General features: G+C 45.0%; 2 protein-coding genes and 1 long non-coding RNA gene across 4 annotated transcripts in view; 2 read left to right on the top strand and 1 right to left on the bottom strand.

Moving 5' to 3' along the window:
• RAB18 (RAB18, member RAS oncogene family) overlaps nt 1-10402 on the top strand; it is a 13609-nt gene extending 3207 nt beyond the window's left edge. Inside the window, exons 2-7 of the mRNA XM_077302891.1 lie at nt 419-474; nt 4772-4833; nt 5566-5638; nt 6980-7098; nt 7175-7241; nt 8790-10402. Of these exons, the coding sequence (XP_077159006.1) occupies nt 419-474; nt 4772-4833; nt 5566-5638; nt 6980-7098; nt 7175-7241; nt 8790-8965 (553 nt within the window). The 3' untranslated portion in view covers nt 8966-10402. The remainder of the gene's footprint in view (nt 1-418; nt 475-4771; nt 4834-5565; nt 5639-6979; nt 7099-7174; nt 7242-8789) is intronic.
• A 7091-nt stretch (nt 10403-17493) lies between these two features.
• LOC143821000 (uncharacterized) lies at nt 17494-47336 on the top strand. Its single transcript, XR_013225622.1, has 3 exons — nt 17494-17555; nt 43861-43921; nt 46929-47336. It is a non-coding gene; the product is annotated as an uncharacterized LOC143821000 (long non-coding RNA).
• Nucleotides 47337-76781: 29445 nt separating this feature from the next.
• MKX (mohawk homeobox) lies at nt 76782-143275 on the bottom strand. Of its 2 annotated transcripts, none has more exons than XM_077303702.1 (7): nt 142988-143274; nt 138256-138529; nt 132267-132426; nt 122128-122281; nt 120380-120715; nt 81276-81309; nt 76782-80548 (listed from the first exon to the last, which is right to left on the bottom strand). In XM_077303702.1, the coding sequence occupies exons 2-7, from the start codon at nt 138438-138440 to the stop codon at nt 80362-80364; spliced, it is 1056 nt and encodes a 351-aa protein (XP_077159817.1). In that variant the 5' UTR covers nt 138441-138529; nt 142988-143274; the 3' UTR covers nt 76782-80361. The 2 variants fall into 2 exon arrangements, with proteins under 2 accessions (XP_077159817.1, XP_077159818.1); XM_077303703.1 differs by having other exon boundaries at nt 80407-80543; nt 142988-143275.
• Nucleotides 143276-144179: the final 904 nt, after the last annotated feature.

Genomic DNA, 144179 nt, shown 5'->3' with positions numbered 1-144179 from the left:
TGTATGTCAGTTAAGATATCATATGCATAATTTATAAGACACTTGAATTCTGTTTATGTTCTGTGAATGTTCTTGTTAGGTTCTGTGAATTCTGTCAATGTTATGCTTATTAAATACTTATCAAAAGGAAGCAAACTGTAAATGTGCACAAGTTAAGCAGCCCTGAAGGAATTGCAGCAACAGCTCTTTGTGAAAACTATAAAGGTTCTAGATTATTTAATTAATTTATTTTTTATTTTTGTATTTATATATACTGCCCTCCCCTGAGGCTCAGGGCGGTATATTGCAGTATGCTTAAGTGGCTCTGTGTTATGACCATGTATCTTGTCTTGATATTTAAATATTTGAATCCATTTTTAGAATGTGTCTAATGTGAAGTGTTTATTTTTTCTTTCCCTCTATTTTCCCTTTGGGGCAGCCTTCTGTTACGATTCACAGATGACACATTTGATCCGGAACTTGCAGCAACAATTGGTGAGGTGATTTTTTTTGTTTGTTTGTTATTTTTGCTTTTGATACTTTGATGAAATTTAGAATATCTGTGATCCTCAATTAATCTACTGTCCAAAAGAAGAGGAGTCGTTGCAATGGAAAGTATATGCTTAAGCAGAGAAAACTGGTGCATACAATCAGGGCTAAGATATTTTGTATGCACTTGATAAAATAACTGCTAATCAATAGTAAATTGCTAGGATCAAAGTCATTAGGAACTTATTTTCCACATCCATCCTTCCAGAGGAGAGCAAAACACTCCATATTTAAATCAGACTAAGTTCTTAAATTTATTATATCAACATAAACCTTAATTTGCTCCTACGGATAAATTAAATGTGCCCATCAGATAGGAGCAAGGTCTTCATCTCAGGGGAAGGAGACAGTATTGGCTTCCCCTTCTTTTGAAGTGTTGGAGCATGTAGAGTTGTCCCCCCGCCCCGCCCCCTGCAAGTACTAGTTTAGTTTTCTGATCATTAGATGAAAAATGCTCTGGTTGCCAAGATCAAATAGCTTGCATCTGGGGACTCTTTAATTATACCTTTTGGTGCTACATAGTTCAAGTATGAAATGGGTCTAATTTCCACTTTATTGTGCAGTGCGAAGAATATCAGGGTATATATTTATAGTAGCCAATGGCAGTTTTGCTCTGAAAATCAGGAGTTCAGGTTTCATATGGCGCGGATTGGTTTTCTGTTTGTATGAGCACCTATGAAAACTTGTCTAGCCCACTTCTGGTCAACTTGCCATTGGCCAGAAGTTATAAACTAAGGAAATATCTTGCCGTTTCTGGCACAAAGTCACTGCAATCAAGAGGTAAGATACTGCAGAACTAGCATCTGGGCCTTTTGAGTTGTGGTCTATAGAACCAGCTGCCCGCCAAGATGTGACTTGGTAGGCTATGTCCAGACAATAAACGTGAGTTTGAGGAAACCGTTTGTAAAGTGTAGCCAGTGTGGTTCTTTTGATGATGCAAAGAGATGGAGGCTTCCATGGGCGATGTGTGGCTTTTTATTTCAAAAAGGAGGATGTTTGGCAGGTTTCAGTGGGGAGAGGAGGAGGTAGAGTTGGGGGACAGTGAAAATGCTGAAATTGAAATGGGGAGGGGACATGGATTGCTAAACTTTGAGAAAAGCTTTGTCATGATTACTTTCTTGATATTTAGTGGTACTAGTTCGAAAAAATTAAGATATAACCACATAGGGGCATGATTTGTTTGGGAATACATGCTTTTTTAGATGTGACTAGCAGTGCCGTGAGTACTTGCAAAGCATTTTAAAGGAGTAATTTTCGCTTTCTGCATTTGATTGTAGTCTCTGAAAGTTCCTGCAACATTTTTCTGAGCACTGTCTAGATAAGCAGTAGATCAACTTTATCGAAAGGTAGATCTTCCGCCTTGTACTCTGTTGTTGGCTCTCCAGAATAAGTGATTGCCCACCGTGAGATAGTATGCTGGACTAGATGGGCTACTGATCTGATCCACCAGAGGTCTTTGTATGTGATTACAGTGTTTGGTGATTCTCATTCTAGGTCTTGATTAATGTAGTGCTTAACATGCAGTGTGCTTGACACTTTCATAATGTTCAGTATCACAACAGACCTGTAAAATCGTTCTTTGAAGTATAGGCTGTTACCTTAAGTTGACATTGGAGAAGTCATGCCTTGGTTTTGGAGAACTGTTTCTCTTATCTGCAGTGTAAACGGGTTAATGGATGTATTTCCTGACAAGTACAGTAGAAATCCGGCTTATTTTGTTGAAAGATGGGTGTTGCATATGCTGCTTTGTGGACAACTAAGTTTATCTGCTTTGTAAACTTGTTTATTTCCATTCATACTCACATGTTTCTTGCCATGGGGGACTCAAAACAGTTTACATAGTTCTCCTGTCCTCCATTTTATCACAACTTTGTGAGATTGGTTAGCTTAATTTGTAACTCTCAAAATATAACCCAGCAAGCTTCTATGGCAGAGTGGGAATTCAAACATATATTTCTCAGACCCTAGTCTGACACTGTCGTAACAATGGCAACCCAAGGATAAATTAATAAATACTAGACTCAAGTGTACATAGTAGAATTCGATGAGTGTGTATTGATGTTATAACTTTGGCTCCCATTATTGTGACATTACTTAATATTACATCACTTTAAAAGATGCTTCTATAGCAATAAACCATAGTCAGTTAATATAGGACTAAAGAATTGATTGGTTCTTGGTTCTTGGAATCTGATAATCTTAGAGCTAAGCAAAGCTCTTGAATTCCTTAGCACTAACTCGTGAAAGGAATGTTGTGTTCCCAGCCTAGTGCTTTTGAAAGAGGACTGCACAGAACTCTAATGGTATCTATTTTTGTATTGCACATGCCATTGGGGTATACAAAGACCATGTCTAAATATAACATTCTGGTTTATTCAGAAGAAGTTGCGTTAAGACTTGAATTGTGGAGTTCAGCTGTAACAGGACCAAATCGACCAAAGGGCAAAAGAAGAAAGCAGAGACACATGAGTCTGCAGGGTTAAAGCTTACAAGGAGGAATGAGTCCTTCATTTGCATGTCATTCAATATAAGGTTGGCATTTGTGTCATATAACACTGGAAGAATGTCACATTCAGTTAAGATATGTAAACTAAACCGGGAATATAGAGACATTTTTGTTTCTTTATGGAGGGCATACCATGAACCTACTTATGTCTAAAATAGTGGCTTTCAGGTTGTGGCATTGTTCCCTAAAATTGGTGTGGACACTATCTCATCTCCTCCTTCATCCACTTTGTGTGTATGTGTTCATCCTTATTGTGAAACAGATACTGAATGAAGCTGTTCTCTTCTACTACTACCCTTGCACAAGATTTGGGACCAGGTAGAGATTTTGAAGGTGTGGTAAAAAACAGGTGTGTCCCCCCCCCCGGTTGTCCGGGGGGGGGGGGGAGATTTCATATATACCAATACTTTCCTACCACATCTAAAATTACTTCACTGCTTTAACATAAAATGTATTATTGATAACTTGGTTTTCTTATAGAATTAAAAGTATAAATACCTTAGTCTTCCACAAACAAAATTTAAAATAAACCCACAGTTGAAGCAAGAGAAAGCTGCAGACTGCTGAATGGTGTGCTGTTTTGGCACATTAAATCCATTTCTGGGAGGGGGGAGGTGTTCGCGGAAGGTTTTTCAGTATTCTCCAAACTGTCCTAATCTCTCCACCAGAGAAATTGAATGTTAAATATTCTGAGTCCTCAACTGTCAATAGAAAAAATGGGACCCCCCCCCCCCCCCGAATTCAGCTCTAGAGTAAGAGGTGCAGCCGCTATTTTGCTGCTCTGGATTTTCTACTGTGAATGCATTTGGATCTTTGTAATTCTCACTTTTGTCTTCATTCTATTTTCACCCTTGAAACTCTGCTAGCTAGGCAGTGCTGAAATGGGTAGGAAATTTCAGTAGTTCTGTGCAGTAAATCTGAAATGCACACCTGTCAGTTTTGCCACATGTGTCTTGTACATGATCAGATGTGTTTCACTGACTTTGACTTTAATCTTGAACAAAGTTATGCCTGAGAAAGAGACATTCCATGTTTAGAGGTATAATATGCTTCCGAGGGGGGAAAGTGGATGGTTTAATCAAGTAATGTGTGATTTGTTTAATTAAGCCTATGTAAGGTAGCCACACCCTAATACCCCCGAATCTCTCTGTAATTCTACAGCCTGTTGTAATACGATTCTTACTCAGTTATTTCAAGAGTGATGATTGGATTGATTCTAAATTTGTGTGTAAAGTGCTGTCAGGTCATAGCAGTTCCATATCTTAAAAGATAACATTGGATGATTTTTTGCTGGGATATAAGATTTTGACATCATAAATAAATAAAATTTGGACCTCTATTCTGAGAGCCAGTTATATCCGTTCTGTTTTTAGAATAGTCATTTGAATGCAACCTCCTAGGTTAGCTGTACCTGTTTTTAAAGTAATGTCTCCCCATCACCACCACCACCGCTACCAAAGGGATAGAACTCCATAATACGTGCAGAATTCATAGTTTCCTACACTGAAGTTACATTTGTGTCAAAAATATATTATTAGTTGTAATAATTTGCAGTAATTCGTATTCAACGAGTATCTGTAAACTTGGGCTGTTCTGAAAGCCCTGAAAATGCCCTCCCTTACCCTAAATGTTTGTTTCAGCATAAAGAAGTAGAAAGAACAAAGTCTGAAACTAGCCTGCCTTTTGAATAAGTACATCACAGCTCGTCTGACAGCACTGAATCCTCTTGTTTTCTAGGTGTCGACTTCAAAGTGAAAACAATCTCAGTTGATGGAAATAAGGCAAAGTTGGCGATCTGGGTAAGTCCTAACAGTAAACTGCACAATGTGTTCACTATTGGTATTTAATATCAGCATTTCTCTGTTTATACTTGATCTGGAAGTTACCACAAACAACACCAGCCCCACTCCTCACTGGTATAAGTGGTGAAAGCGCATTCAACCAGCACTTGTCGAGCTGTGGGCCAAATCAGGTTCAAGATGCTGATACTTACCTTCAATGCCCTAAATGGTTTGTGACCTTTGTACCTGCGGGACTGCCTTCACCCCTATGTCCCTCAAAGGAGCTTACTCTCCAGCACACAAGATCTGCTAAGGGTCCCTGGGAAGTGGTTAGCCCCAGAGAAATAGTTCGCCTCAAGTAGAGCCAAGTAGAACAATTTTAACATTGTTAAAATATCAGCACAGCATGGAGCATTCTGTTCTGTCAGAGGGTAGGAGTGGGGAATAAAGTGCTCAGGCAGGGTGTCTTTGTGAATATTCACTGTATCTCTTTGTGCACAGTCCATGTGCATATCTTCATTTTTTCATAGGGAGGCCAGTTTCATTGATGGTCTGTGAGCCTCAACCATAGGCCTGGTGGAACTGTCATATGTCCCGCAGGGATCTCACTTGGGAGGTTGACCTTCTGAAGACCATCCTTCATATAAAAAAGGCGCTTTCAGGGGAGAAAGCATCCAGTATTGGGATGCATCATCATGCTATATGCCTGGGGAGAAACCCATGATACTGATAGTTTTCTGATTCTTTTAGGACACTGCTGGTCAGGAACGGTTTAGAACACTAACACCGAGTTATTATAGAGGAGCACAGGGTGTTATATTAGGTAAGTACACTTTTGGCTACTGCTGATTTGAAATGTTCTTAATAATTTTTCTGGCTTGTCTTGATTTGTAACTAGATTGGGGAAGAGGAACTGTACTTGTAAGGTTCAGGGGAACAGCTGTGGGTATAATTCCCAATTCTTGCCTGCAGATGCACCCTTAGGCTACTGCAGGCAATTTCCCAGGAGCAATGACAGTTAATATGTTCAGAAATTCTTGGATAAATGAAGGGGCACATTGCAAACTAGCACTAATGAATTGGCCAAGTTGCTGGACTTGCATGGGTGTTAGAAGAAAATACTTTCTGGCAATTATTGGCTGAAGCTTACTGACTAGTATATTCAGTTTAGTTTTAAAGGGATTTTTAATGTGTGCTATCAGGTCAGTTCTGACTTGATGACTCTATGGATCAGTGACCTCTAAAATGTCCCATTCTTAACAACCTTGCTCAGGTCTTGCAGACCTATGACTTCATTTGAGTCAATCCATCTCATTCTTTTCTTGCTGCCTTCAGCTTTTCCTACCATTATTGTCTTTTCCAGTGAGTCTTGCCTCCTAGTGTGACCAAAGTATGACAGCTTCTGTTTAATCTTCTAGTCAGGCTTGGTTTGATTTAGAACCTACTTTCTCGTCTTTCTGGCAGTCCACAGTATCTGTAAAGCTCTCCTCCCATAACACATTTCAAATGAATCAACTTTCTTCTTGTCAGATTTCTGCATTGTTTGACTTTTGCGCACCTACACAGTAATAGGATGAATTATCTTAGTGACCAGTGACCGATCCTTACCCTTAAGAATATTTTAATAGGTCCTCCCATTTTACCTTCCACTGTCTACCTGAATCCCCCAGTTAATGAATTTCAAACAACCTGACTCTCATTACAGGTAATTACATTTTATGTAGAAATTTTTGCAAACTGAGAGGGATAGTCAAGTGGGAATCTGACAGGAGAAGCTGTCTGGCTTGTAGTTCAAAGCCACTCTGTCAGACTTTTGCCCTAAGGCAGTAGCAGGGCGTATGCCTTCATGCTATGTGTTTGTCTGGTTTTTAATAATTAGTCAGTTCCTGAATTAGATTCCTAGCTCTATTATTCATTGCTGAAGCCATTGGGCTTCATAGTGTTCAGCAAACCATCACAGTAGAGTAAGTAGATTTAAAGGATATTTTGCCATATTAGAGTGCCGTGGCTTCAGGTGATGTTTGTCTACTTGATTTTTGTAAAAGATTGTCATATGGAGGCTAGGACTCAAAACAGAAACTGTAAGTAGAAAGGCTCAGTGTGTGTTAGCAGTTTGAAATGCATGTATCATTGCTTAATACAGGCCATTGTGAATCTATTTCAGTTTATGATGTCACGAGAAGAGACACTTTTTCTAAGCTAGACAACTGGCTCACTGAATTGGAAACATACTGCACAAGAAATGACATAGTTAAGATGTTAGTTGGAAATAAAATTGATAAGGTAAGTGTTTTTCAATAGCAGGTGTCTTGTTGCTCATAAACTGTTTTTGGTAACTAATAACTCTGCCTACTTATAGGAAAACAGAGAAGTTGACAGAAATGAAGGTCTCAAGTTTGCACGGAAACATTCCATGTTGTTCATCGGTAAGCTGTTAAAAAATTAAAGCAGGCTTGATGTGGGAGGTTGGGGTCCCTGTTGTATGTGTAATTTTAAACAATAGCATTGGATCTGAGGAAGTGTGCATGCACACGAAAGCTCATACCTTGAATAAAACTTGGTTGGTCTTAAAGGTGCCCCTGGACTCTACATTTGTTCTGCTGCTTCGGTCCAACATGGCTAGCCTCTTGAATGTGTCCATTTCATTCAGCTTTTAGTTTTGGTCATGCGTGTACCAGAAGAGATCAGAGGTTCCCCAAAGAGTTTGTAGAATAACAATTTTAGCTTGAAATCTCTCAAGATTTTAGCTAGAAATCTCTCAACATCAGATAATTACACATTAACATGAATACAACAAAATTTAAACAAAGATGACTAAACAGCAATTTCCTCACCGTTTGAGAACGGGTTGTGTGCTGCTGCTGTGGTTCTCTGCAGGGGAAATGTATGCTGCCAGAGATTTGTGCTTCCAACTATCCTGCCTTCTTCCCTACCTGTGCATCAAGGTTTTTTTCTCTAGCCTCAGTTGCTTTCAAACCATTCTGTGGAAAATCTGGTGTTTCTTCAAAAGCATAATTATCCACACTCTGTAGTGAAGTCTAGTGTGGGATTTGGGGCCGGGGGTTGGATCCTTTCCTCTATGAATCACTCTGCCCATGGATTGAGCATGGGAATCTTCCACATGAAGATTAGTGATGATTGCATTTCTTAAAAAGGTAGCTTGCAGAACAAAGTATCTCTTATTAATGTTAACAGCCACTAAAAAGTTGGTGGCTCTTGGTTACATTCTTGGAGGCAGCAGTGAGATAAAATGAGACTGCCTAATGCCATTAATTTTATTTATTTATGATATTATTATATTTATATACCGCCCTCCCTTTTGACTCAGGGCGGTTTACATAGAACCTGGAGAACGTCGGAACAAGTACAGTATAACTTAGTAACAGTAAGGTTGAATAAAATAACCGTATTAACAGTAGCTATTATTACTGAAATAGTATTTCAGTAAGTGGCTGAACAACATTAATTTTAACTATCCCATGGTTGGTCAGTTCAGATTTTGGTTCATGGGGAAGAGTTCTGGGGGGCTTATTAGATGTTAGTTCAGTCGACCGCAACCAAATGCATGTGCCTATGCTGGTCTTCAGCAAGACCATGGGATAAATCTCTGAATCTAGAGTTACCTTCTGACTAGCAAATGAGTCTTCATCACTGCAACATCTAAAAAAGTTCTTGTGATATTACTTCTGAGGAGTAATGAAGCTCAGCAGAACAGTTGTAAACTTTATCAAACCTAGGCACTGTAGGAAAAGAAATTGAAACATTGTCCCTGTTGCCATGCAAGAGCTGTTCCCTAGAGTTATTTCGGTGCCCTTTTAAGACGTCTTTCAGTTCTGTGTCAGCCATGCAGAAGCAGCGCTGCTCTCTACTTAATGGTTCAAACATGGCGGGAGGCAGTCACCTGTCCACAGAACAGAAAAATGGGGGAATGCATCCAGACGCTTGTTTAACATTGCAACTTTCTTCTCTCCCAGAGGCAAGTGCAAAAACATGTGACGGTGTACAGTGTGCCTTTGAAGAACTTGTTGAGAAAATCATTCAGACTCCTGGACTGTGGGAAAGCGAGAGCCAAAACAGAGGTGTAAAGCTGTCAAATCACGAAGAAGGTTATCGAGGAGGTGGCTGCGGGGGCTACTGTTCCATGTTGTAATCTCCCGAAGACTTGTCCTTTGGCTTATTTAAAAGAATAGTGATGTCCTTTGTACATAAACTCATACCTGCTATTTTAGGGACCTTGCAGTTTGCACATATTTGTTGTGTATCATGGCAGCAAACATTTTTTTTAGGAAAATGTGGTCTGCAGCTTTTCTGGTTGAGAAATGTTATGGTAAGCATGCCTAATTTGCAACTTTCAGGGGGTTATTTTATCCATAGCTTAAGGTATCCTTTGCAGGAACAAATGCACTCAAACTTAATGACCTTAATTATCATGGAACTACTTAGGAGAGCGATCCCAGATACATTTGGGATGCATTCTGCCTGACACTGGTCTTTAACCCAGAACTATACCACCACTAGAGACATTTCTCTACTGTGGTTCAGGCGGCTGTATGTGGGATTCGCACATTTAATGGGCAAATGCTTTTCTCCCAGTTTAACAGCATAACACACACATTCCCTTTTTAGCTTTAAAGAGCCCCTTCCAACTTGTAACTAATCACAGTTATGAATTCGTATTTTTGGGAGGGGTGCTTCTAAAATTACTCAGTTTTAAAACCCTCACCAGTGAATAGTTGTCTGAAGGAAACTTTAACCCTGATAGATTTATTATTGCTCTCAGTGACGCCATTGTTTTTACGATGCTGTGTGCTTTGGACGTGCAGAAGAATTTCTTTTCCTTTGGTTCTAAGGGCTTGACTGTCAGGTCTCTCATTGTAAATCACTTTGCCAAACTTTGACTGCCTCTTTCTAAATGTTGTCGATTGCCTTGTTTTCAGCAGTTCACCGTTGCACATTCATGGCTGACAGGTCTGAGTCCGAAGACTGTTCTTTGTGACTGTTGCTTCTGAAGCTTAAGTAATGTGTACAGACTGTGTTTTGGATGTGTGTAAAGAACGTGCTATCATTTTGGGAGGGTTCGGCATTGCAAACAGCCAGCGGCTGACTTTGTTTCAGAGAGCTTGTATAGACTAATAAATTTTTCCCCGTATCCAGTATTTTCTAACATCCTCCCCACATATAGGTGACTTTTATAAGGCACAGCTCTGGTCCACCTCAACTTCTGGAGAAATTTTGCCCCTGTAACAGGCAACACAGCTGCAAATATAGCAGGGTGTAGCTCTTACATCAGGAGCTATGGCACAACTTCTTGTAAATAGATATACTGTTGGAATACCTTTATAACATCACATCACTTTTGTACACTGCGTGCCGTCTCTGGTCTTCCATGGGAACGTTGACAGCTGCATTTTGCTTACAACCCCCCGGCCCCCCCCCTCCCAAGTTTTCAACTTTTGCACTTGAGAGGAAACGTGTTCAAAAGTTTGAGAAGTTAAAACATGATGGCTGTTTTTAAACAAACATTGTACTACTAGAAATGTAAGTAAAAACTGTAAATAAACGTTCACACACTTCATGTGACGCACAACCATTAGCTGTTTGTTGCTATTTTAATGCAGCACACTTGTTTGGGCATTTTTGTTAGGGATAAAATGATGAAGATTATTATTATTTATTCGATTTGTTTGACCGCCGCTCTCGGAACCCGGCTCATGGCGGTTCACAATATTTCAATACAAATACAGCACATTAGTAACCATTAAAATTCCCCATTAAAGCCCCATAAACAATAATTCAGTCACAATGATGGCGATTAAGAAAAAACTATTTCTATACAGGCCTACTGGATGAGCAGAAGGGAATGGATGGATGGGCATAGGGTGGAACAATCTGAGGAACCAGGCCAGTCAAATACTGGCCTCCCCCTCCGGGGAGAGGGGCCCAATCTTAGCCCCCGGGCCACGACCTTGGAGGTAGGATAGGATCAAATTTTTATTGCGAAGTACATTCAATACTGGAATAAAATACGGTGTTGCGGGGATATCTGTTTTCCCCTCTTATCCCACCCCACCTCACCCTGTCCCTCTAGCTTGTAGCAGCCCTTTGTAGCCAGTACTTTTCCTTCTCCCGCAGTTTAAGCCAGGTTTTCTCAACCAGGGTTTTGCGAAAACCTGGGGTATCTTGACGGCCCTGGCAGGATTTCCCAAATGGGTGGGAATTAATTTTTTATATATTTTTTAAATTTGTTTGATATGTTGAGTGATATGATCATATGTGGTCATGCTGCCCCCCCCCCATGGCCAATGATGGGTCTGAAGGGGGGGGGGGAGCCCCAGGTGGATGCATTCATATTCTGCATGATCTTGCCACTTCTGGAGTTTCTTGAAGCCTGAAGAATGTTTCAGCGGTTGAGAAAGGCTGGCTAAAATACTGATGGAACTAAGGATGCCTTTTTCCTCATGGCCAGTTTCTAGTTTCCTGTCCAGTGTTCAAAGCAATGCTCTCAATGCAAGCCAAGCGAAGCCATGCTTTATCGATCTTTTGAAATATTAACCCAGCCTTGTTCCTTGTGGTTCCAACCGGGACCTTCAGTTCCACATCAGGACGATTTGTGGCCTGTGGCCTGCCATTCCATTGAAGTATGCCTTTCCTTCAGCCTAAGGATTCTGTAAGATAGATTAGTAGTAGCCCAGCAATGCTGATAGGATGCTAGGGCTAATCCTGCTTTAGGATGCTAGGGCTAATCCTGCGTTGAGCAAGGGTTGGACTAGATGGCCTGTATGGCCCCTTCCAACTCTATGATTCTATGCTGATATTGAGGGGGGGGGGAAACACCAAAGGCAGTAAATTCAGCCTTTTGGCAGAGTCTGCCAGTTGGCAGAACCCAGTATTGTGCCTGTCTTTTCTGTTGGCTGATGCAGGACTCTCATCACTGAAGTTCAGTAGCCCCCCCCCACACACACACAGTAACTATGGTTGCAGTGATGAGTGAACAGACTGTGTTACTGTTTAAGGTGGCAAACTGCATGCCACGTGCAATCAATATTGCCTGATCTTAATTCTAAAAGCTTGATATGAAAATGCGATATCTTCAGTCATGTCACATAATTCCCTTATTTTCAGAACTCCCTTGGGAGAATGAGTCGGGAGAAGAGGCTTTGAGGGGTTTGATGGTATATTTGGGTTTTCTATATGTGTGAAATACATGCTGTTGCTCAATGAGCATGCCTATAAATACTGAAAACTGAAAAATCATCTTGCCTTGTATAGGGAGAGAGAAGTATCATGCCAGAAGCTTGAGAGTCGTGAAAAGCAGAGATGTGGAAGAGTTTCCTGCTTTGCTGAAGCTAAGAATCACAGTTTTAGGGTAAAGTTTTCAGTTCTTGAGGAGCGACAGCTGTGCCTCAAGTGTGTTCCTGTTGCCCTGTTCAAACCAATATGGTTCAGAATGCATCCTAGAATCCTCCTTATTGTGAAAGGATCCCATGGTCTTCAAAGCCCAAAAGAGAGGTGTCATGGTTAGTGTGTCAGACAAGGATCTGGACGATTCAGGATTAAATCCCCACCCTCTTGGAAACCTACTGGATGACCTTGTTCCAGTCCTTGCACATCTGGCCTGGCCAATTGCACAGGGTTGTTGTGAGGGTAAAATGAGAGGAGAAAAATGGGAGCTGGGGAGAAGAACTGAGTATCAGTGAAGTAAGGTAAAGGTATTCCTTGTGCAAGCACTGAGTCATGTCTGATCCTTGGGGTGATGCCCTCTAGCATTTTCATGGCAGACTCAATATGGGGTGGTTTGCCATTCCCTTCCCCAGTCATTACCGTTTTACCCCCCCCAGAAGCTGGGTACCCATTTTACCAACCTTGGAAGGATGGAAGGCTGAGTCGACCTTGAGCCGGCTGCTGGGATCGAACTCCCAGCCTCAAGGCCAGAGCTTCAGACAACATGTTTGAAGCTCTATGAAGAGGCTCTATGAAGTACACAAATATAAAAAAGGGTCTCTGAGAGGCAGGCCAGAAGAAAGCTAAATTCACAGATAAGTATTGTTTAAGCTTTTGCCTTTTTTTGCCAGAGTTCAGAAGTTTACAGGACATCAACAATGATTCTTCTGCGCCTTTCACTTGGAGCTGAAACTTCTGATCAACATGGAAATATGTTAGGGGAGGCACATCTTGGCACCACGTGGAAATGCATTTAGAGAAATGAAAAACTGGCAACTGCTTAATTTCTCTGGCAGATGTGGGATCGAATTACTATTTTTAAAAAATCTAAGTGAACATGTCATTTTATTTTTAAATGTTTGAAGAGGTCTTCCATTTATTCTAGGCTGTCTCTTTCATCTGACAGGCAAATCTGCCTTTCTAATTTGAATTCCCCCCCCCTCGTGATTTCAGTCTTGTCAACACTAGTTGAAACCATGTAAGAACGGTTGCTAAAAATATATTTCTGGTCCACGTGTTAGTCATTAACACAAGTACAGCTTTTAGCATGGTTAGCGAATGGTTCCATGTTTAATTTGAGGTAGTGGTAAAAAGTTATTAGTCCAGCAGTGCAATCCTAAACAGCGTCACACCCTTCTAAGTCTCTGGGGGTCAGTGTGTTATAAGGGTGCAGCTTTGTTCAGGGTTGTGGCGTAGGGCTTCCTGGCGGCTGACTTTTAGCCAGCAAAGGAAATACAAGCAGTGCCACAGTAACAGCCAATGGCACAAACCGTTCTCCAACTTGGCAAAGCCTGAGCCAGCTGACATGCTCCACTGTAGAGTATTTACATATGCGCACCCACATAAACAATTCCAGAAGTAGCTGTATGGGTGCAAAACGATACATCGGACTAGACTCATATTCTCAGTTTGTTTATGGGATAATCTCAGCACAGAGTAACTCCATGTGCTGAGTTGATTGTGCACACTAATTTCATGTGGGGCTGCATGCATGGATCAGCGACTTGCGTTTGCAATGCGCGCTTGGAAAGGTCAGCCGTCGCATGCTATGCAGAAAGCTGAATCCACACCAAGCTCCGCCCATAGGATCTCCAAGTGATAATGTCTGTAGATTTAAATGCTTTCAGACACTGAAATGAAAGGAAGCTAGTTACACAGACTGTGGCTGGGAATGCTTAGGTCCATTCACGGTCCACTTATGAACAGAGCTGATTGTCTACGATAGGTTTGACTGTTAGTTGACCGGTTCATGGGTGTTCAGTGGATTGCTTCACTGTGTTCCTTCCACGGAGGTCATCACGGCACTGATAGAGCTGTTCTGACCAAGCAGTAATATCAGTGCTCTCTCAGCTTCACCGGAGAGGAAAGGGAAGGTGATTGTAAGCTGCTTTGAGTCTCCTGCTGGTAGAGAAAAGCGACATATAAATACCAACTCTTCTAAGATCTGACTGAGCAGTAATATCAGGGCTCTCTCAGCCTCACCTCCCTCACAGGGTGTCTGTTGTGGGGAGAGGAAAGGGAAGGTGAATGTAAGCGGCATATAAGGACCAACTCTCCTCCTCCTTCGACAGTTAGCTTCTCTTATAACTGTGGCTGCTGTTTCCCTCCCATGTACTAGGGGTCTTTTAAGGAGTTTAAAAATATATAGAGAGAATTGATACTACAAAAATGTGCACTAATGCTACTGCTCTAATCTCTGAATCTCCTGCATTCCCTTAAAAAATTTTTTTTAAGTCTTGTTTTAAAAAGTTGCCAAGATTTATGCAAGTAAAAGGGAGCTGGGAATTTAAGGATTGTAGTGGTAGATCATTAGACCATTAGCATGGACTTTCACAATAGAAATGATCAATGTTCAAAGGAACCTTCTGACACGGCCAGGGCAAATGCAAACATGTGGTTCAATCAGTCAAAACCATATAAATCAGTCGTAAATACTGTCTACAAAAGAAATGGCACCATTTGGGTTCTTATCTAAAGCAGTCTTTAGCAATGTTAACGGCTGATTTGCTTGGACAGGCAGTGATTCAGCATCTGTTCCATGTTGGAACCTCCCCACCTGCAAAGCTATTTGGCAGGCACTCAACAGACCAGGTGATCAGCTTATCCCGATCGCTGGGGCATCATGATATGGCGGGGGAACACCAAATACGGCTACCGTCACCTCAGGAGGCCAAACACCTTGAAACGCCCGCGTTTTCTTCTACCTGTTGACAAGCATTATCCAGCCACGGTCAGAAGTGTGCTTGTAAATCTATCAGCCTGTGATCTGTTTTACGTAAAAGCCAGTTCTCTGGGTTTCTTGTTGCATTCTGCCTTGCTTTGCAGTCACTCATACATGTACCCAGATAGAAGCAGAGATGCTTGGAAGCCTTTTTAGAGTCGTTGGCGGAAAGGCCCGAAGAAGTTATCAAGTCTTAACTTCCAAGAAACCTTGCCTGGTTTATCCAGTCTCAAGCTTGGAGCGCTTGCTCCAGATCAGCACGGACTGAAATTTAGGCCAGATGTGGGGAAGAGGCAGGCAGAGGGTTTATTTATAGGCCTTGACTATTTTTCGAGGGCATTTGCACATTATGGGCAAATTCACTCATGTTGCAGTGTTTAAAGTAGCCCTGGGAGGCAAGTGCCGTGTGGATTCTTGACTCTTGCTAACTCCCCCCCCCCTGCAACCGTTTATACAGGCTTAGTATAGGCCATTGAAGCCGGCCTGTGTGTTTTACCTCCTTTCATGCTTTTTATCTTTTAAAAGTAACAAATGAAAACATACTTCTGTGCCTCGGTAGAACTGATTTTTTTTTTTAATGAAGTCCTGTCGAATCTCTTAATCCCATTTTGGTGCTCTGGAGCAATTTATTTCTGCCCTCAAATCCCCCTTTTTATGTCTGCCAAAAAAAGCATGGGGCACAGAGCGGCCCATTTTCAAAATGAGGTTGCTGTTCAGAGACTGCTGGTAGTAAAGACAAAGTTAGAAACTACAAAGTCAACCTGTTTTTTTCATTATTATTTTTTTTAAAGAACCATACTTTTTTCTTTTAATGCCTTGATCACAAAGGCTACGTGGAACCTGAAGCGAGCGTTTCTTTCGTACCGAAATATTATATTGCTTTTGAAAATGGGACCTGGCACTCTGGAATTCTTTCATTTAAAAAGAAAGGAAGAAATGAACGCCGTGACAAAACACTGCCGCACATGTATAAAAAGAACGCCGAGGGCCCATTCTGCACATATTGGATGATGCAGTTCCAAAGCACTTTAGAAGCGGATTATCCTGTTCCGCACAGGAAAACCCAGCAGCAAAAGCACATTGGAAGTGCATTATCCAACATGTGCAGAAACCTGTGAGAAAGTAATACCAGATCTGCACGCTTAAGAAGTTGAAGGTTAGGGAAGAACCTCTGGCTTCAAAACTCTGAAAGAGCATGATTGCATCTTGGCAGTGAGATGCAACACCGGTGAACTGTCAACCTTTTAAAATCCCCAGGTAGTAGATTGTGATTCCTGGGCATTAGTTACGCTCTTCCCCCTGTGTCCAGTGCTGAAGGGTATCCAGCCAAGCTCAGTGTAGTTCGGAGGCAGGGCGTCCTCCATGGCTGTGAAAGTCTGCTGAAGTAAACTGCCACCTGCTGGAATTCTCCCTGCGAGGTAATTGTGAAAGGGCCAAGACCCCTCCTAGGTTTTGCATCCCACAGCTTCCCTTCGAGAAAGACAACGTCATTTACGATTAGCACCCAGCATGGAAAAAACATGGAACTGCAGTATTACAAATTAAGCAATGCTATCTTACAGCAGTGTTACATCCTCCAAAGTCCTTTGAAATCAATGGGCATCAAAGGTGGTAACTGCCAGAAGGTAATATAATTTTATTTATTTATTCCATTTATATATCACCCTCCACCCCCCGGGTAGACCAGCTCAGGCTGATGCACAGCATCAATAAAGCAATAAGTAACAGAATACACATACCACCTAAAAACACTGTGACAAAACACTGCCACGCATGTATAAAAAGAACGCCGAGGGCCCATTCTGCACATATTGGATAATACAGTTTCAAAACACTTTAGAAGCGGATTATCCTGTTCCGCACAGGAAAACCCAGCAGCAAAAGCACATTGGTGGAAGCAACATCAATGACAGCTAGTATTTCTAGTGCTGTCTAGGTCTGTTGCCAGATGGAGATGTAGACACGGGGGTGTTTTTAAAAGGGAGGCCGATTAGATGTTATCAGATCACTGGCAACTACCAAAAGCCTGGCGGAAGAGCTCCGTCTTAGAAGCCCAGCGGAACTCCCGGTGGGCATGTATCTGTTGTTGGTATTACAATGACTGGGACGAATCGCTCCCAAATCTGCTCTCTTTCCCATCTCCCCTTCTGCTTTCCTTTCATTACTTCCCCAAAAAGCTCTTGATGATCCAGTGAACTCCAGGAATCAAGGTAAAGGTCTGTCAGTTGGGAAAGCTACGGAAATTATCCCACCCTCCCCCAACAGAAATATTACTTTCTGGTTACTCCAGAGTGTCCTTTGACTCAAAGCATTGCTATTCCACTCATCTAAAAGGAGGAGGCCATACGGAACAGAGCAGAGAGCTGTTTCTGTTTTAGGCAAAGTGTTTTGTGACAACTCTTCCATAAGATGGCAGCAGCTCTTTAGGAGATTTCAAAGAGGATGACCAGTATGAAGATGTCTCGGGGAGCTGCTGGGGGAGTCAATTAAAAAAAAAAAACCCACCGGAATGAGGCGTTTCATTTTCAAGGACTTTACTTTCATTTGCTTTGGGACTTCCCAGCCATCAATCAGTCAGGTATCTGGCTTTTTTTATTTCCTCTTTCCCACTTCATCTCTGTCTTGTGCTGATAAAGCACCAGCCACGCGCGGCGTACTGTTCTTATTACTCTGTTCGAAGTTGGTTTATCAGTTAAGGAAGCAAAGAATTTCATATTTTTTGCAGAACTCAAAAGGTTATTTGCAGAACTTGAGGTTATTAATCGGGCAGGGAGCTGTGCGCTCCAAGGTGGCAGAGCACTGACAGGTCTGCTCTCTGTCACACCAAGGGGCGATAGTCAGTTTTAAAACGATGAAAAGGATTTTCAGCGCCAGGATAGAAAATTAAACTCTATTTTTTAAAAAAACACCATTAATAAAACAGCTTTTGGTTTGCACTCTTTTTATGCTTGTTCTAGCATCAGCAGCTGTTTCCCCCCGCAATAGTTTCTGTGGTTTAGCACTTGTTTATATCTGTAACTTTCTTACCCTTATTATGGACTCAATTATTTTGTTTCCATAAAATAGACGGAGAGTGGATCTTCTTCCGAAACTAGAACGGTGTTGTTGCTGTTTTAAATGTGCAAAGTGCAGGAGGGTCATCATATGGAAGATGCCCATCAGCCATGGATGAAATTGGCATTTATTTATGCTCAAAGCATCTGCATGTGGACTGAAGGGCAGACCGCTGGCAGGCTGCGATTTTAGCCAAAAGGATAGGAAAGGTTTAAGAGAGCGAACAGTAATTAAAAACAAAACATGTTTATGCTTTCTGAATTGGCTGGCTGGTTTGCATTTTCACTTCTAGCTTGCTGCGATCTGCATCTGTCCTAACCTATCGAAGGCTCAGGAACGGGCTGTAGATCAGGAACAGATTCTAAATGTAAACGGAGCTTCATATCCTGACAAGAAGTCCGGATATAAACATTTTAAGAAACGAATAAAAAGGAATGTATCAAAATCCTCTCTCAAAATAAATGATCAGATTTTATTCGTTTTGATCAATTCATTTTTATTTGCTTCCTAAAATGTTTATAGCCTGACTTTCTATTTTAAAAAAATGAAAACAGTCCTTAAGTTGGTTTTATTTATAAATACGACTCTGAAGGCAAACTTCTCAAGCTTCCCAATGTCCCACAACAAAGAAAATTGGATGTAGAGCATATTTCATGCTTATTATATCTACACATGGTCATGTAATCGATATTTTATTTTTATTCAAAAACCCTGAAAAGAAATGATTATAAAGTGATGTGGACTTACACTTTATTAGACAAAAAAATGGGGTGGGGGGAGGAAAGACAAGCCAGCATATTTCCAAAAAGCATAGATACTTGCGCTCTACGGTTAAATTCCTCAGCTGCCTTACTGACAGATCTGAAGAGCACAGATAAACCAAACACATGGATATTATGGCCTGGAATAAATGAACTACAGACCTGCAACTAAGCAGATTATGAAGGAACATGGAAATCATAGCATTCGCACAAGGGAGAACAGGGAGAAGTCAAAATCACTCTTAGGATAAAGGGCCAAACTCATCATTTTAGGAAGACCAGATTTATGTTTTGTGTTTCTTTGAAGATTATACGAATGTTTGTAAACTTTTTTCGACTTTCTTTTTCTTTGTGAGAGAGGACACAAGAAGAAAACTATAAAGCAAATGCCCAAGCATTGTATTTAGCAATGAATATAAAAATACCAATTATAACTGGACACAATCCATTCAGTGTTCATGTTTCCATTGTTTTTTAACTGGAAAGTTATTCAGGTGCTTTTTGGTTTTGTTTTGTTTTTTGCTAGAGAATTAAATGGAACCCAAAAGCACTGACATTTAGCTACTCATGCTCAGTCTGTACCCAAACAAAACTATTCAGAGGCAAAATTCAAGATGGGTTCTCGTGTAACTGTGTGCCATGTTGAGTTCCTAGTAGATTTAAGGCTTCAGTCCTAAACAGGCTTCCCAGGGAGTAAATCCACTGACTGTAGATTTCTGAGTAGGCATCCTTAGGATTTCGCTGTTCTTTTGTTAGGTTAACAGAAAACAATACACATTTAGAAAATTCTGTTTCAATTTTTAATTTAAAAAACTTCATCAAAAGATTCTCATTTTATGCTTATGGCTGTGGAGGCATACCTTCTTGAGGATTCGGTCCCTGAAGCTATCTCAAAGAAGTCAAACCCTTTACTTCATCTAGTTCAGTGATGTCGATGACTTTTAACTGGGAGCAGCTCTCTAGAATCTCTTTCCAAGCAGGGACTACTTGAGACCTTTTAACAGGAGACATGAGCAGCCTTTCAGGCACCACTAGGGCCCTTCATGTATTTAGTCGACTCAGAAAGTGCTTCTTCTGTTTGAAAACCTTCATCTTCTGTACGTATAACAGGGAAGTTTTTATTTAAAATGGAACCTGAAGTTGATGAAAATCTTCCAGGAATGCCACATAACAAAATCAAGGCAAGTTGGCTTTATTGTTTAGCCGACAGGCCTTGATAATACATTACATGAACAATGACCATCTCTCCAAGAAGCCATCATGTTTTTCACTGGAAAAGAAATCTGGTAAAAAATGACATGAATTATATCATGATCTTTAGACAGTATTCTAAAATTAGCCCAAAATCCCCTCTTGTAATGTATGCATGACAAAGGATAAGAACTTCCCTTAAAAGACACAGGACACAAAATGTCCACATAGCTCATTCTTGTCAGACATGCATGACATCAAGATTTATCACATTTAAATCGTGACGAGGTATCTATTCTTCCAAGGAGGTCCAACAGGTGAACATGTTATTCCTTGCCTCACAACAGCTCTGCAAGATAGGTTGGACTGACAGTCATCTGTCAAAAATGCTGATTTTATGAACTTAGGCAGATTGTGAGTGGGTGGACAGGAAGGGATGTGCCAGTGTTTGTCTCTTGTGGCCCTTCCTTGCATACCCAGGGAATTGCTGATCACCACTGTGGGATGGGAGGTGAATTTCCTCCAGGTCAGGTTGGATTCTGGAGATTTTTTGTTGGGAGGGGGGATCGCTTGGGCATGAAATTGGGGTCACTGTGGGTAGGCAGGTACCTGTGAGTTCCTGAACTGTGCAAGGGCTTGGAGTAGATGACTGTGGAGGTCCCTTCCAATTCTTAAGATTCTGTGGGAAAGGATGACACAGGGCCAAACTAAATGTGGTAGACATGGAGACACTACTGCTTTTTGAAAAGCACAGTATGGTGTTCTTGTTTTCCCCAGCTCCTGTGAGGTTCTTGCTTCTTCCCTTGCATCTCTTTCAGGCAAGATAATGCATTGTAGACCAGATCAGGAGTGGGGCCTGGTGGCATCTTAAAATGTCTTTAAAGCAGTGGTGGTGTCCTCTTGGGGACCACGTTTACTTAGGCCCTCCAAGGCTGACTGGGCCTCCTCAGTCCTGATTCAACACTAATGAATCCATACAGGTTATTTATTCATTATTTATAGTCTCCCTTTCTCATTTGGACTCGAGGTAACTTACACAGAGTGGATCGATGTAAATGATAGGACATTCAGACAACAATACAATAGGATTAGGGTTGCCAAACCAATCAGGAACCTAAAAGAATTGCATCGTAGAATACAAGATTCAGCAAGCTAAACACAGTAGTATAGACCACACTCCCTAATCATTTATCCAGGTCACTTTGAATCCTTTAACATGGCACAATTCTATTGCCTGTGTAGGAAAGCCTTCTTGAATAGTTTAGTTTTGCATGGTTTTCAGAAATTCGGGAGCCTTCTAGACTTCTTTAGGTAGGCCATTCCACCAGGTGAGGGTTACAATAAAGAGGCACAGGTATGGGTAATTGTTGCTTTTGCCCATTTGTAGGTTGGCACCTGTAGAAGACCTTGTTCTGATGAGCAAAGCTGTCATGGCAGTGCATGGGGGGGGGAGGTAGTCTCAGAGATATGAGGATTCAAGGCCCTGAAGGGTTTTGAATATGATGGCCAATACATTAAATTGAGCCTGGTAACTGGTGGGCAGCCAAACATATGTTTGAGTCATTATGAAGCGTACAAATTTTGAAATGGACCATGGTTCACCTCATTTCATTTCTCCCTGGATGACCAAACCTACTCATTTTGCACCCAGCCATGAATGTAGAAGAATTAACTGAAAAAAACGACAGTACTTGAATTTTCTGTCCAGTAATAGGTTAAAGAAAAAGTTGAGAAATCTCATCAATAAGATGGCTCTTTTCTCATTGAAAGTCCCTTCAACTAAACATCGCTTTTAAAGAAGTTAAGGGCGATAATTTTGCAGAATAAGTAATCTTGAGCAAACTGTTATTGCATATTTCCATGTTTGATTTCATGGTTAGGCCACAAAAGCAGATCATGGCCCACCGAGGGTTGATAAAAGTCCCAACTGAAATGTCAAATACTAGGAGGCATGGTTGTATTTAGCCTATCTGAATATTTTTGGGTAAAAGGTATGAAAGCAGTGAATGGAGACGAAATCTGGAAGGTAAAGGAATTGTATCGCATAAGGAATGCATATGTACAGCTTGAAAAAGGAAAGCAAGCCATGGAAATAATTTGTAATTTCATGTAATCGTAAATTTAGAGCCTCATTACACGTTGCCAGGGCCGGTCTGCTCTGTCTTCTGCAATCTTTTTTTTAATAAGGGAAATTTATCCTGCTTGCTGCAACGTACAAACCGCATGTCTTTGTTAAGCATAGCAAGGGTTTATTGATACCTTATTATTTTATTTTTTTGAAAGGAAACAGCAGGCAAGTGGAAAGGATGCTGGCATAATGTTAAATCTCTTTGGTAGGCAATTTGTTGCAAATGTGTTGCTTCTTGTTGTGGTTTGCAGGCAGAAAGGAGAATTCGCGCACAGTGGCTTATTAAAGCCTCTTTCATGGATATTGTTAAATAGCAGCTAGTCTGTTTTCAGAGGCTGAAAAATAAATATTTAGAGTGGGATCCCATAGATCCATTCAATGAGTGGAGATACTTTTCTCCAGTGGAAGGCGGTTTCTTCTGATACCAGATGGGGAGGGTGGAAATGATTACGGTAGAAATTATTGCAGCTAGCTGAATGGATCCATGGCATCTAACCCATCCTACCAGCAACATTTTGTGACTCCAGCCTGAAACACACAATTCAGAATGTCTAGCAAGAGTGTGTTTGTTTGTATCGATTCCTTAGCCCCCTTTACTGGTTTCTAAAACATATGGAGAAGTGGTTGGGGTGGGATTACACAAGACTAACTGATAGGCTAATAATAATGTTGGATTATCTCCTAGAGGGGAGTAATAATAATAGTGTTCCTTTCAAGGAGTTGGCTACAGACAGTAGACTAGTTAAAATGCATATTTTAGTGCTCACTGTCTAGCCAGTCGATGGCTAATGAACAGAAAAAGCAAAATTCTTTGGGTAGGGGAAGGTATGCACTGGGGGCTAAATTTATTCCACACAGTAAAAAACGTATTTGCTGTATCAATTGTACTTTCTGAAGCCAAACAGACTACTGTAAAAGTCACCTAGATCTCCACTAGAGAGATCTCCTTCCCTGGAGGATGTGAAGGAAAATTGCTCAGCTAAGTGTGGGGCTGAAGAGGGAGGTCCCTTCAGAATGAAGATACTTCATATGGAGAAAGATCATCTTGTCTGAAGAAGACTCCTTGGGGAAGAAGGAGCAGGGTGGTAGAATATACTGTATACTGAGACATATTTGCTCAGTTCTTCTCAGGTGATCTTTATAATTAATCCCAAGGAACTCGATTGCTCTGTCTGCAGATCTAACCTGTCTATTTCACTGCCTACCGACTTATTTATATGGGTTATATTTCTCATTAGATGGCAAAATTACTCTGGATATCTGTGGGCAGCTTGGTTTCTTAGTGTTAAATTTTATCTTTTGAATACTTTTGGGTCCCATTGGTTAACAAGCTGCATTTAGTGGATGAGAGTTTTGAATTAGCAAATTATGTCACTTTTCATTCTTTTCCTTGGATCCTGAGTGGGGGCGGGGGTGGAAGAGTTTCCACTGTGGATTGTATTTTATTAGCACATACATTTGTGATACTGTTTTAATTTAGCGTGAACAGGGTTAAGAGGAGAAAACACAAACAGGAACATACGACCCATCTGTTGCGACAGTACATAGGATCACTGTTGCTTTTATTGAAGATGAGAGTTCCTTGAGGAATCCACACACATCAATTAAAAAATCCAATTTCTGTACCAGAAATAACTACATATGTAACATAACTGCAATACCTGCAAAGGCTCTCGAAACGTTTCTCAGCTGGGCATGCTTCTGATCTAGCGTCGACTCTTCAGATTGCGAAAAGAAATGTAGTTCTCTATACAATGTTATGAGAACCATCTGGAGTGGCTGGAAGACCACTTAGCTCAGATTTAAGAACACTGCCGGGTGTCTATTGTGTACCTTTCTCTGATACCTTAATCCACCATAAAGACAGATGGCTCACTTTGGCAGCATTAAAACCATATTTATTAGCGATAACCTCTCTAAAGAAGGAGGGGCAGGAAGAAGAAGGTAAATCGGAAGCAGAAGAAGCTGTTCACATGTGTTTCGTTGGGAAGAACTGATACACAGTTCGCTGAACTACATATGGCTAAAATCGTAATTGTTCAACCACGTAATACATGCAGTGGAGAAGATGGCTGATCCAAAATTAATACGGATTTAAATCATATGTTGATTTAGCAGGGGTAGTCAAACTACGGCATTCGCTGGCAGGGGCTCATGGGAATTGTAGTCCATGGACATTTGGAGGGCCGCAGTTTGACTACCCCTGATTTATGGCCTTAGTGAGAAATTTGCTTCTTTCCCCCCTGTTACCTGATTGGATTTGATTTATATTCTCATGAATGTCAGAGAGAGAAAGTATTTGAATTCAAGTAACTCCACATTTTCTTGAATTAGCAGAACTAGTTCTAATACAGAAAGACAGGATCTTAAGTCTGTAACTGTCTTCTACAATAGGGTAGGGAAGTTTAAGATCTCATAGGGCAGTATATGTCAGCATGCCTTTAAACTAGGAAAGTCCAGAAACAGAATATTCTTGTGTATTCTTGTCTTATTTTAGTCCTCGAAAGACATGTTCTAAGGAGACCAAACTGAAGCAGGATATGATACAAAAAAGAAACCTTGATTGATAATTAGAGAGAACTCAGAGGCTGTTGTTCAAGGCCTTTATTTCTGTAATATAGAACTTTCAAATGACTATTCATGCTTCAAATGACATTTGATGTTTTGCATGTGTGAGACAGATTTTCATATTTTTAGATAAATAAATTGGCTTTATTATTGTGGGACGCTACTTCAAATACATTTTTTAATTGTGCATTCTTCTTTGCGCCACATATGATTTCTATGAGTCTATAAACTTCTTTTGAAACAGATTATCAAATGGTAAACAGTATCAGGTAAAAGGGGGGACAGGACATGAATACTGTTTCTAATTAACACCAAAGGAATCTGTTCTCTAGGGACGCTGAGGTGATTTATTTATTCAAAGCTTGTTGAATTTTTTTCCTCCCCAGCAACTAAATTAAGTTTAACAAAGACTCAAGCAATGAACTGTCAGAATGGGCATGCTATTTACAATACGGAAAATAAGGGCTTGGAAATCTTTTAATTCAGGGACTTCTTGGTATGAGTTGCATGATGTAAATATTAAAATGGAGCCTGTGACATGGCACTGCGCCGTATGGTTAGACTAGGAGCAAGGCGATTAGAGTTCACAGCCCTGTGTTACCATGACGCTTACTGAGAGAATAATTCTACATAGGTCTACTCAGAATCCTTCCCAGGTATATCCTATGGCAGTGGTCCTCCAGATGCCCATGGACTACAATTCCCAGGAGCCCCTGCCAGCAAACGTTTGCTGGCAGGGGCTCATCAGAATTGTAGTCCATGAACATCTGGAGGACCACAGGTTGACTACCCCTGTCCTATGGGGCTCATTTCTAAGACAGTGTTCTTAGGACTGCACTGTGAGAGGCCTTGAGCCAGCCCCTGGCTTTTGGCCTAGCCTATGTTTACAATAGCCTGCCATATGGTAAATGCCATTCTGTTCCCCCCTCCCCAACACACCCAAAATGAATGTGGGTAAAGTTAACCTTAATGCCCCCTTTGTTGGGTGAAGTCTTTTTAAATAGGTGAACCACATACAGTTTCTGTTGGACATGCAGAATCAGTTGACTGGCCAATTACTCGGTTTGTCACCTGTATTTTTTACATGTTGAATACGATTGTCTATTGTTGGGGTTGGGTGCCATTGGCGGGTGTGTTGATGACTCTCCACTCCCTCTGCTTTTTATTGACTACCCTATCACTATCAAATGTATCTGTTGCTCACCCAAACCAAAGTCTGGATGTGGTTGACACATAGATGGTGAAGATGAAATGAAATTAAATCAACAGGGGAGGTGATAGGGGTTATTACATTGTACGTTACAGAAGAAGTAGATTTTGTTCTTTTAGATAACATGAATTTGTCATTAAGTGAACTTACCAGGACTATGGGAGTGTTACTGAACCCCCAAATTCTCTTTGAAAAAACAAGATCAGACTGTGGCAAATGCTGCTATTATCCAGTTAAATCTCGTTGACAACTTATATTGCCTTCCTCAGCTGATTGTACTGATCCATGCAGACATAACCTTGAGGCTTGACTACTGTAATGTTGTCTATTCAGGACTGTGCTGGAATACAACTCAGACTCTTCAGCTAGTGCAGAATATATCTGCTCACCTGTTTGCAAGGAGGAGCTGTTCCAATCATGTTGCATAAATTCATTGCCAAATTAAGCTCTTCATAGCCCACACAGCTTCAGGACAGCTTGTCCTGTTATTGACCTGCACAGACACTGAAATTCGCCCAGCAATCTCTGCTAAATATTCCGTCCTACCAGTCAGTTTGCTTGGTTTCTGCTAGGATCTTCTAGACTTTTTCTGATCTAGCCCCCTTATTGTTCTCCTGTACTTTCTTAAAAACCTTGTAAGGACTGGCTTTTTCAGAAGACCTTTTACTAATGGCTAGGGACTGGTGATTATATATTGGAACTGTTGTGATTCTATATCAGTTGTAATTGAGTACTTCTCTACTTAAAAAAAGATGTGGGAGTGTAACAATTGCCTTTAATTTTGTTGAGAGCTGCCCTGAGATTTTATAGGAGAAGGATATAATTATTTGAAGAGAGAGAGGGAGAGAGACTGTTGCTCTTGATATATCAGGATGGTGCCTGAGGCTCATGAACCATCTCAGCTAAACATGGGGTGGCAACAGTTCTGAAGAAAGGAGGAAGTGCACAGAACTGCAAGCGTATATTGAATTATAGGACCATGGCTCAGTGGTAGACCATCTCCTTGGGCTCCAGAAGGCCCCAGGTTCAATCCTGGGGATCTCCAGTTAGAAGGCTCAGGAGATAGGTGATATGAAAGCCCCTGAGACCCTGGAGAACCTTTGACAGTTTGATCTGATTCACTATAAGGCAACTTTGTGTGTTTGCATGTTCCAATAAATGGCCAGAAAGAAAAGAATTGATTTGTACAAAGGAGCATTTGCTCCTGCCATCCATTTTTATAACTTTGGCTGAAAATAATATTGCCTGGGCTCTCTACACCCTGCAAAAAAAAAATTAAATTTAGTTGTCAATGGTTATTGTACCCAGCACCTCTGAGGTTTCAGAGCATGGCTCTGTATTTTAATGAGATGGTTTGGAGGGTGAGGGTTTTCTTACTTGTCAGCTGTTGTGGATTATATAAAATAAATACAGAGATAGATGAAAATACCCTTTGACAATGTACCCGTCTAGAAACATAAGCCTTCCCTGGACCTCATGGTTATGAATACAGAGGAAATACTTAGGCTGTGAGGCTGAATGAGCTTATTCAAAAGCACCAGTGTCTTTGATGGTACTTCCAGGGGAACAGAAGTCTTCAGGATTGTCGTGCAAGGATTTGGGGTATGCGGTTGTCAAGAGGAATCACTGTTTAGCCTTAGCACGAAAGTGAGTGTATTGCTGGATCCCAATTGTGACATTGACATTCTGGCATCTTCTCTGTTGGGAAGAGCAAATGGATTCCATGGCAAGGGATCCACAAGACCATGGGTCTACACTCCTTTGATTTGGTGACAGCTAATCGGTGTCATGCCAGGGAGAACTATACCAAGGCAATTGATGCCAAGGCAGTCCCATTGATTTTTGCCCCATTGAAATGCTGCCCATTTGTTGATATATTGAAATATGTTTTTCTCATCCCTTGAGCTTGGTGGCCATTTCTGTAGCATTTGGCAGTCGAAGTGTACGTGCTCGTAACGTGAGCTGTCGATGTCCAATTCCGAGACGCCTGAAGGGAACGGAAGGAGATGTGAAATCAACACTCTGCCCAATTGGATTTTGTTTCTTTTGCTATCGTTGGAAGTGTGCGTGCCTTGGAAACTGGGCTGTCTGGGGCTTTGATAGGCCTGCAGTCCTCCCTGCGGAAGACGGCCTGTCTTCCTGTTGTTGCAGGTGCTTAAACAGAAAGGCCTACAGTCAACACTGTGTTTGTGTGTTCACTTGGGAGGAATTAAAAAGGGTGCGTGTGATGAATTTGGAGTAGTCCCATGCCACATGGACGCTGCAAATATAATCACGTAAGGCACCCCTTCGGGCAAGCTCAGAAACTGAATGTACTAATGAATAAGGTGACCAGATTTTAACATTGGTAAAGCGGGACACCACTGATGGGGGGGGGGGGGTCTTGATTAAAAATTCAGTCTATATGGAGCAACACAAAGTTTCATAGAACGCATAGAATGCAAAAATAGTATTGTAATATATATATTTTTAAATTTCAACATAAGTGCAATTTGCCAGGTGCCGCCAGATGTCCCTCCAAAAGTGGGACAATCTGGTCACCTTACTAATGAAGTGCGTCTGACTGCCATGGTCCTGGAAGGTCCTTTGGTCCATTTTGGTTACCTCTCTAGGCTCATGGCAAAAGTACAGATTTTGTGCAGGGTGTGAATGTAGGAGGAGTCCTAGTTCAGAGTCCAGATCAGTCTATGGCCTTCTTTTTCAATAGTCTGGCATGAATGCAGGAAGCTGTTTCATATTGAGTCTGGTCCTTGGTTTAGCAATGTCCTCATTGTCTACTCATGCCAGCAGCTGCCCTCTGCTGTCTCAGGTAAAGATCTTTCATTTTGACCTCCTTTTAACTGGAGACTCTTGGGATTGAACATGGGACCTTGTGCATGCCAGGCAGATGCTCTCGTCACTGAGCCATGGCACCTCTTCACACCACCTGATCCTTTTAACTGGTGATGCTCCCTCAGGGTACTCCAACAGCACATTTAAGGACCAAACTTGGACTCCTTTCAGTATCTATGAGGGCCCATGTCAAGCTTTTGTGATTTTATTTTAATAATGGCAAACGTGTCTGAAATGCAGCTGGTCAAAGCAAAGCAAAAAGCAGTTGGTCAGAGGAAGCGATTTTTAGCAGAGAAACCACTTGGAAAAGCTGGGAGAGAGTTTCCTTTTCATCACCTTCCACGGCAGATTGCAACAGGCAGGGCTGAGTTTTGTAAAGGCGAAGAAGAGGAAGACATCTGGGGATAAAACGTGGAACCACACCTGGGAATCTCCTGTGCAGTTTGGTCCTCAAGGAGCTGTGTTTTGTTGCCACTGTTGGATTTAATGCCCCCCTCCAAAGAATTTTAGGTCTGCCTAATGCCTGCAGCTGGGCACAAGGAAACTCTCTACCCCAGCCCTTCTCAACTTCTTTACCACTGAGAAACCCCTGAAACATTCTTCAGGTTTTGAGAAACCCCAGAAGGGGCACAGTGGTGCAGAATGTGATTGGGAAGCATAGCTGTCTACGCACCCACCTTTCCCACCCCCTCCAGATGCCATTTTAGGAGGGGGGGGGGTGGATCAACATGATCATATATGGTCACACATTTTTAAAATATGTTCAAAATTAATTAACTCCCACCCATTTGAGAAAGCCTTCCAGGGCCATCAAGAAAGCCCTGGTTGAGAAAGCCTGGTCTACCCTGTGCTGAACTGTGAACAGGGAGCTCAGAGGCTCAGCATAGAGTTGCCAACCTCTGGGTGGCAGCTGGAGGCCTTCCAGCTGATATCCAGGCAACAACTGACCCCCTGGCCTGGATAGCCCTGGCAAGTCCAATCATGTCAGATCTCAGAAGCTAAGCAGGGTTGGAAGGGTCTTGGGAGTTGGTAGGGAGACCTCCAAGGAATAGCAGGATTGTAACATGGGGGCAGACAATGACGAATCACGTACAAATATCTCTTGCCTGGCAGCCAGGATGGACAGACGGACGGACGGACGGACGGACGGACAGACAGACAGATCTGGGCAACAGAGATCAGTTCACCTGGAGACATTGTCCACCATGGAAGGTGGACTCTATAGCATTATATCCCATGAATGGGAAGCAGAAAGGGACCAGCAGAACTGCTGCCTTCAGGAAACCAGAAAGAGGAGAGGGAAGAGCTGGAGGGAAGGGGACAGATCAGGGTTTCAGGATTTGGCCTGCAGAACCCATGAATGCAGACAGGAGTGGGATGAACAGGCCAACTCAAGCAACAGCAGCGTGCTCGTGTGCACATGCGAATTTAATGGTCTGATCCAGTTTTGGTGTCACTTGTCCATTTTCTTTCAGTCTTTCCCACATTTGGTATCTGAACGTTTCACTTCTTTGAGACTTCTGCACGCTTCCAGGCTTCTGGTTCACCATAAACATCGGCATCGTTGCTTCCCGCAACAGCTGGCTGCCACATTGGGGAGAGATTACATTTTTTCGCACTTGCAACTTACTCTGACATATACAAAGCCTAGATTTCCCTTGGAAAGCCTGGCTCTTTCAAGACGCCCCCTCCCCCCGATCAACACGGAATCTTCCAGAAGCTGGCAGGCTTTCCTGTAGTGCTTGTTACTCTCCGTGTCTCTTCAACTTGACCTGTAATTGAAGACAACTGCGCTGGCGGCTCGTTCTCGGCATCTGTGAGACGAAGAAGTTATACAAAGTGGAGGATAAATGTTTCCAGACATGGCACCACTGACTTCCTCTCCTCCCTGCTGGGAGCCCTCTTTGCCATCCCAAGGCCTAGAAGGCAGCCTTGAAGGCACTGCTGTGTCTGAGAGGGATGACCTGGTCTTCAGGGGCCCATTAACAGAGTGCCGGCCAAGGCCAAACACCACTTCTCTAGGCCTGGTACAAACATCTAATGCACCTCACCTAAGTTCCTCCTCTTCCAAGCCAGCCTTGTGTTATGAAAAATATATTTTATATACAAAATGATATATTAGACCAGCCTTTCTCAACTTTTTTACCATTGAGAAACGCCTGAAACGTCTTCAAGAAACCTCAGAAGTAGCCTAACTGTGCAGAATATGGTTGGGAAGCATAGCTGTGAACATGCCCACCCGGGGCCCCTCCCTTCCCCTCCCCTCCCCACCCCCTCCAGGCCCATCATTGGCCATTTTGGGAGGGGGGGAAATGGGTCGACATGACCATATATGGTCATATCACCCAATAAATTGTAATACATTTTGAAAAAAAATATTTAAAATAATTAACTCCCACCCATTCAGGAAACCCTTCCAGGGCCATCAAGAAACCCCGTCCAGAAAAGCCTGTAATAGACCAAGTTGTAATAATTAACACAGAGCTAATCCCTCCACCTGGAACCCTAACTCCTAGTAAAGTGTACCCACTTCCCCCCTGTGCTTAAATTGCAGGAACCAGATCCGTCCCTCTCCCGTTCTAGATGGTGGATGCCCCCTCTCCCTCAGTCCTTGTCTCTTCCTTTCTTCCTCTTAGGATTGCGAGTTCTCCCCTGGCCACCGACATGGGTGGGGGCAGATCCAGGTTAGGGAACACCTGGAGACTTTGGGATGGAGCCTGGGGAGGACAGGAACCTCACTGGAGTACAATGCCCCAGGGTCCGCCCTCCAAAGCACCCATCTTCTCCAGGAAAACTGATCTCTGTGGTCTAGAGATGAGCTTTACTTCTGGGGGATCCCCAGTTCCCAACTGGAGGCTGGCATCCCCACTTCCTCTTACCTGTTCCCACGGAAGGCCGGAGTTCTATTGCCTGTTGCCCGTGTGGACATGCATATACCACTAGCAAAAGTTAGCTGTTCCAAGCAACTCAGTCCTAGGCATGCTTACTTGGAAATAAATCTTACCAGCTCCAGGGGGGATGACTTTCATGTGCACATGCATTGATCTCCAGCCTGTTCTGTTCAGAGGGTTGGGGGGGGGGGGTCGGTCTAAACTCATCACGTTGATTTCAAAGGGATTTAAAGTATTGCAAACTTTCCTTGGCTCGAAGCCCCACGAGCCAGTTCCCGGCCCAGCGTCTCATCCATCACAGAGCCGGTTGACCTTAGATGCACCTCCCGCATCAACCGAAATGCGGAGGAAATTCCCTTGCGATGGTGCAATCTTGCATACCAAGAACCGACCCGGCTCCCTTGCTCATTTCCAAGACAGTCCTGCATTCAAAGCCTTTGGTTTCTTCCCAGACCTCAAGCCTTGGCATGGGTGTGAGATTGCTAGGAGCTAGGAGAGCTGTCAGATCCTCTGCATACAAATGAACAGCCTCGGCAAGCCTGTCTTTGTTCTAAATCCTCGTGTCCTTTCGCCGGGACACGGGACGGTTTTTATTTCGGCTTTAAATAGGGCAGAGTCGAAACTCTATGTTGATATTGGGAGGCACCAGTGGCGGGGTGGGGTACGGGGTGGGGGTGGGTGATGATTTTGCTGTTGTTGTGGCCAAGGGGCAGACAGTCTAATAACAAAATGGCAATAAAGGAGCTGGAGAAAAGCAACAGGGGCTGGTGTAGCCAGCAGTCAGTGGGGCTGGGGCGGGACGAGGAAGAGGGAGAGCCAACTGGCTACAAGTCCGCTCTGAGTTTCAAAGGAGATGTACTCACAAGATGTGCTTCTCTTCATATAAGGAACTGCCACGGGAGACACACAATGATGGTTGGGACACAGTCCTGCCGTGCACCCGAGGGCCGTTTTCGGCATTTTCACTCTGCTTCTGGCATGTATATTTGCGTTTTACATAGAGATGTCACGACTGAGTCCTGCATTTTATGGCCGTTTAACCCCAGAGTAAGTTCACAATGATTTTCCCCCTGTATGTGTGTCTGCAGTTTTATTTCATGTGTTTGGTGAAATGGATCCAGAGCTCAAAAGCTTGTCTGTAACCTTTAGTGCTAAGAGAGGAGCGCTGTCCGGGACATACGTCCAGTGTCCGGACTTTGCTTCCGCTGTAGCGAGCCGATCCGTGTGCACCCAGCTTGGCTGGCCCCTATAGCGTCTGCCCCCAGGAGCCGGTTGTGATGCCTCACAGCAAAAAAGATAGGTTAGAAGAAGAAGAAGGAAGAAGAGTTGGTTCTTATCCGCTTTTCCCTACCCGAAGGAGGCTCAAAGCAGCTTACAGTCACCTTCCCATTCCTCTCCCCACAACAGACACCCTGTGGGGTGGGTGAGGCTGAGAGAGCCTTGATATCACTGCTCGGTCAGAACAGTTTTATCAGTGCTGTGGGGAGCCCAAGGCCACCCAGCTGGCTGCATGTGGGGGAGTGCAGAATCGAACCCGGCATGCCAGATCAGAAGTCCGCACTCCTAACCACTACACCAAACTGGCTCTCATCCTAGGTTAACTTTGAAATAATATACTGGCCAACTGGCTACTTGCCGAAATGCAATTCTGTTGATTGGACCAGTAAACAATGGACTGTGGGCAATTCCAGAACAGCTGAATGAGCCGTCTGTATATTTCCACCACTGGCATCCACCATCTTTGCTATTTCACATATTGCCTCGCTGCGATATTAATTTAAAGTTCCTTATTTCTTGTTTCAGAAAACAACAGCTATTTATTTCCCGGTTCAAAAAACAACCACTAAAAGACCTCTTTTCGAAATCTGTTTTCAGTTACACGAATATTTGTGCACTTAATAATTATCTCGGCTTTCTTGATGTATGCGCTTTTTTTGACAGGCCCTGATTTGTTGTTGAGAAGGGCGTGTCCTCATGTGTCGTTAGTTACTAAGCGCACAGCTGGAAGCATCTCGGCAAAATGTGAGAATTCTGAGCACGCTTCATTGTTTCTAGAAACCAGATTTTCAGATTTCATGACAACGTGAAGGAACATATTCTCTGCAATATTCATGAGCGTGCTTTGGAGAACAATGGATTATGCTCCTCTTGGACTCACTCAGGACTACTTTGAAATCAGTAAGAAATCACGTTGAGATATATATCACGCCGGTATTAAATACATATAGTAAAGCCCGTTGTGTGTTGTAATGCAATGGGTGCTAGCTCATGATCTGGAGTGGGTTTAGTGCCTTGCAAGGAAGCTGGCAACCCTAAGAGGAGGTCTCTCCATGCACAGCAGTCCTGATCCCAGTCAGGTTCAAGCACACCTAGGAAGGGTGGAATTCCAGAACACGAACCTACACCTATCTGGCAACCTTACCTCCTCTGTGCAATGTTTTCTTGACCTGAAATAGGCAGGGGGCACTATGTGGCCGGATGAGTGGCTGCAGAGGCATTATACCCTTTTTAGGTCCCACATTAAAACCTCAGGGAATATTTCCAACCCAGGGGTAGCCAACCTCCAGGTGGGGCCTGGAGATCTCCTGGAATTACTGTTCATCTTCAGACGATAATGATTAGCTCCCCAGGCAGAAAGTTCCAGAATGTAATGACCTTCAAGCAATGGTACTAGACCTATTAAGGGACATCAGCCCATTTTGTGCTTGAATTGTAATTGTCGCTTTTTGGTTTCCGAAATACACCAAACCATCCCTTACGTCAGGGGTAGTCAAAACTGCGGCCCTCCAGATGTCCGTGGACTACAGCGTTCACTGGTAGGGGCTCGTGGGAATTGTAGTCCATGGACATCTGGAGGGCTGCAGTTTGACTACCCCTGCCTTACGTGGTCGTAACATTTCTCATTTCCAGTGTACCAAAGGTAATATAACTGGAGCTTATACGGATACATTCAGAAGAATGATCTTCTCTTTTGATTTGTCTAGATCAGGGATAGTCAAACTGTGGCCCTCCAGATGTCCATGGATTACAATTCCCATGAGCCCCTGCCAGCATTCGCAGTTTGACTACCCCTGGATCTTATTGCTTTGCGGTGGTGGTCAAGAGCTACCATAGCAATTTTCTCTCTCCCATGGCAGATCCTTCTATTCTCTGTCACCTAAAGGAAATAACGCCCCCTAACTTTCTCCATTTGAAGATGTGGACTTACCCACCTTGCCAATCAAACTTCTATGATTCCAGTGCAAAGACAACACATCATACTCTAGTTCCACTAAAATAAATGCTCCGCTAAACTGCCACTTATTGCAAAGAACTATCTCTGGATCAGGGCCTGGAACATGGGAGATGTTTTCCAGATTGTTCAGATAAATTTAGTTTTTCTCTGGATCAAAACCCAGCATTCTACAATATGACATTATCATTTATCTCATACATTATACATTGCACAGCACACACTGTCAAGCTTACGTTGGAAACACGATCATTTTGCGATCAGCAGTTTAAAACAATCTTTTTGTTTTCAGTACACTGTAAAGAGACATGCAGGAAGAAGAACACAAAAACTAGGTCTTGTTTTCCCAATAATATGTGTCATTCGGCAACATTTCCTTTGAGTTATTAATGAAATCCTTAACTGTAGAGATGGCCTTGAATACGGAAGATGGAAGCGGCAGAAGCAGATTCCTTGGCCCAAGGTTCCTCGTCATGTTATTGTTCTGTCTTCATATTTGAGGGAATTTTCCACTGCAGTCAATCAAGCCTTTTGACAAATGGAGAGGTTATGCACCTCTGGCCTACCGCTCTCAAACGTTCCGGCCGTGACATCGCAACCCCTCAGCGAGAGCACAAAACTGCTCCAGAAATGCACAGCGTTTTCCTGCGTCTATGGCGATGCATGCGGATGAAGCATTCCGCCACAAATATTTGCCTTAGAAATGCTAAACAGTTTGGAAGAGACTACAAAGAGCCCCTTATCAGGATCAGCACCCAGGCCGGAGCTGACCTGATGAAAGCAGGCATTTTCTGCTGTGGGGGGGCAATTAAAACTAGAGGAGCCTGATGGTTCTCTTTTACCACTTTCTGCTAGGCAGCGGGAGTAGAAGCATTATTCTCATTGTTTGGGTCCTTTTATTTGGGCTGAAATAACAGAATTGGTTTTACATACCCAAAAATAAAAACAGGGAAACAGAATAGATTCAGCAAGAGCAAGAGCAAGGTGTGTGTATTTGAAAAGTATAAAGCAAAAAAGTCCATAGAGTAGGGAGAATCGGCAAGCCACATTTGCCTTGAAACCCAAAATTTCAGAGCATCCCTCTGTGGTACTTATTAGAATGTCTATTCAATATCGTTTATTACATTTTATAACGGTTGTGTCATTGTTTTATATTTCAGCTAGGGACCACGCCTGTTGCATTCAGAATACAATGGGTGCTAGATTGGGGTGGGTTGGGGTGGAAGAACTCTGTGGATGGGCTCCCCCTCCCCCAGGACCTGGAAAGGCTGCAGGCTGGAGGCCCCCGGGAAGGGAACTCACCAGCAGGGGCAGCTCTCATGCAGCAGGGATCTGCAGCCTCTGAGCCTCAGAGGGAAGTGGAAGGAGGAGGGGGTGGTCAGGGGTGGGGGATGGAAGGTGATTGGCTGACTGCCGGACAGTCAGGCAAGCCGGTTGGAGGAGGAGGCACTTAGGGTGGGACATCCACCCTGAGCGGGTGTTAAGCGCCGAGTGGCACTTAAGGCATGAGACACACTTCTCCTCCAATCCCTTACCAGAACTATATAGTGGTACAGATTATAATTTTTAAATTTTAGATCTCATTTTTTATAAACAAAATAAATAAAAGGCTGCTGTAAATGAAATCGGTTATACATTGTTGCCACAGTTGCCCCTCCTCCTGAAAGCGCCCGCCAATTTATATACAATTTATAACCAATTTATATACAATCTTGAACACTGGGTCGTCATGCCATTGTTCAGTTTCGGTTTAATGTCTGTGAAAGAACACTTGCATAATTTTATGGTTGGGGGTCACCACAACATGAGGAACTGTATTGAAGGGTCGCGACATTAGGAAGGTTGAGAACCACGGGACTAGAGGGTATTTCTTAGGATGTCAACAACTGTCTCAGCTAGACAAAGCTGTAGAATTGTAGGTGAAAGAAAGCCAGGCACTGGGATGGAAGGTGATGACAAACCAACCCCGAAGATGGATAACAGTCAGGAAGACCCACAGTCAACTTGGTGCCCATCAGTAGCTTTCTTTTATTCTTTTTGCTCCTCCGGCATATGCTAATCTACCCGGGCCCTGCAGCACATTTGCGACTCAGACTGTTTTACTGCACATTAAGGTAAGAGTGTTTATTTATGCAACTTCACTTCCAATAAAAGCTGAACTTTACGGAGCATTATACAGTGTGCCGTGGATGCTGCGCATTGCCGGGTCACACCATAGATCAGGCTGGAGCTGCCAAACACCCAGCAAGGAACTTTGAAGCAAACTGTAGTAAGAGGTTGAGAAGAAAAAGGAGCCAGAAACAATACAGGTTAGAAAAATGTTTATTTTAGTTAGCAAAAGAAGAAAGAGTTGGGCTTATTAGATGTATTTTTCCTACTGTATTAATTCTGGGTTCTGTTCCTGGAAATAGTGACTGGCTCGGGACTTTCTGGAGCCGACCCAGTTGGGCCTTCAGATCGCTGCATGCCATTAAAACAGGCTAGTGATTACGTCTGAGGGTCTGTTTATAGGGTCTGCACCAAACTCCCTGTTCTCCTGCTCAGCCAGTCTCCGTAGTGAGACACACACATTGCAAAGAGGTGATAAATGAGACCTTCTTTGCGGGACCGAAGTGTGCCAAAGAAATGAGAGGGGCAGAGAGAATTTATTAGAAACTGGATCTAAAAATTGCAGGGACTCTTCCAAAGGCCAAGCGTCTGAGTTCTCAAGCAAGAAGCCCCAGGAGTCTCCTCAAGTCTACGGATGCAGCAAATTTCACGGTGGACCTATCCGACACTTGAACGCACCCTGTTCGTCTCAACCAGATTGTGAGCAGATGGAGGAACTGTTCAGCTTGCACCGAGCAGTCCCAAAAGCTACCAAACAAGCATGCAGGTCTTCTCAGCCGATTGGGAGATGAGCAGGGAGTTGGGTTCTGACCCATCACTGTTCTCAGAAAAATAGCTTCACGGTGTAGCTGGAAGTCAGATGCAATCTTCTGATCTTCCCCTTGCAAAAGGTCAGGCCTGGAGTGTCAGCTTAGGTTGGGGGGGGGGGGGGGAAAGAGAAGCAGGAGCAGCTGGGCAGACAGTTTGGGCCTCTCCCCAAACTGGCTGCATCTCAACAAGTCTGGATACAACGAAGTTTCCAGGATGGGACATCTGAAGAAACAGCTGACCCCTGTGATCAGCTGGGGGAAATCCAGAAACACCTCCCCCTCCCCAATGTTTTTTTTTGTTGAGTGTAGAGAATTCTCAGCAGGAGGTCAGAAGGAGACTCCCAGCTGGTCCCTCATGCACTGAGAGTCACTTCTGGTGGCAATAAGTAGATGTTTTTTGTGAATGGACATGAGCAAGTATCTAGAAATAATTGGTTTGTGTCTAATCAAGTGAAGAAGAAAAAGAAGAAGAAGAAGAGGAGGAGGAGGAGGAGGAAGAGGAGAAGGAGGAGTTGATTCTTATATGTCGCTTTTCTCTACCCGCAGGTAGAGGCTTACAACTGCCTTCCTTCCTCTCCCCACAACAGACTCCCTGTGAGGTGGGTGAGGCTGAGAGAGCCCTGATATTACTGCTTGGTCAGAACAGCTTTATCAGTGCTGTGGCGAGCCCAAGGTCACCCAGCTGGTTGCTTGTGGAGGAGCGCAGAATCAAGCTTTTCTTGGATGCTTTAGGATGCTTTGGGCTGATCCTGCGTTGAGCAGGGGGTTGGACTAGATGGCCTGTGTGGCCCCTTCCAACTCTATGATTCTATGATTCTAAGCCTGGCTCACCAGATTAGAAGTCCATGCTCCTAACCACTACACCAAGCTGGCTCTAGTGTAGGTAAGAGGACATCTATGATTTGGATCATATGTTCTAGCTTGGTGCTTTAGGCACTCAGCCAGAAAATGAAGCTGGGTAGACCTGAATCTGTTGTCTTATTCTGTAGACCTTGCACGTGGTCACTGTGAGTCTGTCGTCTGAAGTATGGAGTACAGAGGGGAAAACACAATAGTCAATTTGGGTTCTTTTTAGTTTACAGGGATCTGATCCCGTGTCTATAAGAACTCATGTGGTGATCTCATGAGAGGCACATAAGTGCAGCAAAGAAGTCTTCTGAAAACTTTGTCACTCCCACAGATTGCTTTTCAGTATGTGATAAAGTGAGTTCATTTTTCCACTCACCTCATTATGCACTAAACAGTGATTTTAGTAGAAAACGGAGCAATCTGTGGCGAAAGTGGCAGAAACAACCAGGTAGAAAGTCTTGGCAAGACATGAGAGGTTTCTGGCAAAACATTCATCTGGTACAACATAATGGGACTTCCAGGAAAACATACAGCTAATCCACTTTTGTCATTAGAGGCAATCAAACAAATAACTTTGTAATACAGTTTAGTACAATGAACACTTACTTCCTATGAGTTTACCACATGCTGATGGACACATTTTGCTCTTCTGCATAGCCCTGAGCCACAGAACCTTGTCTGTTGTTTAAGATTACTATCTTTTCCTCACAACTACTAAACACTGGCTTCTTAATACAGCCCTCACTGTGTGTGGGGGGGTGTAGACGAAGGCATTGCTAAGGCCCATTCTTATTCAGCAATAGTAGAGCATTATGAGTAAATGCTTCCTGAGAACACTCTTAAGGTCCAGCAACTTGACTGCAGCTTTGCACCATGGAGGGCCATAAATAGACATATTTTTCAGGCTGCAGCTGCTGCTGTTTTCACTTCAAGGATACAGGAAGAAACCCCCCCCCTCCAAAAGGAGATATATTTTTTTACAGTCATTTACCTTTCCCCTGGATCTTCTAGGTCAGGGGTAGTCAACCTGTGGTCCTCCAGATGTCCATGGCAGGGGCTCGTGGGAATTGTAGTCCGTGGACATCTGGAGGACCACAGGTTGACTGCCCCTGACTTAGGACACATTTTGGGATGTCACAGGAAGAGGGAGGAAGTTGTGCTTAGCAACCCAAAGTCCTTCTGTCCATGGAAACACTGAGCAGGGATCCTGCCCTGAGATTGAATCTCCAGCATGTTTTTCATTCACCCGGAGCAGCCAGAGGGGCCCCAATTCATCTAGGATTGTGGTTTGGGGGTAGAAGGCTATAATGTCTCCCTTGCTCACATTGTTTTCCTGGCTTCAAAAGGGTCCCTAGAGCCATTATTTGCTCTTTTGGATGGAAATACGTTTCCTAGATGGAGTCTCTTTCTCCCCACGCAGCAAATAGCAGCTCTGGCAGCTGTTTGAGGTGAGGGGAATTATATGGAAAGAAAGAGAGCCCCCGTCTTTTGCACAGCAGCCTCAGCCTGAATCCTGTCTTCCTCTGGCTGCTATCTGCCAAGGGAAAATGCCCTGAAGATCTGATCACAGCTCTTGGGCATTCTGTCTGATCTTATGCATAAGCAAAAATGGTCATCATCCATCTTAAACATTGGATTAAGTGATTTCTTAGAACAATGGTCCTCAACCTTTTTATCACCGGGGACCGGTCAACGCTTGACAATTTTACTGCCCCGGGGGGGGGGGTAGTCTTTTGCCGAGGGACGTCGCTGCTGCCGCCTGACCCCCTGCTCCACTTGCTTTCCCGCCGGCGCCCCTGACTTCCCGCCGCCTGCCGGTGCTCAGGTGGCGGTGGCGATGTCCCTCGGCAAAAGACTATCCCCCCTCCCCCCGGGCCTCAGTAAAGTTGTCAAGCGTTGACCGGTCCCCGGTGATAAAAAGGTTGGGGTCTATTGATCTAGATAATGGTTGGGGGGGGGGAATTAACCTTGGCCAGTTTACTGAGGCTTAAGAAGAATACAGGTTCACAAAGCACACCCTAACAGTTCCACAAACTCGATGAACTAACAGGCAGAAGCTGGCTATTGAGTCGGTAAATGAAGCAAACTAAAACCCAAGGCAAGTTTTAAATGCTTCCGTTCTATGATCAATCTTGGAAACCATTAAACATCGCAAACTCACTGGATAATTAAATAAATAAATACAGGAATAGAGGCGAGAAATCAGGTCACCCCCTAACGACAAGCATTTCGCAAGATGTATCAGACAGGGAATGACATTACAGATGCCTTCTCTTGTGCATTGGGCTGCTTTTGCCTTTAGCTGTCTGGAAGTGAATGGGCAGCAAACAGGCAGTAACCCAGTACTCAAGATGCAAGTAGGAAAGTAGGTCTGGTTTTACGCCCCAGGAAGGCCCATGGACCCTTCTGTTCCTCTCCAGGCTGACCGCTGATGCCCAGTGTCTGAAAGACGAATGGAAACCGATGCCTTTATTTCTGCCATTTTTATGCGAGAGGCAACACATATACAAAGACGCAAGCATTTCTCAGCTGCTCTAAGCCATCTTACATCTCTTTGCTGCTCCGATGAGATCCAGGTGTTCTCCATTGTTATCACCTCACTGTCTTAATTCAGTTGTGAAAATCAATTGCTTTGTTTCTGGAACATAGTAGTCCTAATTGTCAGGTGTTAGTTATTACTTGTAGAGCTTTGGAAAAGCTGTGAAAACTGGCTCCTCACACTTTCTCTCTCCCCCTCTTCCTGGCTAGGATCGGATTTAAGGCTGACTTTTGTCCGAGTGTTTCCAACAAACGGCTAAGAGAGCTAACATTGTGACACATTTTATTTAGATTTATGAACACGGCGGATCTATTTACATGTGAGTATGTGTCTAGAATATGCATACGACAATCAGGATTGTCCTTGTAAAGTTCTCGGTCCGTATCAGTTTGCACGACACAACAGGGTTGCTACATTACAGCTTCCAGATGTGCCGAAACAATAAAATCACACGTCTTGTAAGTGTATTTAGTTTCAATTTGCAAGCTGTTCCAATGCCAACCCTGATTCTCAAGGAGAAGAAACACACATACACACATACACACACCAATCCCCAAAATAGATCAACCTGATCAGTGGTCATTTTCACATTGTATGGCATTTTCTTGAAGACCGACAGTCCCCCAAATAAACAATGTAAAGAAAAGGACTCATCACCTAAGCTCTTCTGAGATGTACTTTGGCAATTAGCACATGATGGAATTCAGCTTAGTGCGTGATCACAGCCAAGAGAAAAGGTATTTCTGATCCATCTGGATAACCAGTTTTTATAGCCATTGTTTACTAAAGTAGTAAATTATGCCTGACCATTGACTGGCAAAGAGATACTGTCTCTTGGAGCTTCATTAGTTCGACTGCCCTGTGTGAATATTTAAGATCTGGTATGCTGACATGGGAAAGGCTTCTAACACCCTTAGTTTTGTTCAGACTTACGATAATGCAGGGAATTTTGGCACATATGCATTGTCTTAAAATGTCTCCAAAGCATATTACTGTTTTTCGCAGGAATGTGACTTTGGATTGGATCTTTTCATTTGCTCAGCTAAGGTGGCAGCTTCTAGGGCAAGAGGCTGGAAGTCAATGACCTCCCCACCACCACCACCACCACCACCACCACCACCACCAATGCAGTGGCAGATCCTGGCTGGCCCATTCTTCAGTCTCAGAGTTTCCAGATGTTTGATCTGTTCAGTGTTGGCTGAAGGTCCCCCTGTGGCAGTGCTGTGCCCCTCCTGCATTGCTGATGCCACCCTTCCCTCAAGATCCAGAGACTGCTTGGTGTAATGGTTAAGAGCGGCAGCCTCTACATGGGACAACTGGGTTTGATTTCCCCACTTCTCCATGTGCAGCCAACTGGCTGACCTTAGGTCTGTCAAAATTCTGTCAGAGCTCTCAGCCTCACTTACCCACAAGGTGTTTGTTGTGGGGAGAGGAAGGGAAGGAGACTGTAAGCCTCTGTGAGACTCTTTCAGGTAGTAAAAAGCGGGGTACAAAACCTCAGCTGCCTTCTCATAATCCTCCTCAGTTTTTTATTGGCTGATTGAAAATCAAATCAGAGATGCTTCTGTTATTGTTGTTGCTGTTGTTGTCAGCCATTGATTTGTGTCTGATTCTTGGGGATCCCATGGCATGATCCTCGGTTCGGCACAGCCTCCCTCAAACATGCAGTGATCTGGCCAGAGTCCACCCTGGTCACGTCCAACCACCACATTCTTTGTCAGCCTGGTTTCCTGTCTCCATTGACCAATCCTAGCCTAATCGTTTTCTCCATTGAATAGGACTGCATGATATGGCCAAAGTAAGTGAGCCAGAGTTTCGTGATTTTGCCTACTGATGACATATCAGACTTTATGCACTGTAGCATTTCCTTGTTCGTGACTTTTGCCATCCATGGAACCTGCAGAAGCCTTCTTCAACACCAGAGTTCAAAGAAATTGATTCTTCCTTTGTCCACTTTCTTCATCGTCCAACTTTCACTGCCATAAGTGGCTATTGGTAATATGATGGATCTAATTAATCTACATTTGGTAGTCAGGCTTATTATGTCCTTGCTTTTCCAAGTTCGGTTCAAGGTCGTCACTGCTGAGCGACTCAGAGCAACTCAATGTTTTATTTCCACACTGCAATCGCCACTCACATCAATTTGTGATCCAAGACAGTAAAGGAATGAACACGTGTGATTACTTTCCCATCAATTATTATTGTGACATGTCTGTTTTTTTTTGCAGTGGTCACAATTTTGGTCTTTTTAGTGTTTAAGAGAAGGCCAGATTTCTTACTTACTTCATTGGCCTTTGTAATCTGCTGTTCTAGGCCTTCCTTAGTTTCTGGCAGGTGGGTCGTGTCATCAACATACCAAAGATTATTTATATTCCTTCCTCCAATCTTAATTCCAGTGTTTGATTCCTTGAGATCAATCTCTTTCATAATGATCTCGGCGTACAAGTTAAACAGGAAGGGGGAAAGAATACAGCCTTGGCACATTCCTTTCTCTATTTTGACCCAGTCAGTGTCACCAAATAGTGTAGGCACAATGGCTTCTTGGTTTGCATAGAGTGACTGCATTAGTTTGATTGAATGCACTGGCACCACAACATTTTGCGGGACTTCCCACAATTTGTTGTGATCTACACAATCACAAGCTTTCTTGTAGTCAATAAAGCAGATGTAGACATCTTTCTAATATTCCTATGTCTTTTCCAAATTCCAGCACAGGTTTGCTGTGTGATCATGAGTGCCATACCCCTGTCGAAAGCCAGCTTGAACATCTGGTAATTTTCTCTCAATGGTTGTTTCTCTGCATTGTTGTATGATTTTGAGAAAGATCTTACTAGCATGAGAAATGAGGACTATTGTATGGTAAATGAACCAGTTTTTTTATGTTAAAGGTAAAGGTATCCCCTGTGCAAGCACCAAGTCATGTCTGACCCTTGGGGTGACCCCCCAGCAAGCTGGGTACTCATTTTACTGACCTCGGAAGGATGGAAGGCTGAGTCAACTTTGATCCAGCTGCTGAGATTGAATTCCCAGCCTCATGGTCAGAGCTTCAGACAGCATGTCGGCCGCCTTACCACCCTGCACCACAAGAGGCTGTTTTTTTAAAGTTACCCTCTTTAAAAACACATAATTTTGTAACACTTCTTGAACCCTCACCAGATTATTTCCTGTTGTAAGAGTTTGGTCACCGTTTTGGTTGTCCTTACAGCAGAAAATGGTGGCTGAACTCTTGTAAGAAGAAGAAAACTTATGAACATTTGGGAAATGGTAAACTGGGCATATTGTGCTATTTTTAAATGTGCTCAGGAAAGCAAGGAAGTCAAGAGAGAAAAAAGATTATCTCCTCCAGCTTCTCCTCCAGGTGGGAAATAAGTCATCTTTGATGACTGGGAGTGATGCTTCCTGAAACTAATTACAGGGAGGTTTTAGCCAATTAGAGGTCACATAGTAAACATGAAGGCAGATGAAGCCTCTTGACAGTCATGCTTTCTTCTCCTTTTACAGTAACACCTCCGAAATTGCTGATGAAAATGATCCAAGTTGACTAAAATGACAATGGAAACCTCCCCTATCCCTTAGACCAGGGGTAGTCAAACTGCGGCCCTCCAGATGTCCATGGACTACAATTCCCAGGAGCCCAGGGGCTCCTGGGAATTGTAGTCCATGGACATCTGGAGGGCCGCAGTTTGACTACCCCTGCCTTAGCCTCTGCTTAGTCCATAAAAAAAGAAGAGATTTAGTTATGTTTGTCTGTTTAAGTATGGATTTAAATCACGTGTGATTTTAAGATGTTATTATTTTCCCTCAGCATTTTGAGTTGGGGAAGATTTTAACATTAAAATAAATAAACATGCAAAACAGAATTCTCTCAAATATTTCTTCATTGGCTGAATCGGAGAAGCCTCTACACACGAAGACAGGTGAAAAGGCCAGGATCCTGGTCCATTGTGCCAGGCTAAACATGGAGGTCCCAGAATCAAAAGGAACCGGCTAACAGAGCCATGTTTGTATCCTGCCTAAACTCAGATTACTCAGACCCTAGTACTGCCAATCACAACAGCTCAGCCTCCTGTTTCCTAAATCATCAGCTGTCACTCAACTCTGTGTTCCTAAACACATTCAGGCTCAAGTCTTACTGGTTTCAGTGGTTTTTGCTCCAGAATACATGCATTTGTTACAGAAAGTTGGATGCACCCAACTAACCTTCTTGTTGAGAATACCGTTGTCGAGTATGCATCTCTGGTGGCTGCTTATTTTGCACAGTCTTCTTATTGGTTAATAAACAAGTGTAGATCTGGCATGGTGTTAGTTAGAGCAGTGGTCCCCAACCCCCGGTCCGGGGACTGGTACCGGTCCGTAGATCAATCGATACCAGGCCGCAGCTCCTTCTCATCCTCCTCCCTGGCTGCTGCCTCAGGGGCTGCCCTGCCACTCTGCCACTGGTTCACCTTTGGTGCTTTCCAGCGGCCGCCATGGCTGGGGCTCCCCCTTGGTGTGGCACTGCGCAGCTGCTACTGGCAGCGCCCCCCAGTGGGCGGTGGGAAGTCAGGGGCACTGGCAGGAAAGCAAGTGGAGCAGGGACTCAGCTGGTGGTGGCGACATCCCTCGGCAAAAGACTACCCTCCCCGGGCCTCAGTAAAATTGTCAAGCATTGACCGGTTCCCGGTGATAAAAAGGTTGGGGACCATTGAGTTAGAGCATCCAAGGGTCTGAGAGAAATGGGTTTGAATCCCCACTTTGCCAAGGAAGCTTGCTGGCTGGCCTTGGGCCAGGTTTACCCTCGCAGCCAAACCTGGTGCTGTGGAGAGAAAAACCTGAAAAAAAAAAAACACCATGGGGGTTAAAACCCTCCCAAATAATGAGTGCCTGTAGCTTTAAAAAAATGAACTCCTTGTGTGGCTGTTGCTAGGTAACCACAATATTGTAACAGTGTTGTAAACCACTTTGGATCCCCACTGGGGAGAAAACAGGGCATAAATAAATATATTTTGCATGCCAGGTCCTCAGGGTGGGATGAAAAATATGAATTTTGCTTCTGGCAAACTGATCAGATGACCTATTCTTGAAGAGCAGAGAGCAGCAGCCATGGGTGCCAAAGAGCGAACAGCTGATGTTATTTAGCATCTCATACAGAATAACCAAAAGATCTTTTTTGGCTCCTTGATTTGAATTGGTGGCTGTTTTCAAACTTAGTAAACAGGATAACACAGAAATGGTCTGATGAATATACACTCAAAATGGAGTTTAGCTGGAATATTTAGTCCCCCCCCCAATGCGGCGGCCCTGCTCCTTTCCCGGCAGTGAAGGCTCTTCCCCCGGCCCCCTCACCTCCCGGACTGACACTCGGAGGAGCCAGTCAGGAGCCACGAAGCCAGGCATTGAGTCCCCTGTGAGTTTTTATCCCGGACTCGCCCCTCCCCTTTCTCCTCCCACATTGCCCTTAGCGTTTTATTACTACCGCTCCCATGGAGCAGTTTACAGATAAGTACTCATTCTATTATTTGGGAGGGGTTTAACTCCGAAGTAGGATTTTTTCTTTTTAATTCCATGGTTTTTAAATTCCAGGTCTGGCCTCCGTCTTGTCTGTTCATGACTCCAGTTTGCAGTTTTAATTAGCCGCAGATGGCACAATGTTGAAAATTGGACATTTTGATTTTTCGGTGTATTTGCATTCTTGTTATTTGTATAGTAAATATTGTTTACAATTGTATGCTTGTCAGATTTTTTTTTTCATATTTTGGATTTTGATATGCCTTATGTACTTTTCTTTTGTGTTGCCAGGCACTGAACACCATCAAGTGAACTTTCCAGCTGCTATTTACATACATGAAGCTTTCTAGAAATAATCTTGCTGTTCTTTGTTTTGCCTTTGACAGACCTGTGTTCTGTCATCAGATATGTGAAATATGCCCTCTCCCTCCTGCATGCCACAAAGCTATGGACTGCCATGAGAAAAAGAAGCAAGAAATAGTTTGGCTGTAGAAGAAAAGTGTTGCTAGGGTAATTCCATGGAGCTTATGGTCTTTTATTGAAATATTATGAGTCCTTCAATCCACACCTACAAGATTCTGTGTGAATGTAAGCAAAACTGGCTGGATACAATTCTTAATGGTTACCAGTCACCAATCACCCTGTTTGGTTTTCATTGTCATTTTTTGTTTCTGAGAAATGTATCTAAAGCCCCCCCCCCCAAGAAAAAACATCTTTCCAACATTAATAAATAGCTTATGTTCAACAGCAAATGTTCTGTTTTTTGGAGAATGTGCAGGAAAGCAGTCAAGATTATTTTTTTTAAATCCTGAAATCAGCAGTTGCTTGGCATGGAAATGATACAGACACAAATATTAGCTTCACAGCATCAAAATCAGCCCCAGATTGGCCTGTGCAAAATCTCTTTGAAGCCAGATATGTGCTATGTGTCAGTTACTTGACATAATAGTGACCTAATGAATGACACATCATATCCAGATTTTTGAGTAACCATCTGCTCGTATGCTGTGAAATAGATCACAGTGTAATGTTTATTGGTATTGAACCAGGCCAATTTTTGAACATTGTTGACACCTTAGTAGGGTTTTGCTTGTTGGGGGGGGGGGAACCCTAATGCAGACTGAGGGATGTGCGCTTTGGCGCAGTGCAGCCACCTTGGCGATCACCACTGCTGACCCCCCTCTCCACGCCGTGGTGCTGGCCACCTCAGGCTTCGGTGATCGCCGAGGTGGCCAGGCCACACCAAAGTGCACATCCCTTGTGCTGAAAAAGTTCTTATGAGTTTTCTGATGGAAATTATCCAGAGATATGTGACAAATCACCTTATCAAGCTGTTCAGATGGGATTCCAAACAGAAAAGGAAGGTCTTAGCATAAGGTGACCAGATTTCAACATTGGTAAAGTGGGACACCATTGACCGGGGGGGGGAGGGGTTCTTGATTAAAACGTTGGTCTATATGGAGCAACAAAAAGTTTCATAGAATGCATAGAACGCAAAAATAGTATTGTTATATATATGTGTGTGTGTGTGTGTGTGTGTAAAGGTAAAGGTAAAGGTAAAGGTAAAGGTAAAGGTATCCCCTGTGCAAGCACCTGGTCATGTCTGACCCTTGGGGTGATGCCTTCCAGCGTTTTCATGGCAGACTCAATAGGGGGTGGTTTGCCAGTGCCTTCCCCAGTCATTACCGTTTACCCCCCAGCAAGCTGGGTACTCATTTTACCGACCTCGGAAGGATGGAAGTCTGAGTCAACCTTGTGTGTGTATGTATATATATATATAAATTTCAGCATAAGTACAATTTGCCAGGTACCCCCAATTGTCCCTCCGAAAGTGGGACAATCTGGTCACCTTACGTTAGCAGGAAGGGGAAAACTGGATTGTATCCTTCAAAACAGCCAGCACAACATGCTCCTGGACGTAGATATCCCCCATGTTCCCTTTACGCCAGCAGCCTCTTTTCGACGCCCAGAAAAACAGATGCAGGAATCCATGGGGCCCACAAGGACTCACAGGGACAAAAAAGGAACGTGTCAGTGAAGAGGAGCCCCAGACGCTCTGAAGACAAAACTAGGACATGAGAGCGATTTCATCTGAATTTCTCTCCTCTTGTGATTTTCAGTATCAGGTGTTCAGGAGGCAAAAAGGGCTATTGTATGGAGGAGAATATGAGGAAGGCCCATGTCTGGTGCTTGACGGGATTCAACCCACTGTAAAGACACTTTATGAAGAGCCAGAACACGTATCAAGCATCTTGCACAGATGTTAAAATCAGCCCCACTTGCTGCATCACTGACTTTCCCTATGGAGGTTTTTTTCTAGTTCAGCAAACTCTACACGTATGCCTTTCCAGCATTCCCATTCAAATTGTGAGCCGCACGTTTTTTCCTATTAAAGACTTCTTTTAAAAAATATTTGGGGGTGGGGTACATTTCCCAACGTGGTGGTACTGAGATAATCTCTTTCATGTGCCCAGAAGGGCAGAATATAACGACCATTTCCATTTCACGATGCACTGCCCTGGTTGCCCTTGCTGACACCATGAAGACTAAGGCCCATTCTGCACCCAAGGGTTAATGCACCTTCAGTGCACCTTAGAAGTAGATTTTCCTGTTCTGCACAGGAAAATTCAGCTGCAAAAGCACATTGAAAGTGCATTATCTTCCATGTGCAGAATTAGCCCAAGATATTTCTATGGGGGGGGGGGTTTAAAGCCACATAAGGCAGGAGTAGTCAACCTGTGATCCTCCAGATGTTCATGGACTACAATTCTGATGAGCCCCTGCCAGCAAACGTTTGCTGGCAGAGGCTCCTGGGAATTGTAGTCCATGGGCATCTGGAGGACCACAGGTTGACTACCCCTGCCTTACAGAATGCAAGAGGTGACCAGAAGTCTGATGGCTTCCCAAAAGTTATCCTGCTTCAAATATGTGGCAAAACTCTATTGTCTCAGCTTGTACGGCTTTTCATAACTTGGAAATTGAAATGAAATCCTCTTAATCCTTCTTTGGAATCAGCCAAGCATCTGAGTAGCCAAACTGGTAGTCTCACAGCATTGCAATGGCGTCCAGGCTTGCAGAATTCCTGTGTCTTTTTTCCTTCTTGGATCACGGATGGCCGAAGTCAATTTCTATTAGCTCAGCAAAGCCCAGAAAATCATAACAACAATAAAAAAAAAATGTTAAATGCACTGTGGAATTTCATTCTGCTTCTATAATGAGCTTAGCAAACCCCCTAAAGCAGAAAACGCATAATCTTAACCAGATTTTAAATAGCGTTTCTGCCTGCTTTCTTGGAAGAAGAGCAGCTCAGGCTGACCAGACTCTTTTCTCCAGAAGCAAAAGCAACGGTTTTATTGGGCCGAGGCAGAAAGACCCCGAGAGCTTCTTGATTCCCATTAAAGGTAAATACAGTCAACATCATGCACAACTATGTCCAAGTTAACAAACCACATGTGCACCATTAGCCCTTAAGGCAGAGGTAGTCAAACTGCGGCCCTCCAGATGTCCATGGACTACAATTCCCAGGAGCCCCCTGCCAGCAAATGCTGGCAGGGGGCTCCTGGGAATTGTAGTCCATGGACATCTGGAGGGCCGCAGTTTGACTACCCCTGCCTTAAGGTATAGTGCAATGGTTTGGATTTGGGCACCAGCGAGTAGAATTCCTGTTCAGACATGGAGATGGAGAATTGGGCTTGGGTGAACGGGAGAAAGCTGCTTGATCTGCCGCCTCCCCTTTCTTTCCCGGCTCCTTCCCCACCTCCAGAAATCAGAAACGGGACTGTGTTTTGCCTGCCTGATCTCAGAAAGACTGCGGACACTTTGCAGAAGATTTTATTTGACCTTTGACAAAGTAGCTTTGCAGTCACGCGGCAATGCAGGCCGCACTATTTTTTAAAATAAAAATTACAGCAGGAAATGGAGAGAGGAGGGCGGGTGAGAGGGCGGGACAATGCTACAGAGACTGTCACACCTTTCCTCCTCCAAATGGGCTTGCCCCCGGTTGCTCACCTATGGAATGCGAGATAAAAAGTGGCAAATCCACTTCTTGTGATTTCCCTCACCCCGAGGCAAAACATGAGCCAGCCCCTGGACAACCTCGGGATGCAGGTGACGTCATGTGGAGGGGGCTCTATAACCCACCAGCAATCACACAGAAAAATCCAGCTGTGAAAGCACATTGCAAGTGCACTAGTCAATGTGTACAGGAATGGGCCCAGGACACCGGGAGTTCATTTCAGCTTTTTATTGTGACCCCAGCATGATGGTAGAAAGAAGCAAAACTGAACCAAATAAACCCACAACCAACCCCAACTTATATAGCAAAGCCCCACAATAGATCTTCCCGCCTGTGCGTGCTATTGGTCAGTTTCACTCTGAACTGACTGGATCTGGCAGACAGGATCGAGCCGTGCATTGGTCAATTATATGGCAGGCTTACAACCCCACGTCGGACCTCAAGCTCTGTCCTCGGAAGAACTACAGGCACAACACATAACATGCTGGACTATCTCAATTTTGGCCGCTAGAACACCTCTTAAAGCAGTGGTCCCCAGCCTTTTTATCACCGGGGACCACTCAATGCCTTTTACTGAGGCCCGGTGGGGGGGGGGGTAGTTTACTCCTCTACTCTCAACCACTGCCCTAACGCTCTCTGGTCACTATGGTAATGTTTAAACATCCCTTCAAAATAAGATACAGACACGCCACAACAATGAACATAAGGAACATTTTATTTTCTTGGAAATTTTAACTCATGACAATGACAAATCAATGGGAACCCTGAGCTTGGTTCTCTGCAACGAGATAGTCCCATCTGGGAGGGATGGGAGACAATGACACCGGAAGTGTGTTGTAAAGGGCCGGGGGGGGGGGGGAGAAGGCGTCCTTCGGGGCCCACCTCCAATTAGTCGTAGGACCACATGTGGTCCGCGGCCCACAGGTTGGGGATCGCTATCTTATCTCACCTACCTAGACAAGCCATTCTAATCAAGTGACTTGGGTGGTCTTTCGCAGAGATCCCTCCTTGCCTTTCATCTACCTTTTTTGCTTTGTCACTTTTGTCACTTTTGGTGCTTAATGTCATGGAAATCCCTCCGGAGTCTCAGTTCCCCCTGAAAACAAGAAACAGAGGGCAACAGAAACAAGTAGCTTCCTTTTGAACGGAGCTGAGCAGCAAAAGGTACACATGAAGCCAAGAGCCTGCTTTGTGTGAAAAACTCCAGTTTCCATTGCTGCTATTCTGTACCGGGCGGAGAGATTAATCTGCCGGCCTCCCTTCCACTTTTCCCGGTGATGTTGTGCAAATGGCATCATGCTGATGGATACAGCTATAAATATATTGTGGCTGCGCTATCAATTCATTAATCACACAAATTTAGTAGTCTTCAGATGGTCGAATGCCATTTGTTAACTGCGGGGCTGACAGGTTGTAACAGACCAGAGGGCAGGTCTCATCTTCCTTCTTTTGGGGCCATCTCCTTCTCTGTCGGAAGAAACATCTGGCCATTGCAAAACTGTAATTTGCAAACACTTTAGCTCACAGTGGAATGTCAAGAAAGCTCTTTCTGGAGAAAAAAAAAACCCACCCTCAGCTCTTGCCTCCTGCCAAGCCAGTTGGCCAAGAATGAGCAACTGTTGTTAGAAATTGGCCGGTTGCTTTTCCAACCTTTTTACAAATGATGAAATCAAATGCTCCACAAGGCCTTGTTAGCAACTGGCACAGGGTACGAATGCAGGCCTGGCTAGAAGGCTGGATCGTGTGCAGAGGAATCTAAGGGGGGAGGGTATAACAAGATGCCCATGATATTTGCTGTGGTCAAAATGGGAGGAGGCTGGATTTGAAGGACTTCAGTAGTTCAAAAAACTGTCTTTTGACAACATCCTTCAGATAACCACTCAAAAGAGTTCATCTTATGAACATCTAGGGCGCCACGCAGCTCAAACTGAAAGTTTTTCAACCAGGCCCACATCTTACTGGGGAACTAGAAACAAAGTTCTTGGATCAAGCCCTGTTTGAGGTCATGACATTTCATGATGTTAGTGCAAAGCATGATCCTCCTCCCTGTTCATTGAAACATTGATTTGCCCCTTTTTGCTGAAGCCCCAAGGAAACTTCCATTTTCCAAAGCCCATTTAGAATTTTAAAAAATACTGCCAGATAATACAAAAACAAAAGAGATGGCAGGAACATTTTAAACCAGAAATCCAACATCCAGCCTCCTCTCATTTTGATCACAGCAAGTATCATGGGCATCTTGTTATACAGTTTTGAAATGGCCCCAAAAGAAGAAAGATGAGACCTCCAGGTACATTTATATAGGACAGGGGTGGCCAAACTGTGGCTCTCCAGATGTCCATGGACTACAATTCCCATGAGCCCCTGCCCAACACATAGTGCTGCTTTTTGAGCTTTAATACCCTGATCTGATTGGGCCCAGATTGCATCAAGGCCCACCATCTCCTATCAGGGTGGCCAAACTATGGCCCTCCAGATGTCCATGGACTACAATTCTCATAAACCCCTGCCAGCTGGCTGCATGTGGAGGGCCGGGGAAGCAAACCTGGCTCACCAGAATAGAAGTCGCCACTCTTAACCACTACACCACACTTATCGAAATATGCCCCATAAAGAGGCTTCCTCGCACAGGAAGGCTGTTACTGAATTTTGTGGCTATGCAGTTCTGAGTTGAAAAGACCAATTTCTTACAATTGCTCCCCCGTGGCAGCCATTTGTCTTGAGGCACTTGTTTCTGTTTCCTAAAGTCCCCAATGTGCCCAGAGGCTCAACAAGTTGGGGGATCCGTTTTTTAAAGAGTAAGGCTTTCCATGCTCTTGAGATGGAATTCTTCTGTCTTCTGGAGGAACACCCACCAAGTTGGATCCTTTTTAGCCTTCCAGAAACCGACAAAGAGCGAATGATTGCAGAAGGCCCCTAGAATAGAGAGCTGTTATGGCCGAAGCAATGTTTTACTGGGCTGCCTGTGCTTCTGCTTTGCTCTGCCTGACTGCGACGGTTTCCATTTTATTTTATGTTCAGTTCTCTGTTTAAAAATAATATGAATTTGTTGCAAGAAGCAGAACTGTAAGAACCCTCTGCCCCAGGAACTGTGAGAGCTCGGATCATAAATTGGGACCAAATAGTTTGGTGTTTGATGCAGGAAATACAGTTCGTTTGGTTTTTCCACTGGTCATAAACAACGTTTCGTTTCGGGCACATCTCGGCTGTAGAAGGAGACCCCTCTGCTACTGCCTTGGCGTTAAGGGTCCTAGCCTTCATTCCACTGGAAAAATATGTAATTTTCTCCCCATCCCACCGCATTGCAGAAAGACAGCATGTGTTTCTAGACTTGAGAAATGAACAAATTACATTTCTGACTGTCTTAAAAGTCGGCTGCTTTATTTCACTAACAGAAAAGATACTCTGGCACGCTCCCCAGTCATTTGCAGGGCAAAACTTTATTAATCCATGCTGTGCAGACGCTTGTGTCATCCTATGAGCAAATCTCAGATATTTCACCTTTGTGAGCATGTCTCTGGACGTGTTGTCATTTTCACTTGCAGGTCCCAGGAAAGGCAACAGTTCTGCTGTGGAATGGGGCACGCACATGGACATATTATTAAGAAACAAGGGCCATAGCAGAAATGAAGAGCATGCAGCTTAGGCTCTCCTCCCGGCCCTACCATATAACCCGCAACAGCAGATTGTGGTCCTAATAAGTGGTGTTGGTGATTGCCTTTGAACCATTTCATTGCCTGAAAGTAGAGTTACAAACCAGAGAGACAGAATGTGACGTTATTGACCTGATCAGGGGTAGTCAACCTGTGGTCCTCCAGATGCTCATGGACTACAATTCCCATGAGCCCCTGCCAACAAACGCTGGCAGGGGCTCATGGAAATTGTAGTCCATGAACATCTGGAGGACCACAGGTTGACTACCCCTGGACCTGATGACACATTAAGCTTCCATCATTTTTTGTCTCAACTATACGTGGGAGACTGATGCTTTAAGGACTGCCCATGCCAAACTGGGAAGGCAGCTGTGAGAAGAGGGTAAAATGTTTGAGAAAGGCTGGGTTCAACTGGGAAATCTAGGTTCAGATTCCCACTCTGCCACAGAATTCAGCCAAGGGACCTGGGGCCGGCTACTCTTTCTTTTAGCCTGATTCATCTCCCAGGACTGATATGAGGATAAAGCGAAGGAGAGGAGACTGATCAAACGTGCTTTGGGTTCCAAATGAGGAGAAGAGTGGCTTAGGAAGATAAAGGGGAAGGTGGGTAGGCAGATGGAAGAAAGGCCGGTGGAGGAGTAAGAAGGGAAGAAGTAAGCAGGCAAGGGCATATGGAGGAAATGATGCAAGTCCTTGTGGGTCCCTCACTTCTTGTGGCCTAATCTCTACTTGGTAGAGTGTCCGAGCTGTGACTAGGAAAGTTTCCAGTCAGATCTCCTCTCAATGAGAAATTCAACATCTTCCACACCCCTTAAAGGTAAAGGTAAAGGTATCCCCTGTGCAAGCACCGAGTCATGTCTGACCATTGGGGTGACGCCCTCTAGCGTTTTCATGGCAGACTCAATACAGGGTGGTTTGCCAGTGCCTTCCCCAGTCATTACCATTTACCCCCCAGCAAGCTGGGTACTCATTTTACCGACCTCAGAAGGATGGAAGGCTGAGTCAACCTTGAGCCGGCTGCTGGGATCGAACTCCCAGCCTCATGGGCAGAGCTTTCAGACTGCATGTCTGCTGCAACCTTGAGCCGGCTGCTGGGATTGAACTCAAAGCCTCATGGACAGAGCCACAAGAGGCTTTATCTTATTGCAACACTCTCCCAACTGCTCTTTAAAAGCAATGGAAGAAGGCAAGGTATCTCCACTTCTTACAGATTCTGTTCTAGTCCCTCTGGCTTGGCACACAGAAATTTAGCAGGTGACGTTTTTTTTCATCACTTTCCAGGCCAAAAGAAAATCACCCTTTTAATTTGTATGTGTCCACCTGCTGTTAAAGACACAATAAAAGGTCCAAAGCAAACAGTGACAACTTTAGTGAGCACCTACTGAATAATTATTTGCCAGGTTGAGGTGGATGAAGAAATGCCGTTCACGCATCAAAGCGGTAAGAAATGGACCCTTTTCATTGGCCTGACTTCAGCAGCCACAAGGGCTCGGTAGCTGCCACACGGCTATAACTCTTATTTCCCAGCGACATCAATAAAAAGTTGTCTTTTCTAAAACTGCTGCCCCGCGTGCCGAGTTATGGATGGGAAGACCAAGTGCAAACAGATGTGGCCAGCCGGGCGAGTGGGGAACAAGATGTGTGGGTTTTCTTTCAAACAAGGGGGGAATTCACCCATCCATAAATTTTCACATAGTCATGGCAAAAGGCGCAGAATAAAAACTACCAGGTGCATTTTGTGTTGATTCAGACATGCATTTAAGCCTCTGGTTAGGCTTATTTTCTCATTTCAGGCCTAACCAAGTGGAATGTAGCATATTTTGACTCCTGCCACCCTGATCAATTCAAAAAGTGGCCACCTGTCTGAGAAAAATGGCCTGCGAACACCCAAGGCCAGAAATTCCTCTGGCCAAACTAAGCAGCTTGAGATATAGGGCAAACTTTCCCCCAATCTTCATCACTTTGGTAATCAGATACTTTGGGATGGATCCAGCATGCTTTAATGAAGTGAGGGAGCCAATGTAAAGCTTTCTCCTCTGTGCTTCTAAAGGTAGTTTGTAACGTTGCTAACAACAGGCCTGGAGAAAAAAAAAACGTGATCATTTAATAATAGAAGAAGAAGAAGAAGAAGAAGAAGAAGAAGAAGAAGAAGAAGAAGAAGAAGAAGAAGAAGAAGAAGAAGAAGTCGATGACACCCTGTGAGGGAGGTGAGGCTGAGAGAGCCCTGATATTAATGCTAGGTCAGAACAGCTTTGTCAGTGCTGTGGCAAGCCCAAGGTCACCCAGCTGGCTGCATGTGGGGGAGCGGGGAATCAAACCTGGTTTGTCAGATTAGAAGTCCCCACTCCTAACCACTACAACATGTAGAGACATAATGTAGGGAAATGGGCAGTGGAAACCATCAACAGGTAGAACCTCTATTGAAAGAGTGAGGCAATTCTCTTCCAGAGAGATGGCAACCCTATCAGCAAAGCATATCCTGACAAGGGAGACCACGTCTGGCCTGCCCAAATCCCGTGCAGAATAAGGAAAGTGACGATTGGTCTGACCAAGCTTCCCGTGTTCTGGAGATGGTGTCACCAGCCAGTTGGGTAAACTACCTCTTTCCCACACCTTTGGGCGGTAGGGCCAGAGCAGGCAGGCTCCCTCCTTCTCCCCCTGTTTTTTTGTACGGGAGGGGCATGGGTCCAGGGCAGACCTGGGGGCACAACCCTTTTCCTGGGTCATTTTGCCCGGCCAGTCTGTCCCTAATTGGATGAAAGTGCCAGTCTAGATGGAGCCAACTGTGAAGTGAGGAACCTGCAGGGACATGCAGAGGTGCTTTGTGTTTCCCTGCATCCTCCTCAGGTTATGCAATAACATCCAGTATATCCCACCCTGGAGGGTGGACAGCTACAGGGATGGGGGGAGGGATTATACCGCCAATCTTGTTTTATCCTCTTTTATCTATGTTTTGTTATTTTGTTAGGCGATGGAGTTTTATCACGTTTTATGGTTTTTTAAAATTGTACCCTGCCATGAGTCCCCGGAGAGTGGGGGGGGGGGGGGCTAAAAATCCAAGGAATAAAATAAAATTAAATATAAAATAAAATAAACCCTCTCCCCATGCTGTTTCCTCTTTCCCTCCTCCTGGGCTGGTTCTGAACTTACTTGTTTCCCCCAATTGTCAATCCTTCCGAATTCAGATCGATCCAAACCCGGGATCCATCCTGTCCTCACACAGTGGCGGTCCTGACCAGAATTAAGTGGATCTACTTAAAGGAGTTCCCAAGAGGGAAGCTGATGTTGCAAAATGGCGGCGAGGCCCTGCAACAGATTTAGGGAAGCCATTTTGTCTAGTTTGGCCCTCAACATGATAAGTGGTACCTGTGTGGCTTAATGATCATGAGGTAAATTATTTCTGATTCAAGAAGAAGAAGAGTTGGGTTTTATACCCCACATTTCACTACCCAAAGGAGTCTCAAAGCAGCTTACAATCACCTTCTCTTCCTGTCCCCACAATAAATTCCTGTGAGGTAGGTGGAGCTGAGAGAGCTCTAACTGAACTATTCTGTGAGATCAACTCTACCAGGACTGTAATTGGCCCAAGGTCACCCAGCTGGCTGCATGTAGAGAAGTGGGGAGTCAAACTCGGCTCTCCAAATTAGAAGCCGCTGTTCTTAACCACTACACCAGGGGTAGTCAAACTGCGGCCCTCCAGATGTCCGTGGACTACAATTCCCAGGAGCCCCTGCCATCGAATGCTGGCAGGGGCTCCTGGGAATTGTAGTCCACGGACATCTGGAGGGCCGCAGTTTGACTACCCCTGCTGACTACACCATGCTGGCACTGTTCAAGGGACTAGTGTACAATTGGCTCAGTAGGAAACCCCTAAGCATCTGATTACATGGAAGCTTCCTTTCCAAATAACCAGAATTTATAATCAAGCATGACGTTACAAAATATAATTATGAATAAATAAAATTAAGGCAGAGCGGGCAGGTGGGTAGGGGTGGGGACATGGTTTGGGAGAGTGGCATGCTGTCAATTGCAAGGAAAACCTGGAAACAGCAGCAGATTCCTAGAATGGTGGCCATTGTATCCTGGTTTCCTCAGAAGTGGCGTCAACGTCAGAAGTGACCTTCAACGTCAACAATTTTTAACATTTCACCCCTGCCGCCACTCAGAACAGTGGCAGGCAGCAAAACCTCAGGGCAAGAGCATGTGACAATTTCCCTTTCTCTCGTGGCCCATCAGGTGCCTGAGGTAAAGGCCCCTCTCTGGCTGAGGGCAGGGCCGTCCTTGCCCCTTGCTAATGGAGGCAGGTGGAGTTCGAGCCATGAATAATGCTTTCTCTGTTTCTGGGGCGAATCCTTGCTTCTCTTAGCACCTCAGCGGTCAAAAAAAAAAGCAAACACAATGTTGATGACTGTTTGGAAAGCGTTTGGATATATGGTAAATATCAAATGACTTATAATGGCTTACCATGACTCCTGTTCTAACAGAATAAAAGCACAGGTTGTTATTATGGAAGGCAGTAAATTCAGGCACAGAAACTCCGGTAGCTTAGGAAAACAATCCCCCCCCCTCCATGTACTTCCTGTCATTACCACTGCTGCAGTCAGGGTCAGAGACAGCGTGGAGGGAGGGGGAATTGCCACTTTCCAGATGTATAAATTAGATGAATGAGTTTAAGCAGACCCCCCTCCCCTTTTATAGCGCTGAGGCTAAATAAATCTTCCAGCTTCGCATAATGCTTCACCAGATCAACGCTTCTCCGTTTTTCAACAGGACTCTGTGCTAATTATTGCCGCTGAACTGTTGGTTTGAGGGATTTGGCAAAGGCTGGCAGATTTATGTTTTCGGGGAGCAACCAATTCTGCAGGGATTCCAGAGTTCATCAAAGCAAGGTTTTTTTTGAGCTCCGAATTATTTTAAAAAGTAACATAATTCTAATGCAACATAAATAAAGGAGAGCATCAGTTGCATTTCAACAATAGCTGTTTGGGGCTACCTTTCTGTCTGTTGTGGGGAGAGGAAGAGGAAGCGAATGTAGGCCACTTTGAGGCTCCTTCAGGTAGAGAAAAGCAGAATATAAGAACCAACTCCTCTTCTTCAGAGCTGTTCTGACAGAGCAGTAATTTCAGGGCTCTCTCAGCCTCACCTACCTCACAGGGTGTCTGTTGTGGGGTGAGGAAAGGGAAGGAGAATGTAAGCCACTTGGAGACTCCTTCGGCTAGAAAAAAGTGGCATATAAGAACCAACTCTTCTTCTTCTTCTTCTTCTTCTTCTTCTTCTTCTTCTTCTTCTTCTTCTTCTTCTTTTCCCCCATATAAGTATGTGTGAGAGTGTGTGCTGAGCTAGATTGTCAACCTCCAGATATCTCCAGACAACCAAGATCAATTCCATAGGAGAAAATGGCTGCCTTTCAAGGTGGCCACATGACTTCTGCTTATTTTTGCTTCGTCCCCTAACTGCTTTGCCACGTCAGTGCTGACATTATTTTGTGCAGGTGCAATGTTTACCTGAGCTGCATATTATTGGTGCTCCCGGCTCCGAAAGAGGTTGCATGAGCCAGAGCCCGCATCATCTACTGAGGCATGAAGGATTAAGCGGTCGATGGAATTTCCCAGTGGCAAAGAATAATGGAAAGACCACGCTAGAAGTGCGAATGTAATCCCTGAGCTTTGTAAAGAGTTGGCCGTAAACTATCCAATGAGAAGATGCTTAATTTCTAAAACAGCTTTATTGGGGCAGGGGGGTTATTTACAAGAAGGGGGGGCGCCAATTGCCAGTAGAGAAGGAGAAGAAAGCTTGGGTGGCAGTGAAAAGGCGGGTGGGTTTGGCTTCCTCGCCGCATTTTTCGAAAGATCAAGAGACTTAATAGTTTATAGGCTGCTAACGGCTGGGGAAACATTCAAGGCGAGGGGGCTGGTTTGTCTCAGAGTTGGGTTTCACACAAAGATGGCGCGACCATTTTGCTTGCTTTTGCAGAGGCTGATGGGAAATTGGAGCTGCAATCTTGGTCTAGACGGTACGTTGGGTGGCTTCTGTCCTGGCAGCGTTGGCAAGGTGACAAAGGAATCAAAAGGTTAGCAAGGCAGCATTGGGAAGCATCGTTGTAGTCAGGACCTTCGGCAGTTTGGGGTGTGCCCATAGAAGTGGGTGTGGCATCAGTTCCGTACTTGTTGCATTTCTGAAGCACAGAATCATAGAATCATAGAATCATAGAGTTGGAAGGGGACATGCAGGCCATCTAGTCCAACCCCCTGATCAACGCAGGATCAGCCCTAACCATCCTAAAGCATCCAAGAAAAGTGTGTATACAGCCTTTGCTTGAAGACTGCCAGGGAGGGGGAGCTCCCCACCTCCTTAGGCAGCCTATTCCACTGCTGAACTACTCTGACTGTGAAAATCTTTTTCCTGATATCTAGCCTATATCGTTGTACTTGAAGTTTAAACCCATTACTGTGTGTCCTCTCCTCTGCAGCCAACAGAAACAGCATCCTGCCCTCCTCCAAGTGACAACCTTTCAAATACTTAAAAGAGGGCTATCATGTCCCCTCTCAACCTCCTTAAAAAAGAATACTTAAACGAAGCATATACCGTTTTCTCTGCACAAACTGTGCTCTTGGTGTATGAAAGGCCTGAATTCACTTCTGTAATGCAAGGGGCATGTTTTGGGGAAGGAAGGGATCAGCAGAATAGCCTTTCTCTCAGCCTCACCTACCTCACAGGGTGTCTGTTGTAGGGAGAGGAAAGGGAAGGTAAGCCACTTTGAGACTCCTTCGGGAAGAGAAAAGTGGCATATAAGAACCAACTCTTCCTATTCTTTTTCATATGTCTGCGCCAGGACTTGGAAGTGCATAGTGGAGTCTTCCAAGCTCTTTGAACTAGGAATGCCAGTCCCCAGGATCCCCTGGAATTACGGGTCATCTCCAGACTAAAGAGATCAGTTCCTCTGGAGAAAATGGTTGTTTTGATGGATAGACTCCATAGGATTATACAACACTGTGGTTTCTCCCTGCCCCAAATCCTGCCCACTTCTCCCTATTGAAGTCTCCCTATTGAAAACCAGTTTGCAGCTCATGCAGGGCTGGCACCTGCATCCCCTAAAGTGGTGCATGTTCCAGGACCCAGAACTTCTTGCAGGCCCCACTGCCATCGCCCTCTGCCTGTACACATCCTCTACTACCAACTTGACCATCCTTCCCCTGCCTGCCTGCTTGCTTGCAATTGCTCCTCCTCCTGTGCTCCTGGCTGCCCAGCCCCGCCAGGGAAGTATGTGCAGGTGAGGAAACTAATGCTCCTGATGGTTGCAGCAACAGCACTCCTAACCACACAGTTCCCAGTGCTATCAAGAAAAGTCCGTGCAGATGGCCGTGAATATGTGTGTGGGGGGGGAGTGGTCATGAGCAGGCAGGGCAGGGACATATGGACAGGTACAGGATACGTGGTGGGGGCAGGAAGATAGGTGTGCTTGGGGACCTGGTGGTGGGCAGAAGAGGTGTGGGAGGGGGACTCTGGCTACTCTGCCCAGGGCCCCTCAAAAGCGGTTCTGCGCATAAATACCCCCAAAGAGCTGACTTTAGTTCTGGGCTTATTCTTAGCAGATGCACCACGTGCGCCAGTAGTTCTGTAAGATAATTGTGATCATTAGCTGCTTCAAAGGAAGGTATGGTTGAATATCCAAGAACATGTTTGCTATATATGTATCTGGACTGAATGGTGCCAATCCTGAACACTATTCAAATGAGGGATTGTAAATGAACCAATTGCAGACTCTTGCTTGAAGGATGGACCAATCAGTTGCCAGCATTAAGGGCCAATCGGGTTCTTTGGCAGCTAGCCAAACTGTATATAAGTTCACGTCATGTCAATGTTTGGTGTTTCTGGTTGGAGTTAATAAAAGAGGTGTATTTGTAAAGAGCTTGTCTTCTGTGTCTATTGAACCCACAGACTTAATAGGTTTGACCTCAATTCTGCTGGGTAGCAAGAGTGCTGCTGCCAGTCAAGGATACCGAGGGCTTTTCGGCATGCCATAAATTTAGCGTCATGCTTATCTCTTGAGGGCGCTATATTCCGGCCACTCCGCATGACATCACCAACCAATAAACCTCCCTGGTTCAGCCAGCAAACTGCTCACTACATCCACCGTTTTAAAGCTCGACTTGGTAAATCACAAAAAGTGGATTTGCCAACCTAGAAAGCGCTATCCCCCGGCAGACAACCAGCAGGCCACCAGCAAAATAAATGTATGGAGGTGAAGAAGCGCTACCTCTGCCTCCAGTGTCCCACCTTTGCACCCACCTCCCTCTCCCCTCTTCCCAGGACAGGAAGTTCTTTTTAAAAATGGAGAACTGCCTGGAGCAACGAATAAGTCGGCACGTGCCTTAGCTGTGTTTTTCTGTGCCTCTATGAAAATTCGGATAGGCATTTAAACGAATAAGTCTATTTAAAAATTTTTTGTTGCAGGCCAAAGTGAAACAAGACTAAAGCGCCTTGCTCTCTCTTCTCATGTTTTCGGCAGCAAGTGAGGAGTACAAGATGTGAGAAAAGCGGCCATTAACATTCGAGACAGCTCGGGAGGTGTGGAGTGCCGGTGAGTCGCCATTATTTCTCATGCTTTGCCGTACAGCAGGCTTCATGCGATAATGCCCAATGTGTGGAAAAGCCCTGATTATTTGCCTTGCAACCAGCCAATGGGGAGTTCCATCATGTTTCCAGTTTGACCAAACCTGTCCATCGCCCTGTTTGGGAACAGGCTTTTACAGAAATGGATGATCTTCCATATATGAAACCAGACATGAAAAATCCAGGGAAAGCAGACTTTTCTCTAAGGCTTTGCTTTTAAAATTAAAATGGAAAGAGCGGAGTTCATCTAACACCTTATACTTTAACATTATTCCTAATTCTTTCCCTCATAAACTGATAGAGATTAGTTTCCTTATGAGTTTTATGAGTTTCTTGTGTGTGGCGGTGGTGGTGGGGAATGATAGCTATCACCCAAAATATTCCACCTCAGAGATGCCAAGTTCATAGTGAGGAGGGGGAGAACTTTTCAGCCCAACCATATGTGATAACTGCAAAAATAACTAGAAGGACATTCACCGCCATCCACCTGCAGCAGTTAATTAGGCAAAGGGTCTTCTGGGCCAATTCCTAGGACGGGAATTCTTTTCTGCTCCCAGCCAAGACTGGAGTTTAATCTTCATCCTGGAGTCATCTACTGCTTTGGGTGATTGGCCATAGCGGCTGCAGCCAGCTGGAATGGCTGCTTTTCTTGCCATAGAAAAATCATAATTCATTTACAGTTTTGAGTGAAGCAGGAGTATATGAATGCGACACAGATGGTCTTTTTAACCGCAGGAGAAGGTGGTGGGGATGATGTCTCCTTTTATGCCAACTACGGCCATTATGGAGGCTCTCTGAGAATGTTCGGGCAAGTCTTGGACATGTTGGATTTTGAAGTTTGAAAAGCAGGGGAAGGAAACAATATTACAGAGTTCAGTTTGCCCCGTACAGGAGTGGCGACCTGCCCCCATACACCTGAGCAAGAGCACCCTTTCAATTCTGTTACATAAGCTAGTTGGAGTTGAGTGACTGCAGCCTCTTCCTTGTTTGGTCCCATATTGCTGTTGGCATCATCGACTCATGTGACTAAATATTGAAAGGGTGATTATGCAGCACGTCGATGGCTTGACTACCAATGAAGCAGAAACTGCTAACATTGTACCTAAGCATCCTGTCTACACCAGTGGTAGGGGCAGACCAGTGGTAGATATTGCCTGATTGTATAGGATGGAAACAATGACAAGGATGGAAAGAACTACAACTCTCCAAATAATGTGCAAACTGGCTCTTGGGCCATCTTTTGTGCCATCTTTTGTGCTCTATGGGAACACACTGCAGAGACAATATGTGAATTTCTGACACAACACTTTCTTGTGGCTTCTGGTATCAATACAACATAACAGAAAAGGTCCTTGGGGAAGTTGTTCATAGGGTCAAAACTAGACAAGAAGGCATCATGCTGTGCAGTCAGGACAATGCTCTGGTAGTGAACATTCTATGGTAAAAATGGCTTCTACCATAGAGCTTTTGCCCAAATACCAGAGTGTTGCTGTGATGTCACCAATGTGATGATGTCATGTTGTTTCATGGAGGAACAATGTCATGAGGTCCTGACCCTGACTGGGCCTGTAGCACTCTTGATACTTCTCTGCACCTTGTCAGGTATCAAAATAACCATAGGAGTGAGGGGGTTTCACTGCCTCTTCATGACTTGATAAACTTTAGGGGGAGGAAGAAGGGTGCCTCAGCCTGCCACACTGAGGGCCAGGCCCTCTAGTCTTTTTAAAATGATCTTAAAGTGGCACCGGTAGCTTTGTGATAGCCATGAGGATGCCATCATCTCTAGTTCAGCCCTTAGAACAGGGTTGCCAGCTCCCTGGTGGAGGCAGAGAATCTCCTGCCACCAGTCCTCGCCCCCAACCCTCACTGCCAATCAGCTGGCTGGTGGAGGGAATTCCCAGGAGAAAGAAGAGTATGTACTGATGTTGGTGACATCACAGCAACACACTGGTATTTGGACAACAGCTCGATGGTAGAAGCCATTTTTACCATAGAGTTTTCACCCAAATACCAGAGCATTGTCATGATGGCTCAGAGTGATGACCTCTCTTCAAGGGCACTCGGGAAGTGACATAACCATATTGGCGTCACCTAACCCTTCCTCCCATTCCCAGTAAGTCCCCCCACCCCCCAACAGTTGCCAGGAAGGACCCAGCAACCCTACCTTAGTAAGGTCCAGCTCCAGGCATGGAGGAAGACTGCCTGGTGGTTGTCTCTTTGTGGCCTCAGGAAGATAGCTGGTAGCTGGGAGAAGGGGACACTCAACTGTTTCTGGATCCAAGCACCACGAAGATATATGGAGCCATTTCTGCTTCTCCCTCTGACATGGGAAAGTGTGATCTGCTTCTTTGAAGAATACCTCCTGTGGTCAGCCACATCGCACTGGCGGGGATCCCATTGGTGAAATCCATCAGCCGCTCTCATAGCTTTATGAATCCCATACGAAGCCCATTGTTCTAACCATGATGTCACTCAGACCTTTGCATATTCCCCTTGTTTTGTGCTCGGGTTCTTAGCTCCCTCGTGCTGCAATTCATTATTTATTTGTTTCAAAGTAGAAAGGAGATGTTAAAAATATCCTCCCAGTTATTTGTGTTCTATTATAAAAACAACAAAACTAAACAAAAGCCTGCTGCCCGCCCCCCAAAACGATGTGTCTGGGAAGTCCATGGATGTCACAGCCCAAAATATGCCTGGAGTCTGTGTAACAATTTCCACACCATTCATCAACACCTCTAATCTAAACTACCATGTTCAGGACTCAGTGCAACATGTGTTTTCCATGTGTCTGGTGTTCCAAACAACGTGCTTTAACTTGCTGTAATGTAATCAAAGAGTCTGCTAATTACTTCAGTGTGCAGACTACGATACCCCTGGCTTGTCATATAACCACTCTGAAATAATTTTATTAGGGAGCAAAGCAGCTCAATAACACTAATTAATTGTGTTTCTTGGACTGCTGGAAATGTGTAAGTGGAAGGGGGAGTTCTGGTACATTTCCCACCCAGCTGACTTTTGCACTTTGGAAACATGTTTCTCTGTCTTTTACATCAGTGAGCAAAGAGTTGGAAAGGTGTGAGAGGAGAGCATTCCTGACCTATGATTGGAGACTGGGACTGGAGCTGCAACTCTGGTCCGTCAAAATATCTTTGCCTTTCTAGGCTGCTTGCCTGCTAAGCTCCAAGGGAAGAGAAAGCCAGGCCTTGACAAAATAGCCAGTATTTATGTACCAAGGTGTGATTCAATTGTTTCCGTGGGGAGGTAATGGGAGAGCGAAAGGCAAGGAGAGAAGACAAGGAAGACAGAGAGCATATTAACCATCCTGACCTCAGCTCAACATTACGGATGCTCAAACAAGTCATCAGGACAGCCGACAGCCTGGCTGCTGATGGCGAGCAGGGAGCCAACCCTTCAACAAGTTGTTATGTGGGCTAGGAGAGGCCCCCTCCTCAGATCAGCATGGATTGGCGCACTGCGTTCAGCAGCACTTCACAGATGTGCACCATCCCCTGATGAAGTCCCACTTTCTCCGCCCGCAGATTAGCTGTTGTCACTCAGAGAAACATTGAATAGACTCTCTGCGCAGAGAGAGAACCACCACAGCTGATCGGCAGCCACGACAGCTCTTGGCAGCTGCCTGAGGCCAGCCATAGCAAGGCAGAAGATCTGAGGCTTGGCCTGCCGACAGCCACCACGACTGAGCACAGCATGCTTGTATGCCAAACCTGCCCACTGAGAGGTTCGCTGCATTCCTACTCAAAGCGAAACCAGTGGGAAAGCTCTTCTGGTAACTTGAGATGAAGTCTCTTGGGGTTACCAACTCCAAATTGGGAGATTTGAGGGGGGGTGGAAACTGGAGTGAGCGGGGTTTGAAGAGGGGAGAGACCTCAACATGGTACAATGCGATGGAATCCTCCAAAGTAGCCATTTTCTGGAGATCTGTTGTAAAAGCAGATCTCCAAGCCCCATTTGGCTGCTCTGAGTCTCTTCCATCTACGACTCTCTCTCCTTTTCATCAGGCTTTGGGAAGGCTACTGTTGAAAAAGTTGACAATATGAATGGGAGAATTTAGCATGAGGAAAGAGAAACAAAAATTAAAATGAAGGTGCATGAGTTCATTACAGGAGAAAGACAAATTGAAAGAGGAATATACAATTCAAACTAGTTAGACTTTGAAACTTGGTAATTCCAACGTGACACCAGCACCCTTTCTTGGAAAGAATACATGATGTGGTTACATTGCTGTTACATATTGTTGGGGCTTTTGGACTTGGCTTGGTCCTGGGTCCCTCCACAAAAACAGCTGCGGAGTTACAGAATATTTGCAGTTATTGATTACCTTTTGTGGATGATGCACAGAATCAGACTCAAAATGTTTTGATGTTTAAAAGGAATAATCTTTACTGGAAAGATTATTTATGATAATATACTATATTCATCTGCTTTAGTCTACTTACTGAAACCATGCACCAAAGCTTAAAAGGTGGTTACAAAGAAAATATATTGCAAGCCTTTATGGTTGAGCTGCAAGCAGGTTACATCCCCAAATATCAGCTGATGGGGAAAGCTGAGAGCATAAGAGCTTCTCTTCCTGAAGAGACAAGAAGTGGGTGGGAGCCCAGCTTAAACAAAAAGATTTCCCAGGCATGTGCTGAGGAATTTCCACTCCTCATGTCTGTCATCTCACTAATGATCACTTGATGTCACTAGTGAGCACACAAATACGGCTTCACGGCCTAACAACTTTACAGCAGCTTCCCTTCAGAGCAGACTTCACCAGATTATTTTCTGATTGCAATTCCAGCACATACTCTTCATTGGTGAAAACTCTTAATGCTCACCTTTTTACATTGCAAAGCTGTTACATGCCCTGATGTCCTTTATATCATTGTTGGAGGAGGCCAATCTATACCCCACTTTTCACTACCCCAAAGCAGCTTACAATCGCTTTCCCTTCCCCTCCCCACAGCAGACACCCTGTGAGGTATTTGGGGCTGAGACAGCTCTGAGAACTATGACTAGCCCAAGGTCACCCAATTGGCTACATGCGGAGGAGGGGAGGGGAATCAAATCCAGCTTTCCAGATTAGAGGCCACTGCTCTTAACCACTGTACCACGCTGGCCCTTTCTTCAATGTGAAAATAAGCAAACACAGGAATGCTTCTCATTATAATGCATTGCAACCAATCAGTTGACTTCTACTCTCTAGTTGTTTTCTTGGTGTTCTACTAAAACAGTCTCAGGTACTGTACTTGGAACATGATGTCTGTGCTACCTTTTTGTCACTGCTACGGGAAGGCGGCTAAGAGCAATTAAGTATAAGTTTACCTAATCATGTTTCCACATGCTCTTGTTTAATGTCCAGTTGTAAATCCCGGTCCCATTATATGCAATTCTCATGCTGGTACATGTCATGATGAAAAGGATTCTGGAGCATATTCCATAATATAAACTGTAGATTGAATTCCCACCTCCGTTGCCTGTTGTTTTTTAAAGGACTGCCTGTATTTTTGTTCCTGAAGGGGCCCCTGGTAATGCGTCAGAGCAGTTTCTAGCATTGTGTTTTATTTATGGTGGACTGGTAAATGCTTTACATTAAGCTGTTTTGCTTAAGACAGCATTAACAGGAGGAAAACGTTTTCCCTAGAAATGGAGAACATGCCAGGGAGTTTTTATTCGCGAGGTGAGACACTGCCTGTGAACAATATCTCTAACAACTTTATGAGTAACACATCTCAAGTGAAGTGATGAGAACTCTAGACGTTTTCAGTCGAGCAGAATGTTCCAGAACGACCTTGCAGGCCTTCCTGAGAGGAGTTTCCTTTCATTACTAAGGAAATCTTAGTGTCAAAATTTATGTGAGGATGTAGGTTGTTCTTTCCCTTTGCCCATATCTTTTTCTCCTGGAGACAGATAGCCATATTTAAAGAATAAATTCATTTCTAATGGTTTCAGGTTCACCGGGCCATGCTGATTTTTGCTAACAGGATACAGTCGAAAACTATCATCTTCCTTGGTCTTTGTGTACTCATCAGGGTCAGCTCCAGAATTCTGTGTGCCCTAGGTGGGAGACCCACGTCAGTGGACCGCCATTGTCTTATATGTAGAACCTCTCATCCATTTCACACCTGGCCCTACCCAAGGCAACCACTGTTTGCTCTGTTGCCACATACCAATATACTTGTTTCCCTCTCTGGGCACGCAAGACCGTTCACAGCATACATTAATATACCAGGTAAGGCCCTGAGCTGGATAGCCCAGGCTAGCTGGATCTCATTAGGTCTTGGAGGCTACACAAGATTGACCTTGGTCTGTTCTTGGGTGGGAGATAGACAAGGAAGTCCCGGGTTGCTACACAGAGGCAGGCAATGGCAAACCAAACGCTGAACATCTGTTGTCTTGAAAACTCTCTGAGGTTGCCATAGGTTGTCTGTAACTTGATGGCAAAAAAAACCTGACCCAGCTATGCTTTGTTAAATGGCACTCTGCAATGGCTTTCTGGATGCTCCTTTCCTGCTAAGCTCTTGGTGTGCAGAATGGGGGCATGTAGAATTCATTCCTTTGCTTTTCCTCTTTGTTGATGTCCAAAGAAGGCAGTCACAGAAGGGAAGCCTGGGGTAGCAGCTTCTGGCCATCCCATCCCATCCCATATTATTAACCTGTGGCGCCATTACACTTGAGCTTTGGATCCGTTCTTCTTCTAGCAGGAGAGGAGAACTGATAATGGCTTTCAAGTGAGAAGAACTTTAGGTTGAGAAACATGTTTTACAAATTAAAGAATTACCTTCCATGGAAGGGAAGACACATATTTTTATTTTATTTTTTGCGGCTTTTCCAGAGGAGTATAATAGTGCTCTTGGATACCACAAAAGCAAGATTCAGGCATTTTGTGCCAATAATATTTTTAAATTATTTTTGTGATGCCCAGGAGCAAGACAAAATCAAGCAAGCAAACTTTTTAGGAGGGGAGGGAGTGGCGGGAATAGCCGATGAATTATTTGGAATGTGGTTAATATAATTCAATAATAGTGCAATAGTTCAGCTCAGAGAATTTAATTAAAAGGGTCCTTTTTCTTGAGTATGAGAGGTTTTTCCTGGCTAATTAAAAAATTATGCTCAGCTATGTTATACTTAGCATTTAAGGCATATGGCCTATGACAATAAAAGGAATGAGTGGAGTGGAAACTTCAAAGGCTACTTAAGACTGGAGTTGAACATTTATCCCTCCTTCTCCGCAGGGAATTGAAAGTGTGGGTGTGGCCAAAGGTTTTGGCTTTTAACCTGTGGCTCACAGTGCCCCCCCCCTCTCCAAAACTGTAATGGAAGAAGGACCATAAGCCCAAGACATACTTAGAACTGTTGTAACTCCTGTTGGCCACTTCGATAACATTGGGCCATTGCTAAATATTCCAGTGCAATATGATCTCCAGTGCAATATGTTCAGGATGAATATTTAGGATTGGGCACCCATGTCATGGTCAGGCCAACATCCCAGGCAGAGCTGTGAAACATGCATGAATGGATTATGGGCATTGTTCTAAGTGCTGGAGAGCCTCTTGTGGCGCAGAGTGGTAAGGCAGCCGTCTGAAAGCTTTGCCCATGAGGCTGGGGGTTCTATCCCAGCAGCCGGCTCAAGGCTGACTCAGCCTTCCATCCTTCTGAGGTCGGTAAAATGAGTACCCAGCTTGCTGGGGGGTAAATGGTAATGACTGGGGAAGGCACTGGCAAACCACCCCGTATTGAGTCTGCCATGAAAACGCTGGAGGGCGTCACCCCAAGGGTCAGACATGACCCGCTGCTTGCACAGGGGATACCTTTACCTTTTCTAAGTGCTGGTCTGATTCACTCCATGAACATCCTCTATCCTGTCAAGTATTGGCCTCATTTGGAAGATCAAATTGCTGATTTGCACACTTCCTAATGAAATCAACATCCAGACAGTTGCTGAAGGTCACCTAAATGGCCAGAGATGAGCACTTGACCTCATTCAATGACGATCCAGGTTTTTCTTTGTCATTCTGCTGGCAGCATCCACCGCGTCTCTGAAAAAGTACCAATACTGCTCCATTTTCATACGGTCTGTTTTCTACATTGCTATCCTTGGCACACTTATGAATGCTGCTAATGAAAGAGATGTTGGGGGGGGGGGGATGGAAGGATATGCACATAGTTGAGAGCAACTCAACTCTCAGCTCTTGATGCAGTCTCTCACACCACAGCTGGAGAACAAGGTTGCTGTGGACGACTAAGACACACCGAACAGAACAAGAAACCTACCCTAAGGAAATCAAAAATGAGAAAAGTCTCTTCTTGTGTATTCTTCCTTTGCTTTCTTTGCTAGTTCTTTATTTGTCAGGACTTCTACCAGAACAGCATCCTGGTCATGTCTGTTTTCAATGGAAAACAACTTTCCTCAGTGGAAAGTCCTAGACAGGAATACAAAATAAATCTTACAATGTCTTGCTTAAATGCTTACAGAATTATGGTACTGAATATAAAATTAAAGCACAGTACCTCCAATGAGTCAATTTTCTTGAAGCAATGGAGCACGACCCAACAGCTTGTTTGAAACCTAAAGGAGCAACACACCGGCACATGGTTTACAGAAGGATCACAACCTCACCATCACTATCAGTGGTGGATGATAAAAGGCAGAAGGTCGCTTTTGAATTGGCAGTGCATCCCTGAATACCCCTGCGGCAGCTGTTTTGGATGGCTGTCATGATGTCATAGTAGTGCGGCAGAAGCCTGAATATCAACAACGTTCCCCAAATGGTCCCCTCGTTTATTGGATTCTCACACGTGCTTTTATGGAATGGTGATAAGAAAAGAACTGAATAAGTTTCTGTAGAGGGCCAAGGACTCAAGGTCATCTATATTTGGTGGCCCCACCAACTACAGATTCATGGCTAGAGAGATAAATGGGAATATTTTTTGGCCATTCGGCTAGTAGCAAAGGCAGCTGAAAAAGCCAAAAAGAAAGGACATTTCAAGTTTATTAACCCGACAGCATTTCAGATTCTTCTTATTCTTGGGAGCAAAAGCATATACAGACCCCAGTCCTGCTGCATACCACGAAACCAGCTTTCTATCTTAAAAAACAGTAAAGCGCTTTACGGAGCCGCACAGAAAACTTACAGTACAGGTGCGAATAGACTACAGAACCTAATGAGAAACGTGTCCTTCCACCCTCCGTCGAAATAATGTAATGTTTCCTTACCATAAAGGAAAGAGATGTCCCTTATTTGTGGTTATTTACGGCATCGTAAATCAAGCACGTCCCGTCAAGTGCCAATGAAAATGGCTTAAAAATCAGCCTTAAATAGCAAAACTCTCAGCAGCAGCTCATAAAACGAATCTTGGCAGGTCTTAGGTAGTTATGGTTAGAATGACAGTCCTTCTGGGAGTTAAGATGGCCAGAAGCAGTAGTAGTTAAGTACAGAGTGATAGACGAGGGAGTCTGCTGGTCGAGGCACTCTCGCCCGGGCGCGCTTGAAGTCTTAGCACCTTGAGAGTTGCGTTGCGTCTGTTGAGCTCGGCAGCGAGGGGGCTTGACGCGGGAACATGGAGAAATAAAAATGGTTACCTCTTGTGACCCTCTCTTAAGTGCCCAAAGAATGACAGTAGGCCCTGACCTGGGTAAGAACAGAACTCCCAGGGAAGCAACAAAGCAGTCTATTGGCAGGGAGGGCGGAGACAGACGCAACATTTTAACAACAACTGCGACGGATCTCTGCAAGTGGTGTGTGATCCTGGCTTGGCAACTTGTTTTTCACACACGCAACTCCCGGTTCAGCAGTCAGGTATGCTTCAGGGAGGTTGTCTGCCTCGTAGAAATAATATCGAAACGGTTATGAATTGTTTTGCAAAAACAGCTGCGGGGCCGCACTGGGGATCGGGGAGAGAGGTGAGTTAGTGCTGGCAGGGACACTGCAGAAAGGGGTGCTACACACCCCACTTCCAAACACTGTGAAAAAGGGTTGCTCCTGGTTTGCATGAGGCTGCTGTGAGATCAGAGAGAGCTCTGTGAAGATACTTCCAAGCCAACCCCCACTGTCCTTAGTATGTTCACATTAATGCTCAGAGGAAATAAAATAATGAGCTGACAGGAGACATTACTCATAGCGCAATCCCAAGCAGACTTATGATATTCTCTTTACGTGGATGACCTTTGGGGGGAACTTATTCATGGGGCTGCAACGCTACAGACCTAGGTGGTCCTGGGCAGAAGAATGGTATTTGGCCTAAAGGAAACTGCATGTCATAAAAAGAGAGAGGGAAATGGAACGGGGTGCAGGACTTCCATCCAAAGGGCTCCGAACGGGAAAGTAAAAATATCTGAAGAAGGGACCAACAAGGCAAACAAAAGAGAACATCCATTAAGAAACCCAGATCTCAGCTGCTTAAAAAGACAGGTGCTTGAGTTATAGCTGTCCTAAGCAAGACCTAATATTCACCGCCAACAATGACTTCCACTGCCAAATGGCCAAGCTGATGGAACAGTTACTTGTGATCACGCACTTTGGAGAAGAGAAGCTGGTGTGAGTTGCAGGATGAGTCTATGGCTAATCATGCCCCCTTCCCCCATGTAGTATGTTTCCCCCCTTCTATTATTACTTTTTTGTTCTTGTTCAGGAAGACATGTTTCACAATGGGCCCAAATTCTGTGCATGTGTTTTAAAAGTTGGTCTTATGACTCTTGAAGTCTGGGGAAGATCAAAAGTTCACTGTGCATCTAAATTTTCCAGTTTCCTACAGACCCCAGTTTTGACAACCATTCTTGGCTCAGGGACTTGACTTTATGAAGAAACATCTCAGACCAAAATGTTCAGGGTCAAACGGATTCTGGCAAGATGATTCCAGGTTGGATCTCTATATTGCAGCTGGTCTTTTTATGCTAGTGCTGTCCAGAAACCAATTTAGTAAGGCTGTCAACCCCTCCTTGGGGGGCACTGATAATATCCCAAAATTACAATCAGTCTCTACAGTACAGAAATTGGTTCCCCTGGATAAAATGGCTGCTCTGGAGGGTGGACTTTGTGGCATTATACCCTATTGATGTCTGCCCCAACCAGGCTCCACCCCCAAATCCCCAGCCCAGAGTTGGCAACCTACAATGTAGACATGGTCATTCTCTAGATATCTTGCTAGAGTTGTCTTTAAGGAAAGTTGGCTGAAAACATTGTTGCTTGATGCTGATTTTACACCAGCTTTCCCTTCTGACAGGGTGGCTGTTACCTCTAGGACTAGACCTGGCCAGGAATGCATCTCAGAACCTTGTTCTCCAATTGGCTTTCATCTCCTGCAAGAAGAGACTGGAGATGCCTTTTTTCAATCCTGGAAGTGTTCAGTGCAGGTGCAGTTTCTGCGCTGGGAGTACTCTGTTCCGCTCTCCAGGTTTTTGGAACACGATGAAATATGAATATTTGAAGACGGAGAGAATATTATCTAGCCAAAACCAAAGATGCTAAATTTGCAGGTCGGGATGCGCAACATATGGGTTTATGAGCAGCCAATAGATCTGACATGCTGTTCTGATGCAATAGCGCAGACGTTTTCGCTGCGGTTTTTAAACACTTAGGCACTTCAGCACAAATCAGTCATGACCTTGCTGTGTCTCTGTTATCACAGCCATGCGATCAACTGCAGTGTGCCAGGTTCCTGCAGTGAGGCCCAGCGCCCTGGTCCAGCTATACAACTGTGCTTTGGCTTCTGCATAAACTCCAGAATGACAACCCAAGTCGACGCTGAGCATGCTTAAGCCCATTGAAACCAATGGGGTTAAGTGTGCTTAACACCATTTTGGATTGTAGCCCTGACATTAAGCGACACCAAATGAACAGAACATGCAATTGAAAGCTGCAGCCCAAGGAATGAACGTCTGTGTCCAGAACAGCAAGGGGAAAAAAATAAATATTTTAAACCCCAGTTACTTATTTTATTAAAATGGTTACATATGTTGAAACAAAGACCAACAATTCTAATGATGTTTGGTTTTCTACATCATAAATAACCAAGACTCCATTAGCCCTTGGCTCAGACTTGGCCGTGCTTCTTTTTAATCTTCGAAAAACATGAATAATCTGTGTTTCCAGAAACTATGAAAGCGGGAGCAAGAAGGATACATTCGAGAGGGAGAAAAAGATGTGGAACAATAGCAAGTGTCGGTGAAGCTTAAAACCCAACCATTTAAACTGGTTTTGCCTTTGTTGTGGTGGCCGGGTTGATCCTTCGTCAGAGATTCCAGGAACTCAAGATGGTGTGCTCAGATTTTAGAGCCTCCTTGGAGGCCCAGAAGGAAAAAGGCGTTTACAGCCATGCACAACTACCACAGGGGTGAGCAGGCATTTACGCTGCTGCTTTCTGTAGCTGCAAGGCATTATGGGCTGTACTGGCTAAGTAAAACTAACAGGAGTCTGACCTTCTGCCCTCACATCGAAGTGATTGTGTCTGCACCTTTTCAGATCCCTGAATTGTTAAACCTTTTCCAGAAGTTTGACCACATCATTCAGTTTCTGAATCTGGTGCAGGCTGAATCAGGTCCTGCCCTATCTCATGGTCACCATGCTCCCCCTCTTCCTTTCTCATGGCGATGGAGAAGAGCTCGTGATGGGTAGCACAGTAGGAAGAAGAGTTGGTCATTACACCTCCATTTCCCCCTACCTTTAAGGAGACTCAAAACAGTTCACCATCACCTTCCTTTCCTCTCCCCACAACTGGCACCTTATGAGGCAGCAGGAGCTGAGAAGGTTGTAAGAGACCTTGACTGGCCTAAGGTCACCCTGCAGGCTTCACGTGGAGGAGGGGAATCAGACCTGGTTCTCCAGATTAGCGTCTGCCATTCTGAACCACACCATGCTGGCTCTCCCATAGGCTCTAGATACTGCTGTATCCAGGACTTCAGGAACACAACTTCCCATTGTTCTTGGAGTACACGCATGCTGTGGAAGACTTCCATTTAGGGATGGTAGCTTCCAGATGAAGAAGAAGAGTGGGTTTTTATATGCTGCTTTTCTCTACCTGAAGGAATCTCAAAGCGGCTTACATTCACCTTCCCTTTCCTCTTTCCACAACAGACAACTTGTGAGGTGGATAAGATTGAGAGAGCCCTGATCTCACTGCTCAGTCAGAACGGTTTTATCAGTGCCATGGCGAGCCCAAGGTCACCCAGCTGGCTGCACGTGGGGGAGCAGGGAATCAAACCCGGTTCACCAGATTAGAAGTCTGCACTCCATATACTGAATCCATATACTTGTGTCAGATCTTAAGAATCACATTACATGGACTCCCATTCAGCCTTCAATGCTACTGGGTCTGCTTGGAACAGCCTCTTGCTCTTCACAGACATCATGGTGGCTGCTGAAAGCTGCCCCACCCCCGCCACCCATTATAGCATCCAGCCATGTTTAGGAAAGAGAGCTTTTGGGGAGATCAATTTCAGCCTGAACCTGAAACCTCTGGAGGAAGTATGGGTTGCCACTTGTTTGTCGGAACATGCCCACCCATTATATTCAGTATATCTTCCTACTGCCCCTCAGAGTCTCTGAAGACCTTACTACAGGTTGGGAACCATGATTCAGATCTGGATTTGGATATGGTCATCAATGGCCCAGTTTGGTTCTGCATCTGGCAAGACTGGTCCGAAATATTTCCATCCCCCACTGGCTGAAATGCATAATCCAAGAGGTGTAGCCCAGCGCCTTGAAACAGCACATAGGGAGTTTAGTGGCACCCCTAAAACATTCTGAACCCCAGATGGCTGCATAGATTTCTTACTTCATGGGTCCATCCCTGATTTCTACCATCCACAGTTTTGTAATCATTTACTCAAATAAAAACATAACAGGATGCATCATACAGAAGTTTGGCAAGACAGTTTATTGTCACAAAATAGTTAATAACAGAATAACTTATAATAGTATGAACTAGAATGAAGTGTTTACTGTTTTTTAATCATTTTTTAAAAACCTCACATTGTTATGACAAAATCCAGTAGCTTGTGTCTCAAAAGTCATCGATGTAGGAATGTCTTTTGCATAATGATGCAAGTCAATGAAAACTATACTTCAACTGTTCATACAGTCGTAACATATATTTCCTGCTTTTATGTCAATGCAAAACAGCCATTTAAAAAAGTAAAAATATATATATTTATGTACAAAATATTTTTTCGTATCAAATCCTTTTAATTGTACACTTAAAAAAATCCCAACCATCACAAAATGCTATGTTACATCGAGACGCATCCTACAAGTTACATTAAGGTTGCTATTTGCTATGCGTATAGTAGTGCAACTGGAACTGGCTATGCTTGAAGAGCTGTTTGCATACCTGAAAGTCACTTTTACTAAGAGTTGAGTCCTCTTTGCATTATACAGGGAACTGCCATAAATGGGCCAAAAGAACAGGATGGTCAGCTTATGGATACAAAGGGACCTATCAAAAGTAGAAAGCTATGAACAAAAATCTAGTACAGGGATCCCCAAGATGGTACCCTGCCAATCCCTTTCCTAGTGCACATTAAATGTTTTTAGAAAGTAGGTGTGGCCTGGTGAGGCTTTTGCCCAGCAAGGCTTCTGAATGGGCTACTGGAGAATTGATTGGCTATGCAAATTTTTTTTATGTTGGTTCAGCAGCAGCTGCCTCTCCAACACAAGGCCTTCACTGTATAACTGAAGGTAAGCTGCGGCAATCATTGCATGGCTGTCTCCACCTCCTGTGGCAGGCATTTTGTAGTTGTGCCCAACATGTGGTGTCAGAATTCCAAAGGTGCCCACACACTCAGAAAAGCTGAGGACCCTTTTCTAGTAGGTTACCCATACAAAGACCAGTTAATGGAAACATGCATTATTGTAATCACTGTATTTTTCTAGAGCTCAGTTTGTATAACACAAACATATGTGCAAATCGTTAAGTATACAAGCTCATTAAATTCAATCCCATGCTGTTCTGAGTATAGACTATCATAGACATCTAACTGGCAAGCAACCAATGAGATAATTTCTGTGCCAACCAATGAGAAATTGTAAAGGATTTATACATACCTAAGTCTTGTGTTAGAACTGAGCAGTGTTGGGTCCCAGGCTTTCTATATGACAAAGTTGTGCCCATTCTAAAGTCATGCAGAGCTGCACTTTGCCCTTTTCAAAAACCTCTCATTTGAACAGAACATACAGAAAGCTGAATGGGACAGGATTAGTAGCTTCCCTGAATTTTGCATCATTTACAAATCAGGCCCTTAAATCAGATTTAATCTAGATACTTTAATCTATTCCACTTAATATTTCTAGTAAGGCCTAGGAGGAGGAGCTGGTCTCATGGCTTAAGTGCCACTCAGCGCTTAACACCCACTCAGGGCAGCTGTCCCGCCCCTGAGTGCCTCCTCCTCCAACTGGCTTGCCAGTCTGTCCAGCGGCCTTCCGTCCCCCACCCAACCACCCCCTCCTCCTTGCACTTCCTTCTGAGTCTTGGAGGCTGCAGATCCCTGCCACGAGAGAGATGCCCCTGCTGCTGAGTTCCCTTCCCAGGGGCCTCCAGCCTTTCCAGATCCTGGGCGGAGGGAGAGGCCATCTGCAGAGTTCTTTCACCCCACACCCCCAATCTAGCGCCTGTTGTATTCCTGAATGCAACGGGCTTTGTTCCTAGTTTAGACAGAACAGTCAACCCAGTTTAATGAAAATAAACCAAGTTTCAACTTTGCCCGGAAGTGAACTGTGGACAATCGACTCTTTCTTTTCCCAAGTTCAGTATCCATTTCATTTGGATTTATTGCTTATTCAAGAGGTGAACTTGATTAGAATATTTTTGCATGGCTGAGGAGAAATCCTGTCTACTTCTCCTAACCTCCAGATTTTATACAATGCACTTCTCTTCACGGCAGTCAAAGGGAAAGGTTTAAGATGCTGTTTTGAATGCCTAATTTAGCATCTACTTTGACTTCAGAATTGCTCCGGTGTCACAATTGTTTAGAACTTCCAAATCTGTTTCTAATTTAGGCTTTATATAATATATATATACAGGGAGAGAAGATATAGATTCCTTTCTTTTAAAGTGGGAATTGACTTCATCTGCTACATTCTACACCAAAAAACCAAAAACACACAAAACATTTTGGATGCATTTGGGCAATAACAGTTTCTGTCGTGGAAAGTTATATCGTGAGATCCGGTTCCAGTATAAATAATAAGCTGATGCATGGGCTGATTCGATACCCAAAACAAAGATCTGCTTTGTTTACTTACATGACAGTTTCAAGCAAATCAAAAGGCGAGCTGAGAAGGGAAGAATCCTAACTGGGTTTTACCAATGGTGTTCTTACAACCAAGACTTCAATGAATACATATAATATTGAAAACATTTGAACAGCTGAGAATTGGAGCATTCTCCATCTGTGAAATCCCACTGGAACTGCTCTCTTGCTATTTATCGAAGCCTCGGATCAGTTTCATTACCCAAAATGAAGGACTGTTCTCGTCAACATACGTTTTTACAGATTCACTGCAAAGCAACTGAAGCAAGACCCACTTTGAATCTCTGGTGAAATGCCCCTAATATAGATAATCAGGATGTTCCTTAAAATATCCGAGTCCTTTTTTGTTTTGTTTTTTTACAGTATTGCACTTATCAAAGTCGATTATTTTGGCATTTAAAAAAAACAACAACACGTTGCAAATGAAGGCAGACAAACCAATTGCATAGCAGTTCCTTTTTTATTCGCCCGAGGGGCTTGTGCGCACTGTTGGGAGACAGGTGGACATTTCTGTCCTCAGGTGCAGTGATTTCATGGCCAAGATTTACCAGTCTGTAATCCACAGAAGGCGTGGAATGCATCTAACACTCTGGGGTTGGTTCCCTTTCTGAGGTCTGCTTTCAACTGGTCAGGATGCATTTCGAATTACATGGAAAGGTGAAGCGTTACGGCGTTGACACTTTGAGGCCCAGCCGTCTAGGGCTGAGCCCACGTTCTAGCTTATTGTAAGAAAGCAAGGCACTTATGGGTTATAGCAATGCAGACGCTTAATGTGCAGTTTGGTTAATACAATAAAATAAGTTAATAGTTTGATTTTCGTTCCAAAAAATGCGGGAAAGCTCTCCCCTCCCCGTTATTTACATGTCCTTTATAGAACTGATTTTATAAAAACTCAGCAACTCTTTTCTTTATTGCCATAATTGGGCAGAATCCCTTAAGAAGGCATCCGGATTGAGCGCTGCTAAAACCAACGGGAGCCATGCAAGAACATAGTTCCCATTTATATCAGTGGTGTTTGTGCAGGACGGTTTCCCACTGGCCTGTGTTCTTTGTTATTTTTTCCTGACCACCTTACGAAAAGAAACCTGTTTTTTTTTTCAATGCTTGCTTCAGGTCACCGAGTCTGAGTTTACAGGGGGGGAAGCTACGGCATGAGCAGAAGTCCGCTTGCAGCAAAAGAAATCTGCTGGCTCTCTAAAACGGCGGTACTAGTGGCACTTTGACCGTCTTTACTTCTGATATATGCGACGATTTCTGAATGATGCAGCTGGTCGTCCCCTGCAATTTGTCTTTTCCTTGGGCAAGGTTTGTTAAGGCCATGGCTGCGTTGATCTCCTTCCAGTACGTTTCATCTCTGTTGGACCTCTTTCTGTTAGCTGCACTAGAATCAAGGGACAGGAAACAGGTATCGGTACGTTTCATGATTCGTAGTTATAGTACCATTCAGTTGTACTGAAAACGACAAGTGATAACAACGTGCAATGCACATGTTAAAAAAAATATAACCAAATCAGACACAAGAGGGCAATAGAAGGAAGAGATAAGGCGAAAGCAAACTTCAGAAGCAGAGGGGCTAAGCTAAAAGAGGCCTGAACCCAACGGGGTTCTGGGTTCACAGGTGGGTCTCCTTTTTTCTCATGTGGAACAGTGGCTTGGTATTCTGTCTGAATGCAGCCCTAATTTGCCAATTTTAACTTTAAAGAAAGAAGTACAAGATAGATGATTATTCTAATTAGATACAATTCGTTGGGAAGGAGAACACGTTTCTAAGACACTGATAAAATGGAAAGGCTCCTGGAAGCAACAGTCTCCCACTGACCCCCCCAATAGCAAAGATGTACATTGTCGGTAGGCAAGGGATTGTACCTGTGAGTAGCAAGGAAATGGTAGAGGAAGGATTGTCTGAGGAGACCTCTGGGTGCGCCTGAGCCAGGCAAGAGCCGATGGCTTCACAGGACAAGGGGAACCCAGGTGGCCACATATATCGCGTTATCATTCCTGCTGTCTGCTCATTTAAGCGGAATGTAAAGAAAGCACCAAGTTGTGCCCTTCCAGCTCAGACATTCATTTTTGTGGATAGGCAAATGGCAAAGGCAATATTTACTCACCTCTCACACTTGTTAGTTCCAGTCTCCATAGTTTCTGAAATGAGAGAACAAGCTTGTTAATTTTGCTTTCATTCATTCATTCATTCATTCATTCATTCATTCATTCATTCATTCATTCATTCATTCATTCATTCAATTATTGTATTTATGTATTGCCCTCCCCATAGGTTCAGGGCAGTTTACATGAACCAAGAACGATACAGGTAGCTCCATTTGTAATAATGTGACAACAATAACATTAACATAGTAATAACAGTAACAACATTATAGAATGGTGGAATACTGCGAAGAACATCAAATTCAACTCATACTGAAGCCCAGTGGGTTGGGAGAATCTGTAGTGGTTGCTGTAAGAGGGAGGCTTGGGGGCCAATGGGAAGCGCTGGTTCAGGTCAACCTCAACCAAATGCCTGGTGGAGGAGCTCCCTTTTGCAGGCCGCAGAGAACTGGTCGAGTTATGTAGGCTTTTCGCTCAAAGGCCCTAATAAATATCTAGGAACAATCCATTAAACCAGTGATCACCAATGGATCAGCCTTGGGTTTTTCATCTTCATCCCTCTCCCCACAACTGACACCCTGTGAGGGAGATGAGGCTGAGAGAGCCCTGATAAAGAAGCGTTTTCATTGGCTTCTTCAACAGAATTCACAACCACCAGGTTGATTTTTCAAAAAGACACCATTCTGTAAACCATTCCTGGACTGAAGTAAAAATAAAACAATAAATACACCATGTGATGTTATTTGCTTGTTCTGGCCTCAGCCACATGCCTCGTTTGCTGTCGAATCGGTCCATCAGGACCCTGGGCTCAGCTGGCAGCTGATTCGACCAGGTGGACCCAGGGCTCTGGATGAGGCTGAACACACTTCTTTTGAGCTAGGGACCACCAATATATTAGCTTTTGGAGACCTGTCAGAGCTCTCTCAGCCTCACCTACCTCGCAGAATGCCTTTTGTGGGGAGAGGAATGGAAGGCGTTTGTAAGCTACTTGAAGAATCCTTCAGGTCGTGAAAAGAGGGCTATAAAAAAACTTCTTCTTCAAGGAGCTGGGGACCCTCTGAGCTGTGCTTACTTAGCTGAAATTGTGAGTGTCCCACATTGAAAGACAGAGAGGCCATTCTCTTAAGAGTGGTGCCATTCATCCCTGGAGGAGGAAGTGATCTCTTTCTCCGGGCGCTGAGGATCAAAGACCTTGTTATGCAGCCACTGAAATATGTTGTTGGCTGAAGCATCTCCTGCTCTCCTTGCCTCCAAGAAGCCTCACTGTTTCATTCACCCCAGGGGAGGGCTATTTTTCCCTTGGTTAGGAAGGCCTCATTCTGTTTCTGCCATTCCCCTAATAAGACTAGAATGCCTGTTCCCTGTTGCTTCCAAGAGGATTATAAATCTCTTAATATTGGAGTTCTACGCACTATTAATAGACGTTTGCCGCATACAACAATATTCAAAGTGTAACATTCAGGGCCAAGATATTAGTCATTGGCCAATGGTCGCTCTAAGCCACCTCATGTCATTTTTTGGTGCCACATATTTATTGCATGCCAATCTTCCCTTCAAATGCTGTGTGCACAGACATGAATGCTGCAGTGCTCATAGCCAGTAACCCTACCAAGGGGAGAGCTTAATTCCTTGTCGTTGCAGAGAATGTCCAGTTTGGAAGGAATGCAACCATCTAAGCTTTTTCCTTAGTTGACTGCTGGATGTCTGGAAATAGTCTACACCAGCTTGGTGTAGTGGTTAGGAGCATGGACTTCTAATCTGGCAAGCCGGGTTTGATTCCCCGCTCCTCCACATGCAGCCAGCTGGGTGACCTTGGGCTCGCCTCGGCACTGATAAAGTGTCGAGCAGGAATATCAGGGCTCTCTCAGCCTCACCTCCCTCACAGGGTGTCAGTTGTGGGGAGAGGGATGAAGATGAAGAGTTGGTTCTTATATGCCACTTTTCTCTACCCAAAGGAGTCTCAAAGCGGCTTACATTCGCCTTCCCTTTCCTCCTCCTCCCACCACAGAAACCCTGTGAGGGAGGTGAGGCTGAGAGAGCCCTGATATCACTGCTCAGTCAGAACAGCTTTGAAGGCGACTGTAAGCTGCTTTGAGACTCCTTCTGGTAGAGAAAAGCACCACATAATAACCATGTCATCTTCTTCTTCCTCTGCAAAATTCAAACCATTTCTGGATCAGGATCACATTAGGCCCAAGCTGAGAACACCTTGACATAGCCTGGCAAGTCACTTTAGAGTAAGGGGCTACATTAGCCTTGCTTGCCCCCTTTTGAAACCCCTTAAGCCCCCTTAGAAGCTAGTCCAGTTTTGAAGTCGAGGATTCTAGAATCAGCTTTTCTGGAACATAGATTGTTCCAGATTTCAGTCGCAACCGTACTTACGGGAGTGACACCCAGCCGAAACGCCTCTCTGTCATTCTTTATGATTTGCAGTTTCATATTTTAAAAACATTCTCTTCTTCCTGGCTATGGTGAGAAGATTCTCCCAAAGAAAGGGAAATGGCCAGCTTAGCTGCACGCATAACAGCCTCTTTGTGCGCTGTGTGTACAAAACACAGCAGAAAGGGACAGAAAGAGTAGTCTCCCCCCCCCCAATGACTTTCCAATGTATTTCCTTGAGCAAATAGCACAGTGCAGATTTATCATTTATGCTGCCTCCTGGGGAAGCAGCAGAGTCTTTCTTCCGAGAGTGTATGCCTTGCATACCACTCCAAGGAACGCTGATTGTGTACAAACAGTGGAATTTAGGCAAAAATTTAAACAATGAGATAGTGCTGCCTTGCATTATGCCACATCTGGGTTAAATAATGTAAGTGCTAAGAGAGTCATTCAGCCACGAGCTGAACATCCCTGTGTTAGGCCTACCAGATGTGCCTCACGGTTTCTTGCTGTGAAGGACAATCCTTTGTCACCAAGTGGGGTACCACTTCCTGGGATGCCCCCGTCGGGCTCATCAAACCTCGTGAAATGAGCAGTGCAGTTCTATTGGGTCAGTTTCACTTATTCTGAAATGCGGATCTGCTGATCTGAAGACTGGACAGAGCTCTCAAGCAGACTGAAAGAACGTCTGCAGGAGACTCACCACCTGTGAACACCTAAGCCTTTTCTATATGCATGCTCAACAGTTACCGCACCAGAACCAAACCCTCACTGAACTTTATCCACCAGGAAAGCAACTGCTTGAAAATCCTTTGTACAAGCTTTAAAAAGGGGGAAGATGTAAGATACTTGTTCTGCTTATGTTTTGGTATTAAAGATGCAATCCTATACATGCTTAGCTGGAAGTAAGCCTCACTGAATATAATGGGTTGCCTTTATTATTATTTATTATTATTATTATTTAATTTATATCCCGCCTTCCCCCGGATGTGCATTTGGATTTTAGGATGGATTTAGGATATTTCTGGTTTGAATACATATACATCATTCAGATCAGAAATGTCTGTCTGTCTACCTCTGTATCTACACACACACACACAAAAACCCCTCATTCATATTTTCTGAGATATATTTGGATGGCAAGATGGTGTTTTTTCAAAATACTAGTAAATGGGTTCTGAAAAGTTCAGAAATAATCAGGAATATACAGGAATGTCCAAGGCCATTTTAAAACTCCCAGGACTGTTTTTCTTCAATTTAACAATGTCTCTTTGTAAGCCTTCTTGTCAGGTCTTGGCTTGCCTGGTTGGTTTGGCTTGTATTAAATTGGTTCTGGGGTGTGCCACAGCGGCCCATTGTTCTGCTGGGATTCCCTGGCTTGACACTGGTTCTTTTGGTCTTGACACATTGTTCTACATTTCTGATGAGAGTCTTGAGTCTGATATTAATTCTGTTGGTCTTGTTGAGTCTGTTTGGAGAGTTTTGGTTGGAGTTCTGCTTGGAGAGTTAGTGGTTTCTGCTACTCTTTAACTGGTGATGCCAGAAGTGGACCAGGGATCTTCTGCATGCAAAACATCCTCTGTCTTGTGAGCACTCCAGAGCAATAGTAGCTCGTGCAATTTTTTCCTCCTGGCTTCTCCGAGACGAAAGAGGTTAAAAGGGGGGCTGTAGCCCAGAAGAAAGAGAATGTAAAGTACATATTGTGTCAGATGTTTGGCAGCTCACTGAGTGGTTCTGATTTTCATATCAAACCTGGCACACGGCCTCTCAACTGTTTCTCTTCCCATCTCGTGTGAACTGGCCTTTGTTGCTTTTGGAAATAACTATGTTGATCCAAAGTTTCTAAATAATCTAGAGGAGGAAAAAGAGTGGGAAGGAGAAAACAGTAGGACGTGGCTGAATGACACACAGAATTTACATTGATGATTTAGTGGCAATGTAGTACACTTTGATGGGTTATTCACAGTTCTTCCAAACCACAGTTTAAAGGCATATATATATATAAGGGATGCCGTATAGAGCTTCACAGAGAAACGGTGAAGGGCGACACCGAGTTAACTTGAGTTCTTTCCGTCTTATTGTTTAAACAGAAATGGCTTGAAAGTACACAAGGAAAATATGCGTCTGCGTCTTCAAAATACATATCCCACAGACAAGGCACAAAAAGGGCTTTTGAAATTCGGGTGAGTGAGAAAAAACCATTTTTGCACTATTTTTGCGACTTTCCCGCTGGCCCACTATGGCCACCAAAAGCCAGCCAAAACTTCTAGAATATACTTTTAGGGTGGGATGCTCGGCGCCTGAAGCGGCCGATCTCTCCCGGTGCGAGCACCGTGCCGTTGGGGGGGGGAGGTACTGGTGTCAGCACATCTGCGGGCGCAAACACGCAGGCGTGGAGCTCTGCGCCTGCATGTGTGGGCCTGCTGGTATGCTGACGCCCGCGCCTCCCCCCCATGGCGCTCATTGTGCCAGGAGAGACTGGCTGCTTCAGGCGCTGAAGTGCCCAACCCTACTTGGAACTCCAAGGGCACAGAGTTCTGCATTTCAAGCGCAACCCTTGAGAAGTTTCCCGAAATCACGTTTTTTGCGGCCCTAATCCAGCAATGAATTTAAGAGTGTGTTCTTAGAAACTGGGATGAAACTGATGTCCAGAATAGAAACCTTGAGAAATGAATGAGGGAGAATTTCTACCTCCCTGGAATTCAATAGTAAAAACTGCAGGACTTCAGCTCAAAAGTTTCAAACAGAGGGTCCAGTTACTGAGTTGGAATTTATACATGGTTGACTTTGAACTCAACAGAGACTGAACCAAACAGTCCCTTCTTACCAGTTTATGCAAGCTAGATTCATCATATTTTGCTAATTTGTCAACAGTTGGAAGTGGTTCTCAAACATTCAGACTGATCATGTATTCTGCTGACTGGATCTTGTTCCCACCTGGGTCTTACAACATAATTATGTCCCAGGAACCTGGTCCTTCTCTTTGTCATCATACTCCACAACCACTACTCATTTGCTGTTTGCTGGTTTGGACATACATTGTTCCAGTAAGTGAGGACCTAATTATACATTACAATGTTTACAGATTTGACCTTGTAGACCAGTAGAGTACAAGTATACTGGGAGTTCCCTGCTGAAACATAGATTGTGGGGACTTCCCAGATGAATTTTTTGGTCACAGAAGGTCTCTTCTCTTGGTATTAAAGTTGGGGGGCAGGGCTGCCCCTGAAATGGCTTATGTGACCTGTCTCAGCTTGTGAAATGGCGTTTTGGTCAGCTAAGGTCCCCCCAAAGGGAAGAAACTCTGTTTACACTGCCTTGATTTCCATGACGGAAAAACATAAGCTCAGAATACAGCCAACAGAAAAAGCAGCAAGTCCTTAATACAACATTTAAAAAAAAGACCAAAGAAGAATGTAAAAATGTATTGCAGTTGTTGTTTGATAAATACCATATACCATTACAGTTAGAGTGTTTCCTCAGTGGAACAGGCTTTCTCGGGAGGCAGTGGGTTCTCCTTCTTTGTAAGTTTTTAAGCAGACGCTAGATAGTCATCTGACAAATATGCTGATTTTATGAACTCAGGCAGGTTGTGAGTGGGTGGGCAGGAAGGGATGTGCTGGTGTTTGTCTCTTGTGGCCCTTCCTTGCATACCCTGGGAATTGCTGATTGCCATTATGGGATGGTAAGTGAATTTCCTCCAGGCCAAGTTGGATTCTGGAGATTTTGGGTGGAGGGATCACTTGGGCATGAAATTGGGGTCATTGTGAGTGGGTAGGTGAGTTTCTGCATTGTGCAGGGGATTGGACTAGGTGACCCTGGAGGTCCCTTCCAACTCTATGATTCTATATTCAGAAAGACATTAAAACATCACAAGATTTTGTATGTGGAATTCCTAAGGGAAGCTGATGAATCCCAATCCAAGGACAAAACATGAATAGAACATATAGTAGAGGGAAAAATGAGTCCCCATAATAATTTCATTAAGGCTTAATTAGATCTTCAAATTAGCATTGAACTTGCAACTGTATCAAACTCAGTTACCACAGATCAGGCCATGAAGCAAATCCTTCTCTTTCTGCACACACTATTCAGCAAATTTCATATCTGATTTCATCTCTTTCTTTTAATTTTACCTGTAATACAGGCAAGGCATGCAACTCATTAAGAAATTTGCTCCCCCCAATAACACACACACACAAATACCCAAGAGTCATACTTTGACTCTGCTTCTAAATAATCCAGCCAAGGGTCAGGTTCTGTCTTCTCTCATTTTTAGAAAACGGTAAGAGAGAACTTCTAAAATCGAAAACAGCCTCTTAGGTTAGAATTAAATGCAGCCAGGATAAGCAGGACTATAGATTCCAATTGTGTCCAGTTTTTTAAAAAACGAGGAGGGAAGGGAATAGATTTCTGAGCCATATTTTATTACTAATGCTGACATTATAGCCGTAAAACGTGATTTACTTCTATTAGCGGGATGTGGGAGCAGACCCTACATTATGCACAGGACCAGAAAGGTTTTAAAACTTCACACAAAAAGTTTCAGAACAAGAGAACCACAGCAGTTCCCTTGTCCTCCCCAGCACACATCAATATAAAGAAAAACTTGCCCTTGGAATTTAAGACTATTTAGGATAGCAAAAGTGGGGAGATTTGAATTCTTCAAATCTTCAAATTCTTCAAATCTCAAGGCCAGAATCCAGCAGAAAATCAGGCATATTTAAATCCATCAAAATGACTGACCTTAATCACACTCAACTTTGTGTTGAGCCCAGATGTAAATGCAACTTAAACAAACACAAAACAAAAGGCAATTTGCAAGGCACTGCATGCATTTAGAGTGACAATCAAGAACACCAGATGATAATTACAGATGGGGTTTATTTTATTTATTACTAGCCCGAAAGCCCATTGCATCCTGGAATGGGAGTGCCCTCCTTGGCGGCCAGGGAGCATGTGGCTGTGAGGCTGCATGTGCGCCTCACGGACGGTTTCAGGGGCAGGCGCTCCAGGGGCTGGCCCAATCTGGGTGCGCCCAGCTTTGCCCGTGGATCCGGAAGCGAAGTCCGGACACCCGGAGAGGTCCCGGACATAACTCCGCCCACAGATGGTCTTCCAAAACATATAACAGTTACAGATTACAGATTGATTCATTTGATTTTTAGATCGCCCCTCTCTGCGAGCAGGCTTGGGATGTTTAACAACATATACAAAGCCATACAGACATAGTTAAAGCCATTGAATGGTTAAAATAAAATTATCAATTTAAATAAAGTGCTCTGACCATTTCCACCAGTAGGGGCTTATACTGACCTAATTCCATATTTCGATGGTGGGGAAGTGGACAGGAGAGGGAGGCTCATCTTGATATTACCATATTTTGGAGTGAAGAGTCAGAGTGGAGGACAGTGGAGGACAGAGAAGGGAAAGACTTGGTGACAGGTTTTCTTCCAAAATGTTGCTTTAGAAGTTAGGTTGCTACCAAGCATCTTTGTAATGCCATTAAAAAGAAATTGACATTTTGCTCTCCCCTTTGCAAGAGCCTGCTGCAATTCTAGCACACTGTCTGTAAACTTTTTCTAAAATGATCTACTTTTATGGTGCTGGGTGAGCACAGATGTTAAAGGAAGGTAATCCATGTTATGTGTTCTCCCCAGAAATTAGTACATTGTAAATGGTAAATAAGTGAGTTCATGTGCTCCCCTGGAATTAGTTTTTCTTGGTAAGGGATAAAAATGCTCATCATAGATGTGAGTTTATCTTGAACGGTAGTAAATAGACAAAAGCTCATAACAAAGTGGGATTCAAGGATTTCTCCTTTGGCAAATCATGTGAAACTGGACACAAGTACAATGCAAATAAGAATCAGGATCACTGAACAAATATTTGCCCTGAATGCCTTGTCAGAACTGGGAAACCGCTTTAGGCTTGATCTTCCCTTTTAATGTTAGCCTTACTGACAGGCCTACAGACTTTGCAGATGTCAGGCGGCTACTAAATCATTCCCTAACAATGCTGGCATAAGTCCACATGCCTGAAGAGTCTAATCTGTTATAGGCCGCTGCTTTGAGAGAAACTTGTTTCTGAAGAGGCATTGCATTAGAGGAAATTATAGTGTTGTAAAACCAAGCCACAGTGGCAGAATAAGAAGGAACTGGGAAGGAAGAAACATCTTCGAAATATCTGTAAGGAAAAACCAGTGTTGTGTGATAAGACGGAAATACTTTTCATGTACTTTGCAAAAACGCATTTAGAATTTTGAGGGCAAAATAAGGCCCTGGAACATGAAGCCTCTTCTTGCAAACTTATATTCAACAAGTAGGGACCTGCAAGGATTTGTGAGGAGCAGCTTCTTTTCTCCCCTCTTACTATTTCTTCTTTCCATTTCCTGAAAGCCAACATAGCCTTGACCCCAAGCTTGAGAGCCAGTTTGGTGTAGTGGTTAGGAGTGCGGACTTCTAATCTGGCATGCCGGGTTCGATTCCGCGTTCCCCCACATGCAGCCAGCTGGGTGACCTTGGGCTCGCCATGGCACTGATAAAGCTGTTCTGACCGGGCAGTGATATCAGGGCTCTCTCAGCCTCACCCACCCCACAGGGTGTCTGTTGTGGGGAGAGGAACGGGAAGGCGACTGTAAGCCGCTTTGAGCCTCCTTCGGGTAGGGAAAAGCGGCATATAAGAACCAACTCTTCTTCTTCTTCTTCTTCTCAGTCAGGGTTTCGTGAAACCCTCGGGTGGCCCTGGAAGGGTTTCCCAAATGGGTATTAATTAATTTTTTATATATTTTTAAAATGTGTTAAACATTTGTTGGGTGATATGATCATATGGGGTCATGCCGACACCCCCCCATGGCCAATGATGGGATGGAGGGGGTGGTAAGGGGAGGAGCCACAGGTGGGCGTGTCCACAGCTATGCTTTCCAACCATATTCTGCATGATTATGCCACGTCTGGGGTTTTTTGAAGCCCGAAGAATGTTTCGGGGGTTTCTCAAGGGTAAAAAAGTAGAGAAAGGCTGCTGTACCCTTTTCCTGCTTCTTTCTCACCTCCCCCACCTACTCAGCAGTCTACCGTTTATCTGTTCCCTATCCTTGGCTACATGAGCCTCTTGTGGCGCAGAGTGGTAAGGCAGCCGTCTGAAAGCTTTGCCCATTGAGGCTGGGAGTTCGATCCCAGCAGCCGGCTCAAGGTTGACTCAGCCTTCCATCCTTCCGAGGTCGGTAAAATGAGTACCCAGCTTGCTGCTGGGGGGTAAACGGTCATGACTGGGGAAGGCACTGGCAAACCACCCCGTATTGAGTCTGCCATGAAAACGCTAGAGGGCGTCACCCCAAGGGTCAGACATGACTCGGTGCTTGCACAGGGGATACCTTTACCTTTACCTTATCCTTGGCTACATTTATTATTTCATGTATATCCTACCTTTCTGCACAATGTAGACCCAAAAGCAGCTTAGATCATTCTCTTCTCCTCCATGTTATCTTCACAACAACCCTGTGATTAGGTTGTATTGAGAGTGCTTGTGACCAGTTAGAAACAAGCTTACATGTTTTGCTACACGGTCCCATCTTATACCGTCATAAGACGGTATATTATCCAGCCAACTTTAGACCAACATCAGAGACTCCCGTCAAAGGGTATAGCTAAGAAAACCATCAAATAACTTTACAGCCTGTGAAATTTTGTGCAGCTGCCATCAAATTGCGTGGCATTTATATCAGTCAGAAAGTTTCCTCTTTAACTGAACAACATACTGACTTTAAGTATCCATAGATCAGATCATGGTGAGAATTAGATATATTGATAGCACTGATATTGAGCTTCTACCTAAAATAGCTACCAATGTTTCGAAATGGGTTACCCCAATTTAGGATAAAAATACAGGTGTTTCAGGACTTCCTTGTCATTCCTGCCACGAATGTTAAAGTTTCGTATTTCTAATGTACTCAGAAGATGTTTTAAATATAGGTTAATTATAAAAATACATCTAGTAAAAATTCCCAAGCTCAGGGGGGGGGGGGGGAATAAGAGAATGGGTACACTTTACCAAGGCTAAATAATCTATCATCATGACATAGATTCTATTTGAGAAGTGAAATACCTTTTTTCTTCTGCCATAGTTCACAGAATACTATTACGGGATGGGATTGTGTGTGCCTATGGAGAGACACCTTACAACACTGGTCCCCAACCTGCGGGCCGCGGCCCGGCGCCGGGCCGCAAAGGCCATGGCACCGGGCCGCGGCTCCCTCTCCCCGCCCCGCCCCCGCAGTAAAAAACTTCCCAGGCCGCAAGCTTGCGGCCCGGGAAGCTTCTTACTGCGGGAGGCGGGGAGAGGGAATCAGGGCCGGGCCGCGCCCGTGCGGGCCACGCCCGCTCGGCCCGATCCGCGGGCTCGGCGTGGGCGCGGCTCGCGGGCGCGGCCCGATCCGCGGGCGCGGCTCGTGGGCGCGGCTTGATCCGCGGGCGCGGCGTGGGCGCGGCCCGATCCGCGGGCGTGGCCCGCGCGGGGCGCGGCCCGCGGGGGTGCGGCCCGATGCCTTGCCGGTCCCCAGCCTCGGAAAGGTTGGGGACCACTGCCTTACAAGGCTGTGTTGGGCTCAGTAATAATGTTTAGGCCCCTGGATAAAAGCAGCACCTAAGGTCCCTGTCACATGAGCACCCATACCAAAAGAGCATGGGCACATTTCAAGATTGTAAGAGAACAAACCAAAACAAGTGGGTGGAGGGGGGGGAAGGGGGAAGAACCACTCAGACCGATTCCACAATTGTGATTTCATGGTGTGTTTTCACTGCACTGGGGTCTAAATGGAGACTTCGAATTTGCGCCTGGCATTCTGCATCTGTGGTTTTCTCCCGTCAATGGCCAGCAGGAGTCCAATCGCACCATGTGTTTTGCATTTCCTTGGAAGAGTGGGTGGTCTCATTTCCCAACATGCTAAACCCCCCACCCACCCCCTTTTTTTGTCTGAGCATGCACTCACGGTGTAGCTCAATCAATAATAAAGGTTTTTTTTTAATCCCACACACCCCATCCCTTGATTCCCATGGAACTCAAATCACCCAAGCAAGTGGGTCTTTTGTTGATGTGCGCTCAATCAACATGCAGGCATGAAGGCAAAGCACAATGACCACCATTCCACAAGTGTTTTCCTGCACAAAAGTTACAAAGTGCTGTGATATACATTAAACCAGGGGTAGTCAAACTGCGCCCCTCCAGATGTCCATGGACTGCAATTCCCATGAGGCCCTGCCAGCATTTGCAGGCTCATGGGAATTGTGGTCCATGGACATCTGGAGGGGCACAGTTTGACTACCCCTGCTAAACCATAAAGTGCATTTAGAGGCTGGAATGGGAGATGGGGGAGGTGAGGGGAGGGGAGGGGGATGTGGAGTCCTCGTTTCTGACATTTAACTTTTTGGAGCCTTCCTAGAAAGCAGATTGGATTGTTACTGCAATTTTGTGTTGTAATGCGATCATGTTCAGAATTTTAAAAAAAACACAGAAGGGAGGGCAGGAGGAGAGGCAGATTATCGGTCGTAGCTGATACGTCATCACGGGGCAGGAATGGAGGAGGAAGCAGATTCGAATCCCATACTTCCTGATTGGATAAGTGTGAATTCCCTTCCAAGGGAGGGGGAGAAACTGCGTTTTCTGAGGATACTCAACCAATGTGGCAAACAGAGCGTGCATTTAGAGCTGCACCTTAAGAACACAATTTTTGTGTGAAAGGTTTGTTATTCTGCAGAACGTTAGGAAGGCCATTGCCCCATTTCTTGCGGCTGCGGAAACTTCATAAATTAGAGTACACAGTGGACAGACTCGTACGGTGCAGTCCTAAGCAGAGTTACATCATTCTAAGCTCACTGGCTTCAGTGGGAGTTTGTAGGGCACAACTCTGTTTAGGATTGCTCTGCTTGCCATAAAGTTAAGCAAGGAAAAGGAGTCAGAGAGGCTCTTGGCAACGGCTGGGCCTCCAAAAAAGCATGTATCGCCATCTAATATTCCTCTGGCTTGGAGGGTCATTGGATGTAATCAATATAAAGGAGCTTCTTAAAGGCTTTTGGTACAGCTAGCAAAAAAATACTCCAAGATCTTCCCACATGCTTTTATTTAGCTCTGTTGACGTAGTTGTAACTTGACAAAGTCTGCCTCTAATTATACATAGCAGTCATCTGACCACAGATAAATAGATATTACACAAATCTTTGGAGAGAATAATATTTGGCTACTATAACTTTTGGAATTATTCACTCCACATCCTGACCTTAGTACACCAAAAATGATTCATAATGTTTTTGGGATCGGAGCATAAATATTTTTACTGAACAAAGAGATTGGCATCTCCGGCCTCTGTGGATTTTCACGCTACATGCATTACTTGTGAATAAGAATGCCTTTGTTTCGGGGACATTATTTATTTGTGAAAGATGACGGTAGAAAAATCTGAACCTCAGATTAACAAGTGTCAATGGCTATTTCCCCACGTGTTCATGGGATCGCGCCCCCAATTGTACAAAGCAAATACAATGGAATGTCACAAGGGTGACTTCTTTGAAGAAAGTTTCTATATTGTAAGAGTTGTTGTGTAATTCAATTTCGTGGCTGTCTCTAGAGAACAGAACCCAGACTAAAGTCTATGTTTGCGGCAAGAACTGAATCAAATGCACCATAGAATCATAGAGTTGGAAGGTACCTCCTGGGTCATCTAGTCCAACCCCCTGCACTATGCAGGACACTCACAACCCTATCGCTCATCCATTGTAACCTACCACCCCCTTGCCTTCACAGAATCAGCCTCTCAGTCAGATGGCCATCCAGCCTCTGTCTAAAAATCTCCAAAGATGGAGAACACACCACCTCCCGAGGAAGCCTGTTTTACTGAGAAACTGCTCTAACTGTCAGGACCAATGAGAAACTGCTCTAACCACTTTAACTGCCATGCCGCAGATCCTAGATGACCCACAGTGGGGAAGAAACTATTTCTCTTATGCTCCTGTGTGGATGATACAATGCAAACTCTCTCTACGTATACCATGCAAATGTTCATTTGAAGACACATGGGCATGCATGATTGACAGATGCTTCATCAATGGAAACAGGCCAATGTTAATCTTTCATATTTTGATTCACAGCAAATAATTGTGAAACGCAAAGTATTCTAATGCTATGGCTCTCTGAATTTGCTAATCTAGTAGGAAAGGTGGGGTCAGCTTCCAGATGGGGAAAATCCACATATGCTGTCATTAAAAATCATGGTTCTGGAGGGTACCCAAAGCTATTTTCCCTTCTGAAACAGCCATCTTGATTCCCCAGTATTGGTAAAACACCTATATTTAAAGGTAAGGAAGTTGATTTTGATCTTGCGTAAATTATTTTTTATTATTAACCACCTGAGCCACCAATGTGCTTTAAGCTCAAAACAAGTTTATACTCAGGTGCAGTATTTAAGTTCGGCAGCCTCTAATCTGGAGAACTGGGTATGATTCCCCAGTCCTCTACATGCAGTTAGTTGGGTGATCCTGAGCCAGTCACAGTTCTCTGAGAGCTCTCACAGGGTAGTTATTGTGGGAATAGGGAAAGTAGGTAATTGGAAGCCGCTTTGATACCCGGTAGTAAAAAGCAGGGTACAAAAAAACAGCTCTTCTTCTTAAACAGTATGAGCAAGAATTCCAGCAACCAGAAAGTATTAGATAGTCTACTAGAAATTAGACAACGGTTCATTAGCAGACCACTAAGCACAGAAACCACCATAAGAAATGCCAGTGCTCATAGACCCTCACAAGCTGAGTCCATCCTTAATTATTATGGCTAGCAGATGTACTCTCCATAGTTCTGCTGGTGTTTTGTCACCAAAATATCCCTTGGAAACCAGCTCCAAAAGCTGCTCTTATTAGTTGTGTAAACTATTCCTAGTTCCATAACCTACTATCAATTCTATAGGATGAGGTCAGGTTCTAGTGGTTTGCCAAAGGAAGATCATTTCCTCTCTTTCTGTGCTCTATTTTATAAACATATATACAATTATGTCTTCTTCCTACCCACATTTTCCTTGGCATCTTTTTAAAAAACACAACCGCCCCCCACTTTTGTCAATTCTACCAAGTACAAGGAAAGGGCCAGCATACCTTGAAGTGGAGCAGGGTGCCTGTTACTGAAGCCCCCTGCACAAACATGTGCAACCACTCCACTACCATGCTCCTTGCTTCATCCACTGCCCAGTGCCCCTGGGGCGAGGACTACGGGCAACTGCAAGGAAGGGCGGGGGGAGGGTTCTTGAGCAGAAAAGGGAAGACCGATCACACACACATGTGGGGGACAGGACAGAAACAAAGGAGACAAAGGCAAGGAGCCTAATGATAGCCAAGGGATGGGGGCCCAGGAAGCACTTCGGGTGTCATTGTCTCCCATCACTCCCAGATGGGACTATCTCGTTGCAGAGAAACAAGCTCAGGGTTCACATTGATTTGTCATTGTCATGAGTTAAAATTATCTTATTTTGAAGGGATGTTTAAACATTACCATAGCGATCAGAGAGAGTTAGGGCAGTGGTTGAGAGTAGAGGAGTAAACTACCCCCCCGCACCGAGTCTCAGTAAAATTGTCAAGCGTTGAGTGGTCCCCGGTGATAAAAAAGTTGGGGACCACTGGCTTAGTGGATCCAGAACTACTAATCTCCACTTGACATGGATCAGTATCTAATCTTCAGTTGCTACGCAGCCGAGAGATAAATATTGATCAGTATATATCCCCCGCCTTAAATCTCTTGGCCTATTTCAGATCAGAATACCTTTATTGGCATAATTACTAGATTCGATAGTAAAAGAGTGGAATATATAAGTGGAGATAACAATATACAGAGCACCAGCTTTGAAATCAACTACATCTCTAAATTATTTGGTCGCTACTTGATTCATCTACAATAAAAAAAAATTTCTAGAAACTTCTAATTTAGCTATCTTCACAATACGGGTTGAATTCGCCCCATTCAACACCTTGCTGACAGCAAGTTTCTCTTTTACACCCAATTTACATTTCTTGAAATACTCCAAGAGGGGCTGGCGATATTTTGGGAATTTTACACAGTCAAATAGAATGTGGGCCGGAGTATCCAGCACTCTACATCCACGAAAGCACCATCTTTCCTCAAAGGAAATTTGTAAAAATCGACCTTTCAGTACATTTGAGGGAAAGATGTTAAATCGTGCCTTAAGGTAGGCCCTTTTAGTTGACAGATCATCTAATATTTATGAATATGTGGGCACACCTTTGTATTTTGGCAATGCACCACAGTGCCATGGAGAGCATACCCTTGTAATTGTTGAGGCCAAGGAATGAGCATAGAAATTCTCTAATCTCTTGAGGTATTTGCTTCCTAACTGCCTGTGTTACCAGAAAGGAAATACCTAGCCCCTGTGTTGTAGTTTCTGAAGGACTATTTTATTAAATCCTTCAGGGATGTTAAAGTCACTCAGAAACTCACTGGCAACAATGAACAAGGTTGTGGGTCTCTTGGCCTATTTGTTTACAGAGTCTATGGGCTCAACTGCCGTTCAGTTCAATAGCACCTGAGCAGCAAACATGTCCCACAAATGGAAAAAATGTTACGATCTTTCATTTATGTATGGAAAAAACACTCCCTTGGCTATGCCATGAGTCAGTTGTTGTTGTTATGTGCGAAGTCGTGTCCGACCCATCGCGACCCCATGGACAATGATCCTCCAGGCCTTCCTGTCCTCTACCATTCCCCGGAGTCCATTTAAGTTTGCACCTACTGCTTCAGTGACTCCATCCATCCACCTCATTCTCTGTCGTCCCCTTCTTCTTTTGCCCTCGATCCCTCCCAGCATTAGGCTCTTCTCCAGGGAGTCCTTCCTTCTCATGAGGTGGCCAAAATATTTGAGTTTCATCTTCAGGATCTGGCCTTCTAAAGAGCAGTCAGGGCTGATCTCCTCTAGGACTGACCGGTTTGTTCGCCTTGCAGTCCAAGGGACTCGCAAGAGTCTTCTCCAGCACCAGAGTTCAAAAGCCTCAATTCTTTGACGCTCGGCCTTCCTTATGGTCCAACTTTCGCAGCCATACATTGCGACTGGGAATACCATAGCCTTGACTAAACGCACTTTTGTTGGCAGGGTGATGTCTCTGCTTTTTAGGATGCTGTCTAGATTTGCCATAGCTTTCCTCCCCAGGAGCAAGCGTCTTTTAATTTCTTTGCTGCAGTCCCCATCTGCAGTGATCTTGGAGCCCAGGAAAATAAAATCTGTCACTATCTCCATTTTTTCCCCTTCTATTTGCCAGGAATTGAGAGGGCCGGATGCCATGATCTTTGTTTTCTTGATGTTGAGTTTCAAGCCAACTTTGGCACTCTCCTCCTTCACCCGCATCAACAGGCTCTTTAGTTCCTCTTCACTTTCTGCCATTAGAGTGGTATCATCTGCATATCTGAGGTTGTTGATATTTCTCCCTGCAATCTTGATCCCAATTTGTGACTCCTCTAATCCCGCATTTCTCATGATGTGCTCTGCATACAAGTTAAATAGGCAAGGCGACAGTATACAGCCTTGCCGAACTCCTTTCTCAATTTTGAACCAGTCAGTGATTCCATGTTCAGTTCTCACTGTTGCTTCTTGACCTGCATATAAATTTCTCAAGAGACAAATAAGATGCTCTGGTATTCCCATCTCTTTAAGAACTTGCCACAATTTGTTGTGCTCCACACAATCAAAGGCTTTAGCATAGTCAATGAAGCAGAAGTAGACGTTCTTCTGGTACTCCCTAGCTTTCTCCATGATCCAGCGTATGTTGGCAATTTGATCTCTAGTTCCTCTGCCTCTTCGAAATCCTGCCTGTACTTCTGGAAGTTCTCGGTCCACATATTGCTGGAGCCTAGCTTGTAGGATTTTGAGCATAACTTTGCTAGCATGAGAAATTAGTGCGATGGTGCGGTAGTTTGAACATTCTTTGGCATTGCCCTTCTTTGGGATTGGAATGTAAACTGACCTTTTCCAATCCTGTGGCCATTGTTGAGTTTTCCAAATTTGCTGGCATATTGAGTGTAGTACTTTTACTGCATCGTCCTTTAAGATTTTGAATAGTTCAACTGGAATGCTGTCACTACCACTAGCTTTATTGTTGCTCAGACTTCCTAAGGCCCATTTGACTTCACATTCCAGGATGTCTGGCTCCAGGTCAGTAACTACCCCATTGTGGTCATCAGGGATGTTAAGCTCGCTCTTGTATAGTTCTTCTGTATAATTTTGCCACCTTTGTTTGATCTCTTCTGCTTCTGTGAGGTCCCTACCATTTTGGTCCCTTATCATACCCATCTTTGCATGAAACGTTCTCTTCATATCTCCAATTTTCTTGAAAAGATCTCTGGTCCTCCCCATTCTATTGTTTTCTTCTATTTGTTTGCACTGTTCATTTAAGAAGGCATTCTTATCTCTTCTAGCTTTTCTCTGGAATTCTGCATTCAATTGGGTGTATCTTTCTCTTTCTCCCTTGCCTTTCACTTCCCTTCTCTCCTTAGCTATTTGTAAAGCTTCCTCAGACAGCCATTTTGATTTCTTGCATTTCTTTTTCTTTGGGATGGTTTTAGTTGCTACCTCTTGTACAATGTTGCAAACCTCCGTCCATAGTTCTTCAGGCACTCTGTCTATCAGATCTAATTCCTTAAATCTATTTGTCACCTCCACTGTGTATTCGTCAGGGATATGATTTAGTTCATACCTGAGTGGCCTAGTGCTTTTCCCTACTTTCTTCAATTTAAGCCTAAATTTTGCAACAAGAAGCTCATGATCTGAACCACAATCAGCTCCTGGTCTTGTTTTTATTGACTGGATGAGTCAGTACACAGTACTTATTACAACAAAAGGCCCTAAAAATGAAAGCAAAATCCTTGTTTTTTCCAAGCTGTACCATTTCCACACTGGAGGTTTTGCGCTGGGCTGCAGGCTGAAGTTTGAGTCGGGGCGGGTTGCTCCTCCTCTTCCTATTCCCACACAGGGGATTATCTGCCCTGGGAGCAGGGGCAGCAAAATGTCCAATGCGGATCTATGACATTTACTCCATATTGAAACTTAACACATCGGATAGCCTGACCAAAACACACATGGCAATGTCATCTAATTCAGACAGTTGATTTTGAAATGAATGGACTTCTCCAGAAAGACAATGAATGAAATTGCTTGGCTCTACCCCTGTCTTTGTGTGCTTAGGAAACACTAAGCATACGCAGCAGTGGTCAGTTTATTGCAGTACATCCTGAATAGAAACTACACCGTGGCAGGAATGTTTCTATCAACACTTGGCTGACAGGGGACTGTGGATATTCTTCAATGGGCAACAATTAATGAGAAGAATACGGGATTGTCAAATACGGTTTCAATACTTTATTAAAAATAACAGGTAAAGCAAGCCAATTCACAACCCATTTTAAAAAAATGGTTAACGGAAGAAAGCCGTTTCAGAGAGAGAGAGAGAGAAAACCTCTTTGCACAGTCTTGCGATTCAATTTTTGCTCACACTTGATTCTTAAATGCCAAGATCTTCATGAGCAACAAAATATGTATAGCCACTGCCAGGTTTGGAGCGTGCTGTTCTGGGAACATCTTTCACTTTTCTTCACATTTTAGACAACTGTTAAGATGGAGAGTAAACTGGGATTTACAAGAGGGATAGAATTTGTTTAGAAAGTGTTTAGTACGCATTTGGAAAAGTAAGAGAAAATTTGACTGCCTCTTCTATTAGAGCAAAATATGAGTCCATATTATTATATAATATTTTATATTAATAATGCATTTGTACACATTACTATGTATGTATTTGAAAGAGCGATCTTGGCAGTGCAATCCCAGGCAGAGTTACACCCTTTTGAGTCCTTAACTTCAGCGGATTTGGAATAGTCTTCTTAGGATCGTACTTCAAAGAAGCAAATTGTACCGAGAGCACCTTATGTACACAACCATGAGCTAAAGAAGGAGGTAAGACACAGGTAAATATTAAGAGAATCCCATTCCTTGCTCAACTTAAAGTTTCCTTCCATATCCAGTCCACCTGGCTGGAATAAAGTTTTATTTGTCTCAAGATTCCTCCAAATTATGCACTCCTTTTTCCAGACTTCCTTGGGAGGTTTTTTTGGTCTTGCTTATTTTCATTTTTACTCCTATTTTCCTCCTCTCTGTTCCCATCTTCGCCTGACACATTCCTTTTACGTGTTAATTGTAATTTATTGCTTCTGGAAAGCAAACCCAACTGAGAGAGCTTCTGCCTCTTTATTTTATGTGCCCGCCATTTGATCATACGCAAGGTTTAAGTCATTCACGAATAGGACCCAAGGGAAGAAACAACGCCAGGCAAACAGCATTGCTTGCTTGGCCGACGGGGGTTCAGAAACGCAGTCAACTATTGCCCACAGTAACGATTTGCAGTCTCCTTGGCAGGGCAAAGAATCTCCGTGGTTTAAAGAAAACGTATTTGCTGCAACTTGCGCTGAAGGTTTTTTTTTTGGGGGGGGGTAGAAATCTTCCACGTTATTCTAATCCAAATCAAGCATTTTAAAATTAAAAGAAAACTTTGGTTTTAATTACAGATTAAGAAATAAAAAGCCCTTTAAAAAAACGGACGTGCCATTCTCACCAAGCCGAATAGAAACCGTGTGAAATTTAAGACCCATTCTCGTCCCACCAGGGACTGGCGTTTCCCATTGCCCTGCCTCTCTCTCTCTCTCTCTCTCTCTGAGTGCTTTGGAGAAGAATATGTGAAAATCATTCCTTTGTGGAACAATATTTTGGATGCTTTTGCCATTGCCTTTGTGGATACTTGGCACCGCCGGACATTTTCCAATATTTTAGCAGCAAGGCTGGAATGAAAAGGTGGGGCAACGGCTCACATTAATGCTCCGCTAAGCGAAAGCCCCAGCCGGAAAATTTACTCCGTTTGCTGGAGTCAAATGATTCCCCATAAAGTATGTGCAACGTAGCACATTTTGCCACTATGCAAATGAAAATACGGGGCTAGCTCCAGACCCCCACTTTGGCAAGGTGGCGAGGTGCTACAGTAGAAGAAGCGGCTGCTTGAGGGACCCTTTTCAGCCACAGTAGGGCCATCTGAAAACCATTACTGCATAGCAGTGGATTTTCCACATGTTCATGCGCCGGACAAGCAGGTTGCCCTTGAAAAATTGCTCCCCAGGGAGTGGTGGAGAAGGAAAGCCCAGAAGAGAAGTATTCTAATGTCAGATCAGTATTTCGCTTGAGCCAGACAAAAATATGGCCAAGCAGACTTTTGGCTGAGCTTCACGCCGAACTGTACAGTAAAAGGAATGGAGGCAACCTCCGAAGCACCGAGATCTTCAACGAAGGCTAAAATTGCAAAGGGAAAGAAGGGGAGAGTCTTTTCCCCCTTCCTTTTACTGCTGCAGAGAGAACTAACCACAGACATCTCATTTTTTACAGCACTACCCAGATGTCTCTTTTTATAATGCCAAAGGACTCGTGTCCGTCTCTTACTTCTTTAACCTCTCATTTAACTTTTGACACAGTTATTTTGGAAGAAATTCGTGGGGAGAGGGAACGCTAGTTTGAAAAAAGAAAACACACATATGACATTTACTGATTGTGCACTGACGGACGATTTGGTTCAATGAAGGAGGATTTTCCTATGCAAAACAGGAAAACCTATTTCTAAAGTGTTTTGAAAGCGCATTGTCCAAGATGTGCAGAATGAGACCCAGAAAGAAATGCTTTGATTTCTACTACCATACTTATCCAAACAGCAAAATAGCACATTCGGGTGATCTCCACACTCGTTGACAGTGGAAGAATTTGCTAGCTACCCAAATGCCAAGCTATGTAGTTATATTGTTAATATATTTATTTCTAAGAGCGAATCGTTATTTCCACAAAAGTGACAGTTCCTGCTTTAAATCAGGCTTCGTAGGCCTCAGGATAATGTAAAACCACAGGATGCTGTGACTCGATTATGCATCACGGATATCTGATTAAGACAGTCTTTCCCCCCGAGCTTCTAGGATGAAGTTCTCAAGCAACTGACGGTGTTCCAGATGCATGCCACTTGTGAATAACGGAATGACTAGAATACAGATTCAACCTTGCAGTTTTGGAAGAACAGAAGTTAGACAGGTACAGGGGGAATAGAACCCTTTTATTGTGCTAAAATAAGCAAGGTCATCAGCTTCAAAATTAACACTAAAATGTCTTTTTTTTTTTTTTTTAAAGAACGTTCAATTTCCAAGAAAGTCTTTGTGGAACTCAACACACGCTAACGGATGGGTCCCTGACCGAAATTTTCCATCTGTATGAATTTACATGCACAGTGGCTTGGACCTTAGGAACTCCCTTCTGCAAATAAAGAAGAGTAAGCACTTAATTTCTCTTCGCCTGTGATGCAGTAGCATCTGAGCACCTGTTTTATCATGAAATTGTTTTTTGTATGGTTTCTACGTTTTATGTAAACCGCCCTGAGAATCCGGGGAGGGCGGTATATAAATAGAATAAATGAATGAATGAATGAATGAATGAATGAATAAATAACAGCAGCATAGGTGGCAGAGGTCCTTCAAAGACGTTGAGCCACACTACCAGTCTGCTTTGATCTGGAGAACTCGCTTTCATTTCCCACTCCTTTACTTGAAGCCTCCTAGGTGACCTTGGGCTAATCATAGTTATCTCAGAACTCTCTTAGCTGCACCAACCTCACAAGGCTCCTGTTGTGGGGATGGGAAGGTGACTGATGCATTATGTGAATGTGACTGATGTACTGTATGATTATAACAAACCGCTTTGATAGTCATTAAGGTAGAGAAAAGCAGGCTATAAAAACCTACTCTTCTGCTATTATGGTACAAACTGCCTATACATTAAAAACACAACCATAAAGTATCAGGTCCTTTTTGGGGCATGGGTGGAGTAATCTCTCAGCTCAGATGGCAAGTGTCTTATAATGAATATAAAATAAAGGACTCTTCTAGAGCAATATCCTTCAAAACTGCAACCTGGGAAACCTTAAGAGTTCTTCAGAAGTACATTAAAACAGCAAAGGCAGATTCTCTGGGATTCATTTCCCCCACCAACACTAAGCATGCCTTGCAGTGCACAACTGGTGATGTTCCAAAAGAGTATTTGGTTCATATGAGACAAAGATATTTAATGAGCATTTCCTATGAAAAGGTGCTAAGGCCTTAGAACAACCTTTCTCAACTTTTTAACTGTTGAGAAACCCCTAAAATATTCTTGAGGCTTTGAGAAGTGATGTGATCATGCAGAATATGGTTGGGAGCATAACTGTGTACATGGCCACCTAGAGCCCCTCCCCAGACCCATCAGTGGCCATTTGGGGAGGGAGGGGGCAGGCCAACATGACCATATATGGTCATAAAGGTAAAGGTAAAAGTATCCCCTGTGCAAGCACTGGGTCATGTCTGACCCTTGGGGTGACGCCCTCTAGCATTTTCATGGCAGACTCCCCAGTCATTACCTTTTACCCCCAGCAAGCTGGGTACTCATTTTACTGATCTCGGAAGGGTGGAAAGCTGAGTCAACCTTGAGCCGGCTGCTGGAATTGAACTCCCAGCCTCATGGGCTTAGCTTCAGACTGCATGTCTGCTGCATTACCACTTTGCGCCACAAGAGGCTCTTTATATGGTCATATCACCTGATAAACGTTTAACACATTTAAGAAATACATAGAAAAATTAATTCCCACCCATTCAGGGGAGGTTTCCAAGCCTGTCAAGAGACCCCAGGGTTTCACAAAACCCTGGTTGAGAAAGCCTGCCTTAGAACACGAAGGTGATTCTATTGAGTCAGATCACTGGTCTGTCAAGTTCTGTTGTGTCTACTCTGACTGGCCATAACCCTCCAGGGTCTTTCACAGCACTGGAGATGCCAAGAATTTAACCTGGGACCTTCTGCAAGCGAAGCAAATGCTCTGCTACTGAGCTACGACTCCTCCTAGGAAGGAAGCAAGCTTGAAAGCCACTATGCTACTGCGACATGGTGCAAAACAAGAACACTTAACTCCTGGCCCAGTAGACAGTCCCTGACAAGAACCTGTCAATAACTACCAGTGCGTATGAGCTATGCTAAGGGCAAATTCACCCATTTCGTTCAAGCCATTAGTTGGTGGTTGATGGCCAACGAATGATAAGAGACTCAATTTAAGAAACAGCCATTAGTCGGTGGTTGATATCCAGTGGTGATAAACTTATCACCTCTCAGCTTAGCTCGAGTTCTTGGACAATTCTCTGAAGCATTAAGAGGCAATCACTTGGGATGAGTCCTCATACAATAACGAAGGACAGCAGCTTTGTGGGTTCAGGTTATTCAACGATAGGTGTATTGCTGATGGATGTACTGTGTGAAAAAAATACATTTGGCCATTTGTCTCTGAAATGCTGTTAAGATTCTTGGCATGATTACTGTAAAACTGGGCAACAGGGAAGAATTAGGAGCTATTGCCAATTTTAAATAAGCTGTATTTTTTATTTTCTGTACTCCTTTCACAGCTACGCTGTCATATCAGCCACTGAACATCTATCTGACCAGTAGCTGCCCTTGGTGAAAGCTAAGAATTACCAGTGTACAAGATTTATACAGAATATTGCACAGTGCTTAGGGCATGCAATACTTGCCTTTACATAAAGTGAAATGCAAGACAACACACCTGCAGAGTATTTACAATCCGAATCGGGACACTCAATAAAAGTAAGTAGGGTGGGGTTTTTTTTGCAAGTGTTCAATAATGCGGCTTCTAATTTGTGATCAACATAGAAGCCAAGCAGAAAAGAGTTTACACATTTATGATTTTCTATAAATAGTGACAGAAAAGTGCACTATAATATATCTCCAATTGGAAGGCTAGTGTGAAATGAGTGTCAACTAGGTTCTGGGAAACCAAGGTTCCAGTCCTCAATTTGTCATGGAAGTTTACAGGCTAACCTTGGACCGGTTACTCTCTCTCTCTCTCACACACACCAACCTACATCACAGGGATGTTGTGGTGAGGATAAAAGGGACCGTGATGCTGAAAGCCACTACAGACCCACATTGGGCTGATCCTGCGTTGAGCAGGGGGTTGGACTAGATGGCCTGTATGGCCCAACTCTATGATTCTATGATTGAGGAGAAGAGCAGGGCATAAATAAATGCAAATATATCTGGAAATAGGTTATTAATCTTCACAGCTGGGCAACTATCTGAATGAAAGAATAGTGTACATTAATCATACATACAAGGAGGCAGGAATCAGTTTCACACCACGCCGGATGTAAGAAGAGTGCGAAATGGCGGCCATTATTTCTGGTTTGGTACCAGATGGAGATTCGTTCCTATTCGGGCATATTATGCTGTAACCCGCCACAATCCGGCTTGCCAAGCAGGTAAGAAACTAACTAGCTAGCTAACTAGCTAAACTAAACTAACTAAACTAACAATAATAATATCATCCTTTGTGCTACTTTTAAGATGCATCTGGGTGATCCACATACTTGTCACTCTGTCTTCATAACAGGCAAATTTTTCACAGAATGACAAGTTTGTGGATTGGTATTAACCTTGGGTGGCGTCCATTTTACCATCTTCTGTAAGGACAGAATTCTGTCAAGGGTTCTTGCAGCCTTGGTGGAGGAGATCATGTTTTATGGCTTTGGCATAATGCCAGTTAGAACACGAAGCAGAAGGTAAATATGGCCAGAACGGCGGGCTCTTACACTGCTGTCCAGACGTATTAAAACCAATGAGAATTTGATGTCGGCTTCAATGGAATGCAGATTCTGCAATGAACTCTCCTCTAAAGATTTACTGATGCACTGCAATAAACATGTTAAGTTTCAGCCAAATGCTTCCATCACCACATCTCACTGCTGTCCAAATTATGGACTAATGGCCAGATTCAGCAGAACATATAAACAGTTTTTTAGAATGATGAGAAGTCAGCCACAAAACCACAAACCTATAAAGAGAAAAAGGATTTGCTGAAATAGATAAGGCTACTGGTTCATCTATTCTGGCACCACATAAACCTTCCGTTTCAGAGGAAAAGTAAAAAGAATCCAAAACAGCCAAAAATATATTAGCAGAACTGCCACAGGGATGAGAAAAATATAATTTCTGAGTCACTGGGAGAAGTTTTCAAAACCAGCTTGGAAGGACGTTTCTCTGGAAAGCCTTACTCAGTGAAAGACAATATTTTAACCAATCATCAAAGGACCAAGATTTTAACCAATCATCACTGGCAGTCTTCAAGCAAGGGTTGGATACACACTTTTCTTGGATGCTTAGGGCTGATCCTGCGTTGAGCAGGGGGTTGGACTAGATGGCCTGTATGGCCCCTTCCAACTCTAGGATTCTATGATCAATGGATTTGGTATATGATATATGTCTGCAGAGCTACAGATCTACCACCAGCATGGCTTCAGGGGCAGGCAGGGCAAATGCCGAAATGAAATAACCCGTGTCTCTTTTCTCCCACTGTAAACTTCTCAATACAGTAAAGGGGAGAATGACCACTTTGTTATTTCATGGTGATAGCTATGAAGATGCCCACCAAGGCACCAGGGGAAAATGTGCCCAGTCTATTCACATACACATTTCTGATGGAAACCTAGAACTTGCCATCTCTACCACAGACCACTAGCCATTGTTTGTATCCAGAAAGACCCTCAAGATGGCCAACTGTTTAAAAGAATAAGATTCAAATGGGTAGCCGAGTTGGTCTGAAGTAGCACAACAAAATCAGAGTCCAGTAGCACCTTTAAGACTAACACACCCTGAATAAATCTTTGTTGGTCTTAAAGGTGCTACTGGACTCTGATTTCATTGTTTAAAAGAATGCTAACCCATTTTAAAAACAGCACATATATATAAATCTAGCATTAAAGAACTGGATCGTGATATAAAGTTTGAGTCCAGGGGCACCTTTAAGACCAACCAAGTTTGATTCCAGCTTTCCTGTGGACGAACATTTCATCAGATGGATTGTGATATGTGTTGGATTAAATGCACTGCATCAAAGATATAACTCTTCATTTAAGAAACTGAGCGACACATTTCTCAGTATTAAGCATAAGTGTTTTTCCCCCCTCGTATGGCTCCTTTGATTCAGTGCTGAATGATAAAATTCTCTTCTTTCTACTGGATTGTTCCAAATGAAAATCTTTGATATGTTGAGCTGCTTAAGCATTTTGGATGGATGTAGACAGTCATTGTGATGTAGTGGTTAAGAGTAGCAGCTTCTAACCTGGGGAGCCAGGTTTGATTCCCTGTTCCTCCATGTGCAACCTTGAGCTAGTCACAGCCCTGATAGTGCTGTTCTAACTGAGCAGTCCTGTCAGAAGCTCTCTCAGCCTCCCCTACCTCACAGGGTGTCTGTTGTGGGGACAGGAAGGGAAGGCAATTGTAAGCTGCTTTGAGACTCCTTCGGCCAGGGAAAAGCGGGGTATAAAAAACAACTCTTCTTTATAGATTGGCTTAATTTCTCAGAATGAGACTGGAGAAATCTTCTGTACACACTGAGACCGACACTCCTCCAGATCAGCATTTGTATCGCTTTTACACAAATGATGCCAATTATATTAAATAGCCCTCCAAATAAAATAATGGAAGGCCATTTTTTCTCTCTCTGGTTGTATATAAAGTAATAAAAGGTAACCAAGAAAGCAAAACATTTGTATAGTTTCCCTGCCAGAATAAAAAAATGAAATGAAAAATTGAGTGGTAAAAAAGGGGGAAGGGTCAAATGGAAGCGTATAGAATCACAGAATTGGAAGGGACCTCCACGGTCATCTAGCCCAACCCCCTGCTACCTGCCCACCCACAATGACCCAAATTTCATGCCCCAGTGATCCTCCCAACAAAAATCTCCAGAATCCAGCCTGGATTGGAGGAAGTTCACCTACCATCCCACAGTGGCAATCAGCAATTCCCTGGTATGCAAGGAAAGGCCACAAGAGACATACACGGAAATATCCAGTGTTTATCATCATCACCCTTCCTGCTCACCCACACACAATCTGCCTAAGCTCATAAAATCAGCATTTCAAATGCTGGTAAAAGAAGAATGGGGATGAAACAAAGGAAAAGGGGGCCAAGTTATAGCCCAGGGGCTACAGCAGGGATTCCCAACCAGAGGTCTCCAGACCCTTAGGGGTCCCCATGAGCTTTGGAGTGGGTCTCTGGCCTTTCCCCTCCTACTGTAATGGAACTGGCCACAAGATACCCACCATAGGACTTAGAGGGTAGGCCATAGGTGTAAAAATCAAAGGAGAGAGAATTTATTGTGTTGCGGGATGGCCTGTCTTCTCAGCCCCTGCTATTCTTTCATGCCATCATGAGCTGGAGCTGCTGTAGTAGTAGTAAAGATGTCGGGGGAACATGAACGGTGTGGGTGGTTATGTCACTTCCAGTGACATGTCACTTCCAGGGGGCATGAGAGGGAGGTATGGCCTGCTGACATCACTTCCAGGGGCACTTAAAGCTTTATTTCAGGGGCTCCTCCACAGTCAAAGGTTGAAAAAGGCGGGCCTACAGAAACCTGGAACCAGCCCTCTCCACCAAAGACAGAGAAAGTTTACCTAGAATGAACACTGATGGAAAAGCCTGGAACTCACTTTCATTGCAGTTCACAGAAAAATCTGGATCATTTTTACTTTATCTAGGGCCAATGTGCTTTGGCAGCTGGATTTTCCTGTGCAGAACAGGAAAATCTACTTCTAAAGTGCATTGAAAGTGCATTATCTATTATGTGCAGACTAGGCCTAGGAATGGGGGGAAATGGCACTGGTTGAACAATACAGCACTTTCTGAAAAGTAAACTTTAAAAAAATCAATTTTGTAGCAAGTTCGCAAGGGAAGCTATTATTTTTCCATGCGGCTCTACCCCATGTAAAGTGCCTCTAGCTTTATTTTCCCTTCAAAGACAGAAGATTTGCAAGTACATTAATGCACAGATTGATAGCATTGAGATGTACCTGCCTAAATCCATTAAGTGCAAGCAGGAGAGTAAGCCTGTTGGCTTTGCCAAGTTTCAACCCAGACTGAATTTTTACAGCTGGGTTGTAAAAGCTTGACTTTTTTCTTTTTTTTTTAACAAAAGGATTTAGTGGAAATAGTGATACGATTTTAAATGCAGTGGTATGTATAGCACTGTGATAGCCTAATATTACACTAGGGAAGGGATGCTGGATGATCCAACAGACAGTGAAGCAGGTAAAAAAAAAAAATTACCAGATTGTTAGCTGTAGTTGTTTTATTTACAGCAAGCTGTGGAAATTGACTGGAACACACAAGAACACCATTCCAGGTATGAGGTTTCAAGTCAGACATTTTTTTTCCCAGAAAGAAATGAAGGTTTTATGGGCTCCCCATTACTTTAGGTTTGCTGCCAAGAAACACATTCCTCCTACATTCCCCCCCCCCCTTGCTACCGTAAAATTGACATTCTGGACCTTCTGTTAATCATATTCTTGCTTCCTCTTGTGCATGGGTGAGCTTGACTCCAGTTTAACTAAGCACCAATATCGAAGTGTTAACATATGGCTCATGCAGTGTTGGCTGGTTCTCGTCTAGGTGACAAAGATCTCTCGTGCAAAATTCTTTGGTTAAACAGAGTCCTGCTAATGAAAATGATATTGGTCCCTAGGGCAGGCTTTCTCAACCAGGGCTTCAAGAAACTCTGGAGTTTCTTGACAGCCCTGGAAGGACTTCCCAAATGGGTGGGAGCTAACTAATTTTTTCTTTACCTTCAAAATTTGTAAACATTTATCGCAGGGATAGTCAAACTGCGGCCCTCCAGATGTCCACGGACTACAATTCCCACAAGCCCCTGCCAGCATTAGCTGTCAGGGGCTCATGGGAATTGTAGTCCGTGGACATCTGGAGGGCCGCAGTGTGACTACCCCTGATTTATCGGGTGATATGATCATATATGGTCATGTTGACCCTGCTCCCAAAATAGCCAATGATGGGCCTGGAAGGGGTGGGAAAGGGAGGGGCCCCAATTGGGCGTGTACTCTGCTATGCTTCCCAACCATATGCTACACCAGGGGTAGTCAAACTGCGGCCCTCCAGATGTCCATGGACTACAATTCCCAGAAGCCCCTGCCAGCGAATGCTGGCAGGGGCTTCTGGGAATTGTAGTCCATGGACATCTGGAGGGCCGCAGTTTGACTACCTCTGTGCTACACGATCGTGCCATTTCTGGGGTTTCTCAACGTCTGAAGAATGTTTCAGGAGTTTCTCAACAGTAAAAAAGTTGAGAAAGGCTGCCCTAGAGAGCTGGCATTCAAGTATCAAATAGCTCCATATTTTTTAAAAATGGAACATCTTTTAAAAGTGTAATTAAATAAATAAATAAGAGCTTAAACTGAAAAGAGTTTTAATATTTTCATATCAGTTTTGATACACAAAATAAGAAATGTGGGGATTTTTATGTGTGCAGTTTCAAGGTTTCTCAAAAGGTCAGGCATAAAAAGCTTTCTTATCTCGAGTCCAATCAGCACACTGTTATCTATTTTGGGGATGGGCTTGGCATGCAGAAGGTTCTGGGCTTAGTCACTGGCATTTCCAGATCATGTAAAAGACCTCTACCTGAGCCACAGCCGTGGAGCTGATGATAGTGACCTTGACTGATCAATGATATGACTCCGGATAAGGCACATCATATATTTGCTCTGATTGGCAGAAAATCTCCAGAACTCAGGCCAATAAGGGCCTTTCCTGCTGTCCAAGACGGCAGGGGCTGAACAGGGAGCTTTTGTCTGAGCAGTTTATGCCCTGCCATCTAGCCGCAGTTCCACCTTACTAATTCAACCACTTCGATTGGCCTGCTTTGTGCACACTCAGTGCTATTACGTGTTTTATGCCCATTACTACACTAAGTGAATGATTTACACAGGAGAATTATGAGCCTCCAAATGTGGACTTCTCAGGGGTATGGGCACAATAAACACATTTTTCAGTGTTTATTGTACAGGGATATGCTTAACATTCTTCTTCCCCCCATTATATATTTTTGCCCCACTGGAGCTGATCCCTATATAAGCCCTATTAGGCATGCACATTCAGGTCACACAAACAACAAATACAGAAAATTTATTACAGGTGTTTCTTCGGTATTTCTAAGCTGAATGCTTCAGCTACCAGTATAGCTGACAAAAAAAAAAAAGCCAATTGCTTTGGCTTTTATTCGGGCTACACTGCTGAAATGACTGCCGGCTTTAGTCCAGCTTCTGATTTGGGGATGGGGGGATGAGCAGGAAAAAGGATAGGTACCCTTCCTCCTTGTGCCATAAAAGGATGGCATTCCCCATTTTACTGTCTTTGCTGCTGAAATGCGTTTGCATTCACAGTAGCAGTGGAACTTCCTCACAGCGTTTTTCCGTCATTTCCTGGAGGCCTTCACTCCCACCAGATTTTCTGATGTTTTTTAAAAACCAAAAGCAGGAATATTGTTATAATATTATGACACCATAGCGATATAGCCATAACATTGTTTTAAATACTGCAAAATCCCACTGGTGGTAGAGAGGAGAAATTGCCTTTTCTGCCAAGATGACTTTGCCCAGTGTCTTTGGAACTAGGCATCACATGGCAAGTTCTGTCAGCTCTGTGGTGACTAGATGAGGCCACTCTCCTCATGCCCACTGACAAGTTCGGAATGGATCCTTCACAGAGTGGCCTGAGTCCCCCTGGTCAGGTAAGGTCCCTGAATGTAGGACCATTGGGCCATTGGCTACTGGGCCATCCCTGCCATCCATCTGAAGGCTTCCAGGCCCACCTCAGTGTTGTCCTCAGGAGCCAACTTGGAGAGCTGGAAGGTGGGCATCCACCCTCCAGCCTGGGATATTTCTGCTCCCTAGAGGGGGGAGTCACCTTCCAAGTGTGGCACATGTCCCATATAATAGGGCCCTGGGCTTCCCGTTGTTGCACCATCCAATCTTGCATTAATTTGCCCTGACAAGTTGCCAGCCACTGACAAAACTAAGTTACGTTGAAGGCTCCACTGGCTGCAGATTTGGCTTCCGGTAGGCTGGAGAAAGGAGGTGCAGGTGAGGACAAGTCATTGTCCCCATATGGATCACCCACTTGTCAGGTCCTGGGGACTCTGGGTCTAAGAGCAGTGAGTCGGGGTCCTCCAGGAGGGAGATTACAAGTACCCCGTACTTCTCTCATGTTCACAGCACCCCAGTTACTCTCCTGACATCTCTGGATGTTGCCCCCTCTTCCTCCCCAGCATGCTCTGCACCTGCTGGTTATGTCAGAGTGGGAAGCCATTGGGCTCTCCGATCCCCCATCCCGTTAGGATTCATGCAATGGATGTCTCTTGTGGCCAGTGGGGCACTTTCTCTCTGGCCCCACCCTCCTGCCTTATTCTCAGCATGCAGTGGGGCTAACTGGCTCTCCCTCTAGCCTCCCTTCCCTGCCAGTACACCAGTTCCTGTTTGCCATTTCCTCCCTGCTGCTGCCCTCTGCTTCCTCTGTGTTTTGCCACAGCTCAAGGGCGGCCACCCCTTGTTCCCTGGCATCTCACTGCCTGTTGCCTTCTCTGGTGACCACCTGGTCTCCTGGGTCTCCTGGTAAATGCGGGGGTGTGGACACTGCCTCTGGCCAGACAGTTTTAAGCATTCATATCACTTTTTTTTATTTTGCTGCCTTATAGACAACCAGACAATAGTTCATGTTCTAAACTGAAAGGTGTTAATTCTCCTATTTTAATAATATGCAGTCTTTGGTTCCAACAAAGGGGTCTGTAATGTTATTTTCTGATGTCAAGTATTAACTTCTTCAAATAGCATACATTGCCACCTTTCCAGGGGTTTAAGATTTTACAGCCTAACATCGCTGTCATTTGTTAGTTTTCACTGACAACTTTTTAAAATCAAAAGTAACACTTAAAAATGTACTTTAATCATCTGACATGGCAATCTTCTAATGTGTGTCCTAAAAATACCAGGGATGCTCCTTTGTAGGCCATGTCTAGCATCCCGGTTCTCATTTTCATCTCGTGCAAGTTTGTCCTTGCACTTTGCAAAGATTTGTCTTCATTACCCATTCACTTTACAACAGGGGTAGTCAAACTGCGGCCCTCCAGATGTCCATGGACTACAGCGAATGCTGGCAGGGGGCTCTTGGGAATTTTAGTCCATGGACATCTGTAGGGCCGCAGTTTGACTACCCCTGCTTTACAACAATTGGCCACACATCTTGTACACACAAATACAGAAATGCAATTCAAATGTTGCCATGAGGAGCTTTGCCAAGGATTTTTTTTTAATGGTTCCGGAAGACAGTTTATAGAGCTGCATAAAATTACACGTTGCATTTTGCTTTTTTAAGCTAACTGGCAAAAAGCCAGCAAGACAACACACCTATATCTGGCTTCTTTCGAAAGAGCACCGAGAAACTTAGAACATCCTCCGGTTAGCAGAGTTCTCCAACCTTTACTTATGGCCACCGGGAATTGTGGTGCTTGTATTGCTAGTACTGAAACATCCAAGGCCAGACCCCCATAAATTTAGAAGCATCCCAAGGCCACAGGGGAGGAAAACTGAGTGTAAAGGAATACGTGAGAACAATACCAGAAGCCACAAAACTCTTAAGAGTTATAAGCAACTAAAATTAATCAAATACCTTCAGGGTCTGCCTAGGATTCTTTTTGAGATCTACTCCTTCCAAGGCTTGCAATCAAAGGCTGCAGTCTTAAGATGTTCCACTGCAGAAAATGGGACATACTTCTGAGGGGACTCACTCAGACCCTAAGCAGACCCTCATCTTGCTAAATTGCACAAACTAGAATAGACGGATACCTCTTGGTACCAAAGAGATTTCATAGCTTTTTGGCTCTTCTTGGCTTTCACAGAATCCTGGCTTTCACAGAAACCTCAAACAGGAACAAATGTATTTCAATGCTCCATTTCCAGTAAAAAGAAAAGAAAGATTTTGGAGCTCAGTTGCATTAGGAATCGGCATCTTCTGGACAAGGAATGCTTCCCGAAGTCTCTGAAGAAGGAGAACTCTCTGCAGTTGCCCAAGATTGAGAGAAATGCACCTGCATAGGGAGTCTCTTGTTTATTCTTCCGTTATATGTTTCCTGGCCCAAACGAAATCTCAAGTACACGGAAATAAATATCATTGAAATTGATGGGGCTTCCAGAGAATGTGGGCCATGGACGATACCTACGAGGCAAGAGCCCCCTGAAGGGAAAACCACCCTCATACAAAGAATTGGAGAAATAGTTTACAGCATTTCCAAATGCAAGCAAAATTCCAGGAGGAAGCAATTCCAGTTTTTACGTTGGCAACAGAATCTTCTGATCATGTTTGGTGCTGAATATTTTTAGACCCAAGGTGTGAGAGGGGGAGAAACGATTCAGATACCTCTCTCGTGTTTCATTCTGACTTGTAGCCACCCTTTTAGAAAGTTTCTTTCTAATGCATTTCTAGCTAAGCCAAAAAGGGGGAGGAAATAAATCCAAATCGCATCCAAGGCCCCAATCTAGTAAATGATATTTGTCCAGAAACCTGCTTGCCTGCACGGATCTCCAAGGCTGGATAAAGGCACTAATAACTAAGGAACACGCTTTACAGGTTCTGTGATTAACCCAAGAATCACAGTGAAAAAAAGAAAACAAAAACCCAATCCATTCAGTTATCCCTACAAGACTGTAGGGTGTTATTTTCAACACCAGAAGTGTGTCCAAGCAGTCTGATCCAAACCTCAAGTAAAATGCTAGAATAACAATCCGTTGATATTAATGCTGGGCTGGGCTGAGGGTCTTTTTGGAGAGCTATTGCCATTTGAGATCCAAATTACTTTTCACGCAAGCACAGTTTATAGTCAGAACAAATCATTATTCTATCAATACAATACAGTTCTGAAAATGTGATACAATTTACTTATTCCCGGTTGAGGTTCCACAGCAACTGTGATCCTAAACAGCTTGGAAAGGCAACTATTTACGTGTATTTGTATTGTAACTTAAGCCGTGTATATATATTTTAAATAATATTCAGGGAACAAATTAATAATCTCACTTTTGACATTACCCACTAGCTTTCTCATGGCCAAAAGTTCTCAATAATCATCGCGTGCCAAAAAATGTCCGTGGAGGATTTTAAGAAGACAAACATGGCTTTCATGATGCACTATGGAACAAAATAACCTAAATTGGCCAACGTATTTATGAAGCTCGTGGTAATATCACCCCTGAAATCCAGTCTGTTTGGGGAAGGTTTTTAACTTTAATAGATCATCAACTGTATTTAGAATGGATTCTGCTCTTGCTATTTAAATGACACTTAAAATTCCTGGGTTATTTATAGCTACAAGTCCTTTCCCCCCCTCCTACCTGTGTGTTAGTCTAGTGCCTCTTTTCGCTGGGCAAGAAGTATGTTGAATAAATAGCTTCATTTTCAGAACTGAGCTTATTATATCCATAGATAAGCTCCACTGCATGCTAAGTAGGAGGCGTTCTCAACACATAAAAACAGGGAGATTAGAAAGCTCCTGTAACAATTTGCTGCTTGTTTTTCCAAAAGCTCAGCCCGTTAGTGCTTTATCGTGCAGCTGCCTTGGCCTAATAAAAAGTCCCTTTCTCCCCACTCGGTTCTAAAATGCTGGCAGGCAAGGGGCAGACAGAGTCCAGTAACAATTGTATTACTCAAGATTATGCCCCATTTCTGAATTCCAGTTGTATTAGTACAGAAAACCAGAAGTTTACATGTCTTCAGTTACCGTAGGCTCACTTGAACAATGTTCATTTTAAAAACTAGAATTTGGCAGGCGATTATCACGTAATGTAGACCAAATGCACTCGGAATGTTGAAAAATAGTATGCAAAAACCGAGAGATTTCACTCGAAGAAACACTAACTATGCAACCACAGCTCCTATTCTACGCAAGGCTTTAAAAAAAAAATTTAAACACAATATCTAGGCTCAGCTTGAGCACTGTAGAAAGGCGTGGCAGTTTTATCTCCAAATGGAAGACCCCCCTCCAGGCCTGAATTCTTGGAGGCTAGACCAAACAGAACATTCCTTCTTCTTTCTTTAAACCAGGGGTAGTCAAACTGCGGCCCTCCAGATGTCCATGGACTACAATTCCCAGGAGCCCCCTGCCAGCATTTGCTGGCAGGGGGCTCCTGGGAATTGTAGTCCATGGACATCTGGAGGGCCGCAGTTTGACTACCCCTGCTTTAAACTATCAACCTGAAAAAATCCACAAAGATGTAGAGCTTCAACACAGCGCTCTGAAACCCCTTTCCCATGAGTTTAGAAACGAACAAGGAGATTGAGCTCTCCTGGAGGATTCTAACTTTAAGAATATACACCTGAGGAGGACCTCTAGCCAATGTAATGACATGGATATTTCCTTTGCATGAAGAGATCTATAGAATCGAGGGAAAGCATATGTTTCACAAGGATTGTTTACTCATTAGGAACTTCACTGCCCCAGCTCCTGTGCAGGAGCACAAATGGGGGCGGATGAGGTGCACCAGGCCAAATGATCCCCCATGTGGGTGCAGGAAGAGGTGGGGCAACCTGCCACAACTAAAACTTCAGCCTACAGCCTGGCATTGAACCTCCAGTACATAAACGGTCAAGAGCACAGAAAGGAGAATAACCTGTTCTCATTCTTTGTGAAAGACTTGTGAGGTGACTGATGGACTGATATGATAGCCAGAGTAGAGTAATGGCTAGAATGACAGACTAGAACAGAGAGGCACAGGTTCAAATCCCTCCTCAGGCATGAAACTCACTGGGGGACACTGGCCCACTCATCTCTCTCTCTCTCTCTCTCTCTCAGAGTCTAATCCATCTCAGAGTTGCTATGAGATTTAAATGGAAGGAAAAACCAGCTTCTTCATGGAAAAGCAGAATAACAGGTCACCTCATGCTAAACTGGCAATTCCACATAAAAGATTGCAATTCCTAGTTATGGACTAAGCCATAGCATAATTATTTAGAAAGCCTAAGAACCACTTGCCCAGGAATTCACTGCTTCACACACTATTAAGCATGCAATAAAAACCAGTCCCATATGAAGCAGTCAGAAGCAGACAGACAGGTATTACAAAATGCAATAAAGTGAAATAGTCAATGGACGCTGAACAATATTTATAATATGGAATCAGGTTTCCTGACATGGTTCATTATACATACAAGGCAAGGCCAACAGCTGTACTTGACCTTAAAAGCATTTTTGCTTGTTTCCATTGCTTCCCTCAATAGCTAGTATACATGTGAATCATTGTGAAGGGAGAGTCTTGGTATGGACTGGTGGCCTTGTGCCACCGTCACTGAAAAGGATGGCTTGAATAATCAGAGCAAAATCTGGAGTTGACATTGTATGACAGAGAAGTTCATCAAGGAGGACTGCAAAGGAAAGAGAGGGAAGCAGAAGACACACCAAGGTCTGGTATATTCAGTACAAGGACTACGCAAAAATAAAACGTTCATTGGTTAGCAATCCCAGCACTGGCTGTAGCACATATGAAGAATTACTATGTGGATTGCCAATGCTCCTCTGAACCCACATTCCTGGTGGCTCTTGGAAGAGGTGAACATTCCACAAGATGATAGTGGCATTCCATGGGATGAGTACTTTCCCCCATTATGGCCAGGGCAGAAAGAGTTTGCTACAGAGAGTTTTTGACATATGCTGGTCCATATGCTCAAACGTTGATTGTGCACTTTCTGACCCAGCTCAAGGCAGCCATAAAAGGCAAACGCTGCCTTTACAAAGTGGAACTTTTTCCAAAATGAGGTGAACAGAAAAGAGCACAGGTTCTGCAAAACAACTGTAAGTGAACAACAAGGCAGGAGCAGATTGCTAAAACTTTTTTGAGGAAGCATTTGTCAACAACAGCTAGCTGAGCTTTTGGATGACAAAGGAATTAACAGATTGCCTAAGGAAGATAGGGAGATAGTAGAGAAACTGAATGACTTTGCGTCTGCTTTCACAGTGGAAAATAAATGCTGGCAGGGGCTCATGGGAATTGTAGTCCATGACCATCTGGAGGACCACAGGTTGACTACCCCTGCCCTATGCCATCTGGGTCACCATAAATCAGCGGTGTCTTGACAGCACATACATGCATGTAGAGCAGTAGTGAAATATACAAATTGCATACTGGGAATTATTAGGTATAGGGTGGGGAAGGGGTTGAACCTTTAGCCCAGGGATTTCCAGCCAGGGGTCTACAATCTTTCCCCTCCTGCCTCAATGAACTTGGCCACAAGCTAGGGAACCAGCTGCTTTCACTGCCCCCCCCCCCGATCGTGAGTCCTGTCGGGGTTTATACACCTGCATGTCTACTGCCTTAAACCGTCTCCTATACCTCCCCCACTCAGCCCTCCTTGAGCCTGCCTGTTAATGTAGGCGGTGATGTCATTTCTGGTGACATATAACTTCTGGGGGACATGGAAGGGAGGCATGGCCAGCTGACATCACTTCCTGGGCTCCTTGAAGCCTGAAACATTATTTCAGGGGCTCCTCCATGGTCAAAAGGCTGCTCTAGTCATCTTTTGCCTCAAGGGTTAGCAACAGGGGAGAGCAGATAGCACCATCCAGGTGGCTGTATTTGGTTCAGGTCTACCAATTGCTAACACCAAATTTCGAGCCTTCATCAATCTGAGCACTAAAACTAGGCTAGTTTAAATACTGAATAAAACCGATATTGCTCCAGAAATTGGAGATTTTGCGGGCAAACCTACAATCACCAGCATAGTGTACTAAAGCCAAGGAAGGCTATATTTAGTGCTGTATTTCATTAACTCATGTAAACTGTATATATCGTGGGTTAAACAAAAACATGCCCTAAATTACAACATCCAGTGCAATTCTATGCAGAGTTATTCCAGTCTAAATGCACTGAAATCAATAGATTTAGGCTAGAATGACTCTGTATAGGATGCACTAATCATCTACTAACTTCAAGTCTGTAATATTCCATCCCACCATCCTCTCCTCTTCCATGCATAAATACCCTAGCAGATTTTCTAAGCCCACAGTGCCACTAACACCTACATGGTTCCATCTAAAAACAGATGTACTGATTCATTTCAGTATCCACAGTATCTGTTCTAATCCTAGGTTTGAACCTGCATCCCTTTAGAGACCAACAATATTTTGGGGGCATGTGCTTTCAAGAGTCAATGCTCCCTCCTTGGGCTCCCAAATTCTGCAGCATCTACCAGCTACAATGAATTTTGGTCGCATATACTTTTGTGCCTGCCTTGGAGGAAGCAACAATTTTGAAGGATAGTTGCTCTGTTTTGGGTCAGGAACTTCCCTTCTCCAGGTGTCGATCACAAAACCCGACAGCGATCTGCAGATTGCAAAACCAGTTTCCCCAGACACGAGCCCTGATCATTCGTCAATTCCTTCTATTTTAACCAAACTAGTGTCATTCAGTAAATAACATTCTCAACTTTGTACTTGCACAACAGTTTTCACATATGCACTATGATAGGAAAGCTTTGGGAAGTCCTTCATTCGCATTTCCAGTTTACAAATAGGTATTTTGGGGTAACGATGACCTACCTCATTGGGTTGCTGATCCAGCAAATGCATTTCAACCACTTGGCTCACTTAAGAGTGTCACATAACTGCGAAAAGCTAACCTGGCACCATGGGGAGCACTAAAGATTCACTTCCAAATGTGAACAATAAACAAAAAAGCGACTGCTGTTGAAATGATGTCCTACCTGTTCGGTAGACAAAATTGCCTTCGGTCTCCGAGGACGATGGAGACACCAGTTCCTCTTCGAATTCGTTGGAGCTAAATGAACCCGAGTGGCTCCTTTGCCTTGTTTTTTCCATCATGGCCGCGTTTGTGGCCATGACGTGCCTCAATGAGTCATTCAGGTAGCGATTCAACAAGCTGCTTTTATATTTGGGGGGTGATACGTAATCCTCATTAGCGCTCCCTTCTGGCCTCACTCCAGATTTTATTACTGAGCTTTCAGTTTTAATGACGGTGTGATGAACCGGTGTGTTGTATACCCCTTCGTTCATATGGCTTCTTGGAGGATTTTCACCGTCTGAAGAAAGAAGACCCATAAAGAAGGAGCATTAATAAGGTAAATCTTTAAAAAATTCTAAAGTATTCATAATTAAACCTTTGTAAGAGCTTCTTGTGGCACAGGGTAGTAAGGCAGCAGAAATGCTGTCTGAAGCTGTCTGCCCATGAGGCTGGGAGTTCAATCCCAGCAGCCGGCTCAAGGTTGACTCAGCCTTCCATCCTTCCGAGGTCGGTAAAATGAGGACCCAGCTTGCTGGGGGGTAAACGGTAATGACTGGGGAAGGCACCGGCAAACCACCCCGTATTGAGTCTGCCATGAAAACGCTAGAGGGCGTCACCCCAAGGGTCAGACATAACTCAGTGCTTTAATTAAACCTTTGTAAAGAAAAAGAGATCAGATTATCATAACGGCCATTTCTGAAATACACTGAACTTGCTTGCTAATGGCATGTTTGCAAACCCATCATCCTCCCCACCCCCCTCCCGGTCAAATACAGAGAGGGAGAATTATACTGTAGCCCCTTTTCGGTTCTTCGGTATGAAGCGGACAAAATGATTTACAGACAGCATATGTTTGGGATGCTGAGCTGTTCTAGCAGATAAGTCTGCCATTTCATAAACAGTTTACTCAAATATACTGTGTGGTGTGCAGTTTGATTTTAGTGGCTGAAGGCCAAAGAACAGCACAACTGGTTCCACATGCTCAAGGGTGTTTGGAGCTTATATTTCTCCAACAGCAGCCCTCAATTCCCCACCAGGCCACATGGCAACCCACATTGGAAGCGAAGGGAACTTTTGGAAGGCACTTTCTCGGCTGGCACAAGGCCTGCTGTTCGAAGACTAGAATCCCGCCGGACATGCCCAAGGCCTTGGATGTGCTCAGGGGGCCTTGTTGGGATTGCAACCAGTGATTGTCAAAGCGTTGGCTGGAGCCCACCAACTCAAGGCAGTCCTCAGCCATGTCAGAAGAATAACCTGCACTAAAGAATAACCTAGCACAAAGAACTCAATGTAACCAGTTCGTGGGTGAAAGGACAATCTGAAACCTTGAGCAATGCAAACCACACGGTTTGTGGTGTTTTGATCTAATGGGCAGAATGATGAATGCTTAGACTGGACCTTCTCGCGGCCTACAGGAATCATAAAATGGGCAAGGTCAGGGACGCAGATAGATTTTTTTTTGCTGATGTATGTGAGTGAGAGTAAGAGAATTACAGCGCAGTCCTATGAAGTACACCATCATTCTATGATCACTGACTTCCCTGGACTGAAAATTATTTAATTCCATTTAGGATTGCACTGTCAGAGACACAGCTTGGTAAAAAAGAACTCAGCATGCATCAATGACCACTTCTCCAGATTAACCATTGGCAATAGCTGGAAATTCAACTACACTTGGTATGGACAATATTAGAAAAGGATTGAACCAACCTTCGGAGCATGAATCATCGCTGCTGACACTCAGCCTTTCAGCATTTCCTTGAACATACTTGTTGTACAGCTTTATCCGTAAAGCCCAGCTAAGGTCCGGCTGCCGGACAGTATTTTTAAGTCGACGTCTTGCATTGGCAAACCAGTTGGATACCTAAAATAAAAACAAATGCATCAGTTTTTCTTACTTGCCACGCAAAGGAGAGGAAAAGAAAACACTCCTAGCTTTCATTGCAGGGGAAGCAGAAGAGAACCAAGCAACCTGTTCGCTCTTCTCCTGACATGTATTACGCTTGCACTGGGAAAGCGAAACACTGAAGCTCCACTTCATAGAAACTCGGAGACAGAGTAAGAGCATCCTACTTGGGGGGAGATAAGCAGAAACCATTCCTCCCTTCCTGCACAAGATCTTCCCATGCAGAAGACTAAGAGGCTATTTCTTGCAATTGCCCTGCATCTATCGCAGGGGTGGCCAAACTGCATCTCTTCCAATGTTTACAGACTACAATTCCCATGAGCCCTTGGCAATTGGCCATGCCAGCAGGAGTTCATGGGAACTGTAATCTATGAACATCTGGAGAGCCACAGCTTGGCCACCCCTATTGAGAAATTGGTCTAAAACAGGGGTAGTCAAACTGCGACCCTCCAGATGTCCATGAACTACAATTCCCAGAAGCCCCTGCCAGCATTCGCTGGCAGGGGCTCCTGGGAATTGTAGTCCATGGACATCTGGAGGGCCGCAGTTTGACTACCCCTGGTCTAAAAGGATAAATGTATTATTACTTTTTGTAGTGAAAGACCCCAGACATCTGAGAACGAAGTTCCCAGCAAGGAGCTCATACAAGTATGGATCATGCAGACTCAAGGAAAACCTGCAGAAAAACAAAACTTGCCGGCTGCCATTTTAGGGCTTTGATATGCTAGTTCAGCATAGATCCCAGCGACCACCAATGGAGACCAGGGTTGCTACGCAAAAGCAGGCAATGGCAGACATCTCTGCTCATCTCTTGCCTTGAAAATACCCCATAGGGGGATAGCCATTTACTCCCTGAGCACATGAAGCTTCTTTATGGCCTGTCCAGGGATTGTCATTGTTGTTCTGTTAAAAATCACTTTCAACGGTTAAAAACATGGTTTTCGTGTTATGTTATGATTGTTATGTACAGCATTATGTAAGAATTCCACAACGTTTAATGTAAACCACCCAGAGCCGTAGGGTAGGGCGGTATAGAAATCTAAATAAATAAACAAACAAACAAATAATAAAATAAATAAAAATGGTCAATTAGACCAATGGTCTATCAAGGTCAGTATTGTATCCTCAGACTGGCAGTGGCGCTCCAGGGTCTTTGGTTGGGAAAGCTCTTTTACATCATTTGCTACCTGGTTCTTTTACCTGGAGATACCAGGCACAGAAGCAGGGCATGCAAAGGAGGCACCGTGCTGAGTCACAGCCCCACTCCAAAAGTACACAAACGTACGTGCATTTATGTCCTACCTTGGGCCTGTCAATGTCAGTTGTGCCTGCTCACACCAGGGTCAGAGATTGAATGTAGGCCAGCTTTTCTCAACTTTTGTACCCTTGAGAACCCCCTGAAACATTCTTCAGGCTTCGAGAAACCCCAGAAGTGATGCGATCATGCAGAATATGGTTGGGAAGCAGAGCTGTGGACACGCCCACCCGGGGCCCCTCCCCTTCCCACCCCCTCCAGGCCTATCACAGGCCATTTGGGGCGGGAGGGGTGGGTCGACGTGACCATATCTGGTCCTATCACCCGACACATGTTTAATGGATTTTAAATATACAAAATCAATTAACTCCCACCCATTTGGGAAACCCAGGGCTGTGAAGAAACCCCAAGGTTTCCAGCCTGCTCTCGGCATTCTGTACGCGACACATATGCGCTAGTGCTAAGCCACAGCTTCTTCCACACATTTGCTTGGACTTATGAGAAAGGGATATGCAGCTTCCCTGGCCCTTGGTGGTGTTGCTTTCCACATTCTCCTCTCCTGTTTTTGTTTCTAACGCTACACGAGCCAGCTTCATCCATTCAGCTTCCCAGCTGAATACTTTCTGACAGTTTCGGTAAGTTGCCAACGAGCAGCGTAGAAGCATACCTTGGCCTTATTAGACTGCATTGAGCAACAGCAGAATGTGGGGTTTTTTATCCTTATAACACTTTATATGAGCAATAAAGCTTGCATGATTTATATGTATAGGTTACTGTTTTGATGAAAGGGCCAGTAGCAAACACGACGCATTCAGCTTTTCCATGTCAGCTGCTAACATGATTCATCTTGCTAGGAATTATCCTTATTTAAAGTAATCCAGAAGGCAGAGAAAACCCAGATCTTAATGATGAAATAAGATGGTTATAGCAAAGGAATGTATCCCCCAAACGCTTGTCTTCCGGCTGCTTCTTCAGACTCATGGAAACAAACACAGATATATATATCTGTATGGATCTTTCCTTTGAGTTCAACACATTCATCATAGGTTCAACACAAGATTTGGGGAGGGGGGGGCATTTGGTCATCCTCCCAACTGTGGAAAGGACAAGGAAGAATGGTTTTAAATTATGGGGAGAAACTGCATTTGGGCACCACAAGTGCTCTAACCATAAATGTAATGAAAGGAAGGAGAAGATTCATCTCTTATGAGAGGACAAAGCACAAGAATGCGGGATCTAACCCACAGGGTTATGTTCATGCTGCTTTACTGGTATGTAAACCTTTTGAAAGGGCTCGTCCAAATCTTTGCTCAGTGAATAATGACGGTTAACTCTGGTGCCCTACCAATTTTGGACGCGGTGAGATTAAATTTGACCAACTTTATAAAAATACATTAAGAGAACCAGCATGGTGTAGCGGTCTAGAGCAGCAGCCTCTAATCTGGATCACCGGGTTTGATTCTGCTCTCCTCTACATGCAGCCCGCTGGGTGACCTTGGGCCAATCACAGTTCTCTGAGAGCTCTCGCAGCCACCCCTAAATCACAGGATGTCTGTTGCGGTGAGAGGAAGGAAAGGTGATTGTAAACTGCTTTGAGACTCCTTCAGGTAGTGAAAAAGGAGGGGGGGTATAAAACCCAACTCTTTTTCTTCTATTATTACATTAAGCACCAGCTTAGGCAGAGGGGGGGGGGAGATATCTCAACTCCCACGACATTGTGCCACTGAAGGGAGGAAGAAGAGACAGTGGACTTACTACTGAGCAACAACAAGACACTGATGGGTCCACAGCTGAAAAAGAAGATATTTTCTTTTTGTACCCCACTTTTTACTAGTCTTCCTTTAAAATCCTTCCTCTCCCCACAACTGACACCCTGTGTGGTGGGACTGAGAGACCTTTAAGAGACCTGGTCCGTGAGAGCATCTCGGAGAGAACTATAACTCATCCAAGATCATCCGGGCTGGTTGCATGTGGAGGAGTGGGGCATCAAGCCTGGTTCTCCAGATTAGAGGATGCTGACCTTAATTGTTACACCAAGCTGGATATGCAACTACTGAATGCCTTAACCCAGGGGTAGTCAATCTGTGGTCCTCCAGATGCCCATGGACTACAATTCCCATGGTCCAGGATGCTGTTAAGCAGGGGTAGTCAAGCCTGTGGTCCTCCAGATGCCCATGGACTACAATTCCCATGGGAATTGTAGTCCATGAACATCTGGAGGACCACAGGTTGACTATCCCTGCCTTAACCCATGTTACAAAATCCTTGTGCCCCCCCCCCACATGTAAGTCTGGGCCATGTCCAATCAACAGGCTCAGGCCATTTCCTTCTTAGAACTTCATTCCAAAGCCCAATTCAGATTGGGGTCAAGGCACATCGAGGGAGGGGGATTAGGTCTTCCCCCCACCACACCTGTTCACTAACTTAGGGAACCACGATTGGCTCTATTGGAGAAACTCACATGTAGCCTCTCTAACAAGGCCAAGAGTCTCCCACTAGGGCCATTTCAGCTAATGAAAATTATATGGTGGAAACTACGGTCCAAATCCTGTGTGTTTCAGCAGCTGCTTTTGGTTCTGAAGGTTTCCTCTGGACAGTTATGCTTTTGTGTGTTAAACTCTGGACATAAGACTCCCAGACCATGCTTGGTCAAGGGGGGGGGGGGGACTTGCAGAGGATACAAAGGATCCGTAACATACAATCAGGGAGTATATCTGAATGGCTGGAGCCCACATGCTCACCCTAGTTTTCTGGAGCCACTCAGAAGCTACACATTAGAACTTCCACATGTGGTCCCCCCCCACACACACACAGCTAGGGATACAAGCACACAAGTCAGTGTGTCCGTATGCATATAGTCACAGCTACATGAGAATGACTGTCTAAGCCAACAAAATGCACGATATTCCCAGAAATCTTCTCAGTTTATGCCTCTTGCTACTTACTGTTAAATTACTTGTTAAAACTTCTATTCTAGAACAGTCCTTCCACCTCTGCACTTCTCTACGTGTTTGTTTTACAGCTGCCTTGTCATTTCTCCAAACACGGACATTAAAAATGAAACTGGTCAAAGACACAACATCAAAAACAAGAAGACTGAGTCCAACGAGCCACAGATGGACCGTGTTCAAAGAATGGACTTCCTTCTCCTCTTCCCTGCATCCATCTCCTGAAACTGCTCCTGAAATTCAGGGGACTGTCAGGAGCAGAATGGGATGTTATGCTACCAGGAAGGGGGGTGGTGACTGTAATGTGAATGAAAAACTAGAAGCAACCCCCCCCCCACGTGAACTCATGGGGGGCTTTCCAGCCAGCTCCTTTCTCTTTGAAGCCCCTTCACGACACATCCCGGTGTGTTTCTGAGGAGACCCTGATTCCCAGGAGCAACTTCTTAGGGGGCACAAGAGGAAACGGAGAAATTAGTTCCATGAACTTATTCTACTCACAGCTTATTGGACCCAATCCACAGTGTTCACTATGCCTCTAGGGGCACAGTACTTAAGGCAGCTGACATCTAACAGTTTTAAAACAAACAACCCAAATCACATTGAGACAATATTTCTTACTTTTTGTAGTAGTAGTAGTAGTAGTAGTAGTAGTAGTAGTAGGAAGAAGAAGAAGAAGAAGACTTGGTTCTTATATGCCGCTTTTCCCTACCCAAAGGAGGCTCAAAGCGGCTTACAGTCGCCTTCCCATTCCTCTCCCCACAACAGACACCCTGTGGAGTGGGTGAGGCTGAGAGAGCCCTGATATCACTGCTCGGTCAGAACAGTTTTATCAGTGCCGTGGGGAGCCCAAGGTGACCCAGCTGGTTGCATGTGGGGGAGTGCAGAATCGAACCTGGCATGCCAGATTAGAAGTCCGCACTCCTAACCACTACACCAAACTGGCTAGTAGTACTAGTAGTAATTAAGTAAGTAAGTAAGTAAATACATACATAGATACATACATACATAAATAGAAGTATACTTATTCCTCTCTTGGCTGGCTTTTGTTTCGCAAAAGAAAAGAAAAAGTTGAGTAGGGAGCCCCTAACCACCACCAACTGCAGGCTACATCGGCCCGTGAACCTCAGTAGTACAAGATCCCCAGCATCCCAGAACCAGTAGATTAGTCATACCGTGGCAAATAACTTCACGTTCAACAATAAAGCCATTCATATTTCCCCTTCTGGAAAGAATGTACAGTCTTTTCCCCCTCTCTCTCTTCATTTCACAGGAATAGTTAAACCTAAATTTAAAATAAAATAAATCCACCCCTACGGGAATATTGCAAATGAAAACATGACATGTTCATTGCAAATTAGCAGGACAAATTGCTAGCCTCCAAATTGGAGACTAATTGGCGAGATAAATATAGGCTGTGGCTTTCAGACAGAGAAAGCTTCCTGTTCTAGCGCTGTCGTTTCAGGAGGATAAAGTTTCCGAGTCCAGAGCAAAAAAAAAAAAGGCCTCGTTGGCTGTTCTTTTGGCTTTATGAGGACTACATGAATATAATCAAGTACAGAATTTGGCCTCCATGTTGAGGCTGAATTCTCCTATTCTCAAGCCTTTAGAGGTCTACGGGCCTTAAAAAATCCATCTCAGTCAACCACCTTCACTCACTGGAAAGGCTACATTTAGGTACAAGGAGTACCTAACCAGCCAAATGCTACTTTTCCTGATGTTACCAGATGTTGTTCTGATGCTCAGTTTGCCTTATGTTTCAGCAGCTGCTTTTGGTTCTGAATGCTTCCTTTGGAGAGTGATGCTTCTGTAAAACTGGTTCTATAGGCTGCCGTTTTTGTTTTTCCATTGTTCATGAATTCACTTAAGTGACCTTCCATTGCTTGTTTTGGGTTACAGGTTCGCACTGGAATCCAAGAAATCTAGGGTTCGAGTCCCCGCTTTGCAACGAAGCCTGTTGGGGGCCCTCAGGCCCAGTCAGTGTCTCAGCCTAGCTTTTACGTCATGGGGCTGCTGTGAGGAGAAAACTGGGAAGCGAGAACCATGGATATTTTCTGAACTCTTTGGGCATAAACACTTCAGGGTTCCATGTGACACTCTCCTTCCCAAGAGCTGCCCATCTAGCACCTCTCCGTCTTCCATTTTGATGCTCTCTTTCTGTTTACACTCTGCCAACTTTGTGATTCTGCAGGAGGACCACTGACTTGCCTTTGCCTGTTCTCCCTCAACAACCAGGGCCATGACATTCCCAGCAAGCTTCCGTTCTGAAATGAAACATCCTTGCCTTGGACGGCTGGTGGCTACTGGGTGTGCTACAGTAGATTGAATGGGTGTCAACAGAATGGTTCTGGGAGCTTAGGCGTAGCGAGAGACTTTCCCAAATGTCTGGCAACAAGGAGCCCTGTAGGATGGGGGCTCAAAAGGTGTCTTGCATTAATTCCTCAAATAATTTTGCAGTGCTGATGCTGTTTTTCACCCTGTCCCACCCAGGGATGCATGCCTGTTTCCCTACTCGTCACGGAACGGTTATTACAAATGCACCTGCCATTCTCTCTCCTTGTAACAAAAATGTAGAAGGCCATTGCCTTAAGCTTCTGGCCACCTGAGGCATGGGAAACGCACAGCACTTTAAGTTTCCTTAGGACTCCGACTGAGGCAACAAGGACTAGCCTCACACATGCTTGTGTGGATGGAATTAAACTCAAGGATTAAATTAAGGCAGATTGTAAATATTCAGGGACAAACTGGAGGTGATGTGGTGGGGGATGGGGTTGTTATTTATTTATATTTATATTTGGATTTATAGGACTGTCCCTCTTGGCCCAGCCATCTCAGGCTGGTGTACATCAAGTAAAATCAACATAGTTAAAAACAGTTCTATAAATTTTCTAGAAATCAGCATCCCATAGTTTCTATCTCAACCACGCTGTCCCCCCCCCCATTAGTTGCCAGAACTTGATGGTACAGGAGAGAGTGCTTTGAGCAGGGAAAGGGGGGCTCCTGGATGTTCCCGGTGGCCTGGCCTCAACCAAAGGCCTGGTGGAAGAGCTCTGTTGTACAGGCCCTACAGAACTGAGCAAGCTCCAACAAGGCCCATATCTCCTCTAGGAGCTCATCACACCAGGTAGGGGCCACGACCGAAAAGGCCCTGACTCTGGTCAAGGCCAGGTGCACCTCTCATGGGCCAGGCCTGTTGGAACTGGCAGAGCGCAATGCTCTTTGAGGGACATGCCTTTGGCGAGCACCCAAATTATAACTGATCTTCAGGCTACCAAGATCAATTCCGCACAATGTAAACAGCGGCTTGGAAGGCAGCATCTGTAGCATTGTATCCTGCTGAGATCCTTCCCCAAGCCCCTTCTCTACTTGGTATTTACCTCCACAGTCTCCAGAAATTTCCCAAGCTGGAGCTGGCTATCCCTGAATCTCTGTGTACTCATAATTCCATATACCCATGCTCTATCTAAAACAGCTCTTGATTTTTTTAGGAAACAAAATCCATCCCCCCCCATACACACCCCCCTGTGACCTCACTGCTCCCCCTTGCTTTCAGCACTTTTATTCCACTCTTCCTAAATTAGATTTGAATGGGGCTAGAAGAAAGGTGCCGAAAGGTAAGGGGGGAGAGGAGAGTGCATGGGTTAACTCCCTTTGCCCATCTGGCTTTGTGCTTGTTTTAAAAACCTACATCATCTACCTACCCCTGGCTTAGAAGCAAAAAGGGGACTGATGTATAAATACACATGCCCTTCCCCACCACCACCAGGACACCTCTAGGTGGGTCCTCTAGTTCAGGGGTAGTCAACCTGTGGTCCTCCAGATGTTCGTGGACTACACTTCCCATGAGCCCCTGCCAGGCTCATGGGAAGTGTAGTCCATGAACATCTGGAGGACCACAGGTTGACTACCCCTGCTCTAGTTTAGGTGATGCAGGGAAAGATACAGAGAGGAAGAATCTCAGAGCTACCGAGAGAAGAGTAGCAGAAGCACGAATGACTAACTTGGGAACAAAACAAAACACCTTTGCTACCTCTCTGCCAAAAACAAGGCATGGAAGGTCACTTACGTAAATTCATGAACAATGAAAAAACAAAACCGGCAGCCTATAAAACCAGTTTTACAGAAGCATCACTGTCCAAAGGAAACATTCAGAACCAAAAGCAGCTGCTGAAACATAACGCAATCTAAGTAGCAGAGCAATTTTTCAGGTCAAAGGAGCTGTCTAACACACACACACACAGACACACAGAGGCTGTGCTTTCTATACTTCTAGAATAACTGCTAATTGTTAGCAAACACTTCTTGAAACGGTATGTGCTAAGTGTACGCATCAGCTGTAACAGAACATTTCTGACAGAGAACAAATTGAAAGGAGACAAGTAATTCAAATGCAATGACAGTAACGGCGCAAGCACAACACTGCCAGGCATAAAAGGACTTGGACAGATGGATAGGAAGAGGAGGAGGCCAATCTAGGCTTCAGGAATGCAATGGCTTAGGAAACAGAAAATCAGGAACACACATTTTTATTTTGGTCTCCTCCAGAAAGCGCCCTGGCACTTTGCAATGCTAGATTAAAGCCAGTCAGGCAACACGGCTTGCTGATTTGGGAGCCAGTAGCTTTCGGAATGAGAAATATTTTCAAATCGATGAGGAAACATGACCCAGTTCTCACAGCTCCATCCATGTCAGTTTCAATCAGTTGGGCTTGCGGGAAATGGTTCTATATTGGGGCCTGCGTAATTGGAGGGGAGGCCCTATATATATGATTCTCAGATCAGTTGGTTGCATTCAAGCAGCCCTGGATGATCTTCAGTTTAATGATCTTCCCCAGGAAAGATGTGTTCTCCATATTTCTGGGCACGGGGAATGGAGCATCTGGATCGGGGGGACGTAGGGAAACGGCATGCTTCTGTCAATTAAGATAGATTTGCAGATAAAAAGGATACGTTCCTTTACCAGACATGCATTTTTGTTTATTTCCATGTGAGATCAAGAATCGTCTGAACTTTGCACTTTGGATGCAGCCCTGTAGGCTCGGTGGCCATAATCTGGGCCAAAACCATCCTGGGAGCCAACTTTAAGACTCCTTCAGCTTCAACAAGCTGCTTTAGAGATAACAAGAATGTGATACTCCACCTCTGAGGCTTCTTACAGGCTTAACGGCAGGGGTAGTCAACCTGTGGTCCTCTAGATGCCCATGGACTACAATTCCCATGAGCCCCTGCCAGCAAACGCTGGCAGGGCTCATGGGAATTGTAGTCCATGGGCATCTGGAGGACCACAGGTTGACTACCCCTGCTTAACGGCATCCTGGACCTGCAGCCATTAAAGGCAAGCTACTGAACTAGTTAACCTCTTGGTATGAATCTTTATCCTGGCTCCCAAAAGCACCGAGGCAGCCCAGTTGTTAATTAGCGGAGCTGGAATTCCTCAATTGAGCCAAACTAGGATAAGTTTCTTTTAAAAGCGGCGGTGTTGGATCAACTTTTCTCACTAAAACTTCTCTGGTTCTTAACAAGATACGCATGTCCTCCGTTTTGACGGGAGGAGGGCAGAGCCAAGTTTGAATTCAGAGATCATAGAGCAATCCTGCCAGCACCCTCCTGGGATTATATGGAAAAGACCTGAATAGTATTCTGAGTAGATTCGCTTACCATTGCTCTCTCCCTTTATTGACAAACGCCACGCCAGCTGATGTTCACAGAAAGAGCATGACCTGAGGACCTCAGCTCATTCTTACCTGCACAAGAGTCATTTGGGAGCCCAGAGCCAGCAAGATCTTCTCCGTCTTAGTGGGGTACGGATTGTCTCTGTGCTTGTACAGCCATTGCTTCAACGGCCGCGCCATGTCCTGCAAAGCCTGGCGTTTGTGCCTCACCTTCCCGCTGTTCTGTCGTGTGCTGCAGAGCAAGGAGGGGAAGATCAACAAGAGAGGAGGTTGAGAGGGCTGGCCGGTCAACAACTGGGGAGGGACTCGTCCCTTTCATCCCCGTCACCCAAAGCCACTGGGCAAAAACCTTGTGCACTCAGAATAAAGTCTAAAGGTGGGTCATGGGCTTCAGAATCCACCCAAGGAATGGTGAAACTGGACTGCAGAAACTCAGAATAGAGATTGTTATGGTGCGGCTTTATATTCCCTGTGTAGAACAGCAGGAGAAAAAGAGAACAGGGCCCATTCTGCACCCAAGGGTTAATGCACCTTTAACACACCTTAGAAGTAAATGTTCCTGTTCTGCACAGGAAAATCCAGCTGCAAAAGTACATTGAAAGTGCATTATCCTCCATGTCCTCCTGGGCCTATTCTGCACACAATAGATAATGCACTTTCAATGCACTTTAGAAGTTGATTTTCCTGTTCCGCACAGGAAAATCCAGCTGCAAAAGCACACTGAAAGTGCATTATCCTAGGTGGGCGGAATGGGCCCTGGTTTATTTTGTGCCCCGAGACTAAAGGCATGGTGGGCTGCACAAAACAACAAGCTGCTCTGCACAAAACACCATTCGTGCTCCGCTCAAGGTCTTCAGTCTACATTATACAGTGAAAATAAGGAGCTTGTACAAACATATATAAGAAGATCTGCTCACTGAGGATTCTCTGTTTCTTTGCTATTGCTGCCATGTATGCAATTACACTGGCAACAGAGCACCCCTACAAAAGCATCCACCACTGCCCCTACACCACATAAAAGGGCTTTACAAAAATAACTATAAATCCGTATGCTAGATTGCTACAGTGCAATAAAGTTATTATGACCTATTGCTGCAATATATTAGCTCCTTTGATCCCCCTGTCTTCAGCTCTTTCCCTTGTGGAGAGATGCTTTCCCTTTGTATCTCCAGAATAAAAACAGGAATGCTGGAAATTCAGAGGACCTAATCAATTGTGGAAACAGATCCTTGTAATGTTACTGCCCTCTAGCCATTACCAATTCGTTAAAAAGCCTTGGGAGGGGGCAAAGGGTTGGCCATGGGGGTTAAGGTGAAGAAACTGGCACCAAGGTGAGTAGGACCTTTAAAAAAGATTAGGACCTTCTCACCCACAGAGTATTCAAATGTACTTTGACTGAGACCTGCCCCAAACCAGAGAATCCTGGAAAGTGGACTATTACGAGAAAATGGTATGTGGATGCTCCAGAAACAAACTCCATTTTGAAGGCCAAATCAGAACAAAACCTCCACATGGAAGCAGTTGAAGTCAAATTGTTGTTCCTTTGGTCTCAGTGCCGTCTCCTCTGGCTGTCAGCCCCTTTCCTCAGTACTGGGCAGAGGAAATCCCTTCCCAAAGAACTGCTCTTGGAGATCCCAGGGATTAAACCTGAGACTATACTCTGTAAAACATGTCCTCTAACACCAACTAAGCTTCAAAGAACAAAGAAGAAGATGCAATGCTGCTTAAATAGTTTATTCTTTTTCTTTCTACTTCCCTGGAGTTTGATTCCCCACTCCTCTCCACTCCTCCACATGCAGCCAGCCGGGTGACCTCGGGCTAGTCAAAGTCCTGTTAGAACTGTTCTCACAGAGCAGTTCTGTCAGAGCTCTCTCAGCCCCATCTAGTCACAGGTGTCTATAGTGGGGAGAGGAAAGGAAGGCTCCTCTGGGTAGTAAAAAGCGGGGTATAAAAACCAACTCTTCTTGATGTTTTTGTTCTGTTTGTATTTCTTGTTCATTCCAGATTCCTACAGTCAAAATCCTATTGTCTATTGGAAATACCATCCTTTTGATTGTATTGGCTTTGTGGAATCCACCTTGGGAAAGGCAGACTACAAGACAATGTAAATAATTAAAAAAAAAAACACTACTCACAAATGCCCTGTTACATTGACATGGCTGTACAGGAACACCAACAAGATCTCTCTAAACAAATTGGCAAGAAATTGTTGAAAAGCCTGCCTTTATGCCACCTTTAAAATGGGGGTTGTGAATTGCAGGCTGTCAATCGGGGCGTCTATGGAAGCGCACTCTGCCATTTTAGGTTCTGCAGCAAAACAGAACTCGCTCCATCTCGCTCCAGGCTGCATGGAATTGGCTCCAGCTAACCGTCCCAACCCCGGAGAACATCTATGGAACATCAACACAGCAGTGCTAGAAAGCCAACAAACAACAAGCAAAGACTCTTGCCCGAAGCCCGAGGACACAGCACAAAGAGCCAGCCTAGTTGTAGCTCTGTACTCAGAGAGCAGTTTGGAAGGGCTGCACATAGCTTTTCAATTTCTTCTGGACATAAAGAGCCTTCTCTGAACCGGGGAGCTGCTGAAACACGGCCTGACCTTGGAGTGGGAAGGTTTTTTTTTGTTTTCGAAAGAGCAGACAAAACAGCATTTGCTAACAGAAAACATTTGGTGCTCAACATAACTCTTTGGTCTCTGTTCATGTCAGGCCGGCTGCCGATATGCAGCGGCATTCCTAGTGAGCCATCTTGAGTCTGAAACGGTCCTCAGGTGAGTCTGCAACAAGGAAAGGAGTACAGGACGGCTGTCGAACGCCACACACGTCGGCTCCCCATTTTTAAAGATGTTTTAATCAACAACGTGTGCTAGAAGACCACCTGTACTATTCCCACTGGGGGTTCCAGCCCTGGTGCACGAGAAAGCAGCGCCGCGGCTACAGGGGCCGTCACGCTGCCAGGGACGAGGAAAAAGAACCAGACACACGCCTCTTAGAATTCGATTCTCCTTGGCGTTACTTGAATTTGGCCCCTGCTGTTCCTTCAAGAACCTCGGAGCAGCTGTGGCTTAAGTATGGCAGTTTCCCATGGAGACGATTTCCCATCTAGACAAATCCTCACAAGCTTTAGCTGCTCCGTTAAATCATGCATCATCCCCGACCCATGTCCCGTCTACTGAGCAGAAACAGTTCACATTCTGAGCAGATTCAATCTATTGGTAGTTTTGCAAGGGGCACCTCCAGACTGCTGCTGGGCTAATGGGTACTCATGCACACCGTTCAGGGCAAACGGTGCATCCAACCGCTCTCTAGGTAGGGCACAGCTGTTCAGATCCAATCCTTCCAATCGTCACAGGTTGTTGGGTCACATCATCCCTACAGTTCTGCGTTTGGCAGGATTTTAGCAATGTTTCAGGTTTATGTAGGTGGTGGACCCAGCAATGCAGTAGACCCAAACTGGGACCCCACAGAGCAATTGCGAAGAGGACCTAGATAAAATAAATATTGTTTTGTCCTCATTGAAGGCTTTGATGGGTACGTAGGGACTCGGGCTTCCCAAGGAAGGTTTTAGGAGGCTTCTGAATCAAAGCAATGGCTGGAGAGCTCGTGAACTGCAGAAGAGAAGTTCCAAATAATTGCTCTGCCACAAACGGTCCCTGGGGAGATTGCCGCCCCCGCCCCGCTCCCCCCGCCATCTGCAAATAATATCAGGCCAATTGTTTGAGCGAGACTTTTTAGACAGGATAGTACGATCCAACATCTTGTTTTGTGTCAAGTGGTCTGGACACTTGACTATTCAAAACATTTCAGTCCGTCGCATTCCCCTCTTCCTGGCCAGCGCTCCGAGTTTCACATCTGCTTATGGTCTTGCGGCCACAGGAGCTCCACCCTTCCGCGTGTGTCAGGAATTTGCGCATCAAAATCCAAGCCACCCTCTGAAATCGAGTTGGTTTGGAAGGACATGCAATTAATATTTCAGCTCTCCCCTAAAACTCCCAGAATAGGTGCTGAGATTTGGTATGTTTGGGTTTAGCTCTCTCTTTTTTTTTTTAATTATTTTTGCCCAATAATGTGTGTTAATGTAGAATGTAGAACTCTTCTCATGGAGTAAACCTCTTCCATGCTTCCACGCTTGTAGATATAGAACAATTTCACTTTTTTATAACCAGCTGAAGACTGCCCAATTACTGATAACGGAACTTGGCATTTACTGGTTCGTCATACACACCCTGCTTTGTAGATAGGCACCACAAATACCTAGTTACAGGGGTAGTCAAACTGCGGCCCTCCAGATATCCAAGGACTACAATTCCAATGAGCCCCTGCCAGCGAATGCTGGCAGGGGCTCATGGGAATAGTAGTCCATGGACATCTGGCGGGCCGCAGTTTGACTACCCCTGACCTAGTACTATGAACACGTCACTGAGACGTCTCACCATGTGGGCTGACATTTGCTTCCGTGAAAGTATATTTCGCAGAGGAGCAGTGGTGCCCTGAATAAGCTACAAGCACAAGAACGCCATGCAATCCAATTAAAAGCAGGAGGAAACCCACCCAACGGAACTTCCGTCTCAGTGGCTGGGGTGGAAAATCTACTAGATTCCCTGCTCAAACATTAACGTGGGGCCAGTCCTCCTGGAAGGATGCCTGCAATCAGCAGGAAAATGCCTGCTATGAAAGCAGTCAGAGAGCTCAGCTCTTGCACATAGCTTGTTTCAGCGGGGCTTGCACATAAAAGCTTTCAGGCAACAGGCGTCCCATGCGCCAGCTCTCTCCGTCTCTCACGCATAGAAAGTGCATCTCACCCTCCTATGGGTAGGCCTAGCTCTGCCCTGGTATTATAATACGGTGCTAGAGAAGAATGTGAGTTGGAATTGTAATACCACGTTTTTGCAGAAGGTGCTGCTCTCGGGCGACATCTGGCGGCTGCTTCTCTCTCTCTCTTACCCCCCTTTATTATAGCTTTTGGGGCTTTTGGCCGTCTAGTATTTTATTTGAAACCCGATTCTGCCTGAATCAGCTGGCAATAACATCGCGATGAAACACAACCGCCGTCCTGCCAACCAGAGAGGCTATTAGAAGTAGGAGCTGACGCTATTTTTTAAAACTGGCAACTCGGCCATAAAAATCTCTGCATTTGGGGCATCTCTGAAGCCCTTTGCCATGGCCCCATCAATCAAGAAGACAGATATACAGCCTGGTCCTAGGTGTGGTTTACTCTCCGTTTGCTCATTAGGAAATACTTCCAAATAGGTGTCAGCAGACCTGTAGATTTCCCTCTTTTGAATGGGAGATGTACGCTGCCCCCCCCCTTCCCGCCTAGTTCCAAACATGTACTTTTGAGGACATAATTTAGCACAGATTAATCAAAGCAATACAGGATTTTGAAATACAATTAACACATTCTTGCTTGACCAAGATCTAATATCAGCGGGCATGCAATCGCACTGAATAACTTAGCAGTACAATTGCATTTTTAAAAAAAGATCTCAATTATCACCTCTTGATTTCAGACTGTCCATGTCCTTAAGCCGAGGGATTCTTCACTGTGTACGGCAGGGGTAGGCAAACTGTGCAAATGCTGGCAGGGGCTCATGAGAATTGTAGTCTATGGACATCTGGAGGGCCACAGTTTGCCTACCCCTGGTGTACATTGTGAAACCTAATGGATTGTCTGCACATCTCTTGGTCTTTCTCACATGCCAGTAACCGGCCACAGTTTTAAGATAGTGTCATTCAGTTCTTGCAGATCAGCTTTTAATTAATCCGCCCTTGTCTCTAGGCATCTGTCCATCTCTCCCTCACACACACACAAGCACACCCGCTTCTTCGACAATAAGAAACAGGTTTTAAATCTAGTAGCAAGCTGTGACGCCGTATTGGTTATTACATGTTTAAGGCGGAAATGCTATAGCTGAAGTTTTATGAATGATCAACCTGCAACTTTTTTCTTTGGGGGGGGGGGACGACTGAGCTTGGCCATAGCCACCCACCTAGTACCCAACACGCCAAGGGTAGCAATGCCTCCCCCCTCCTTCCCAAGCAAGCTTGCGGAAGACTCCTACCCGGTCCTCCTGGGTGGAAGGCTGAGGTTGTCCTTCATGGAGGGGCTGTCAGGCATGAGCATCTCCGGGTGGGGCGAGACCTCAAGGACCCCCGCGTAGGGCCGGCTGCCGCTGCGCTCCCTCTCCTTGGCGCCCTCTTCGAAGAGCACTTGGCCGCTGAGCTTGTTGAAGACGATGGTGTTCATGGTGCGGCCAGAGAGAGCTCCCGGTGTGTGGGCAAGACGGCTGGGCTGAGCAGGCGGAAGAGCGCGCTTCAGGGACGCCCCGGAGGTGGCTGGAAAGGAAAGGCAAGCGGCAGGTTGGTTAGAGGCAAGCCGCTCGGAGCCTAGCCCAGGTGGGCTACAGCGGCTCTCCCTTTTGCGGCTGCTGCTGCTAGAGCTGTACAGAGCCAGGACGAGCTGCTAGGGAGGGGGGACCAGAGGCACATCAGCTGCAGGGCTTCTGGGCAGTCAGGCCAGGGAGACGGACCCAACCCCGCGTGAGTTTACAGGAAAGGAAGCCCTCGCCCAGTTCCAAGGGATGATGCTTCTGCAAGGGTTTGTAGACCACCACTGCCACATGGCCGTGTGCAGGTTGGGCAAGGCGGGCGAGCTACTGGTCTGCTTCCTGCTGATCCCAGGCCGGCTGGGTGCCCACGCCCCCTCGAGTGGGAATTGACGCCGCGGGGCATGCCTGGGTGTCTTGGTTGGGAAGCCCAGACAAGGGAGGTGGGGGTGTTGCATTACGCTGGAAGCACCCCCCCCCCCCACACACACACACACACACGAGGTCTGGTCAGGGTCGACTGCAGAGGGTGTCAAGGCACATACACCCCCCTCAACAATTAATTCCTTGTCCGCCCAAGGAGGGGGGGGGGGCTCCCTTCATCCTGGATTTAAGTGCCCTGCGGGAGCCTTAATCCTCTGCTTGGGGGTCTCCAGGCAAAGTGTCTTCTTGCAGCCCCTCTGCTCTGTGCTCCCTTAAGATAATTGTCCCCCAATTAATGCAGACAACTCACAACCCTGTGTGCCAGCATACCCTGAAAGCCAGGGGCAGTTCGATTCCTTCATATATGTGTATGTGTGTATGTATGTGGGGGGGGGGGGTGTTGTGGTTCTTCACCCCCATGTACTAGGAGCTGGGGATCTTTTGGAAGTCACTTAAAATCCTTATATCCCCCTTAAGGCCCTTTTTACCCAATCACAGACATGCAGCCTGAACCCCGAGGAAAAAAGTGTTGCAGAGTGATTTGGTAAATCCGTTTTCACTCTGGTAGGATAGAATAAAAGAGAGCCGCTCGGGGGTCCTCTTTTAAGCTATTTGGGCACTGGAGACACAGGAGACGGGAGAAGATTATCCTCTTGGGTGAAAACGCTTGGCTTTTTTAATTGGCTCCTTCCCCCCTTCTCCAGTGCGAATGCTACAGCTTTTCACTTACAAGCCCAGATTGAAATTAACGGGGCCCACTAGACACCACCAGACCCGGACTGGTTTAGCAGCGCAGTGGCTGGGCGATCGGTTTCAACACCAGCCTTAGGACTCACATCTGTGTTTAGAATATCTTCCGCACAGTATTAAGTCATGGCTGGTGCGGAGATTCCAAGGGCGATTTAAAGTCTGCGATGTGCTTGGCGCTTAACTGCCCCCGTCTTGGGTTGGCATTCTCCACGCACTCAGAGGCACTCTTGTTCTTCTCTTCTCCCTGGGTTCCCAGCCCAGATTTGAATTAAATGGAGGTCAATAGTGCGGGTGCCTCAGCTCAAGCGTTCAGTTTGGGCTGCCTGCAGAAGGCCCCCTCCCCAAAAACCCCGTGTGTGTGTGTGTGTGTGTGTGTAACAAACACCACAATCGGGACGGTCACCACGTGCCAAGAGACTGAAAGCGCAGGGAGAGCCCCTGGCCTGGCCCCTGCGAACGGCCCTCGGAACATGGGCACGACAGCAAGGCAGAAAGGGGAACCGGCTCAAGGCGCGACGCCGCCAAAGCGCTTCCCGGGGAACAGTGTGCGTGGTGGAGGAGGAGGAGCGACAGTCCCGAGTTCGCTCGCCCTTCGCCGCCGCCGTCCCTCATTGCTTTTGCGAGGGTCCCCATCGGGCGCCAGCCGGGAGGGCTCCGTCGAGGCCCGCGGCCGCCTTCCCAGACCACCAGGCGCACCGGCAGGCCCGCCAAAGCCCGCTCCCCTCAGCAGCTGCCGTCCGGGCCGGGCGTCCCCGTTCCCGAACTAGCAGGAGCCCGCCTCGGAGCTACTTAAGCCGGAGGCCTCCACAACACTGGGCAGCGGCTGCAGCAGCAGCAGCGCGTCCCGCAAGCGAGAAGCCCGAGGCGAGAGCAGCGCGGGCCCCGAACCTTTTGCTCCCTCGGCTGTTCCGCTGAGTTTTTTTTTGGGGGGGGGGGTCTTCCTCCCTTTGTATAACCAAGCACGCCCCCCACCACGCCAGCCCCACAGGAGCCGCCTTCTTTCTCCCCCCCCCAGCTCTTTTGCTCGACGTGCGGAGGCCGCTTATCCCTGGCCTCCCTCCAGCCCCCCTATAGGAGGAGGGTCCCCTTCCCCAGCGCAGCCCCGACCCCGGCCCGCTTTCGTGGGGCGCCGTCGTCGAGGCCGTGCCGCCGCTCCAGGCCACCGGCCTCCCTCCCTCCCTCCGGCGGCTCCGGCTGCTGCAGCTTTCCTTGCACGGGGGCTGGGGCGGGGGGTGGCAGGGAAAAACAACCACATTCCAGTGGCTCAAGGCGAGGAGCGAACCGACGGCCACTGTCAATATTTGCAAGGATGTAGCCGAGCCGCCTTCTGACGGGTCCGCGTGAGAAACGAGCAGGGCCGAGGTCCCAGGCACACACTCACGCGCGCGGGAAGGAAGCGCCGCTGGAGTCGCTGCGGCGCTTCCTTCCAAGGGGGCTCGTTTCGGGCGGCGAGATGCCCCGCGCTGAATGGGCGGCCCCGAGACATGTGGTGCGCGCGCGTGCCTGCCCGTCGGGGCGGACACTCGACAACAGCCTCTTTATGCTTCCTCGCAAAGGTGGCTTTTTTTTTTCCTTTTTCTTTGCGGACTGTCAGTTTTTGGATCCCATCCCGCTAAACGCTTTGAAAGGGCTTCATTCGCGCGTTGCCGCGTCGCAGAAGATGGGCTTTGCAGCCTCGCTTCGGCCAGCCGTCCTCCGCCCCCTCCCCGCGCTCCCCATCCGCTTCGCTCCTGGATCCACCACGGTGACGGCGCACCGACGGCCGGAACAACTTTGATTAATCCGAACGAGCTACACCAGCGCTCGTTCTCCTTTACACTTTAGGGGTGGGAAAAGCCTTCTGATTTTTTAATATGACACCGTGCAAGATGTTAGGCCCCATAACATCTGGTGTCAGCAACACCCACCAGACTTGCAAAACATGCAGCACGTCGGTGCTTCTAGCACGTGCCCAAGCCAGGCCTCTACAGTAGCTGCTCCAGCTTGCAAATGCAAAAGCGCAGGGAGGGGAAAAAAGGCCTGGTTGCGGTAAGGTCCCAGAAGGGTCTCTCATACACACACACACAAACAGAGGCGCAAAGCGCAGCAGGAAAAGAGGGGAGGGGATGCCCTGGCCGCAGCACGCGCCGCACTTGACAGCTTCCACCGCTGCCCGCCAGGTGACGCGGCGACCCACCACGCGCCAGCCTCGCCTGCGACCCGGCGCCCGAAAGCCGCGCGCCAAACTGCGCTCCTGCCGCCGGGGTGCCGCAGGAGCAAAGGCAACGGTGCAACCGGCGCGCGCCGACGGGCAGCTGCAGCCCCGGGCTCGTGCCCATAGCGCGTGCGTCAAAAGCCCCGCACTGGAATTGTCCGGCGAATGAGGCCGCTGGAGCCGGGCGTGAAGGTTAGACGTGCAAAACTCAGGAACAAAAAACAACCCCTGCTCGGCCTGTTTTCCAAGCCCAACATCTTGTTGCAAATTATTTATATGCAGAATCGCTTTTCTAAAAAGGCATTTCAGTGATGCCATTTTCATTTGAAACGTTTTATTTATTTATTGTCTTGCTTGTATTTCTATACCGCCCTCCCATGAGGCTCGGGGTGGTTTGCACAAAACGCGGAGGCTATACATCGAATCAAGATAACAATAACAACCATAACACACAACAATAACAACCCGTGACCCACAAATGTGCGCGCGTTGCCTTTTAAACGCGAACAAGACGCGCGCACACGAAGGAGACTGGCGGACGGGGCCGAACGACGTCCTCCAAGTAAACCCTCTTCCGCCTTCGACGGTGCCCACCTAGGGACGGCGGCCCTCCGCCAAATGCCCCACCACGGAAGACGGACCTTTCCCCAGGGAAACCTGCAGCGGCGCTCGACAGAGCGGGACAAAACCGCTCACCGACCCAAAATGTACAACAAATTCTGGATCCAGTGCACCTTTAAGACCCACAAAGGCTTCTTCAAGGCGTGAGCTTTCGGGTGCATGTGCGTGCACATGAAAGATCATGCCCTGGATAAATCTTTGTTGTTCTTAAAGGTGCTACTGGACTCAGATTTTGTCGTGCCGCTTCAGACCAACGCGGCTACCCGCTTGAATCCACCCAGAACAGGGGCCGGGGGGAAGGGGAGAGAAGCCCAGAATAGGGCAGGCAAGCGAAAGGCGCGCCTTTGCACCAGGGCTTTCCGGGGGGGCTTGTGTGTGTGCGCGCACAAAGGTCGGGAGGCCAACCCCCCCCCTTCCCCAACCCTGGTGAGGCTCAGCAGGAAGCCCCCCCCCCCCCGGGAAGGGGCGCTCGGTGCATACCTGGCGCCTCAGTCGCGCTCCGGCTGCCTCCGCGGGGCTCTTCCGCCGCTCTCCTGCGGCCGCCGCTCCTAGTCCCATCCCAGCTGCCGCCGCCACATGGTCGCTTCGCTTCCGCCCGGCCGCACACCGCTTCTCCAGCGCTCGCCGCCGCCGCCACCGCTCCCACCGCGGCCGCCTCTCGCCTTTATGGCCCGGGCAGCACCGCCCGCGCCCGGGAACGTGAATACCCGCACCTTCTCATGTTTCCTAGCTGGCCCGGTCAGCCTGCGAACATCCTCCCCTTGCCGTATCCAGCTTCCCGGGCCCGCGCCGCGGTGCAAAGCCGCCGTGCCGTCGGTCGGAACGCCGAGGAAGGGAGGGGGAGGAGGGGGGCGGTGGGGGGCTCGCCCGCCCAACCTTGCGCGGTGGTGGAGGGGGAAGCACGTTGCTGGCGGGCCTTCTCCTCCCCGCATGCACCTGAGAGCCGCCCCCCCCCCCGGCCAAGGCGGGAGAAGAAGCCTGGAAGGGTTACCCTAAGAGCATCTATTCGGCCCTACCGCTTTGCTCTGCTGCAGCACGAGGCAAGGGCCCGTGGAACTCTAGGGGTGTTCTATCGACATCTGGGGCCAGGTTGCCAGTTTCCTTGGGATGGGCAAACCCTGGACGGTTACCCTTGGCCACAGCCCAAGGAAGGAAAGCACTTTTAGAGTCTGGTCCGGGCCAGGACAGGACTGGACTGCTAAACTCAGGAAAGTTTGGCCTCAATAAAATGGATAGTGTTTCCGCTGAACATCAAGGATTCCCCAACCCAGCCATTATGCAGTCTTCTTATCGGCATGTTCTCCCACAAGGTATAAAACTAGGGATGTGCACATGGCATTTTGAGTGGAGGTGGTGCTCAGAGCCAGCATTCATGACATCATAGAGGTGCTACACTTCTGTGGGCGATGTGCACCAAAATGAACCTCTGCACCTACCATGATGGCTTAAGTTGAAAGTGCTTTGGGTCTTATCATGAATGTTGACAAATTGCTGCTGCCAAGAACTGCCGGAGACCCGATAACATTGTTGTTATCGCCTCCATGGGATGATGATTATGATTTATATTATTGTCATTATTATAGTTATGGTTCTCCTCCAATAAGGTTTATAATCAAGGACTCTGAAGAGGCCTTTCAGATTTCATTGCAGCTGAAGAAACGCACAACACTAA

This window comes from Paroedura picta, chromosome 11 (assembly GCF_049243985.1).
Source record: "Paroedura picta isolate Pp20150507F chromosome 11, Ppicta_v3.0, whole genome shotgun sequence".
In the NCBI taxonomy this organism is placed as follows: Eukaryota; Metazoa; Chordata; class Lepidosauria; order Squamata; family Gekkonidae; genus Paroedura; species Paroedura picta.
Note: the sequence above shows the minus strand (reverse complement) of the source record. Positions and strands in the feature narration are given on the sequence as shown.

What these genes read in the sequence shown, in the direction of transcription:
- MKX (XM_077303702.1), bottom strand. Translation starts at nt 138,440, where the DNA reads ATGAACACCATCGTCTTCAACAAGCTCAGCGGCCAAGTGCTCTTCGAA. An exon ending in CCCAAATGACTCTTGTGCAG is followed by an intron (nt 122,282 to 132,266) that starts GTAAGAATGAGC and finishes TTTTTATTTTAG; the next exon opens with GTATCCAACTGGTTTGCCAA. An exon ending in CAATTTTGTCTACCGAACAG is followed by an intron (nt 81,310 to 120,379) that starts GTAGGACATCAT and finishes CTCTCATTTCAG; the next exon opens with AAACTATGGAGACTGGAACT.